Source organism: Vitis vinifera, chromosome 1 (assembly GCF_030704535.1).
Source record: "Vitis vinifera cultivar Pinot Noir 40024 chromosome 1, ASM3070453v1".
NCBI classification, from domain to species: Eukaryota; Viridiplantae; Streptophyta; class Magnoliopsida; order Vitales; family Vitaceae; genus Vitis; species Vitis vinifera.
Window position 1 is genome coordinate 13,703,542 of NC_081805.1, and position 144,179 is coordinate 13,847,720.

Sequence of the window (144,179 nt, forward strand, 5' to 3'; positions counted from 1 at the left end):
ATGGTATTGTTTATCATTTTTCTTGCTTTATTTTATTTTTTTAAATTTAAACTATACATTACCAAAATTGTGGGTGCCATCCTTTTTTTTTTAAATTCCAAAATAATTTATAAGTATCTTTTTTTTTCTCTTTTGAGAATTTGTGAAAGAATTTGCAATGACTCATCAAATGAATTTCCTAACCCTTGTGGAACTGAAGATTTTGAATAAATATTGTTGAAATGGGTTTTTTTCACTTGTTTTATCTTTCAGAAAAACAATTTGATTCTTTTTTTCCCTGGTTGTTGTTGTTATTATTATTATTATTATTATTATTATATTAGTTTACAAAAAGGTTTGAAAGTATTTCTATTGCCCTATGGTGTTCTATTTTCTTTTTCTTTTTTTTCACTCATCTATAGTTAGTTGTTTCATCACTGCAATCAAGTAGATATTTGTTCAGACTTGCTTTCATAGGTGATTCATTGTACCTTTTTGCTTGTGTATGCTCAAATCATTTTTTTTTTCTTCCCTATTCTTATGGTCAAATGTATGACTGTCCAAATCTCTTTCCAACTCTTGCTCTAATGTTGCCATATGTTGTAAACTTGTTATACATGCAATTGATTTCATAAACTCATCCTTCTATGTTTTTGCCTTTTTAAGAAACAAATCCCTACTTGATGTTCCTAATCTAGAAAATTTTCTATCCCTCGACTTTTAAAAGCCTAAAGCCATAATTCTTTGATTTTCTAGACAAACTAATATTCATTTTAGTGAAAAAAAATAAAACAAAATAAAATAAAATATGCAAGGTCGTGAACAATTAAGTTGCTTTTAGTTGATGGTGATGTCAAAGTGATTCATATTTTACCAAGAAATATGCTCGACTCTAATTCTTGTTTCATTTGGTAATCTCTCTTCCTTTAAGTTAAAAAAATCTAGATCGAAATGACATATCCAAAATGTGAAGAATCTTATGGCATGAAATCTTTGTTTTCTTTTCCTACTAGCGCATCATCAATTATCTTTTTTATTATTTGGTTTAATTGATTTATCCTGTGTTCCAATATTCTTATTTTTGTTTGTTCATTTGTTTTGTTTTATTCGTTGTTGGATAGAATTTATCAACCAAAGCAAATGTTAATGATGACCAAAAATCTATGAGTGTTCTTTCTACTACAACGCCATGTTGTAATGCCAACAATGAAGGAGTTGTGCCATCACATAATAGGTATGCCATCTATGGGTACTCTTAGTTATGATGATGTTTTTACCAATTTTTCTTTTGACTTTAAATCAATTGATGTTCAAAATGGTCTGATGAAAATATTAGAAACTGTTTAGTAACTGTTTTTTAAAACAATTTTCTATTCTCTAGAATTAAAAAAAAAACAAGAAAACACATTTGACAATTAAAAAACATAAAACAAAGCATTTTCATGCAACATATAAACGTATTTTTTTAAAACATATTGAAAAACAAAAAAAAACAAGTTAAAGACATTTCAGGTTTCCAAACAGATATTTGTTTTTACAAGTTAAAGCCTTCTCAAATTTATTTTTTTTCAAAATTGTTTAAAAAAATAATTACCAAATAGGGTCTTTGTACCTTTGGTGTGTGCTTTGCTAATAATGGTTTCAATTTGTATCATCCCAAACATCTATCCTCAAATGCTTCTATCCTTCTTAGTTATTTATGATGCTTCTATAAGTTGATACAAGTATGAGATTGATTTTGGACCTTGCTCTAAGCTCGAGAACCTAAATTTAGATGTTAGGAAGGATTCCATAGACATGGAGAGAAGATATCTTATGGAGAATTCTTCCAGAAGGTGCATTGTCAACAACTTTTATCAACATTTTTGCTCTTCCAATTCATTAGTTAAATTCTTATTTACCCTATCTGTAAATGTGGAAGATTTTGATACTTAAGAATCTGGACTACAACTAGCTATTTAATTTTTTATAGATTTTACCCTGCATTACTTCAATAATCCCCTACTTTATGCTTCTTGTTTGATTAAATTCTTTCACAGCCTACTTGTACTAATTGGATTTAAAATTACAAAGAAGGAAAAGAGGGAGCAGGTGGCATTAACCTATTTTTGTTTTTTAAAATTCATTTAGCCATTAGTTATTGTAGAAAATATCTAAATGTTTAAATAAATAAATACATATTAGAGCATGGAGGATGTATCCATGTGAAAATTCCTCAGGTAGAGTCGTCAACTATGGATAGTACAAAATACAAACGTAAGTCTATAAGCACCACAAAAAAAAAAAAAAAAAAAAAAACCCTAGCTTGATGAGTGTTGGAAAACAGAAAATCATGGGAATTATGGATATTTTATATTGAGATATACCTCTTCTTGTGATTATTTTCTTAAGATTCTTTATTTGTAAAAGTTGATTGTAATTGGGATTCTTCCTATACTAGTTGTTTTATTATATATTATTATTGTTGTTGTTTTGGGCTCTCTTTTGTGAGCACCTATTAGTGAATTTCTTTATCTTCGGGGAAGTGGACACATTGCAAAATCTCGTGACTTTTTTTTTTCTTATGTGGATTGTTTGTATATTTATTTCCTATAAAGGGATTAATAAATTAACCTAGAAAACTTGTAGTGAACTAGGAATATAATGTTTTCTTCATGTGTTTCATATATCTTGTATATGGATTGCAATTGTAGTTGTATAGGAAAATCACACGGGATCTTTATGCTTTTTGAAGTTTCCATGTAAGGTAGCATCTTCATAGATGGCTGCTCTATGTTGACTTCTCTTATTCTTTTCTTTGAATTTGCCTTTATTTGAGGAATCTTCTTTGTTTCTCTAAATAATTCTTTTAATAGGCAAATTAGAAATATTTAAATAAATGCTAACCAAAAAAAGAGGTGCAATCATAGCACATGGAAAGTACACAAAAGGTGTCCATAGGCAAAATCTACAACTTGTGAAGAAAGTTTTACCAGTTTTACCAGTACTTATATCATGCCATTCAATTTATAACTCTAACTATGAAAAGTTATGAAGACCTTGCTCAAATGACAAGGGATTAGGGCTAGGATGTGGAAGGTTTCAAGTTCTATATTCTAGTTGGAAGGATGGACAACATGGAGGAGTTGTCCCATGAATTGGGGTGTAGGGTAGGAGAACTTTTGTTTTCTTATTTGGGGCATCCGTTGGGTGTTTCTTTTAAATAAGTGGAAAAGTAGTTTAGTAAAAGGGCTATTGATGTGGAAAAGACAATATATTTCTAAAGGGAGGATGCTTACTTTTGATTTGGAGCATATTATCCAACTTGTCAACTAAAAATAGTTAGAATCAAACTTGAGAAGATTCAAAGAGACTTTCTTTGAGGAAGTGGGGATTGGAGAAATAATTTCATCTACTGAAGTTGTCAATTGTTCACATAGAGAAAAAGAAAGGGGAGTCTGGGTGTTAGAAGTCTCTTTGTTTAGTCTTTCCCACCCTCCTTCTCTCCCTCTTATGTTATTGTGATACATTTCCTGTGAAAAGTATTAATAGTCCTTGCTTCTATGCATAAAAGTTTCTATATTCTTAAATAAAATTTCTACTCTTTGCTTCCCATGTGAAACTGTACAGTTAATTACTAACAAAAGTTCAAACACCAAGTAAATTTATTTATCATTCTCTTTAGAAAAAGTTCAACTAGACGAGTTATATTTTCATTTTTTCTTTTGTGGTAACAGGTAGGAACTCAGTTGGTGTTCTTTGGAGGAGAGTAATGATTGGGCAGCCAAGTAATGAGGACCTGCAAAGTATAGTGAAAGCATGGTATCCAGAATTGGAGCCTCTTGCTGGAAAACTCATAGGTGCAGTAGATCTATGTTTTAATTATTGGTTTCAGATTAAGGACATTATACATTTGACCAAAATTTGATTGATGTCTCTGGCAGAAACCTTTGAGAGGGTTAACTACGTCCCTCTGTACTAACTTGGGGGATTTCAGTCAGGAAATCATCCATCCTTCAGTTCTCTCAGCAGGTTCTTGTTGAGGGAATGAATGCCTTTTTTCTTGTCGAGTTCAATTGATCTTCAGTGACTGAATCTTTTAGTTCTCAATGTTATGGATCTCCTTAAATGGTGCAAGAGAATAGCAGCTTTAGGTTTTCACTTCCTTGGGGATGGTTTGTCATCTGATGCCTGTAAATGCATTTTTCTAGAGGTCTGAATATTTTTTGGGTTCATTTGAAGAATCCACTCTATATGTTATTACTAGTTGGTCTGTGTGTGAACTGTGGAATTGTGTTCTTCAGGCTGTAGATATTTTTGTTGCTTTCTCTGCTTCAGCTGAAAACCAGCTAACTATAATGAGAGAACTTACTAAGATGTGGGCTGTATCAGACTCAGTTGCAGAGGCCTTTTATCCTCCCAATAAACCAGTAATCCAGGTTATTGCTGTTTCAGATCATGGTTTCTTATCTGTAGGACTACAGTACATCATCAGTTTTTAAATGTTGCAACCGAACTGCAGGATTTGGGAACAGATTTAACAACTGGATGACTAACCCTCCAGCACCATCGAAGAGTAGGAATTGCAAGCTATCGGCATTGTTTTAATCTGGTATAGTTGCTTCTTTTCTGATTTTTCTTTTTGTGATACTTGCAGTTACATCACCAAAAGAAACCACCCTTTGTTGAGATTCGTAGTTCTCTGCATTTACTTGAGAGAATAGTTTGCTCTGGTAAGTGTAATGAGCCTGTTCTGTTTGTTGGTGAAACAGGTACAGGGAAGACCACACTTGTACAGAATTTGTCCATGAGGATTGATCAGAAACTTACTGTTTTGGGGTGTTTGCGTTGCGGATGCTCTCTCTCTCTCTCTCTCTCTCTCTCTCTCTCTATCTATCTATCTATCTATATATATATATATATATGCATTTGTGTTTGTGTGTCTGACTGTGAGGTTGTTGATGAATGCTTATGTACACTGGCCATCTATTACTGCAATTCTGACTGGCTGCAGTTTGTTTTTTGTTCCAGAATTTGAGTCAGCAAAGTGATGTGGCAGATTTGTTAGGGGGATTTAAGCCTATGGATGCATGGTTTGTTTGCATCCCTCTTTATAAGGAGTTTGAAAATCTGTTCTCTAATACGTTTTCTGTGAAGGTAATATTTGAAAGTCTTTGTCTACCTGCTTCTTGTCCACTGTTATTCAACTACATGAATGATTGCATTTTTTTACCTGGATTTTCGGGATAACAGAGTTTCTTGGCCGTTTACAGCATCATCTAAGTGATAAGAATCGGATATGTTAATGACTGGATTTAAAAAAGGTGTTAACTTTTTTCAGAAGTCAGCTGAGATAGGAAAGTCTGGTTTGGTAAAAAGCAGAAGAAAGCTTTGGATGAAACTGTACCCTTAGCATGGGAGGATTTTTCTGTTAAACTTGATTCATATCGTGGGAAAATCGCCTCATCTGGAATGCTATTTTGTTGAAAACGTGCCTTAAGTTGCTACAATTATGGGCAAACAAAAAGTTGCTGAATAATTGGTCAATAGATCAAGTCTTTAGGAAATATTTTCTGGATATATATACATATATATATTTTGTTTTGGCTTGATATTAGGAATTGGTTAGACATGGCTAGAAATTAGCAAATTCTCTTGACTTTCTGTTATGTTTCAGCTCTATATAAAGAGCAATGCAATGAATAAAAATACACTTCCAGATACCAAGTTTTTCTTTACTGGAAAAATTTGTTTTTCCTTTGCTGTCATAAATTTTTGCCCTATTCTTGTGCCATATATCAACAATCTGGTATCAGAGCTCTTCTTCTTGAGGGATCTGTGAGTTGAGTGAATCCAGAAATGGAAACTGAAACAAGTTTCTCCCATGTTGCATCACCGATTTTTGATGGTGATAACTATCAAGCCTGGGTTGTTAGAATGACAGTCCATCTTGAAGCATTAGATCTTTGGGAAGCTATAGAGGAAGACTATGATGTTCCCCCATTGCCGGCAAACCCTACGATGACTCAGCTTAAGAACCACAAAGAGAGGAAGACCAAGAAGTCCAAAGCTAAAGCCTACTTATTCTCTGCTGTTTCAAGCACTATATTTACAAGAATCATGAACCTGGAGTCAGCAAAAGATATTTGGGACTACCTCAAAAAGGAATACCAAGGCAATGAAAGAACCAAAAATATGAAAGTACTCAACTTGATCAGGGAGTTTGAAATGTTGAAAATGAAGGAGACAGAAACCATCAAAGACTACTCTGACAAGTTGCTGGGCATAGTAAACAAGGTGAGGTTGCTTGGTAAGGACTTCTCTGATGAACGAATTGTGCAAAAAATTCTTGTAACTCTGCCTGAAAAGTATGAGTCTAAAATTTCTTCATTAGAAGAATCTAAGGATTTGTCAAGCATATCCTTGGCAGAATTGGTGAATGCATTGCAGGCACAAGAGCAAAGGAGAATGATAAGAAAAGAAGAATCGATGGAGGGTGCGCTTCAAGCAAAGGCATAAAATTCAGGAGGAGGCAAAGACAAGAAAAACAACAATAAGAAGAAGAACAACAAGACTGACAACAACAACAAAAACAAGGATGGAACCTATCCACCTTGCCCACACTACAAAAGACAAATCACCCACAAAGAAAGTGATGGTGGAGGCCTGATGTCAAGTGCAGGAAATGTGGTCAGATTGGACACATGGAGCGGATTTGCAAGTCACAACAACATGAAGAGGCAAAACCTTCTACTGAGCAACATCAAGAAGAGCAACTTTTTGTTGCAACATGCTTCACAACAAGTAACAGCTCTAGCGATTCTTGGTTGATTGATAGTGGCTGCACAAACCACATGACCAATGACCAAGAGCTCTTTAAGGAGCTTGATAAAACTATCATCTCCAAAGTAAAAATTGGAAATGGTGAATTTATTTCAGTTAAGGGTAAAGGAACTGTGGCTATAGAAAGCTTAACAGGTTTGAAGTATATTACTGATGTTCTATATGTGCCTGACATTGATCAAAACTTGCTTAGTGTTGGGCAGCTAATTGAAAAAGGTTTCAAAGTCATATTTGAAGACAAATGGTGCATGATCAAAGACGCGAAAGGTAGAGATGTATTCAAAGTGAAAATGAGAGCAAAAAGCTTTGCTCTAAATCTAATGGAGGATGAGCAAATAGCATTTTCAAGCACTGTAAGCAAGGCAGAATTATGGCACAGAAGGCTCGGGCATTTCCACCATGTTGGACTTCTATATATGCAGAAACACAATTTGGTGAAAGGTGTGCCATTGTTGGAAAACAAGCAAGCTGATTGTGTGGCTTGTCAATATGACAAGCAAACTAGAAGACCCTTCCCTCAAATAGCATGGAGAGCAATGCACAAGCTGCAACTGGTACACACAGATGTTGGAGGACCTTAGAAAACACCATCTTTAAATGGTAGTAAGTACTACATTGCATTTATTGACGATTATACCAGATTTTGTTGGATTTATTTCCTCAAATCCAAATCTGAGGTTGCTAATGTATTTTGGAAATATAAAGCATGGGTGGAGAATCAAAGCAGTTGCAGGATGCAGAAGATAAGGTCAGATAATGGGAAAGAATACACAAATGAAATTTTTGATAAGTTCTGTGAAGAAGCCGGTATTGAGCACCAACTCATAACACCTTGCACTCCACAACAGAATGGAGTAAGTGAGAGAAAAAATCGAAGTATTATGGAGATGACAAGGTGTATGCTACATGAGAAGGAGTTGCCAAAGAAATTGTGGGCAGAGGCTGCAAACAATGCAATTTTTTTGCTGAATAGCTGCCAACTAGAGTTTTGCAGAAAAAAACTCCATTTGAAGCCTGGTTTGGTTATAAACCAGATTTGAAGAATCTAAGAACTTTTGGTTGTCTCTGTTTTTCTTATATGCTGCAGGTGAAAAAAGAAAAACTTGATAAGAAGGCAGAACCAGGAGTTTTCATTGGATATAGCAACTCTTCCAAGGCTTACAGAATTTTCCAACCACAAAATGGAAAAATTCTTGTAAGTAGAGATGTCAAGTTCATAGAGGATAGACAATGGAACTGGGAGGAGTCAATAAAAATGCAACTGCCAGAGGTTCCGCAATACTTTGATGAAGACATAGATGATGTCCCAGTTAGAGGCATAAGGTCCTTATCTGATGTTTATGAAAGAAACAATGTTGCTGTTTTTGAGCCTGCAGAATTTGAAGAGGCAGAGAAGGATGATAAGTGGATTGAAGCAATGAAAGAGGAGCTTAGAATGATTGAAAAGAATGATGCCTGGGAGTTAGTGGACAGACCTCAACACAGAAAGGTCATTGGAATCAAATGGGTTTATAGAACCAAACTTAATGCAGATGGTTCTGTAAATAAATACAAAGCCAGATTAGTTGTGAAGGGGTATAGTTAAGTGTTTGGAGTGGATTTCTCATAAACTTTTGCTCCAGTAGCACGCTTGGATACAATTAGAATGTTGTTTGCTTTGACAGCACAAAAGGGATGGAAAACTTATCAGTTGGATGTAAAATCTGCTTTTTTAAATGGTTATCTTCAAGAGGAAATTTACGTAGAGCAGCCCGAGGGATTCCAAGTCAAGGGACAGGAGGAGAAGGTCTACTTGTTGAAGAAGGCCTTATATGGTCTTAAACAGGCTCCCAGGGCCTGGTACAGTAGGATTGATGAACATCTTCAAAGTCTTGGATTTGTTAAAAGTCCAAGTGAAGCTACATTATATGTAAAAGGAACAAATGCTAACTTAATTGTAGTTTCTGTTTATGTTGATGATCTACTTGTAACAGGTAGCAATGAGAAACCGGTAAAAGAGTTTAAAGCTGAAATGCTCAAAGTATTTGAGATGATAGACCTTGGCTTGATGTCCTACTTTCTGGGTATGGAGGTGAAGCAAGATCATGATGGAGTCTTCATAAGCCAAAAGAAGTATGCAAAGGAAATTCTTAACAAATTTCACATGGAAGATTGCAAAAGGACCAGCACACCAATGAATCAAAAGGAGAAATTTAGCAAAGATGATGGAACATAAAAAGTGGATGAAAGCCAATATAGGAGTATGATTGGTTGCTTGATGTATCTTACAGCCACCAGACCAAACATAATGTTTTCAGTAAGCTTGCTTTCAAGATTCATGCATTATGCCAGTGAAGTGCATTTTCAAGCTGCCAAAAGGATTGTAAGATATATCAAGGGCACAACAAATTATGGCATTAAATATTCTTACTGTCAGAATTTTAAACTTCATGGTTATTCTGATAGTGATTGGGCAGGTTCTATTGATGACATGAGAAGTACAACAAGATTTTGTTTCAGCTTTGGATCCGGAATTTTTTCATGGTCCTCAAAGAAGCAAGATGTGATAGCTCAAAGTACAGCAGAGGCAGAATATGTAGCAGCCAATGCTACTGTAAATCAAGCAATTTGGATCAGAAAAATACTTGTAGATCTACACATGAAGCAAAATGAGCCAACATAGATTCATGTAGATAACCAAGCTGCAATTGCAATTTCAAATGATTCTGTTTTTCATGGCAAGACTAAGCATTTCAAGATCAAGTTGTATCACTTAAGAGAAGAACAAAAGGATGGTGAAGTTAAACTGCTTTATTGCAAGACTGAGGATCAAATTGTAGATGTGTTAACCAAAGGCTCTAGCAAAAGCTAGATTTGAAACCTTAAGAAGCAAAATAGGCCTCTGCAACTACTAAGGCAAGAAGGAGTGTTGGAAACGTGCCTTAAGTTGCTACAATTATGGGCAAACAAAAAGTTGCTGAATAATTGGTCAATAGACCAAGTCTTTAGGAAATATTTTTTGGATATATATATCTATATATATATATATATATATATATATATATATATATATATATATATATATATATATATTTTGTTTTGGCTTGATATTAGGAATTGGTTAGACATGGCTAGAAATTAGCAAATTCTCTTGACTTTCTGTTATGTTTCAGCTCTATATAAAGAGCAATGCAATGAATAAAAATACACTTCCAGATACCAAGTTTTTCTTTACTGGAAAAATTTGTTTTTCCTTTGCTGTCATAAATTTCTGCCCTGTTCTTGTGCCATATATCAACATATTTCAATTTGTGGAAGGGGCTTTTGTGACTGCACTTCGAAATGGTGACTGGATTTTGCTTGATGAGGTGAATTTAGCTCCCCCAGTCATTGCAAAGAGTTATTGGTGTTCTTGAAGATGTGAATAGATCACTTTGGTTAGCTGAAGGAGGGGTTGCCAGTTATACACCTAGGCATCCTAATTTTCGCTTGGATGAATCCTGCAACTGATGCTGGGAAGAGGGACTTGCAATTCTCTTTAAGAAGTAGATTTAAAGAGTACTTTGTTGATGATGTGTTGGATGATACAGATTTGACTCTATTTATTACTCAAATCTTTAGATGACAGTTGTTCGAGTGGAGACTTGGTAGATAAAATAGTGTCTTTCTATAAATCAGCCAAGGATTCTGAAGAGAGGCTGCAGGATGGGGCTAATCAGAAGCCCCAGTACAGTTTAAGGTCTTTTTATAGTGCAATAGAATACACTAACAAATCAAACAGAAAATTTGGATTTTAGAAAGCAATTTATGGTGGATTTTCTATGTTTTTTCTCACTTTGTTGGCTGCGCCAAGGGCTAAGTTAATGAATCAAATGATTTTTTCAAAATTAGTAGGAGGAAAGATATCTCCACAAATACCTTTTTGATGAATACTTGATGGCTAGGGGAAACACAAGCTCTGGTGATTTCTTGGAGAACTATATTCTAATCAGGAACCTAGCTCGTGCTGTTTTGATTAAACGATATCCTGTTCTCTTACAGGGTCCCACCTCAAGTGGAAAGACGAGTCTTGTGCAGTATCTTGCTGCAATAACCAGCCATGAATTTGTATGGATCAATAATCATGAACACACAGACGTTCAAGAATACTTAGGTTCCTATGTGACTGATGCTAGTGGGAAGCTAGTCTTTCATGAAGGTGTATTGGTTAAGGGTGTCTGGAATGGATATTTGATAGTTCTGGATAAGCTTAACTTGGCCTCATCTGATATGCTGGAAGCCTTGAACCAATTGTTGGATGACAACAGAGAGCTTTTTGTGCCTGAATTACGAGAAACAATGCCAGCACAACTAGATTTTATGCCTTTTTCTACTCTAAATCCCCCTACTCTCTATGGAGGACATAAAATGCTTTCTCGAGCATTTCGTAACCGTTTTGTGGAGAGTCATGTTGATGAGATCCCAGAAGATGAGTTGAGCACGATATTAAACAATTGGTGCAAAATCTCTGAAAGTTATGTGAAGATAATGGTTGAAGTTATGAAGGAGTTGAAGTTGCATCGACAGAGTAGTGAAGTGTTTGCTGGAAAACATGGATTCATAACTCTTATAGACTTATTTTGGTGGGCTGATCATTTCAGGACATTTGGGAATTCAAATGAAGATTTGGCCAGAGATGGTTATTATCTTTTGGCAGAAACATTCAAAGATGAGGGCGAGAAAAAGGTTGTTCAAGCAGTTTTAGCGAAACATCTCCAGGTTAAACTACTCAAAGATAACTTGTACCATCAGGTGTGGTTCTTCTCCCTCCCTCCTCTCCCTTCCTCTCTTATGTGGGCATTTTGTTGCATGCGTGCTTGCATTGTATATGAGGTCATGATCTACATATTAATTTATATTTCTGTGGTTTGAGTTATCTTTGCCTTTTGTGTTTCTGTACTTTCAGCTATCTTTGCCTTCTGTGTTTCTTTACTTTCAGTTATCTTTACCTTTTGTGTTGCATTAAGATGTGACAAATGGATCTGGAGTCTGTTTGGTGCAGCTGTAAATTTTGGCAAAATGCTTTTTCAAGGGGGAAAAAACTATGGATTGACATGGTAGATACTAATTTGATAACTGCTTCTTAAGAATTATTTATGGAAAGGAGTGGTATCTATCAATATGTAAACAAATCTTAAATTGTTGATCCTCTTCTGGTAAGCTCTTCTACAAAAGCATCTCACCCCAAACTTGAATGGAAATAGCCTTCAAGCCACTAGCTTTACTACCCTAAAGTGCTTTAATGCATACCTACACGCTGAATAAAGCTTTAACTATCATAAAGAGCTCTTAGGCAATTAGAAAGGTGCACACTGGGGGGCTTTAGTGCATCATGATCTGTAGTTGGTTTTTATTTTTTATTTTTTTGTATTTCGACGATGTTCTGATTGACAATTTGATCATTGGTACCTCAAGAACAAGCAGTCGCTGGACCTCTCAGAGAAAGGTATAAAAATCCAACATATACATAATTCCTCAAGTGGGAATTGTCCCTACAAGAACCTCAGGGATAATGCTTTCTATTGGTTAGCTCATCTATTAATTGTGTTGCTAATTGTGTTAAGTGTTCACCATACCCTTGGAAAGGTCCATAGCTCTTCTGATACTGAGGTCAAAATGCCAAGGTCCTCTGTTTTTGGAGGAGACTCAAGAGATGACAACCAAGAAATTCCCTCTATATTAAGATTCATGATTGCCATAAGAGATGGTTCAGTAGCTAATCCATAAAAGAGACACATTGTATTGCTTGATAGATGGAATCTTCTCACCTTCCAAATTCTTTCTTTAACTATGAAAGGAAAGGAATCTTCCAAATTGGCAAGGATCTAGATTTCCATAATTCATTCCTAAACTTGACTTGTTGCAGTATGATTCAATAGACCTCCTTGTGGTTCTTATAATCCGTTTGATGCCCATCTGACCCAATCTTAATACTCTGCTATAAGTATTATTTGATTTTTTTTGAAGTCGCGAGACGGAAACTTTGTACTTGTTCAGAGCAAATAGCTTGAACAATTCTGTTTTGCATTGGTGTTTTTACTTCTTTGCTTAATTGTGCTCTCGTATTTTGTTTTGTGTGAGATACATGTTGATCAGAGTTCGCTATTTGTTATTGTATCCAAATTGTTGGAGGAATTTATTGAGGAAGGAATGTTGGGATATGGAAGACAATCTTTAACCATTTTTAGCAGCAAGCTAGGGAAAATCATATGTAAGTTCTATACAGCATGTTGAAGAGCATTAATTGTGAGTTGTAAACCCCAGATTGTTTGGTGATGCCTTGACGTAAACTTTCTTCCTTATATTAAAATCCTTGCCTTTCGTTACTTGACTATTAGTTGATAGTTGAGATTTATCATACTTGTATTCTTAAGAAAAATTTCTTGTGGCTGCCTGATTCGAACAATTTCCTGAATATCCTGAAGTGGCTTTTTATTTTTATGATTTATTTATTTATGCGATCCAGAAAATTGGCGAAGGAGACATTGTTTTCAGTTTGGACAAACACAGGGGCTTCTGAAAGTCTTGGAGAGTATGTATACTTTCTCATGCATTTTGTTGGCTGTAGTCTATTTCTTCAGATATTGGTCATGCTTCTCAGACTCTTGATCAAGTAGATGTAATTGTAAATAGCTACCAACAAGGTGCTGTCACATGGGCTGATGTCACTACACAAGATCTTGATACTGTTGTGTGAATGAAGTTGGACCCAGCTTAGCTGCATTAGAAATGGCAGACCCTTTTTATGTGGCAAGATGGACCTCTTGTACAAGCAATGAAGGATGGTGATATGTTTCTTGTTGATGAAATCTCCTTGGCTGATGATAGCGTACTTGAACAATTGAATAATGTCTTGGAGCCAGAAAGGAAACTGGCGGGTGATCTTATTAGGAACCTTGCTTCTTTTAATGCTCTTTAATATATCTCCTTACGTCTCCTTCATGTTAATGTTGTTTTCCTTCTTTTTTTTCTTGTTTTCCCTTCTTTTCTCTTTTTCTTTTTGCATTTCCTTGTATAATAGTTAATTAATTAATTAATTTTGAGGGCCTGCTGCTTTTTTCCCCATCCACTATCACTACTCTTGCTATCGGTACCATTACTTATGATATATTTCAGTCCTCATTTTGGTACTTGTGCCACTATTTCTGCTGCTATTAATGGTTGACTCTAGTTCTTATTTTGCTATTACTACTCCCCAGTTCCCCCTTTTCAGTTCTCATTTCTCCCCTTTTGCAGGCCTTGGCTGAGAAAGGAGGGTCATCTCTGGAGAAAATAACTGCTCATCCAAATTAATTCAGTTTTCTAGAAAAATGCGTCATGATTTTTATCATGGATGGATAGCACTTACATATAGTTAAATTAAAATTTAATATGTGCTTTAATCCTTTTTCCCTGGCGTTTTGCAAACATTTTATGCAGGTTTCTGGTTATGATACCAAAAGGAAAAATTGGTTTATCTTAAGATGGGTTTTTTTACTGTGTCAGGATAAGTGGGAGATTGAAGAAAACTTTCCATTGTCACTTTTTCCATCAAAATCAATCATTATATGGATAACTAGTGAATTACATCTTCGAAAATAATGATGCAAAGAGAGGGCTTTATCGATCAAAGATGAGGATACGATCATACAACACATGAGGGTAAGTAGGGGGAGGAGGGAAAAGAGAAAAAGAGAATCAAGAGAATGGTAAAAAGGGAAGAGAGATTAAAAGGCTATAGATGCTATGAATAGCTCTAGGTTATGGTTGACAAGAACGACTCCAGGTCGTTAGCTCAAGGCTATAGATGCTATAAAAAGCTAAGGGCTATCGATGACATGAGCTACTTTGGGTCGTGAGCTCAGACCTCTAAATGCGATGAATAGCTCTAGGCAATGGTTGACATGAACAACTCCGAGTCGTGAGCTCAAGGCTTTAGATGCTATGAACATCTCAGGGTCATGAATGACATGAACGACTTTGGGTCGTCAACTTAAGGCCCTAGATGTAATGAACAACTCTAGGTTGTGGTTGATCATAACTCAAGTTTTCAAGAAAGAAGATGTAGATGAAGACAAAGGCGAGGATGAAGATCAAGTAGAAACCAAAGGAAAAAGAGGAAAGAATAAGGTGAAAACAAAAGAGAATTCAAAGCCTAAAAGGCAGAGGAGACTGATTGCATTGTTAGTCGAAGAAGCGATCGTTGCTCTGGATTTACCAAGGCATTATCTGACATGAGAGGCCTTTTCATCTTCATCAGTGACATTTGTACACCTTTCAAGAGCGAAAGGTTAGGGTTTCCAATTTCTCTTTTTCTGTGCTATTTCTCCTTTCTCTCGATTTTTCTTTCTTTTTTCTTTTTTGTTCAGTGGTGTCTCAATTTTGAATTGGTTTCCCGTTGCTATTTCTGTTAGCTGAACACGTTCACCACATCGTCCAGCACTTCATGATGTGGTCCACCACTTCCACCATCTCTCACTTCCGCTGCGATTAAGGAGCACGTTCCACCAACTACTCAACATGGTAGCAAGAGCAACGTGGTTTGATGGAAGCCACTGTTATAAAGTTTTTAGAAAATGGTCCCGAACTCGCTCTGCTGTTTCTTCATAATATACACCATCAAAACAAAGGAGATATTAGAGTTTGGAAATCAACACTTCACCAATTACAGAAAGCTAAACAATAGCTGGAGGTAAGTATCATCCTAAATTCATTTTCATTTTTTCAGAAATGATTTTTAATGGCAAAAGTTTTGTATGCTTGTATTGATTATATCGCATGAAATCTTCTCACATTTGGTATCAAAGCTATGAAAACCTTGCCTCTGCCTTGGTATCTATTTTGCACCAAAATTGTTTAGTTAATGTTTCCTTTTCTGGTTATAAAATACAATCATACAGTATGCTTGATAGGAACATCCGTTTGATGATCTCTCAAAATCACTACTCAAAATAAAATATATTGCGTGCTGTCGGGAAAATATATGGGGAAAGAAAGATCAAACCAAAATAATAAGTAAGACTATGAGATATCACTAGAGGATCACTACCCCAAAACACGACCTTACTTGAACAAATCCTATTCAATTTTGTGGTTCAGAGACATCACTTTGGCTTCATTCTCCTTGGCCACCCTCTGTCGGACCTGGTTCTCCATCTCATTTTTTCAGAAAATCAAAATCCATATTTTGGGTTGTTCTTTAATGTGGAACCCACCACAAGAGCCATTAAACTCACAACAACCATAATCAACCCATTCTTGTGAGCTGCCCAGGTAAAAGTGGCCACTAAGAGCTCCAAATAGCTTTTTGCAGAAAGCCATATATTTCCTCCAGGTTGATCAAATTTCAACAGCTAATAGGAAATTGGTGCATTCTTAGATAGTGTCCATTGGTGATGCAGGCGGCTTGAAAGGCATCGCGTGGGGCTATTCTTGCATGTGTTGCAGGCGGCTCCATAGCTAGCTGATAATGGTGCAGTCCATGTGGGTAGCGGGGAGTACGTGGCTACCGGTGATGAAGTAGTCCACGGGGTGGCGGAAAATTAGGATGGTGGGTTTTCGTTGCAATTGATAATAATAAAATAAATAAATAAATAAAATAAAAAACTAGAGAAAGATTGGGTTCTACTAAGTTTTTGGGTCTTGGTATAAGTGACTTTTGGGCCTATGAAGCTTATTGCATGGTAGTGGCCCATTTTACTAAATTAAGGGGCTTTAAGTGTTGGGCCATGGGTTAATTGTTAAAATTGGGTCAATTTAGGCACTTATGGCTCGGTTTAAATTATTTTTTATTGGGCTTGTAACTGATTGTGAAATTTGGGCCAATTTAGGCAATTATGACCTGTTTGAAATAATTTTATTGGGTTTAGGCACCCATTCATTATTTGAAACCTTTTAAATTATTCTAAATTATATGTGATTTTTATACATGCAAATAAAATTATTTATTTTAATTTATATGTTTGTATGTGTAAAAATGTAGCCTAAATTTGAGTTCGATAAATTAAAAGTTGTAGCTTTTAATGCATGCAATTGTTGTCTAAAATTTAGTTAGATATATTAAAATTATATCATATAGTTTTAATGTCTAGTGAATCCATATGATTTTTTTAAATAATTAAGGAATAGCCACAACATCCTTAATTATATAAAAATTATATATTAATAAGGATCACATTATGGACATTAATTGTAATTAACTATATAAATATGATGATTTTACCCCACAGGGTTTTCATTATGTTTATATAATTAATTAGGATAAAATATTAAAATTAATTTTTCCTAATTTACCCACAGGAGTTAGGAATAATTAATTTAATAGGTTTATCATAAAGATTATAGACAGAAAATATCAAACTATATTCATAATAAATTTCATAATTTAATAAAATAGTTTGATAAAGTCTATCATAAAGATAATTAATCTTATTGAATTAAAGATTTAGCCCATAGGCAATTTTTAATAAAATTAGATTCAATTTTGAGCATGTTCTACATTGGTAAACCATGAATTTATATTAAAGCCTTAAATTTTTAATATGCTTGTAATCCTTATGTGCAGGTTTACCTAGCATATTTGATATTCATTATGAGGTTCCCGAACTTAGAGGAGATAACTTTAAGATATGGAAGGAGAGAATTCTTCTTCAATTAGGTGCATGGACATAGACTATGCCATAAGGAAAGATGAACCACATAAGATCACTGATACCAGCACACCCGAAGAAATACTATTGTACGAACGTTGGGAGAAATCTAATCGGCTCAGCGTGATGTACATAAAGACAAAAATTAGTGCTGGTATACGTGGTTCAATCGAGCAACATGAGAATGTCCGCAAATTGCTCAAGGCTATTGACGAGCAATTCGTCACTTCAGACAAAGCCTTGGCAAGCATCCTGATTATGAAGTTCACATCCCTGAAGCTCACCAGTATAAGAGGTGTACGCGAACACATCATGGAGATGAGGGACATAGTGGTTCAATTGAAGAAGCTCAAGGTAGAAATGTCTGAATCCTTCTTGGTGCACTTTATCCTTAACACTCTTCCACCTCAGTATGAACCTTTCAAAATCTTTTACAACACACATAAGGATAAGTGGTCTATCAATGAATTGATGACCATGTGTGTTCAAGAGGAAGGAAGGTTATTGATGGAACATGGAGAAAGTGCCATGTTGGTGACGCAAAGAAAATGAAAGAAAGGAAAATCTCAAGCCAGTCAAAAAGGGAAGCAACAAATTCCTCCCAAATCTGACATTAAGAAAGACGAAAAGTGTTTTTTCGGTAAAAAGAAAGGACACGTGAAGAAGAAATGTCTGAAATTTCAGAAATGGCTTGAGAAGAAAGGTAACCCTACCTCATTTGTTTGTTATGAATCTAATATGGTTAATGTAAATACCAACACATGGTGGATTGATTCTGGATCTACAATCCACATTTCAAATTCCTTGTAGGGTATGCAAAACCTAAGGAAGCCAGTGACAAGTGAGCAATTCATCTTATCCGGAAACAAGATGGGCTCGTATGTGGAAACAATAGGGACATGTTATTTAACTTTAAATGGTGGTTTTGTTTTAGAATTGCAAAAGACCTTTTATGTACCAAGTTTCTCACAAAACTTGATTTCAGTTTTTAGACTTGTACCGTTTGGATATTCCTTTCATTTTTCATAAACATCTTTCAGTTTGATTTATAAATCTGATTGTGTTGGGAATGGTATTTTGTCTAATGGTCTTTATTGCATATTCTTACAAAATGATACCACTCATAATTCATTATATGTCCAAACTGGCATTAAAAGATGTGTTGTTAATGAGGATTCGTCTACATTGTGGCATCGAAGATTAGGTCATATCTCCATAGATCGAATCAAAAGATTGGTAAATGATGGGGTACTTAGTACTCTAGATTTTACTGACTTTGAGACTTGTGTGGATTGCATTAAGGGAAAACAAACCAACAAGTCAAAGAGAGGTGCTACTAGGAGTTCTGCCATACTAGAGATCATACATACTGATATATGTAGTCTTGACATGGACTCTCATGGTCAGAAATACTTCATCTCTTTCATAGATGATTTCTCACGATACATGTATCTCTACATACTTCATAACAAAAATGAAGCTTTAGAAGCCTTTAAAGTTTTCAAGGCAGAAGTAGAGAAACAATGTGGTAAACAAATTAAGATCGTGAGATCAGATAGAGGTGGAAAATATTATGGTAGATACTTGGAAGATGGACAATCACCTGGGCTATTTGCGAAGTTTCTTCAAGAACATGGGATTGTTGCCCAATACACCATGTCTGGTTCTCCAAACCAAAATGGTGTAGCAGAAAAAAGAAACCGAACTTTATTGGACATGGTGAGAAGTATGCTTAGCAGCTCAAAACTTCCTAAATTCTTGTGGACTGAAGCACTTAAGACAGTAGTATATATATTAAACCGAGTTCCAACCAAGGTTGTCCCAAAGACGCCATTTGAGTTATTGAAAGGTTGGAAACTGAGTTTGCGACATATACGCGCTTGGGGATGCTCGTCTGAAGTGAGAATATATAATCCACAGGAGAAGAAACTGCACCCAAGGACTATTAGTGGGTATTTCATTGGATATGCTAAAATGTCTAAGGGGTACAAATTTTACTATCCATCTCACAGCACTAAGATTGTGGAATCGAGAAATGCTAAATTTCTTGAATATGACTTAGTCAGTGGGAGCGATCAATTCAGAAACATAGTTTCTGATATTGATCATACAAAGTCTCAACCTTCCACTTCAAGTGATAGATTGTTTATTGTTCATAATACTCCTCAAGTACAATCGGGTGTAGAACGAACAACCGCTGAAGTTCAACCAGTCGTTGAGGTTCCATAAGCTGTTGACAACATTCCAGTAGATCAAGTTGATCAGGAGTTTCCTAACACTTCTGAACAACAAGTTGAACCTCATACTTCCTTAGAAGATATTGGTGCAACCTTAAGAAGGTCTACTCGAACTAAGAGGTCAGCAATTCCTAATGATTATGTAGTGTATCTACAGGAATGTGACTACAATATAGGAGCCGAAAATGATCCCGAATCTTTTTCACAAGCCATGAGTTGTAAAGAATCAAAATTGTGATACAATGTCATGAAGGATGAGATGAGTTCCATGAAGTGCAATGATGTTTGGGACCTTGTTGAGTTGCCTAATGGTGCAAAAACCATTGGTTGTAAATGAGTTTTTAAGATAAAGAAAGATTCATTAGGCAACATTGAGAGATACAAGGCCAGACTTGTTGCAAAGGGGTTCACTCAGAAAGAAAGAATCGATTACACAAAAACCTTTTCTCCTGTATCTAAGAAAGATTCTTTGCGCATTATATTGGCATTAGTAGCCCACTTTGATTTGGAATTGCAACAAATGGATGTGAAAACAACATTTCTTAATGGAGAGCTAGAGGAGGAGGTTTACATGAAACAACCTGAAGGATTCCCCTCTAGTGATGGTGAGCAATTGGTTTGTAAGCTTAAGAAATCCATATACGGTTTAAAACAAGCATCCCGCCAATGGTATTTAAAATTCTATAACATAATTTCTTCATTTGGTTTTGAAGAAAATGTTATGGATCAATGCATATACCTTAAGGTCAATGGGAGTAAAGTTTGTTTTTTTGTTTTATACGTGGATGACATCTTACTTGCAACCAATGATAAGGGTTTACTTCATGAGGTGAAACAATTCTTCTCTACAAATTTCGACATGAAGGATATGAGTGAGGCATCTTATGTCATTGGCATTAAGATCCATAGAGACAGATTTCAAGGTATCTTATGTTTGTCTTAAGAAACCTATATCAATAAAGTTTTAGAGAGATTTCGGATGAAGAATTGTTCACCTAGTGTTTCTCCTATAGTGAAGGGTGATAGGTTCAATCTAGACCAATGCCCGAAAAACGATCTTGAGATGGAACAAATGAAAAACATTCCATATGCTTCTACAGTTGGAAGTCTGATGTATGCTCAGGTTTGCACAAGGCCTGACATTGCATTTGCTGTTGGAATGTTAGGACGATATCAGAGTAACCCAGGTAAGGACCACTGGAAAGCTGGAAAGAAAGTGATACGATATCTTCAAGGAACCAAATATTACAAGCTTATGTACAGACGGACAAGCAATTTAGAGGTTGTTGGCTACTCAGATTCGGACTTTGCTGGCTGTGTTGATTCACGTAAATCAACATCTGGATATATTTTTATATTGGCCGGTGGAGCTATATCTTGGAGGAGCGTTAAGTAGACCATGATTGCTACTTCTACTATGGAAGCTGAGTTCATATCTTGTTTTGAGGCTACTTCACATGGTGTATGGCTTAAGAGTTTCATTTTGGGGCTTAGAGTTATGGATTCAATATCTAAGCCATTGAGTATATATTGCGACAATTCAGTTGCAGTCTTTATGGCGAAGAACAATAAAAGTGGAAGTCGAAGCAAACACATCGACATTAAGTATCTAGCCATAAGAGAACGTGTTAAAGAAAAGAAAGTGATTATTGAGCACATTAGCACTGAATTGATGATCACTGATCTTTTGACTAAGGGCATGCCACCGTTGAAATTCAATGATCATGTAGTGAACATGGGACTTAGTTCCATTATGTAGTTTCTATTGTACAAACTCTTATTATGATGTTTTCTCATATTGATGTGCACTTTTATTTAATTTTGAGAAAATTTAACTTCATTGGACCAAGAATGAACATAGGGTTTATTCATTAAGTAATATTGTCACATAAAGTATAATGTTAAGAGATGAGTACACTGTAATACATGGAAAGTAACACTCGTTAAATAGAGGACTTATCGCCATGATTCATGTATTTGTTACTTAATGGGATAATTGATGGATTGAGATAGGACATTAGGTTAAAGGTGTAGACCAAGTGGGAGAATGTTAGCTGAACACGTTCACCACGTCGTCCAGCACTTCATGATGTGGTCCACCACTTCCACCATCTCTCACTTCCGCTGTAGTTAAGGAGCACGTTCCACCAACTGCTCAACATGGTGGCAAGAGCAATGTGGTTTGATGGAAGTCACTGTTATAAAGTTTTTAGAAAATGATCCCGAACTCGCTTTGCTGTTTCTTCATAATATACACCATCAAAACAAAGAAGATATTAGAGTTTGGAAATCAACACTTCACCAATTACAGAAAGCTAAACAATGGTTGGAGGTAAGTATCATCCTAAATTCATTTTCATTTTTTCAGAAATGATTTTTAATGGCAGAAGTTTCGTATGCTTGTATTGATTATATCGCATGAAATCTTCTCACAATTTCTCCTTTCTCTCAAGTTGATAGGATGTGGGGAGAAGATCACGGATTGCTAGTCAAAGAAGCCTCATAGCTCTAGATCTAAGCTACCATGGCATTATCCGACATGAGAGGCCTCTACGTCTTCATCAGCAACATTCAGAATTGTAGGAACAAAGAGCAGGAGAGGCCTCGGGGTTGATAAGGAACTTGGGAGCATCCGTACGCGTTTCAAGAATGAAAAGGTTAGGGTTTCCAATTTCTCTTTTTCTGTGCTATATCTCTTTTCTCTCATATTTTCTTTCTTTTTTTCTTTTTTTGGTTATTGGTGTCTCAATTTTGTATTGGTTTCATTGTTTTCATTCTTGTTTTGTTGATGTGTTAAAACTATTTTGATAGTTGGAATTGCAATCATGAGGGTATGGAATTGGTTAAGCTTCTTGTTTGGTTGATGTGAAAATGAAGAAAAAGTAGATGAAGCAAAATGTCATTATGAATGTTGCTTGATATTTGTTGGCTTCTAAAAATGGAAGTTGAACTTAATTGTGCCTAGGAGGGTTGGTTGAGTGAAATTTCTTTAGACAGTCCTCGAATCTATGCCAAACACTAAGAAGTCATATCACAATTACATTGTTTAGGTTGGTACTGCATGAGAATCCTGAAGTTGTGTGGTCACTTTTGGGTTTAGTACCAAGAGCTCTTCTGCAATTGGGCTGGTCAATTCTTGAGTTTAAGGGTACTAAGTACACTTCCAATCTCTATACCCAATTTATATACAATCGTTTTGGTGCTGAGAAAATAATGAGAAAATGAAAGAAAATTTTCAATCTTAAATTTTGCGCCATCTAGAGCTCAAGATAGTAATCAAAGTGTGGTTTTCTTCTAGTTTTCTTCATTTTTCCTAGTAATCAAAACAAAGGGTCGAATTTCACACTCAAGTGTTTTGTAAATTGGGAATGCTACAGCTGTAAGTTTTTAATTCTAGGGTTTCTCTTTGAATATCGGAGCTATTGGCAGTTTGGATTACAACTCATGAAATTTTTGTTGGATTATCGGTCTTTGTCCCTTTATCTATTTATTTATTTATTTTCTTTTGTTTTACTATAATTTCAATTGTTGCGTTGATGATATGAAATTGGCGCAGTCAGTGGTTTAATATATATATATATATATAGATTAAATTTTCTGCAACAAGGCTGTTTTTTGTTGTCCTTGGAGTCCTTTCTGTTGTGATCCACTTGCTTGGAGGAAATAATGTTGAGTTGTTGGAATGTATCTTGTGGTTTTTCAGAAAATTTTGTTTTGATTGCCTGTTTTGGATAGGTGCTGCTTTGAGTAGTGTCTTAAAGTGGAGAAACTAATGTGTATGGTGCATGCATTTGTCTTTGATCAACTGGAGAAACCGGGTGCCTAAGATGATACATGCATTTCATTTATTTTGTTGCAAGAAAAAAATGTTTGGTAGTGACAATGAAAACTGTTTTCCTATAATCAAAAAAAGAAAAATGAACATGACATGGAAAACATGTTTAGTAGCATTTTTTTCAAAAACATTGTCTGAAAGTGGGTTAGTTTCGAAGGACTTTTAACCATTGAAAATAATTTGAGGCTGACAAAATTTAATCTATTCACTGTTTTCATTTTTAAGCCCCAAGAGAAAAACCATGTGTTGCATTTGGTAGCAAGATTCTTTCAAATCAAGAAAATGATTTGGGTCCCAATAAGCAAATGGTGAGTACCTTATGATTGTTTCATTTTTAATCAAATCTAAATTATAGGTGTGAGTTTTGCAAATATTTTTTTTAAAAAAAGAGTGTTTAGATCTAATGGTTATAATTCCCTAAGACTAAAGCTAGTATAAGCATATCCATTTGATGGTGGATTGGATCTATTCTAATCCAATCATGGTGAATAGGTGAAGTAAATAATTGATAGGAAACAAGGTTTAGGTGATATTTACTTCATAATAAAAATAAAAATATTTATTTTTACAGCGTGAAAAAACCTAAAGCTATATTTCCAATGGAGGGTGCTGGTGAAGAAGCTACCAAAGCAATCTTGGATTTATCCATGGATGGTTCTTCATCTGAAACCACAAGTAAAAAGTGAGTTTTTCATACTATAATTCTCTGTTTATTTCCTGAGATAATACAAGAAAACCAGTCAAAATGGAGGCTTTGCATTTCTTTCTTTGGCTGCAAATAGTGGCAATGTGGAACTAAGGTTTGGTAGTGTTTTGACTGAAATTGTGTTGTTGATTGCTTTTGGTAGTGCTCAAAAGAAGGAGTTGAGGATGAAGCAGAGGGAGGAGGAAAAGAAGCGCAAAGAGGAGGAAAAAGCAAAGCAGGTGATTAGTTTCTTAGATCCTAACTGTTTGTTGGTTGAAGAGAAAATTTGATTTTCTTTTTGTTTTAGTTTTTCAGCTTTCTAAAATAGGGAAATTCAACTTGTTTAAGACATGCGGTTGACATTGGTTCAGTTGAGAGAAGCTTTTATTTATTATCAATGTTTTAAAAGGCTAAAGGCAGTCTTGAGGTGTTTTGACTAATTAAGGCAAAGCATAATCCTCAAAGCAGAACAAGGCGTAAGCCTTGACAAAGAAAAAAAAACTTAAAAATCTTAAAAATCAGAAAAATACTAATAAAATCACATGAAAATTAAATGATAACAAAACCATACAATGTATAATAATCAAATTAATTGTATTTCAGTAACTTCTAATTTAGTTTCCTTTTCTAAAATCCAATTCTCATGCATTTATCAAATAATCTTCAAAACTACCATCACTATCACTTGTAGGATCCTCCAATGAATCATAATTATATCTAATTGTTCTATTATCCTCTCCATCAATGTTAATGTCAATCCATTTTTCTTCTTTATCCATTGATTATAGTGATCTTTTTTCTTTTATCCATCACTAATAAGATAATGATTCTATGTAAGTTTGATCACTATAGTGACCAACAATTCTTTTATTTCTTCTTCTCAATCTCTTCCTTTCATTTCAATTTAAAGGGTTAATTGGTAGTCAACTAAGCCCTTGTTTTTTAAAAGTTTTAACCCTAATATTGGATGCAAGACAAAACTTATAAATCTATATGAAAACCCCATAAAAGCATAAGTCACTACAACCAATAAATGTTGAGGCTTAAACCTCTTAACAAATGTATACAAAAAGTCGATAAAGGCCCTAAACCCATTAAAACCCTTTGAATATTTGAGACTTAAGCCTCAATAGCCTCGAGGCTTTAGCCTCAAGGCTATAAGCCTCGATCAAGTGAGGCTTAAGCCTCAATTATCCTCTATTGAAGCTATAACCTCAAGGCTAATTTGCATAGCCTCATCTTGAGGCAAGCCTCAAGCCATAAGCCTCAATAGCCTTTTAAAACACCATTTAGTATTATTATTATATATTATTATCGCTTTGAGGAATCTAGGTTCTGTTTGGTTTTGGAGAGAATTAAAGGGAAGAAAATGAAAGAATTTTGAAGTTGTAAAGTCAATCATGAATGCATTTTTTTTTCTTTTTGTGTTGGTTTTCCACGACAAGGGATGATGTAATCATTTTTTTTCTCCATAACAATTAAACTGAGAGTTAGAAGTCTTAGTTTGATTCTAATGGTCAAATTCACCAGCCTTCTTAATATTTGAATCACAAGTGAGGGTTAACATTGATTTTTCTATTTTTTTCTGAAAATAAAGATATTTCTACTTCTAAAATTTTCTATTTCCTGAGAAGATTTTAGTATTTAATTGTTGTTTATTTTTCATTCGATATAAGCCCCTTTCTTTTTCTAGGCTGCTGTAGTCTCAAGCTCAAAGGTTCAAAAACCCATGGCTAGCGATGATGAAGATATGGACCCAACTGTATTAAATAATGTCTTTCTATTAATGGTTTCCAAGTGGACCTTTCTATTAATATTTTTCTATATGGTATTAACCTTCAATTGTTGCTCTTTTTGCTTGATTTCTTGTGCAACAATACTTTGAAAATAGGGTGAAATATCTTGCAGCTCAAAAGGTTGCTAGAAAAAATCTATATCCTCACAAATTCTTTGTTACACTATCTATCCTTGAATACATAAAGAAATATGTAGCCTTAAACAATGGGGATCACCTTGAGAATGTCACAATATCACTAACTGGTATTGGAAATTTGGGGGTTCTACACATTTAGTGTTGTACCTGTTGTAATTTTTCATTTCTTTATGGTAATATCTATAATATTCCTCTTATACAAGGGTGAATAATGAGCAAACGGTTGTCCTCTTCAAAGCTATTTTTTTTTATGATTTGCATGGTGATGGTGCTAAAGTTCAAGTTATGGATGATGCAAGATATCTAATGATTATCATTTCTTCTTATTTACATAGCCATGTTCTTTCTTGTATTTATGTAAGGTTGGGGCAAATAATTTTCAATAGGGGTTTTTGTTAGTATTTACCTGTCTAAACCCTTGATATTCAGATCAAAAGCTCTTATCAAAAAAAAAAATGATATTCAAATCAAAAGCTAGCTTCCATTACGATATGTCTAGTGACTTATTTAATATGAACTTTTTTTTGTTTTTTTCTCTTTGTTATACTTCTTAAACATCTTCTTAAATTTCCTAATGGGTTCTATAGAGTTTAGAAGGGTCTATATCTATTCTATTATTGGTCTGTTATCTATATGTAGTAAGCTCAACCACTGTTCCATACTTTATGCTAAGTTGGTATTCAATTATATGTTCTTCAAATTGGCATTCTAAATTTCACTATTAAAGGTGACTCAAAAGGAGGGGGTGGCCCATAGCTAATAGATGTTTCCTTTGTTGTGTTGAAGAAGAGTCTATTAATCATATTCTAATCCATTGTACCAAGATAAGGGTTTTGGGGGAGTTGTTATTTGCGTTGTTTGGCATGATGTGCGTTCTTCCATTTTCGGCTAGAGATACCCTCCTAGGATGGCATGGTTCCTTTGTGGGCAAGAAGCGTAGAAAGGCTTGGATGGTAGCTCCATTATGTATATTTTGGTTGGTTTGGAAGGAAATAAACAAGATTGCTTTTGAAATGAGGATCTTTCGATTCAAATGGTGAAAATTCTTTTGTATGTAATCTTTGGTCTTGGTCTAAGTCGTGTATAGATGAAGAACCTTTATCTTGAATCAACTTTTTTTATTGGTTGGATTCTAGATGAGGGCTGGTGAGTTTTTTTGTATCCCCTCTTCTTTTTTATTCTTGTCTTTAGGCGCCTCTTGTACATTCTTTGTATCCTTTGGGTTGGCCTTTAGACACCTTTTTCTCTTTTTATTTATAAAATTTCCCATGCATTTACCTATCAAAAAATAAAATTAAATTAAATTAAAGGTGACTTAGAGACATGAACTTGTTTCCTATACACACAAACACAATCGGCCTTGCACAACATCCCAATTCACCCCCCTCTCCCCTTTCTTTCCACTACTAACTAACCCCTTAAGTGTTTAGGAGTTTAAGACGACCTGTGTCAGTTTGGTTTATGCTTGTTAAGAGTTATCATCCATGTTTAATAGTACATGTGCATGCTCCATGTGCAAGAGCTTCAGATACAATAAAAGTTCTTGTCACTTTAGGATATTTTTTTAGTTGTGTAACTCAAGCTTCAATATGTGGATAGCCTTTGTTTAAATATGTGAAGGTGTTAAAATAACAGTATCTATGAGTTTTCTAAGTAGATTCAATTATGTGTTTTCTTGTGGCTTTTGCCTTCATGAAAAGCACTAACAAACTATGCATTTCATTGATGTAGGAGCTCGGATATGGATGAGGCTGCATTTTCTAGGTTTCATTTTGGTGTGAAGCAGGGTGATATTGTTGGTGTCACTGGCTTTCCAGTCCAAATATTACAATTATTAATCAAATATAGCATCTGTGATCTATCTTTATAAATATTTCATGTGTCTTCGGTTGAGTATATGAAATAAAATTATGGCAATAAATTAAGTTTCAAATGAATATACAATTTTTTTTTTATGTTGATTTGAAAATCAAACCGTTGCTACTACAATGAAACCTTGTGGATTTAACTTTTTGTTCTTGCAAATTGGTTTGCCAAATACTAAGGATTGCATTAGAATTTTATTATCGTTTGTTAATGTTGTTAATCATGGTTGTGAAAAAAAAAAAATCCAATCGACCACTTTTTAGTTAGGGAAACTCCTTATATTTATAAGAGAATTATAGAGTTCTATATCACATAAAAACACCTTCCTATCTATATAATAACTTAAAAAGTTCAAGATTATATCAAGCTTCCTAACCATCTATAGCTTTATCAACAAGATAGCTTTATCCACATAAAATAAAAAAGGATAAATATATAACAAGATAACCATATGATAGTAGCACCTAATATCTTCAACACTCCCCCTTAAACCGATGTGTAGATATTAATCAAGCTTAGCTTGAATAAATCATTCTGCAATGAAGTTTTAGAAAGGGTTTTTGTAAACAGTAAACTATTCTACAAAATAAACATAAGGAATAGAGATTTCTTGATCTAGTACCTTTTCATGATCAAAGTGATAATCAATATCTATATGTTTTGTATGTTAATGAAAAATAGAATTAGATGTATTGTGAATGACCCCTTGATTGTCACAATGCATAGGGAAAGTAGATGAAATTAGAAAACCTAAGGTGTGTTTGGTAACTATTTTTGAAAATAGTTCCGAAAAATAGTTTTTAAGAACAGTTTTCGAATATCGTTTTCTGATTTTTATAGAACAAAAGTTTGTTTAGAAATCTAAAATGTTTTTAACTTATTTTTAATATTTTAAATTTGTTTTAAAAATAATTTTTATATGTAGTGTTTTATTTTTAATTTTTTGTGTTTTTTTTCTGGAGAACAGAAAACTATTCTCATAAATAGTTCCCAAACAGGCTCGTAACTTAGCTACCAATTTTTGAAGCCAAATTAATTCACATCATGTCTGAAATATGACTCTATATTGAGCTTCAATAGTACTATGAGCAACCATGAAATGTTTTGTTTTTGGTACATCATATTACCAAGTAACCTCCTGTAGACCCTCAATTTTGTCCCTTTAGCACGTCTTTAAAATTCGTTTTCAATGCTCCACAATAGTTCCTTGGTAGCCCATGGCTACTCATACCATTTACCTTTTTCTGAATCATCTCGGAGATTTTGGTTGAGGGATTATTTGATCCCTTATTGTGACCCTTGGCAGCCCTAACTTAGACTTAGGCTTTTCTTGTTTTTTTTTAGGATAACTTTTAGATACACTTGGCCCATTTGGACATTTTTAGTGTGACTTGTATGACTTGCATGGCTACATGGATTTTGGGCTCGGCTTTTGTTTGTTGGTTTATTTTTATTTTATTTTATTTTATTTTTTAGTTTTAGTTTTATGATTATCATTCACTTTTTATTGGTTATCTTCCTCTTTATATTATTTTCCTTAACTTATTTATTTATTTATTATTTATTTTTGTTTATTTATTTTTACCGTTTCCTAGTTTATTTACTTGCTTATCTATTCATTCAATTATTTAACTTCAAAATTTTCATGTTTTTGCAAGAAAACTTACTATTGGAGTTTAAGGAAGGTGGGACTCTCCTTGGAAGGTTTTGGAGAGGAGTTTGAAATTGGGAAGATAGGAGATTTCGCCTTTTTTAGGGAGATTGTCTTTGGGGGTTTTTTTTTCTGGGGAGAGATCTGGAAGAAAAGCGCAGAGAAGAGCAGAGAAGACTTTCGAGAAGAAGCCTTCAGGAGGGGGAATAAGAGGATGGTGGAGCTTGGTGTCTTCTTGGCAACCACTCTCGAAAGTCCAAAAATGCAGAATCTATCAGAAAGTCCCTAGCTTACTATCCATTTACCCTCACACACGCGAAAAAGTAGCTGAATCTTATTGATTGAGGGTAAACTTCGGATTCTGAGCAATTCAATGCGCTTAAAGAATGGGAAGTTATTCAGGAAATTGAATATCTGAAAATCAATTAAAACACGAGCACTCAATTGAAGAAAACTATCTGTGAGCAAGTTGACAACAGAAATGGAACTCAGATGTTTATATAAGAGAAACTACTCATACATGTTTCCAGATCAGATGATAAGCTGTAATTGCTTTTCCGCCAGCGTTACCTCTTTCCCGCCATGGTGAAGCACCTTTAGAATAATGACAATGGTTCTATTCCCTCCAATGTCGTGAATCCAAATGACTCCTCGTCATTCTCTAAACCCGAAGAAATATTGGAAGACATCAGTTGGAGTACACCAATCTGGTTTGGGTTGTGATGCCAGTAGCATGAAAACATAAACTTTAGGAAGAGATGGTAGTGAAATTTCTTTCTCCATAGTTGCTTTGAGTGAATTGAGTTTGCAGACAGTGACCACTAATGTCAGAACGCAGAATTCCATTTCAGCAATTTGCAGAAACATCCTCAGGCAACCCAAGTAATTCTATCTCAAAAGTAGCCTAGACACTAAACCGGCTTGGCCACCTCGCCACACATCATACTCCTCCTATTGTTTTTTTTTCTTCTTTTTGTGATCTTATACATTTTAAATCTAGATTTCAAAACCATTTTACGTCAAAATAACTCCAGTTTTCTTTAAACTTCTTTAGGAGTCTCTAGGCTTAAAATCCAGATTTTAACAAATCTTTTCTTGCCATTTTCCTTCCAACACGCATTTCTATTGTTTTATTTGATTTTCAACTGATTTTTTTTATTTTCTCGATTTTCAACAAGTGTGAACAAACTTCATGATTCCAAACAATGGAATTCATATAATCAATTCATGCAAAATCAACTAGGGCTTTGGTGGGGGCCCGACATTCATAACACTCACTTCAATACTGTTTGCTTGATACGTTGATTTTTTATTCTTCTTGATGAAACACTTGAATTCACTTTATATTTATTGTTGAGATATCCTTGCTTCCCATAGATGTGTGGATGCTCGCTAATCAGGTACACTCTTCCCACCCTACAACTCTGAAATTCTATGAATGTGTACGTTATCATGAGCCATGACCATGTTTGATGCCACATTTGATTGTGTTGATGCTTGTTTGATCATCTTTGATAAAATACATGTAATGTGTCATATTTCCAAACTAATCTCCTATGATAGCGCTTGAGAAGTCGTTCAGGTACGCACCCTAAATCTTCAATATGATTGTGATTGATTTTCTTGTTAACATGTTTTTTTTTTTAAAATCACCAAGCTTACTTAGGTATCTATAATTAATCGATTAATTGTCACATTTCCCTCAACTTAGTTAGTAGAGACCTCTATAGGGCTTAGAGGGGTGCTACCTTTTAAAGGTACCTTCCCAATAGGTGACCTGATCCCCGGACTTAGACTCGGGTTTTTCAAAGACATGCTTTTTCCAAAAATTATGGAGTCACATTTTAGGGTTTTTCTTTCTTGTTTTATTTTCCCTTTCAAAAAAAATAAAATAAGTGGCGACTCCAACTTTTTTCCAAAAATTAATTTTTCACAAATAAAAAGCGAGTCTCGCCAATCGAGTGGGGATACACGTGAAAAATGCGGGTCCACACCTCCCAAAAATACACAAAATCTTGTAGTAGATCTTCTATCACCTAGTGAACTAGCCCAATCTGCATTTGAGTAGTCAACAATATTTAGATGGCCTTTGTTTTAGGGCAAAATTCCTTTCCCTAGAGATTCTTGATATAATGAAGAATTCATTTAATTGCTTGCAAATGTTTAGTACATGGCACATGCATAAATTGCCTAATAAGACTAACTGAATATACTAGATTAGGTCAAGTAATAGTGAGACAAATAAGTTAATCAACCAGACTTTGATAGAGTTGAGGATTAGGCAAAAGAGTGCCATTGTGTATAGGTAATTTTGTCTTTTTGTTCGTATCAATAGGATTATCACTGGCTTGACATTTAAGAAAACCTATATGTTTTAACAATGCATTGCATACTTCTGTTGACAAAGGAAAATGTTTTCTTCAAGTAAGAGACTTCTATCCCAATGGAGTATTTAAGGTGATCAAGATCTTTTACCTTAAAAAATTTTCTTTACAAGGAATTTTTAAGAGCAAGAATCCAATGAAAAACATCTCCTGTGATAACTATATCATCAATGTACCCTGAAAAAAAAAGTCAAGTTTGCGTCATACTTTTTGTAAAATAAAGAATAGTTTGCTCTTGATATCTTGAAACCAAATAGCAAAAGAGTAGACTAAGTTTCTCAAACTAGACATAAAGAGATTATTTTAAAAAAATTTGACATGGCATACATAGCTAGCTAGTTCAAATGAATATCTAAGAGAATGAAGCATGTAAATTTCTTTGTGTAGATCACCATGCAGGAAGACATTTTTAACATCAAACATAAATTCCATCCATAACGAGCATCCAAAGATAAAATGACTCCAGTAGACTCCATTTTAGATGTTGGGACAAATGTATTAAAATAGTCTTCCCCATAGGTATGTGAAAAGCCTTTTACAACTAATATTGCATTATATTCTGCAATGTTGTTATCGGGATCATATTTTAAAATAAATACCCACTTGCAACCAATTGGGTGTTTTCCAATAGGTAACTATGTTATAACCCCCAAGTATGATTTTTCTGGAGAGTTGCCATTTCCTCGTCTATTGATTGTTTGCAGAAAGATAAAGTAAGAATCTATAATCCACAAAGGAGAATAAGAGGCAAAAGAAAATAAGGCAATGGAGAATAGTGGTCGATTATACTCTTCTTGTCTAAGCATGATAGGGGCTCTAGCACTACTATAGAAGAAAATAATAGACTCAAGAGTATTATAATTTTGTCAGTTATCACCTGATTTTCGTAAGCAAATTTATCAAACTTAAACAAACATTTCTCTATCATATGATTGGTCTTGCCACAATGTAGACAATATCTATCTCTTCATTCTCTATAACATCCTCCCTTCAACTGTAAGCCTATGCCTCGATCAGTAAACCTCATTATCTCACAACCATTTGAAGTAACAAGAACAACTTAGGCTCCGGAAAAGAACCCAAATTAACATGGTTACTCTAGATAGATAACTATTCACTAGAAATGATATTGTTCAACATTCTTTAGACCTAAACCAAGACCTAGAAATTTAGCTACTTTGAATTCCTCATAATGCTTGTATAACATATTAATATTATTAGTGAGAGGATGGTACACATTGAGTTTCTCTTGCATATCTTGCAGTTCTTCATAGCACTTGTAGAAAGAAACACCAATACTTGTGCAAGGGAAAAGAACTGCTTGTAGGTCATAAGTCCTTGACATATTTTTATCTTAGCAGTCTAAAAAAACATAGCAATGATAACACTTATCAAAAAAATCATAGCAATGATAGCAACATAAGGATCCATGCATCCATAACCAGGTCATGATTATTAAATTATCCTTATACCATTTTCATTGTCCTTTATCTTATCACACATAAACTTTAACTTGCCCTTTGCCTAAGAGATACTTATGGAGCTTTGTCCTCAAATAGAGTCAGATTTTTAAATTTTATTGCAGTAATTTGGATATGATTATTGTCTTTAATTAAGTGGGGAGAAATCTTGAAACTACCATAAAAAGCCATTAAAAGAAAACATGGCAACAGATTGGAGAAACTTACTTGGACAGCAAATGAGGTGAAGGACAATAGCTAGTAGGCACACAAACAACACAATGAAACATACCCATAGACAGTACCTATTTAATAAGTAGTCACCATAAACCACCTAGAAGAAGAAGAGGAATTCCAAAGGCCAATTGGCACTTCACTATTAAGAAAATTTCACAATGAAGCAACAGTTTTAGAATCAAGAATTGAACTCATCCCAATCATACTCACAGTAAGCTGAGCGAGGATTTCAAAGAAGGTAGTCCAAGTAAGTCAAACGGTTGGCAAAGAAAATGGAAGGGAAAAAAAAAACCAAAAAGAAATTTTGGGATTCTTTTCGTATTTACCTTTTGATTTGTTTGTTTTCAAAGAAAATAAAATCAAAAATCAAAAGAACCAAATAGTTGAATTATGTTCTGTTTTGGTGTAGAACCCATGACATTTTTTTAAAGTCAAGGAAGAATCCATCGGTCACATTTTTCTTCATTGTACCAAAGTAAGGCTCCTCCCGTAGTTGCTTTTCACTCTGTTTGGTATCCGTTGGCTGTAAGCTGGTATGGTTAAAGAGACCCTCTTAGGGTGACATGGATCCTTTATGGGTAAAAGAAGCAAGAAGGTTTGAAGAGCAGTTTCATTATGCATCTTATGGACTATATGAAAAGAAAGGAATTGAAGATCAATTGACAATGAGGAGCAATTGGATCAAGCATTGAAAAGTTCTTTTCTTAGAAATTTGTTTTTGTGGGCTCTATGTCTTTGTATGATTTTGTAGATTGGTTGGGTTATTGCCAATGGTTTGAAAACCGGACCGGATCGGCCGATCCGACCGATGGCATTTCAAGTCCAGTCTGGCTAATTGGACCAAGATGGAATCGAACCGGGGTTAGATCGCCTGAACCGGCGGTCCAACCGATGAACTGGACGAACCGGCCGGTTCAATTAAAATAATTTTTTTTTTAAGCTGCATCAAAACAACGCCATTTTAGAGGGTATATATATTCAATCTGCTGGTTGGCTGCAAATCTCAAATCTGGAAACCCGATACCCTCCCTCCCCACCTCAGTCCGCCCCCTGCAGCTATTGCCGCCGTGCCAGTCCGCCCTCTACAGCTGCTGCCGTCGTGCCAGTCCGCCCCCTGAAGCTATTGCCGTCGTGCCAGTCCACCCCTTGCAGCTGCTGCCGTCGTGCCTCTCCGCCCGCCCTCGACATCCGACCGGCCGCAACAACCAAACGGCTTCCACTGGCAGCCGTTACAGGCCGGCAAATTGCTGTGTTGGAACTTGGAAGCCGACAAAGCTCGTCCCCTGCTGTTGTTCATCATTTTGAAAAGGTATTAAGTATTAACTAGTTTCTTGAATTGCAAGGTTGCCATATATTTTTTGTTTCCGTTGGAGGGACTCTTCTTGTTGCATATTTTATTATGTTTCATAATCTTGGGCTTTGATTCTATGTATTGATTGTATTCAGTTAAAAAACTGATGGGCAGTATGAAAGAAGTGATTAAATTAAAATAATGTTAAGTATGTTTGGTAAAAAAAAAATAATGTTACAACTTAAAATTAATAATGCCTTCAAGTAATAAATTAAAATATATAAGGGATCTATTTAGTAACATTTTTGAAAGTAGTTCTCAAAAATCAATGTTTGAGAATAATTTTTAAAAAAACATTTCTCAATTATTTTTGAAAACAACATTCTGTTTGAGAACTCAAATATAAAAAATATTTTTCTCAACTATTTTTTTTTTCTGTGAAGTTATTGTTCACATATGTAATGCAAAAATTTCCAAAATATTATTTATATTTTCAATTGTTTCTTAGAACATCCTACAAAAAACACTAAAAAAACACCTCAAATTTGTTCCAAAAACAACATGTTTTCAAAAAAAATTCTCAAAAAATTGTTTCTAGTCAAGTGCTTTTAAGTTAGAAAACTCTTTTTTGTTTTAAAGAACACAAAATTCTTTTCAAGAAATAGTTTCCAAATAGACCCTAACTTTTGCTAAATCCTAACTATCCTTTACTTTAGCTAACCATGTTTCTTTCTTCAACGTGTATATATATATCAATTTAATGGTTTAGAAAACATTCAAAGTGTTGTCACCAAACAACATTAATGCTTAGAGTACAACTTAAATATTTTTTTTGATAGGTAAATGAGAGAATAAATTAAAAAGCGCTAACAAAAAGGCACATCAATGTACACACAAACGAACGCCCAAAGCCTAAAATGAAGGTCTATTTGAAGAATATGTTTACCCATTGATATGTGATTGTTATAAATTGTTGATGACTTGATTATAAATAATTAATATGCGATTTTTGTTTCTAATTTGATAGAGAGAAAAAAAAATGGAATCAAACTTGACTCCATCCTCTGGTCAAGAGTCAACTACCAATTCACAATCAACTAGAAGTAAAACCGATCCTGCATGGGAGCATGTTTCTGAATAAAGATATGCAAATGGAAGGAAAGCTCTTATTTGTTTGTATTGTAAAAAGATTACAAAAGGTAGGGGTATTCATAGAATGAAACAACATCTTGCTGGAGTGAAAGGAGATATTGGTCCATATAAATCGGTTCCTCCTGATGTCAGATTTCGAATGGAAAATTCTTTGCAAGAGTTTGTGAATTCCAAGAAAGCAACCCAAGAAGCATATGAAGAAAGAAATTTTTATGGTCCTAATGTGTCACAATTTGAAGGGGATATGGCAGAAGGTGAAGAAGAGGTTCAAGAAATGCAAAGTCCTATGGCAGCTAGTAGTGGAAAAAGGAAAAAATCAATAGCGGATAAGTATTTTGTATCAAGAAATACTCAAGGAGCTCAACCTTCCATGAGGAGTGTATTAGCTGGGAAAGAAGCTACTTGGAGAGCGAATATGGCGGTTGGAAGATTCTTTTATGATGCATGCATTCCTACTAATGCTATGAATTCCTTCTACTTTAAGCCAATGTTAGATGCTATATCTGCAATTGGTCCTGGATATAAGGGTCCAAATTACCATCAGCTACGAGTTAATCTTTTAAAGGATGCCAAGAAGGAAGTTCAATTACTTGTGGACTCTTATCGTGCAATTTGGGCAAAAGTTGGGTGTACTATAATGGGTGATGGTTGGACAGATAATAGACAAAGAACACTCATCAACTTCCTTGTGTATTGTCCTGAAGGAATATCGTTTGTGAAATTTGTTGATGCTTCGGACATTGTCAAGGATGCAAGTAATTTGTTTCTGTTATTTGATGCGGTGATTGAATGGGTGGGTCCACTCAATGTAGTTCATATTGTGACTAATAATGCAGCAAATTATGTGGCCGCGGGGAGATTGATTTCTCAAAAGCATAAACACATCAATTGGTCACCTTGTGCAGCTCATTGTCTTAATTTGATCTTTAAAGATATTAGTAAGATGAACCATGTTGCTGAACTTGTAAGACGTGCATCAAAGGTGACAATTTTTGTGTATAATCATATTGCTTTGTTAAGTTGGTCAAGAAAAAGAGAATAATGGACATAGATTCTATGACCTGGTACAACTCGCTTTGCTACTACATTCATTGCACTCAAGAGTCTTCATGATCATAAACATGACTTGCAAGCTTTGGTGACTAGTAAGTTCTTTGTGGACTCTAAATATTCAAAGGATAATAAAAGTAAAGTTGCAGTTTCCATCATCTTGGATAATAGATTTTGGAATGATTGTTTGATTGTTGTGAATCTTATGTCTCCACTAATGCGCTTATTGCGTATTGTTGATTGTGATGAGAGACCTTCGATGGGATATGTGTATGAAGGCATGTATAGGGTTCGTTTGGGCATAAAGAAATTGTTTAACCATAACAAAAGACTATACAAGCCTTATACAGAGATCTTAAAGCAACATTGGGGTCAACAACTGTAGAAAAACATTCATTCAGCAGCTTATTGGTTCAATCCATGTTTCCAATATGATCAAGAAAACTTTTGTAATAAGCCAACTGTTATTGGAGGTGTCATGGATGTTATTGATCAGAAAGTTCTGAAAGGCAAGCTTGAAACAATGAATGAAATGAAATTGTTTCGTGATCGATTAGGAAGTTTTGGAAGAGACCATGCTTATTCTTCACGTGAAGTACTTCAACCTGGTAAAAGATATTTTCATTTATTAGTATGTTTGTTCTTTTTTATTAGTTACCTACTTACTATTTAATATTTTAAACTTGCTAATGTGTTTTATTTTTTTTCTTATTTTTAATGTGAAATGGTAACTAGATGAATGGTGAAGGCTACATGGATACAGTGCACCACATTTGCAAAAGTTAGTCATTCAAATATTGAGCCAAACTGCATCGTCTTCTGGATGTGAGAGGAATTGGAGTGTCTTTGAACGTATACATACCAAAAGAAGGAATAGATTAAAACATCAAAGGCTTAATGATCTTGTATACATTCATTACAATTTTCGGCTAAAAAATCAGTATAAATGCTTTCTTAGTTGTTTTGAATTTAAATTATTTTATTCACAATTATGAATAATTATATGTTTTTCTTTTTTAGATTTTATAACAAGAAAAGAATTTATGATCCCATTGACTATGCATGCATTGATGAGACCAATTTTTGGATAGTTGATGACGATCAGCCAGCAGAGCTAGATGTTGAAGAATTGGAAACTCTTCTATATGAAGAAGGGTCAATTCCAATAAATGAAGTGGAAGGTTCAAGTTCTCATGTTGGTTAGTAAAATATTTAAACTTATAAAAGTTCAATAATTATATTTTTTTTCTTCAAAAATGATTTTTTGTTGATATATATTCAATATTTTTGTAGATAATGAGGATGGTGGTGACGTGGCTATAGAAGGGCTTGATGTGGAGAACTTTGGTTTTCTAGATGCTTATTTTCAATCTCCATATTCCAATTTCCAAAATGAATGAAGACATGATTTTTATATTTATTAGTATGCAAAAATCTTCATGAATATTCAAACATTGACATGTTATATTTTTATTTTGAGTAATTATTTAAGTATTGTGGACCTATGGTTGACATTTGTATTATCTATTATGGACAATGTGTTAAGTTAACAACTCTTTGATAATTTGGTTATTATAGGATAGTAATGGTTTGATTATTTGATAAATATTGAATTTATTGACATTATGAATGTATAACATCTTATATTGTATTATAGATATCATATATGATAATTGATGACTTTTACAGGTAAAAAATTTTGTGACAAAACTCAACAAACAAAGTAGATGCTGTCAAGATTTACATAGAATTTATTACTTTTTAAATTTTTTATAATTTATAAAATAATAAAATATATATATATATATATGACGTCACCGGTTCGATAGCGGTTCGACCGCCGGTCCGACTAGTGAACCGTGAACCAGTAACTTTTCCGGTTTAATGACCTGTTTGGTTCTGAAAACATTGGTTATTGCTAAGAGAGGGAGTTATTTTTTTGGGTTCTCTCTTTTTGCTTGCGCCTTGTGGCACTCATTTTATACCTTTTGTGTGTTATGGTGCACCGTTTGGCCCTTGTTTATAAAAGTGTATTTTTTGCTTATCAAACAAAAAATAAATCTTGTAATACTAGGACATAATACTTCTTAATGATACATTGCTAGATAAACTATAGGACAAAACATTCATTTCTAATTTCTATGCAGGCAATTGGGCAAGTACTTTTTCTCCATCCCTATGTCAATGACTTTAGTACACAGTGGGTTATATCCTCTGTTACTTTATTGACTTTTGGATCAGTACTTACTACATACATTGGGGAAAGGATCTCTGACCTAAAACTTGGAAATGGTACATCCCTTCTAATCTCCACAAGCATCATCTCCTACTTGCCAACTTCTTTTGGTAGGACAGTTGCACAAGCATTAGGATGGTAACTACATTGGACTCATCATCCTCATAATCTCCTTCTTCCTCTTAGTCCTTGGTATTGTGTATGTTCAGGTAAGCATTAACTACTATATTTAAAAGGGATTTGGATTGGTGAAGCAAGGAACTGTTAACAATGATATCAACAAAGGGATCCAGGAAGCAGAAAGGAAAATTCCACTTAATTATGCATCAAGATATACCAACAAAAGTGGAGGCCTTCAAAAATCTACTTACCTCCCTTTCAAGGTTTGTATTCCTGGTTCTCACTTTGTCCTTCTTCGAGTTGTAATGTTTTTATCTACTTTTGTAGTAGTGTAGTGATTAGAGCATAGCCATGGATATTTTTCATAGAAATAATTGAAAATGTTTTAGAACCTTGTCTTTTCCCCTACGACTTGCCATCATGTCACACTTAGGAGGAAACAACTATTTGAAAAATTAGGATTGTCTTGGGTTGGAATCCAGAAACAATGGAAGCAGAACATGATTGTAAATGTTGTAATTATTTTTTGCCTAGAAATTTTCGTTTCACATTTGGAGGCAAGAGTTTCTTTGAGAATTAAGAGGTTGTCTGAGCTGGCATCCAAAATTCAATAGAACAGGCGCATGACTCTGCTGATCTATGCTTAAGGTAGTTCCTGTTAACTGGTTGGGCTTTTAGGCCACATCCTTTGGGTTGCCAAGGGGTGGGGGAGGAGGCCCAAGTCGCAAAAGTTGTGGACCTGGCCCATGTGGAGTATGTCGACGAAGGAGGGGCCTCTTTAAGACTCTTCTTAAGTTGCCAAAAGGGAGTGGATTCAAGGGAGAGAAGTCTTTGTTCAGTTCTGGTGGGATCGAGGGGATTTTTCCCTATTATTGAGGATCGAGAGTCATCTCAAGGGGGCAGCAACGTTGTGGCAACTGAGAGAAGGGATGGAAGGGACGGCGGGACTGTCGTAGCCTTGGAGCTTTTTCTTGTGGCATCAGAAATGATTGAGAGGAGTTGTGAGGGTGTTCACTTTGACTCTACAGTGCTGTTGGAGGATTCTTGGGTAGCAATCACGGACAAAGCCCTTTTGGCAAAGGCAAACCAACACCGAGGGTTGGACACATCATTGCTTGATTTCTATGGGCTCACCCTAATTCACTTGATTAGCCCATTAAATCAAGTGGTCCAAACTGTGTTTTTGTCATATGTAATATATATATATATATATATATATATATATATATATAAGGGAAAAAGGCAAGGTGGTTATCCTATTCTGTTCTATTTTTCTCTTTGGGACTGAGAAGATAACATACTACACGAACAAACTCTTCAGAGCACACAATTGTTTTGGGTGTTGAAAGGAAAGAGCCAATTGAACCCGGGGTTTCTCTCCTCCACGAATTGAACACATCCTTAAACATCAGAAGAACACAGAAATGACTTTCTATGGGATTAATCAGGGTCAGCTTTTCTTAATTCCTAATTTTTATTGTATGCTTTAATGTTTTTCATGAGATCCTGGTTATAGTTTAAATTTTTCAACAGACCCTTCAAGGGATGTGGGTTTGGGTGGCATAGAAGAGGGGGAGGAGTTTTCTCAAGTTCTCCAACTATGTAAGGATGCCAATTTTGGGTTATGAAAAGGAAATTGGCTCTATTCTTAGAAAATTGGAATCACAGAAAGGTCGAGGGGTTAAGGTGTTAGGGGGAAAGAGCAAATCCTTGTCCTCTTCTTGGTTGGATAAGGAAATCTGAAGGCTCAAGTGCTTTGCCAATTACAATAGTGCTCTGTCCATAGTAAAAGGAAAAGGGAAGGGTGTGGGGACTCAACGGAAGGGGTTTTGCAAGTCTTTGGGTTGTTTTCGATTAAGGGTTTTTCTTGTTGCTTTGGGTCAAAGGTTTTTTGCTTTAGGTCTATGGGGGTGTTTTCTATTGAGGGTCTTTTTGAGTTTTTTTGGTCTCCCAGCCCCTTAGGTGTCGAGTGTTGGTGGGAAGGTGGGTTTTTAGTTCTTTGGTCTTTTCTTGCTTGCCTTTTAGCCTTATCGGTAAACTCCACTCTTTTTGTGCTTTTTGCAAGCGCTTTTAATACACTTATTTACCTATGAAAAAAAAAAGAAAAAAGAGCATTCTAATGGGTTCATGCAAATATTGGGAGATAGTTACATTTATGGCTCATTTTTCCTTTTGTGGTATACTATATATATATATATATTTATGAATCTCGAGCCCAAGGTAATCCAGCTGGACATATGAGTAGTGCTGCCAGTCCGGACTCTTTCAAAATGGAGAGTCAATCATCCATGAATATGGAGATGGAACCTCTCAAAGGTTAAATCCAATAAGAGGTCTGAACAATTTGTTATACCATAGGAAGGCACTAGAGGAGCTTGGAGATGGAACCTCTCAGAGGTTAAATCCAATAAGAGGTTTGAACAATTTGATGTACCATGGGAAGGCACTAGAGAAGCCTTGAAACTTTACAGTTTCTTATTTACAAAATGAAGGGTCAGGGGTCAAAGACTTGCAAAGGAAAACATCAAACTCTTCCATCATTAGTTGAAAACGTCTTTCTCTAAATAAGGTGATTAATTAGGAGAGACATCTTAAGATCCCCTTCCTTTTAGAGCATGCTTTATGTACAGGGGAGAGTAATGAAATTTGAGAATACATTTTACATATATTTTGTATAAACTGTTATACCCTGAGTTAATGGAATCACCTCCAAATTCTTTGTATTTAATTTCTTGTAAGTGTTCGTAACATGGGGTACAAGCATATGGTCAATTGTTCACATTCTGAGTTCTCCTTTTTCTTAGAGAAGAGTTGGGGCGATATGGATTAGTTTGGGAACAGTTATAAAAGTGTGGTGAAGAATAGGGGAGGCTATGTATTGATCTCAAAGGAGACTGAACACAGACTTCATGGTCTAAGATATTGAACAAGAATCTCAGCCAGCCTTCTGATTCTGTCTTATCTGAAAATTTGAATGGGAAAGCAAAATTAATTGATAAACTTGGAAAGTTAGCAGGCAATAGACTTTTTGCACATTGCTACAAAATCCTGTAATTCATGGTTTTTCAACTCGAAACAACCAAACACTACATTCCTTGCATCGAGCTGATTCAAACCATCAAGATTGCAGGATCAGGGAGTTGGAATCCAGCAGCCTACCATCTTGTATTTGCATTTTGCAAACCAAGCAATTGATAGAATAAAAATTATATCACATCATATACAGATTTAAGCAATCATCTTCATTGCTAACCATATCATTGCAGTCATTTCTTACCTGGAAGTTCCAGAAGAAACCAATCCATTGTTGTCATCCATTACATGTACGAGTATTCGAGGAGACTCTTCTCTGTCACATACAAATTGCTGACTTTAGTTTAACCCAATAGCTTCAATTCACATGGTAGAGGAGTTAGAAATATTAAATTTATGTATTCATTATGGATTATGCTCACAGTATCTGAATAGAGTTCCAAATTGAATCATCTGACCAAGAAACTTGCACAGCTTTATGGAGCAGAAGAGTGGACCACCAAGGGATTACATAATAGGATGAGAAAGTTGAGGGATGAATAAAAAAGGTACATGTGTGTATTGTGTGCCTTTGTGCAAGCTGTGTATGTCTGTGCAACACGCTCACACATGTATGTGTGCTTGATTAGAAATAAGCAGATTTGGGAAACAAGTCGCTGATGAAATAATAGTAATGCTAAGGACAAAAGGAAGCCCCATGAATTAGTAAACTGCTTGAACTTATGATGTTCAGGAATTATGAAATAGGGAAGCAGGATTTATAATTCTTTTTTCTTTTTTGGTACATGGAACTGAACCAGGAAGTTCCTGATCCCCACCCAACTCCTAGCCACCTAAGCTAGGCCTCAAGGGCTAGTGGAGGATTCATGTTGCAGAGCACTACATAGTTGGGAAAAGGTTTCGGAATGGATATAATAAAACTAACTTATATGGGGATATTTTGATCATGCATGTTGACACTACATCCACAAATAACAGAAACATAAGACATCAATATCCAAACACAAGCAATTGGCAAAGTTAAAAGTGGAAGATGAATTTGTGATCTTTGTTTGACTTCAAGTACACTTTCTTATCCAAAAAAAAAAGTATTCTTCACTTCTATTTCGTTATAACTGAAACCCTTAGTATTCAGTAGGGTTATATTTTCTTCAGTCAGAGTGTTTGCAAAACATGATTATTCATGATGTCATGACATCACAAACTAATAAGCACAAACTTGAAATTCTATTATTATGAGTACATGATTTTCATGACAATCATTCAAAATATTGCGTAAGTTGCAATACTAAGTGTCACATAGGGAGAAATGAAGTTAATGGACCAAAAAAGAAATGTAGTTGATGAAAAAACAATTACTAACTTTTCATTCCCTTCTTGGTATGTGCAGCTTGATGCAACAGCTAACAATTGTCCACTGTGGTTATATGATGAGGACACCACACTATTAGGGTTTTTGGACAACTGAAAAGTAAGAGAAGACGAGTAATACAAGAGAAATATTAGTAAGCAGAAAGTTAACAAAACAAGGCAAATTATATGCATATGTACATATAGATATATATGCATATGTATGTATATACATATACACACAGGTGCACAATTCTAGGCTAAAATAGGAGCAAATTCTCCCTTGTCTAGCATATTAAATCCCTATAATTCAGGGATTGATTCTATCTTAATTTGAATCCTTAAAAATTAGGATAACTTCTCCATTGAAATAGCTTGACATAGGTTTAACAATATTTACAATTACATGCAATCTCCTATTATGTGAGATCAGGTTGTCTCACACTCCCCCTCAAGATGGTGAGTGGATGTTGTCCATGATAGTTTGAAAAACAACACTGTTTAAACCTTTGGTTAGCACATCTGCAAGTTGTCCTCTAGTGGATATAAAAGAAATGCAAATCAATCCACTATCCAGTTTTTCTTTTATAAAGTGTATCAACTTCAATGTGCTTGGTACGGTGACGTTGTACTAGATTATGGGCAATATCGATCATTGATTTGTTGTCACAATAAAGTCTTATAGGTCCTTCCCACTTAATCTTTGGATCTTCCAGAATTATTTTAAGCCATAAAGCTCACACCTGGTGTCATTGCTCTAAATTCAGCCTCTACACTTGATCGAGCAACTACATTATGTTTCTTACTTCTCCATGTTACAAGATTCCCTCCAAGGAATGTGCAATAACCAAATGTGGACCTATAGACCCTCCATTTTGTCCCTTCAGCACATGTCTTTAAGTTCACTTCCAGTACTCCACAGTAGTTCCTTGGTGGCCCATTGCTACTCATACTACTTACCGTCTTTTAGCCACCTTGGAGACTTTGGTTGAGGGATTTATCTAACCTCATTGTGACTCTTAGGCTTTTCCTTCCTTTTTAGGATAGCTTTTAGGTGCACTTTTAGGATAGCACACTTAGGCATGCTTAGGTCACTTAGGCACTGTCCTAAACACCTTAAGCCCACTTAGGTACACTTGGCCCATTAGGCACCATCTTAGGCCCACTTAGGCCCTCTTGACTCATTAGGCACCACATTAAGCCCACTACCTTAGGCTCATCTAGGTTCACTTAGGCCTACTTAGGTTCACCTTGGCCCACTTAGGTTCACCTAAGCACACTTGGCCCACTTCGTTCACCCTAGCACACTAGGATCGACAGAGAAGGTGGAGAAAGAAGCTTGATAGACAAGACACGAGGCCAGAAAAAAAGGGTTCCCAATGAGCCTACTGCTCTAATACCATGTGAAGAAATCAAAATGTTTCTTTTTTTTCCTAAGTGTTACAACCCTAGGCAATATACGGTCATTTAGTAGTTTATAGGTACACGATTCTAGACTAGAAAATAAGAGCAGATTCTACCCTATCTAGAATATTAAATCCCTATATTCAGGGGTTGATTCAATCCTAATTTGAATCCCTAAAAAATTTTTATTTTTTTTATAGATAAAGAGAATAATATTAAACGGGAAGAGGAAACACCAAACTAGTGCCCTCTAGGTATACATTGACCACTGAAATAGCATAATCTAGGTTTATCAATATTTACAATTACATGCAATCGCCTAGCATGTGAAATCAGGTTTTCTCACAAATATGTCATAACAAATACTTCTTTTTAGTACATGGAATCAAACCTGGAAGCTGCCATCCCCACTATAATCCTGATCCAACCCCAACCCCTTTGCCACCTAACAATTATTAAAATAACCATTTTGTAGATTTGATATCTTTTACAGCATTGCCACAAAAGCAAATTAAAAGGGCATTTGAGAGGGCACTATACATTACATTAAATTCTACAAGCTTGACTATAATTTACCCAACTATGCATAATAATGATTTGATATCTTTTACAGCATTGCCACATAAGCAAATTAAAAGGGCACTTGAGAGGGCACTATATATATTGCATTAAATTCTACAACCTTGACTATAATTTACTCAACCATGCATAATAGTGATCTTTAAAGCTTATTTTCTGGTGTGTATCTCCTAGAGGGTAGCATTCATGAGATTACTATGCATAGCGATTTAAATATACAAACAATTACATTAACAATGTTTTAATAGATTGAGGCATCACACACTATCCACTGGAAGTATCAGAATGTACAAAGTCCTACTAGGATCAGACAAATACCTCAAATAGTCTTCTCCTACTTTGAGCATCCCATGAACAAACATAGCCCTCATCATCGCATGTGACAAAAGCACTACAGATGCTATAGAAAAAACATTATTAACATACGTTTCTCCAATATACAGTATTGAACTGCTAATAAAAATACACATACATTGGGTTGAATACAATATCATTCACTGCTACAAGATGATCTCTTCCCTTCTTTGACTTCGGATGACAGCGAAAACTATATCTGCAATAAATCATGAAACTAATAAGATAGGGAGCCACAGCAGCCTTATATCAGAATATTCGATACCGAAACTATGCTCCAAGTTCAAGAGACCATTAAATAAAAAAATAAAAAAATAAAACAAAATAAAAAGAATAAAAAAAAATAGCCACCACAGCAGCAGACTTGAATTATGAAGTCAGCAAATGTGAGAGCAGATGCATACAATAGCGATCAAGTTGAGAACCTTCAGTATAGCATATTGGAACAAGTGATGCAGTTGTAAGAAAAGTTTTGATAATTCTTAGAGCTATGGTTCATTTGGCTGCTACGAAAACACAAGAAAAAGGAAAATGAAATTAGATCTTCTAAGATGCTGGGGTTGGATTAGCAGCAGTCAGATTACAACTTTTTCCCGTACAACTCCTTGGCAGCTAAATGGAGTGAAAATGTCTAGTTGTGTTGGCAACTTCATGACATCTATATTGTAAGCTTTAGTGGATGTTCAGCTTTTGTGTTAGAGCCAATTTGAAATCCATGAAAATGCACTTGGAGTCCTTGATACATTGAGATTCAAGGTTGGTCCAGCCTGAATTAAGTTGGAAGCTTGCATTGAAGTGCATTATGAGATATCATGAGACAACCATGTCAAGAGTTGATTAAAAACATAAAAGATGTGCAAAAATTGGTGGAAGAATACCAACAGTTATAAGGGCAAAATACAATAAATGTATGAAGATTCCGCCAATAGAAGGGGGCTATGCACATGGATGCACCATGGTGAGGTAAATCTGTCTTGAGGCACTCCCTTAGCCATGTGCTCAATGAATGTAATGTATCAGATGATGGCACATGGCTGCTGCACACAAGTTTTTCGGTTTCTGCAAGGTGCTAGGCACATGGGCATGCACCTTACCTATTTTTTTTTTTTGATAAGTAAAGACAATTCATTTATAAAGAAACGCCAAAGGAGCGACTCAAGGTATACAACCTATGCAAAGTATACAAACCTATACACCCACCACCAAAAGAGGCCAAAGACAAAGGAGAGACCCATCAACCAAAAGGCCCAAAAACCTTACAATGAACCCAACCAATCTATAAAATTCACCAAAGTTTGAGGGCATTCTACTATAAACAGCTTTGCCTTAGACCAAAGCGAGCATAAAAAGGAATATTTCAATCTCTGTATTGATATTTCATCATCCTTGAAAGTTAATCGATTTCTCGCCTTCCAAACCATCCAAAAAATATGCAGGGGAGCCGCTCTCCACACTTTCCTATGTTTCTTGCTCACAAAAGAAGTCTGCCAACTAAGCAAAGTCTCTCTAACTGAACATGGCAACACCCAAGACACCCCAAACAAAGAGAAAAGCAACTCCCATAAGACCCTTGTTTTTGAGCAGTGAAGAAGCAGATGATCTATGGTCTCCTCCTTTTCAATACACATGAAGCATCTATTTGCCAATGACCATCCTCTTCTTTGAACAAGATCTAAGGTTAGCGCCTTACCCCATGCGGCCTCCCACGCAAAAAAGCTGATTTTGGGTTGTACCCACACCTTCCAAATACAGCTAGATGGAAAAGAAATAGGGCAGTCCGCTTCTAGAGCAAGGTATAGAGACTTGGCCGAGAAAATGCCGCTCTTTGTTTCAGTCCAGACAACCTTATCATCTACGTCTCCAAGGACTCTCTTCCCTTGAAGACACCCCAAAAATAATTCCGCCTCCTCCACCTCCCAATCGTTTAGGGCTCTTGAAAAACAAGGGTTCCAACCCCCCCTACCCCCCTGCACCAAGGGATCCCACACATCCGCCACCCAAGCTTCCTTTTCAATCGATAAGGCAAAGAGGGAAGGAAACGACTCACACAAAGGGGCATCCCCACACCATCTATCCCTCCAAAACCTCACCCTCCTTCCATTGCCAACACTAAAAGAAGTCCGCGCACCCACCAAATCCCAGTCCATCCTTATTCCTTTCCAAAGTCCCACGCCATGCGCCTCTCTCACTTCCCGAGTGCACCAACCCCCTCTATCTTCCCCATACTTCCCTCTAATCACTTGATTCCACAAAGCCTCTCTCTCGTTTGCAAAACGCCAATTCCATTTAGAAAGGAGTACCTTATTGAGAATGGAAAGGCATTTGATCCCTAAACCCCCTTTCTTCTTGCTTAAACACACCACCTTCCATCTTACTAAATGTGGTTTTCGCTCCAAACTGCCACCGCCCCAAAGAAAATCCCTTTGGATTTGCTTTAGTCTTCTTCTAACTGAACTTGGTAATCTCAGGACAGACATAGAATAAATGGGAAGATTTGACAAAGTACTTGGATCAAGGTTGCTCTTCCTCCCTTGGATAAGTATTGTCTCTTCCACATAGACAATCTTTTGCGGAACCGCTCTTCCACTCCATCCCACACTGCCACTGACTTAAACGGAGCACCCAAAGGAAGACCCAAATAAGTGGACAGGAGACTACCCACTTTACATCCAAAGTCCAAGGCAAGATCATCAATATCCACTACCCTCCCTACTGGAATGAGTTCACTCTTGTCCAAGTTAATTCTCATCCCCGAAACGGCCTCAAACCACATTAGCAACCAACTTAGGTAAGTCAGCTGATGTTGGGAGGCTTGGCAAAACAGCAAAGTGTCATCGGCAAACAACAAGTGTGAAATCTGGATCCCACCTTCATTCCTTCCCTTCACCTCACAGCCCGAAATATAACCATTGTCCACAGCCCTTTTAAGGAACGAGCTGAAAACCTCCATGGCAATCACAAAGAGATAAGGCAAGAGAGGATCACCTTGCCTTAAACCCCTTGAGCTTTGGAAAAAACCCTTAGGCGTTCCATTAATCAACACAGAGAAACTAGCAGTGGATATGCACCACTTGATCCACCCTAACCATCTCTCCCCAAAACCCATTTTCTGCATTACTGTAAGAAGAAAGGACCAATCCACATTGTCATATGCCTTCTCTATGTCAAGTTTGCATAAGATCCCATTTTCATTGTTCTTTAGAATCGAGTCGATAGCTTCATTAGCTATTAGCACCGCGTCTAGAATTTGTCTCCCCTCCACAAAAGCCCCTTGAGCCTTAGAAACCACCTTTCCAACCACTCTTTTAAGTCTATTGGCTAAAACCTTAGCCAACCACTTGTATAGGCTTCCCACTAAACTTATGGGCCTGAAATCCCTCAAATCCTCAGCCCCCATTTTTTTTGGGATTAAAACCAAAAAAGTTGTATTTAGCCTTTCAACAAATTTACCATGATCATGAAACTCCCTAAAGAATCTCAACACATCTTCCTTCACAAAATCCCACGCAAACTGCCAAAAAGACATTGTAAATCCATTAGGACCCGGGGCTTTGTCCCCACTACAACCTACTAGCGCACCGTGTACCTCTTCTTCCGTGAACGGCACCTCTAAAGCATCAGCATCCAGGTTCTGTAGCTGTTCACACTGCAATCCAGCCAAAGAAGGGTGCCATTCCCCCAGATTGGATAGCAGGGTTCTAAAGGCATTTACTATCCCTTTACTCATCCCATTCTCCTCCGACTTCCAAACACCATTCATTCTTATTCGTTCCATGTTGTTTCTTCTCCTGTGAGCATTTGCCATCCTGTGGAAGAAACTCGTATTTCTGTCCCCTTCTTTCAACCACACTTCCCTAGATTTTTGTCTCCAATTAACCTCTTCTAAAAGAACCCATTTTTTGTATTCTTCCCTCGCCTCTCTTCTAGCCTCCATCTCTTCCAACGTCAATCGGTTTGTCTTCTCCTTTTCATCCCAAAACTGCATATGATCCAAAGCAACATTTTTCCTATACTCCACCCTGCCAAAGACGTCTCTGTTCCACTCCTTCAGTTTAGACTTCACCACCTTTAGTTTTTCAGCCAGAACAAAGCTTGCAGCACTAGTAAAGTTATCCCCCTCCCACCAGGCTTTCAATAAATCCTTAAACCCCTCCACCTTAAGCCACATGTTCTCAAATCTGAAAGGGGATGGTCCATTTCTCAAGCCCCCTCCTTCTAACAGAATTGGGAAGTGGTCTGACACTGGTCTCGGTAGAACGCTTTGCCTTGAATGGCTAAAACGGCAGTCCCACCCCTCATTGACCAGGAATCTATCTAGTCTTGAAAGGGTCTGGTTGTTCACCCCTCCACTCCAAGTGAAAGGACCCCCAAATAGAGGCAAGTCCTTTAACTGTAATTCTTCTATTACATCTGCGAATCTTCTCATATCTGAATTAAAACTCCCTCCTCTACTGCGCTCTTCAGGACTTAGGATAGCATTAAAATCCCCAGCAACACACCACGGCCCATTCCAAAGGCCGTAGATGGCCCCCAGCTCATTCCAGAGACTTTCCCTATCTCTCCTCTTAGTTGGACCATATACCCCTATGAAGGTCCACGTAAAGCCATCCTCACAGTTTCTAAAATGGCAGGAAATTGAACATTCTCCCTTTTCTAGCTCGATCATCTCCAGCACCCTATTATCCCAAAACACCACTATGCCGCCCGCTGATCCCCTTGAGTCCACAGTTTCCCAATCTAAAAATCTTCCCACCCTTATACTCCGAATAATCCCTCTTGTCATCTCCTGTACTTTTGTTTCCTGCAGACAAACCAAGTCCACCTTATTCTTCTTAATCAAGGCTTTAATCACCTTTCTCTTGTCACAGTTATTTGCCTCTCTAACATTCCAAGATAGAATTCGGATCTTCATTTAATTTTGGAAGAACTGCCCCCCCCCCCCCCCCCCCCCCCTTTCTCCTCCAATGTAATTCACGGTCCATTCCAACTTCCTCAATTCCCTTTCGAATTTGGAGGATTCCATTTTTCTCTTTTTCCTACCATCCAAGTTCCCCTTGTTCCCCTTCTGAAGTTTTCTTTCTTTCATTCTTTTAAGCAGAAGCAGAATCTCTCCTTCAAAACCCTCCGTCGGCATCCCAAGGCATCGGCTAAACCTAGCCAAACAACTGGACTGCCAACACGGCTCACCCACTTCGTTTATCTCTTCCATATTTTCCTGATTATCCCTTCCCACCACTTTCTCTACCTCCTTTCCAACAGTCCCGAGAGCCATCCCCGGCAACCCTAGGACCTTGGCCTCCCTTCCATCCGCCATAATCATCCTTAGAGGGTCCATGTCTATTCCCCCAAAGTCACTGCCCCCATCTGAATCGACAATCCTCCCGTCCCACCCAGAACGAGAAGAAGAAGAATAGAGAACCCGCTCCCCAAACGAAAAAACATCCCGAGGACAAGAAGATGTGTACCTGGCCGCCTCCTCCTTTAGAACTTCGTCGGTAAGCTCTTTGAAATTAAAACCCGGAGGGGACGAGCCCTGTAGGGCGCCGACCATGACCCCGTCTGGCCACCCATATGCCTCCTCCCGACAAGCCTCGCGAACCCTAACACCGGCGGGAACTATGGGATAAGAGATTGGATGCCCGATCCCAGCTGAGCCCTTAAATGGAACCAACTGGGGGCGGCCCATTTCTTTTGCTGGATTATTTGGTAATGGGCCTAAATGAGGCGGCCCAAATACCTCAAGTCGGCCCTCCTCAGTTGGCCCCTTCTGGGCTTTTGGCTTTGACAATTTTAAAGGTGGGCCTAAGTGATCCAGCCCACTAACTTCTTTGATGACCACCGGGTTCTCCTCACTGGGCCTCCTCTCCACTTCTGAATCCAGGTCCCAGCCCGACCTACCATTAGCTTTGACTGCAAGCCCAGCTTTTGACAATTTCTCCCCACCATCCTTCTGCCTCTCTGCCACTGCCCCTCTTGTCTGTAGCATGTCAGAAGAAGTAGTCTCCAAGGCTGGTCTGCAGCTACTTTCTCCATCTTCAGACGGCATTGCCATCTTTGCAGGTTGTCCCTTTGCTTGCACCATCTCCACCGCACAAACGGCGCGTGGCTTCCCACCTTCTTCTTCCCTAACCTCCAGCTTCTTCCCCGTCCCAAATCTGCTAGCTGGAAGCACATCAGTCACCCTTGGCATCATCTCCCACCAAAGTTGAATAGCGTAACAGGTAGTGTCGATTACCACTTGCAGAGAGCTTGGCCCTTCTATCCCCTCCAATTTCACTGATATTTTGGCCCATTGTAGCTCCTTTAATGCACCGGTACTTTCATCCACTGCAACAAAGCCCCCACAACAGTCTCCAATCTTTTTAAACACTTCTCGGCTCCAAAGATGCAGTGGTAATCCCATCACTCTCACCCAGACTTCCTTAACTTGTTCGCGACTCTGAGAACATCCCACACTTGGGTTCCATCTTTCCAAATGTATAACCGATTCCTTAAGGCGCCGGAAGCCTCTTTGTAACACATTATTTGCCTTTGCTTTTAACTCAAACATAATCAGAAAACAAAGGCCCCCCATCCTTGCTATCCTCATTTCTCCTTGGAGTTTCCAGTGATGTTTTCCCACTTTTCCATATCTCTCAAGTCAGAATTCGTAACCCCCGTCTCTTCCCACCTCCCAACCAAGCAGCGGTCCAAAAACTCCCTTCCTTTTGCCACATCTTCTTCTCCCAGTTGAATCCACACTGCCTCCCCTAGCCTTTTTTCTCTTGGAACTTCTCTTGTATTCACTACTTCAACGTAGGATTTCTCTTTCTTCCCCTTAGAAGCCCCAACTTTGCTCTCAGTCTTCTGGGAAGTATATGCTTCCCTAGACTCATCTCTTGAAAATATTCCTATTGAGTGAAGTTTTTCAACCAGCAAGGCCCATCCTCCCAAAAAACCTTTACCTTCCGGGAACACCAAGCAATGTCTCTTTGCTTCCGAATCAACCACAGAACATAATAAAAACCTACCGGCATCATTTGTTCGACATTCTAGTCTAAACTTCCTACCTCCATCCTCCCACCTTTTTACAAAACTCTGCCCACCCTCACCCCTGCAACTAGCCTCCACTCCCTCCAACAGCCAGCCCAAACTGGACTCCCCAAATCTGATCCACGAAGTGAAGCCTTTGCTTCTTTCCACAATAATCCCCCTTAGTTTCTTCCCAAACACCTCCACAGAAATTTCAAAAGTCTTAGATTCTACTGCAAACCAGCAACTCCCACCTCTTTTCCCCCCCTTACCATCCCTCATGAATCTTTTCTAACTAGACAGATACAGGAGATTCTACCGAGACCAGTGTCACTGCTACAACAACCATCTAAGGCTATTAATCCAAGACGAGCATTCTCATTCAGTGTGACACTTTGACTTTAGGAAGAAGATGAAGGCATGCACCTTACCTATATTGCTTGTTTAATGTTTGTTTGCATGGGATGTGCAGTTAGGGGCATCTAATCACCTTTGAACAGGAGTTTTGAGTTTCTCAAAGACCAATAAGGCGCTGCAAAATGTCCAGGCTCTCAACTGATTATGCCAAGTAATGCACCAAAGCACCATTTTGATCGTATCTTTCAAGTCCCTTTGCATTGTGTATATACTCTCCCCTACCATGTTTTATTCTAAAGTGCTTAATGTTGTTGCTCTAACCTTTTTCCTGAAGATGTGCAAGGTTAGGCAGGAAAATTAGCAAGGACTAAAGCACCTGTTGAGTATGCTCTGCAAGGCCTTAACTAGCTTTGGAAAGCTTGTCAAAGGTAGCACACTTGAATTCGTTGAGGAGACCATGCTTCATTGGGCATATCACAAAGACACACATGAAGCAAAGACCCAAGCACTCACTTCCATCCCTTGTTCAGACAATGCACTAAGGATTATACCTTCTAGCGAGCCAAGAGCAATCATTTCACTAGGCATAAGTGCTAATTACACTAGCTGGCAAGCCCAAGCATATCCAACGTAACTACTTTGCTAGCGTGTGACCATAATAACACATGTTGTGCAACCACTATGCTCGGCTCACTCACGCTCACCTAACCTAGCGTAAGCATCTCCCATCCAATGTAGATGGCCTAAGTCCCTTAATGATCTCCCATGCCTATTGTAGAGGAAATGACACCTAAGCAACTTTCGTACTTCAATTGGCATGTGAAAAGGCCACATTGCCCACACCATTTGTACAACCTCAAGTGGACATCACATTAGGAGTCCCATGATACATGTCATAGACCATCACCTCACTAGTTCCTTTTGGAGTGATTCAATCAATAAAAAGTTGAAGCAACAAGAATGTATGTTGAGAGGGGAAAACGAGAAGACGATAACATGAGAAATGGAAAGGGAGAGTAGAATAGACAAAAGAGTAAACCTCATTGAGAAGGTTGTTTTGATCTTCAATGTATAAAACTTTCGATTCATTCAATATATAGTACTTTTTCCAATTCTCTCTTCCATTTTTCAAATTAACAGTTAAGTGTTTTTTTATTATCTTATTTTTTTCTTAGTTTTAGTACCTGATTTTGCCACCAGGAGTTAGCTAAATTTTGCAAGTCAAGGAAGGGAGAGCTATGGATCACTCTACTTAAGTTGTTTCCAACAATTAGGGGACCCCAAAGTTGCATTTCCTTATTTGACTTATCCCCTTACCCTTCACCAACCCCACTAAGTAATAATGACCAGCAAAGCACCCTTATTGTTGCTTTCAAAACTCTCATGGCTTCTTATAATGACTTAAGTTTTGGGGGCTAATGTTTGAGCTTTAGCTAGTAAAGTCTTGGGTATAATTCAGTGAATCAATAAAGCCCGATGCACAATGTTCAGCAAACATGGTTAGGTTGCACATTGTGGTGATACCTCACAACACACCTAGGCAAAAGGGGCATACAATAGACCCCCACCTTGACCACTCGATTCCTCAATACTTGGAACAACCAACACAGTTTCAGACCTCTTGGTTGTTTGAAAGTCAAGGCTAAAACCATAAACATAAGCACTCACTGCTACTATCATCCCTGTTCACTGGAAGTCACAAACTGCTCACTTTCCCTTGGGTCCAACACCCATTATTCACTGGGTAGACTGCAAATAAGGTGTCCTTGCACTTGGGAACTAGAAGCTTTGTTTATTGCACATTCAGCATGCATGCATCAACCAACCTTCAAGAGTCTATAAATACTCATTGGAGATGAGAATCAATTAAGTTCTCGTCTGTATATCAATTTTGGAATTTCTATGAGAAAATTTTAGAGGGAAAATTTCAGAGGGAGATGCATTTCTACTCATGGAGATTTCGCAGAGTGATTATCATCTTGAAGAATTCTTCATAAAACATTGAAAGGTCTAAAGACTTGAAGCTACTGAATCAGAATTGAAGAGAAGAACATCTTAGTTCTTTTGAAATTTGAAGATTATGCATTCACGAGACTGACCTAAGACTTTACTGCTTTGATATTCTACATCTTCTTCTTCTTCTTCTTCTTCTTCTTCTTCTTCTTCTTCTTCTTCTTCTTCTTCTTCTTATCAGTTCTGGAATGGGATTTGTTCTCACCATGATGACTGACAATAGAGGATTGAAAATGTTCATTGGAAATCATTGAAGAAGAGCTAAGATTCAAAGATTGAAAGTTGCAAAGATTTGGAAGAGTGCTGCAGAGATCAGATTGCTGACCCTTTTCCTCTCAGAATGGGAGTTCAGTTTATCAAAGACTTTGGTGCTAAGATTGAAGGACTATATCAGATAATCAGTCTGATTAATTAAGCTGACGATTAATTGAAACAGAGATGCTGCTGTTTGAGTGTTTGAATTCAAGTGGTTGCAGCAGTGCAACCAGATTCAAAGGTGCACTTAGGAGGTTGTGAAAAACCTCAACTGCGGTTGAGTGTCTTGGTCTGATCCCAAAGTGCCTTCATAAGTTCAGCAGATATTAGTGGAGGCATCAGGAGTTGGACACCTTGTTTGGAGGACATGTTTGGAAGTGAAGATGCTTAAGAAGAGGGTACAACCAAGTATGATTTGGATTTGATCTAAAAAGATTACATTAGTAAGACTACTAGTCTTGCAATCTTTCTTTTAATCGTGGATTGCTCATAGCATTGAGTAGGCTCATGGTTTTCACCTCTGTAGATATTTCTACAGAAAGCGTGTGGTGTCATTGTGTGATTGTTTTAACTTGATATCTCTACATCACAATCACACACATCTCTGCTACTCAAGCTAATCACAGCACAGCAGCATCACACTAGGGTGATTGGAATTGAACTTAATAGAATCGATTCAACCATTAGTAACCTGAATTTGATCAAATCTAATCTAGTAAGGTTGATTGCAAAGTACACTTAATTAGTTTAAAAGAGTAATGGACACCAAGTGCAGCAGATCATAAAAATTCAGGCACAATATTTTCTAACACAGAGCATTAAAGAGATCTCTTTTCAGATCCAAAATGAAGTGGTCAAATAGGAAATCTAGGGTGTAACATCGTGCAGTAGCAAGAAAATTTAGAATTTCGTAAATTATTTAAGCTGAGATATTCCATCTCAGTTATCTAGCTTTGACATCAAACAAGCAGAACCCATAGGGAGACCAGTTTTAAAGTCTCGCATGTACATTGATGATACTAACATGACCCACATACTCTCAAGGTGTATTCTTCAAGGACCCTCCACAAGAAATTATTCTATAATTTTAATAATGAAATAGAATTGTGAAAAAAAAAAAGGTGGGGGGGTTGTGGTTGGGGGTTGGTGGGGTGTGGGTGGTGGAATTTGATCATGTTCTAAACCCAAAATTCAGAGGTTGAAAGTGCAAAAATCTGTACACTGACCCAGTGTCATTTGAATTGGATGGATCAGGAATCTGCAATGTCACCCGTCCATCAATAGATCCAACTGCAAACCCTGAATGGAAGAAAAAAATTGTCACTTTAAAAGGCCCTAAAAGGTTTTAAACGAAGATTATTTTACACATATTAATGTGCAGAACTACAGACCAGGACAACTTTCAGTGGTGAAAAAAAGCTCAAAAATTGCAATTATAATCCAACAAAAAGAATTTGAAATTATCGCCATAAAGCAGATATGGGATACTGAATTCTACTTTGGGAAATGAGTCAACTGAAAGGTGAACAGAATAATAACAAAGATCCACTTACGTTACGTTGTTTCCAACAGAAACAGTGTTAGGTGATATAATCCTTTGGCAAAATTGATAATACCTTTAGAGTTAGGAATTGATCTGAGACATTTTATTTGAACGCCCATTAATAATTGTTCTGCCTGGGCAGATCTCTCTAACATACGCAAGTCATAAGTATTTACTGAGGCTCCAGCAGAAACCAGCAAATTAAATACGGATAATGACATGGACTCCACCTCAGCGCCCAGAATTTTGACACATCCAGGAGCCTTTTTCATACGCGTGTCCCACAACATTATCTTGTTATCCCAACCTGCAGAAACCACTTGACCTACACCAATGAAAGAAAAAGGAACTATTTAACAATCTTTTCCAGAGGAAAAAAAGGGAGATATGGGCCTAGAGATAATAGCATCAAAGTATCTAATCCAGAACACTGAATATGCAAGATATACATGATGAAACAAGTTATTGATGTCACTTTTGAAGGCAGAAGAAGACAAAGAAATATTAAATGATTGCTGCCAATTAAGACAGTGAGTGACTAGTACCACTAGGTTATTCTTTTTAAAATATTATTACAGATAGTTTCAATGCAGCAGACTACTAATGCAATGACCCCATTCTATGACCACCAAATTTTTAAGGTTAAATGTAAGTTTGTGCAGCAATCAAATCCTTGAACTAGAAGTGCCATTTACTTCTTTACTACCATATCTCTTATTCATGGAAGTAAACAATAAAAATTAGTACAAAACCAAGAGAAAGCCTGGGATAACCAAATGACAAAAGGTGTGATTGATAGTGCTCAAGAGAATGAGCGCATATGTAAAATGAATTCCATTTTGAAGATAACATCCTATCTTACTCACCTAGTCACCTTGTATGGCCTCAAAGTCCAACTAGATATCAATAATTATTTAATATATAGTGCTGATTTATTACACAGTATAGACATGAAAGGCTCAATAAGGCCCCAAAACATAGATAAATAATAGTGAAAACATGTAGTCCCTAAAGTTCCCCAAATGTTAAAATATCCTGAACAAAATATATATATATATATATATATATATATATATAGTAATTTCAGTTATTGCTGAAAATATCTTCAAATGAGAAAGTGACTATATTGCTCCCTTAATATCGTCGGCAAACTACAAAACCTTAATTGACAAACATGAGAAACATAAAGTGACATTAAGAATGCAAATTAGACACCAATAACATTCAAAACAAAGAAGCATTAGTAGCTTACATGTTTCATCACAATATTCAACACAGGTAGCCAGATCATCATGATTCCCTATTGTATCTTGAATTCCTGAATGTAAGTCATACCTAAAAAAAATGTACCAAAGGGAGTCATTAAGCATTGTCCAAAACAAGAATCTATCACCCCATGAAGTGTCAGATGAAGCAAAGACAAACTTGATTTCCATGTTCAAAAAATGATATAAAACAATAGTAACAAGAATTTCAGCCCTTGCAAAATCACCTTGTAAAAATACCCTGAACCAACCTGATCATATGATCATGAAGGTGTAAGCAATTATAATATATACTATTGGTCAAGGTACAAACAAACAAATATATTATGTCATACAAAATAATGGGTGAGCATGGTGTATTTTCTGGATAAAGACATTATTAAAATAAGATAAGATAAAATAGATAAAAGGGAAGAAGAAGAAATTGACATTAAACATATAGAGAATTGATGGTCAAAAGCATGGTACAGATGCTCATGAGAAGGGGACATTGGAGATATGATGCTGTCTAGAATGTTGATGTGGTTCAATCTGTCCAGAAGTTCAGAGCAGCAAAGCAGGAAGTTGATATGTTGCTAAGAGAGAAACCTCTTCAGCTTTGGTTTCTGTGGGAGACAATATCCCCACATGAGACCATTTATACATTATGGTCAATCGATTTTTTTAATGTCCTTTTATTCTTCATTTCTTTCATTTGTCTCTTTCATCTTGGAAGAATTTTTCATCCTTCTTGCACACATCCCATATCAATAATATTGCTTTCGTTTTTTATTGAAAAAGAACATAAGGAGGTGTTTGGTAAATCTGAAAATTGAGTACTGAAATTTTTAGTGACGAAATAGAAATGAGCATTTAAATGCTGAATGAATGATCTGAAATAAGTGCTGAATTTAATGTAACTAATTAAAATAAGTGTTCAATTTAATGTAACTATTTGATAAACAAAAAAACTTAAAATCTAAAAACTGTTTATTTTACAAAAATATCCTTACATCTAAGCGAGAATATTCTTAGCACCATCGTCGAAATGACTAAAAAATGACATGACTAATGTTTTAAGTTTTTAATTCCTTTGACCTATGTTCACCTGTTTAATTATCATGCATGGACATGATAGTGGCCCAACCCCATTTGAACATCATACCATCTTGACACAGTAACAAGTCAACCTGTAAAAGACTCATTTAACTAATATAATAGTATATTTAAATCTTCTTTTTAAAATTAATAACTCTTGATAATAAAAGGCTCAAATTCTGATTTTAATAAAGGCTAGTAATTTGCATCTGTACATCAGATTTCAAAATCAAAACTTGTGCTGTGAATACTTTGAAGAAATAAAATTTGCCAGTAAATAGGTGAAATCTTTTCATTACAAACACCCAATTTTTTTCCCACTTTTCAGCGCTTACTCATGCTATCAAACACCTTCAAAGTTTTCAAGTGGTGGATATTTTATTTCAATGCCCTAATTTTATGAACGTCTCATCTCTTGATAAGCTGATATGGCAATATAGAGAACAAATATGAAATAGAGAATCCATGTTTAGGCAATTAAACATAAACCTAATATAAGTCAAAATCCCAAAGCAATAAAGAAACATATATCATTGTGTTCTTCATACTTGAGCATAAGGGAGTATCCAAAATGCAACTACCACATCCCTTAACTAGTATATTCTAAAGGCACAAGAGTTGACATCCCTGGGTTGAGGTTGCCAAGATAGGTGGAGATATATCATGTGCTATGGCAGTTGGTCTTCTTCATGTGCTATGGCAATAAGGAAAGACAAATCATTGTGTTCTTCTTCATACTTGAGCATAAGCGAGTACCCAAAATGCAACTACCACATCCCTAAACCAGTATGTTCCAAAGGCACAGGAGTTGTCATCGCCAAAGTTTTAAAAGGCGCTTCTCAGGCGCGCCTTGAAGCGCACCTCAAGGCGAGACGAGGCAAAAACGCCTTGAGGCGTAAGAAATAAAACGCAACGCCTGAAAGGCGTACGCTTTTTCCAATGAGGCGTGACTGAGGCGCGCTTTGATTGCGCCTTTTACGCTCCAAGAAGAAGACGTACGCTTTGTGGGAGCTGATGTGGCCATGAATAGAAATTTACAAAAAAACCCTAAGCAATCCCTGAAACCCAAGTCCCGATTGAAAACTTTGGCAAACACAAATTGGGAGAAAAACTCAACGAAACCCTACCTCAAGCAGCTCAAGCGGCGACGACCAACCGCTATGCATCTTCTCCGGCGGTGATCCCTCTCGTTCATCTCCAGGTATGTCGCGAACTCACGATCTTCCTTTCTTCGTCTCCCATGCTTTCCCCTTTCTTCATCTCTTCATCTCTTTCCCTCTTTCGGCTTCATCTCCCATGGATTTCTCCCTCTTCATCTCTCTCGGCACTCAGCAGTCGACACAGGCTTCTCTCTCTCAGTCGGCTTTTCAACGATTATTTTTTTTATCAAATCAACTGTGCCTCTTCATCCTATATATGTATGTATATTTAAACCCTCTGCCAGTAAGCCGTTTCTCCCTTCATCCATTTTTATGTTTTAAATATTCTAATTTTAATTCACAGTTTGGCTAGGGAAGATGAGAAGCTTTTGTTAATAAGATTTTTTTTTTTTTGAAGTTTTTTAGTTATTTTTAATATGTTTGCTTCTAGGAAATCATTCAGAAAGGAAAAAAATTTTAAAAATTATTTTTAATGTTTATCATAAAATAAAGTATGAACAAACAAATATAATTAAAATTATATAAAAGATAATTATTTTTGAATTTTTATTTTTTTATTTTTGGTTTAATTTTAATTTTCACCTAAATTTTCTTTATTTCATTATTAAATTCCAATTAAAATTTATGTGTATAATTTTTAAATTCCTCTAAAAAAATATTGGTTTTTGTAAATTTAAACCAATTAAATTTTGTATTTCATTTTTAAATTCCTTTCAATTATGCCTAGTTATTATTTTTTAGTCAATTATATTGTTATATGGAAATTTGAATATTATTATTGGTGGTTTTTTTTAGAATGAGTTCCTCCGATTCAAGAAATTCAAGAAAAGATTTTGTGTGAAAGAATGTTATTGAAGTTTCCGGGGAGCAATATTTAAGATGTAAATTTTGTAATCAAAGATGCACGGGAGGGATGAATAGACTAAAGCATCACTTAGCCGAAACTCATCATGGTATGAAACCATGCAACAAAGTAAGTGAAGATGTTAGATTGGAATGCAAAGAGGCATTGGCCAATTTTAAGGATCAAAAAACGAAAAGAAATGACTTGCTCCAAGAAATTGGTATGGGTCCAACTTCAATGCATAAGAGTGTCTTATTTAAAACAATAAGGACATTAGGGAGTGAGAGTGGGAATGTAAGTGGGAGTGGGGAACCTATTCCTAAGGGACCCATGGATAAATTTACCACTTCACAACCTAGACAAAGTACTTTGAATTCAAAGTGGAAGCACGAAGAGAGGAAGGAAGTATATAGAAAAATTGGTAGGTTTATGTATTCAAAAGGTCTCTCATTCAGCACTGTGAATGATCCTTATTGGTTTCCTATGATAGATGTTGTTGCAAATTTTGGGCTCGGGTTTAAGCCTCCATCTATGCACAAATTGAGGACATGGATTCTTAAAGAAGAGGTGAATGACCTAAGTATCATTATGGAAGATCACAAAAAAGCTTGGAAACAATATGGATGTTCAATTATGTCAGATGGTTGGACAAATGGAAAAAGTAGGTGTCTTATCAATTTTTTGGTGAATAGTCCTACTGGCACTTGGTTTATGAAATCAATCGATGCTTCTGATACAATAAAAAATGGGGAATTGATGTTCAAATATCTTGATAAGGTGGTTGAAGAAATTGGAGAGAAGAATGTTGTGCAAGTCATCATTGATAATGCCTCTAATTATGTGAATGTTGGAATGAGGCTTATGGAAAAAAGGAGAAGATTGTGATGGACTCCTTGTGCTGCTCATTGCATTGATTTGATGTTAGAGGATATTGGAAAGCTAAATGTTCATGCTACTACATTTTCTCGAGCTAGGCGAGTAATGAAGTTTATATATGGGCATACTTGGGTTCTTAGCTTGATGAGAACATTTACAAAAAATCATGAACCTCTTCGTCCAGCAATTACACGGTTTGCTACTGCATTTCTTACTTTCCAAAGTCTTTATAAGCAAAAGCAAGCTCTTATAGCAATGTTCTCCTCAGAAAAATGGTGTTCAAGCACATGGGCTAAACAGGTAGAAGGTGTGAAAACTCGAAGTACAGTATTGTTCGATCCAAATTTTTGGCCTCATGTTGCTTTTTGCATAAAGACCACTGTTCCTTTAGTTAGTGTCTTAAGAGAGGTTGATTCAGAGGAAAGACCAGTCATGGGTTATATTTATGAGTTGATGGATTCGGCTAAGGAGAAGATTGCATTTAATTGTCGGGGCGTGGAGAGAAAATATGGTCCAATTTGGAGAAAAATTGATGCAAGATGGACTCCACAACTTCATCACCCTTTACATGCAACAGGTTATTATCTTAATCCTCAATTGCAGTATGGAGATAAGTTTTCATATGTTGATGAGGTGAGGAAGGGATTATTTGAATGCATGGATAGGATGTTGGATTATCAAGAACGTTTAAAAGTTGACATTCAGTTGGACTCATATGACCAAGCAATGGGTGAATTTGGGAGTCGTATTGCAATTGATTCTCGAACATTAAGAAGTCCTACAAGTTGGTGGATGCGTTTTGGGGGTTCAACACCGAAGTTGCAAAAGTTTGTTATTCGAGTCCTTAGCCTTACTTGTAGTGTGAAAGAAATTGGAGCACATTTGAATCGTTAATGCTTCTATTTTTGTAAATTTTTATACATATATTTCTATTTCAATGTTAGAGAACTTTATTTCATTTTAACACATAAATTTGTTTCCTTTATTATTTGTAGATCCATAAAAAAAAAAAAAAAAAAAAAATTAGACTTGAACATCAAAGGTTGAATGCTCTAGTGTATGTAAGGTACAACACTAGATTGAGAGAACGAAGTCTACAAAGGAAACAAAATGTTGATCCGATTTTGGTAGAGGAGATTGATTCGGATGATGAATGGATTGCGGAGAAAGAAGATCCACTCCTCCCCCTTGATCTTTGTTGGCTTCAAGATAATGAGTTATTTAGTGTTGATGCTATTAGAGTTGTGTCATCCAACTCCCAAGAGACTCAAGCATCATCGGATCACATGATTTCTTCACATTCCTACAAAAGGAAACATAATGAAGTACCAAGTAAATACTCGAAAATTGAAGTCATAAATTTGATTAAATTTAATAAAAAAAAACTTATAATATTTACACCTAATTAATACTTTATGCTAGGTATAAGTGGAGGCAAAGGCAAAGAGAAGGAATTGAATTTGACACCAATTAATGAAGATGAAGATTTATATGAAATGGGAATACATGATAGTGCACATTTTCCTACCATTGATACATTGGATGAGGATGATGATGACCTTGGAGAGGAGGATTTAAGTTGAAACAATTTACTCTAGTTGTTATTTCATGACTTAGTTATGGATTTTTTGTAAAAGTTTAGAACTATTATTATGGTTGACTCTATTTTCTATTTCATGACTTAGTTATGGCTTTTTGTTAAAGTTTGAAACTATTAGTATAGTTGAATCTAGAATCTATTTTATGACTTTGTTATGGTTTTTTGTGAAAGTGAACTAGTATGCTTTTTTTTATGATTCTAATGAATTGTTCTCATGTTTTTATTTATGCTTTTTTATTTTATATACTTTAAAATATTAATTAATTATATAATGTGAGGCTCAAAAAGCTTACGCCTCAATGCCTCGAGGCTTACGTCTCGCCTCACGAACACAAAAACGCCTCGTCTTACGCTTTTGCCTTTAAAAACTTTGGTCATCACTAGGTTGTGGTTGCCAAGAGAGGTGGAGAGATATATCATGTGCTATGGCAGTTGGTCTCCAGTTGGCTTATTAAATTAATCACATAACGCATGACATGCACTGGCACTGAAACAATTAGATTATTTTCACAATGAGGCTTAAGACCTCTTGTCTGCGAGTTGTACTTAGTATTTACCTTTGCTTTGCATGCTGTGAGTTTATAAATTGTACTGAGCCATGAGCTGACTTCCTACGTTTCAAACGTTTTATAGACACATCTGAGAAAAAACACAAAAATAGATGTTTAAGGATATTCCTGACTTGATTCTGTTTTTAATATACAAGGATGTATTTCTTTGAAGTTTTGAGATGCATACTTAGTGGCTCACCACCATAAACTGTTGACTATGGGCCTTGTTTCATTGTAATTCTGTAATGATTACTATACTTTTTAGTGTCTAGTAATTAACCACATGAATTAAAATTTAAACAGGCTCTTAAGTTACAAAAGTGATCAAATTGTTATAGGTTCTCTTCTAATTTTAGACCCTGGTGGAAGCATTTAAAAGGGGAATCCTACCTAAATTTCACCCTTTCTCTGTCCTATTAACAAATTATACTATGTTGAAAGTTTGTCTCAAGTTTCGACATTGTGACTTGAATTTGAGTTATAAGAGTTGATTCATGGGTTTGAAGTTCAAGGTATGACATCTCCACTTGTTATACCTCACTTTCAGTTTGCAATGCCACTTTTTTAAAAATTTATGGCTATCCTTGCAGCTCCTGACTAAATCCATCAAAATGGTAATTACTTGATGCTCTCCATTTTTTAGCATGGACTCTAAATATAATATGCATTGAAATTTTCAAAGTTTCTTCACCATTTTTATGTGCATATTAGTTGTCATACATCCATCATTTTCACTTTCATCTTCTATGGGCACAACATGAAGTTTGAACAAAGTTTGACAAGACCCAAACTTAAGAATAGACATACTTAATGCCAGAAGTTTAACCAAAGGGGAGACAAGGGTGCCTTTACTTCTACTTGAACCATGTTGAGATTGATCCATAGCTTTGTTAAGACAGGCTGTCCCAATGGCAACTCAAAAATTAATGGGCCAAAAGGCTTAGACCTCCAGCTCAAGTGCTCTTCTCAAGGCCATTGACAAAGCAACCCACCAATTATGAACAATTTCCCTACTCAACATCTCAAAACAACTCTAATATTTACAAATTTTACCAATTTGTTTACACTTGGTTGGGTTGCTACATAACAGGTAGGTTCATATCTAGCATCTAAGGCCTAATTAAATACATCCACATAATGAACCCATTATCTTCCTTTAACATCCGATACAATAGCTGAGTCTCACCTTCCTAGTGGTAAGCAACTAATGGAAACTATTCCTCCATTGAAGAATATGGAATCCAAAGGATTGCTCAAGCCAACAAATCCAATTTGCTAATTGATACCTTCTTTTGAATTGTAGTTGAGCTAGTTGAATTAGTCTTGCCTAACCTCAAGTTGCTACTAATATGCCCAGCCATGTCCAATTAGCCCCAGTCCTCAACCATTAGCACTTATAACAAGTTGTTACATACAACTTGGAGAGGTTGTTGACCTCATTCACACATGGGTCTATTTTGATTTAATTTTTTTAGAAGAATAATAAATATAAGATTCTTATAGTTACTAAGAGTATTATGGAAACTAATTAGGATTTACTTCATGAAAAATCTTCATGAAGAGTTAAAATAGAATAAATGTCTATAAAATAGTAGAGAGCTAACAAAATATCTCCTATAAAATAGTATCAACTGAACAATCATTTAGGTCTCATTTGGATATACTTGTTTTTTTATTTTTAAAAGAAAATGTAATAATAACTTTTATATAGAAAAAAAAAGTAGAAACCCTTATTTAAAAAAGCAAAGTATAAGCTTTTATTGTACATCCTTAGAAATTACTTACAAAATTTTTAATTTTGAGGTAGTAAAGATTTTTTAACTGCTCAATATTTTAAAAATCATCATCATTTTAGTATAAGCCTCAGATTTTTTGTGTTTTATATAGAAGTTACTAATATTTTCTATTTTAGTGTCTTAGACATAGAGGAACCACATAAATCCATCCTGAACTTGGTCGTTAAACTCTAACATGGTCAATAATAATATATCCAGACAAATTACCAACTTTTCAGCATAAAGAATTCAGCCATTCATCAGAATAGCAGGTAAAATTCAGGGCACCAATAGAACAGGTAAAACCCAACTTAAAACAACTTCAAAAAGCAAATTAACTCATTTTGGTATAACAATCAGAACAAGCATGAGGTCACTTAAATGCATAGAACAAGCATGAAATTGAAATCAAACGACAAACCTTCTAACATAACAATCAGAACCAGCACTAAAGGCTATGGACCCATTCTGGAAACAACAATCAAGCAGCGCAGAGTCCGTGGGAGCTTCTAATCTAAGCACCCAGCCATCCACGTCATATAATCGAAGACTCTGCATACGACTTATTACATTTAGCTAAGAAGGAGAGAGAAAAGTTGGGAAAAACCTGAAGACATATATGAAATAAACCCTTACGCAGTCCCAAGAGGAGATGAGAAGGTTATTAGATTGTGGGGCGAATCTGATTCTAGAGATGGCATCACGGATTGGGTTTTGGAATTGCAAACAACTTCCCTCCATCACTAGACCGTAAAAGCAGCTGTCGTGGAAAATTAAAGCTGGCAGATGCAAATTTCAGGCCCCAAAGAAAGTGAAGGTTGTAAGCATAATAAACCCTAGTTTTTCTTCCGTGGATTTGCGGCCTGAAATCTGCGAGGATTATGTTTTGGACTAGTTGGAACAAAGTTTTGCTACATATAAATTCACTGTTTAAATTCAATACCTAAAAGAGAATGTGAAAATTAAAAATGATATAAATTTTTTATCTTTCCAAAAATAATTTTTATTGATTATAAAAAAATAAAAAATAAAAAAACATTAATTTAAATTTTATTCTTTTTGTAAACATTAATAAAATTTAATTTAATTTAGTGATTTGGAAAAAAAATACACCATTTTCTAAAACAATAAAAATAAATTATTATTATTATTATTTAAAAATCAAACATTTTGGAAAATATATATTTTTAAAATTATGTATGTAAAAAATAACTAAAAATATGTCAAAATTATTTTTTTTAAATGATATATTTTTAGAATATATTTTAAAAAAAATTGTTTTCTAAAAATAATAAATTTTCAGAATAATTATCAAAAAGTTTGTCAAATATTATGGTAGAAAATACTCAAAATAGTTTTGAAGAGTATATTGGTCTCTTCACATTTTATATGCTTTGCATCAATTATAAAATTTTTATGGGTTAAATCTTAATTTTTGAGCCCAACTAGGTCCAAAACATATATTTTTAAAATTATGTATGTAAAAAATAACTAAAAATATGTCAAAATTATTTTTTTAAAATGATATATTTTTAGAATATATTTTAAAAAAAATTGTTTTCTAAAAATAATAAATTTTCAGAATAATTATCAAAAAGTTTGTCAAATATTATGGTAGAAAATACTCAAAATAGTTTTGAAGAGTATATTGGTCTCTTCACATTTTATATGCTTTGCATCAATTATAAAATTTTTATGGGTTAAATCTTAATTTTTGAGCCCAACTAGGTCCAAAACACAATTGTCCCCTTCACAATCTTGAATGTGTTTTTTATCCGAGTCATGGCGTGTAGTTATGAAGGCACCCTCCTTATCTTGGATGTAACAATTTTAAAAGGAAAACATTATCATAAAGAGAAAATAGAATGTTATTTAAAAAGAAGAAAAATCATTCCAATGTTCGTTAGATAAATAAAAAAGCACCTCGTCCCCGGAGGTGGAGCAAGCCATACATATAGAAGGAAATTGATTATAGTAAAATCAACCCAACATCTAAAAATTCTAAAAAGACAAGGGAGATAGTATAGTAAAAGGCCAAAGTATTTCCACACCTGTAGAATTTGTTGCCAAGGTCATGTACTGTGTGACCACATGATAGAGCTAGGCCAAAGAAAATAATGAGCACCCTCCTTATGCTTAATATAACATCCCCCTTCAAACTCGAGGATGGTGTAACCACACCAAGTTTGCTTGTGAGAAAATAAAAACATGTTGAGGCCAAACTTTGATTAATCCATCAACTATTTGGTCACAAGAAGGAAGCTAACGAATTTCCAAGTTTTTTCCAATACTTTCTCTCTCACAAAATGGATGTCTAAACTCAATGTGTTTTTGTCTAGGCATAATGAATTGGGTTAGCAACTAGAGAAACTTGCACTTTGATTATCACACCAAATGATTAAGCAAAAGGGTAAATCAACATCTAGTTCTTGAAGATGAGACTATATCCTAGCCAATTCAATAGGAACTTGCACAAGGGCTCTATACTCTAATTCAATACTTGATCTAGCAACCACATGTTGCTTTTTAGAAGACCAAGACACTAAAGAATCATTGAAATAAACACAGTAACCTACTATAGGCATCCTATCATCAATCCAACAATATGAGTTTGCATCTGAATAACAAGTTAATTCCAATCTTTGACTTGGTTTGATATGCAACCCTTGAGTAATTAAGCCTTTCAAGTACATAAGCACTTGTATTACCACTTGCTAGTGTGAAAAGGTTAATTGTTGTTAGTATTAACTTAATTTGTTCATAATGTAAGTTATATCAAGTTTGTGAGTAAGTATTATAATGCACCAATTGCACTTCTATAAATACTCATTGTTACCCCATAAGATGCTAAGAGGGACTTTCCTATAATGACTAGTGTAGAACAAGGCTTCACAATTTCCATGTCCAACCATTTTAACAAATGAGCAATATGCTTACTTCTAGTGAGATACATTCCAATTTCATTTCCAGACCACTTCTATACTTAGTGACATGTGCCCACTTTTACATCTACTGATATGAGTATTTTTCGATATGTGTCTAGATCTTGTGATGATGTTTCTTTATGCACATCCCATTCACCCACATCACATGTGTTTGATATAGATGATGAGTCTAAGCATCATGATTAGGACTCTTCTAATTTTGATTCGAGCCCACATATCATGGCGTTCCACCTATTCCAAGGGATGTTAAAAATTTTGACCTTGGCATAAAAAATTAGCCTAGAAAGTTCCTTGTTTACATATGAGAGAGATAAGCACATTCAGTTGCTTATATCATACTTAAATGTTTTTCTATGGTCTTACAAGGACATGTCAAACCTTGATCCCTCCATAGTTTAGCATCACTAACCACTTTTGCCTCATGTCAAATCAATTAAGCGGAATTTAAGGCTGTTGAATCCTCACTGGAGTTTATAAGTGAAAGAGGAGATTTAAAAGCAACTTAGTGTTAGATTCTTATCAATAGTCGAGTATCCTGAGTGACTGATGATAAAGAATTGCAAGGGAGATCCACAAGTCTCATGCCATCATGAGTTATAATCTACCAGAACCTTACTGAATGGGAGACATGGCCTTGGAAAACAATTTTTACCTTCTTAGGTTAGGATACATCAAAAAGCGCACACGATTGAAACTTCTCTACCACATGTTCAAGGGTTAATACATAGACCTTCCGACAGTGACCTTTAAGGGTTTCAAAGACATATCCTACACGTGAAGAAGAAATTTGGTAGATTGCTTCCCTATTCCAAACCCATCACTCAACTACTCATTATGTGGAAACATCCAATTGATGAGCAATTGGAAGATGTGCATTCCATGAATGATGAGGTTGACTTGGCCTACTATGGAAATCTCAAAGAAACCTTTAGGTAAAAAACCTTCACTTTTTTTTTAGGTCTCATTTTGATTATACATACCAATATGTGATTTTTGTTAAGCATTGTAGGTTTTATAATTAATTAGTTTTTACACTCAAGGAGCTTAGATTAAGCTAGATAAATAAGGATAAAGAATTGGTTTCAAAATTGACCAAAGAAAGTTGAGACTTTAATATTATTTTGGGACCCCTTTTTAAGGAGTTGAAATTGAAATTAGAACCTAGCACAAAATACATTTGAACAAAAGTATGGACCCGCATTTTTCATGTGTCTCCACTTGATGATAAGACTTGTTTTTTAGTGAAAAAATGATTTTTTTTTATTTTAAATGTTGTTAATTATTTTATTTTATTTTTTTTAAGGGAAAACAAAATAAAGAATAAAACCCTAAAGGTAACTCCTTATTTGGAAAAACATATCTTTGAAAACTCAAGCCTAAGTCAGAGGGTTAGGTTATCGATCGGAAATGTATCATAAAGGCATCATGATATCTCATGGATTAAGACAATGTGTACCCTCAGGTGATCTAAGGACATATGATAATGAAATCTATAGTCCAGTAATTCATTTAGTAGAATTTGATATATACTCTTTATGATTTAGAGTATGTCAATTGATCATATAATAGAAGCATCTATAACTTAATGATTGGAGAAGTAATCTTGAGAAGTTGATATGAACGTGAATTCATAAGGAGTCTGTATGCAGTGGATTATAGGTCGTAGATTCAAGCTCTTATATCTCATTGTAATATACATAAGATATTGAAGTGTAGTTGACTTTCTGTAGTAAGATGTTAAGTCAACTTTAACATTAACTTCTAAAGGGGCCAATATTTTCCTATGGATCCTAGTAGTTTTAATTAAGCTTAGTTTCCATGGTGACATAATTTATGAGGTTTGGTTGTATCTTTATCCACTTGTTCGTATAAATTTATTTTGGTAAATACATAAGGTTGCATAAGAGTTTGTGATTGATCTTTCTAAACTAAGCTAATTGATCGATTAGAACTCAAAATGATTAATTAATCAATTAAGATCCAACTAAGCTAGTTTGAGTGCCCAAGCCTAAGATGAGGTCAAATCACTTAAGCCCATGTGAAGTCTATATAAACCCCTTTAGGGTTAAGGTTTCAAACTTTTGTCATAATCTTCCATTCTCTAGAGAAAGGAGAACCCTAGCCAACAACACTCTTTGAGGATTCCACCCATCCATATTAGGATCTAGAAAAAAGCAATCCAGTGGAAGGTTATTATGTTTACGAGATTCATTTTGTTTTGGGCACATCTTTATCAAGTAGAATTGATCTAGGAACATTCAAAAATCAAGTAAAATACTAAACTTTCTTAGAGCTTTCTTTGCTAGGATCTAGAAGCCCTAAAAAAGTTGCATGCACCCTAATTGGTCCTAGGTATAGAGGGAAATAATTAATTTAGGTTTTCCCTACATTATAAACAAATCTATTTACTTTCTGTGTAACTCCTAATGAATTTAAGTCATTTACAATACAAAATATGTCAAGTCATAATACTCATAAGATATAATGCACATGATAGAATAAATAAAAATGGGAAATCTGAATTTTATTATAAATAATAAATTCAAATCTATTATACCATTTTTAAGGACTCTATCCTAATTTCCCTTTCCATTTTTTTTTTCCTCTTTTTGCTCTAAAATTAAGCTCAAAGTGAATATTAACATCATTATTAAGATCTTAGTATTAATTCAAGTTAAATTGAATGATCGCATAAATTTTATTGTTTATATATCATGAGAGTATATAGTTTGACTCAAATTAGTTAGTTATCAAAGCTTTAAGAATTCCTAGGCGGTTTCAAGCATCTTGTGAGTTGTCGTTTGGCAGATAAAGACCAAAAATAATGCTATATATACACCCAAGTCTTTAATTATTTGATTCGTTTTCAATATTTCTAAGGCTCTATTTTGATTATTAAAATTGTTAGCAAAAGCAAAAAATATAAAAAGTATGGAACATAATAAAAATTATTTCAATAATTTTACATTTTAAAATTTTTTATTTGTTTTTATTGTGAAACAGGAATAACATTACAAAACGTAAAAAAGAAAAGATATTAGGCTTGAAATTATTTTTTATTTTTTATCTTCTTTCTCGCCACCTTCCCAAGCTTTTGAAGGAGAAACCATCATGGTCGGGAACTTAAAGATTTGCTTAAAAATGTTTTTAGAAACACTTTTCAAAAATAATTTTTTTAATGTTTTTAAAATAAAATTCTATTTAAGAATTTGGAATGTTTTAATTTGATTTTTGTATTTTTAAATATTTTTTAAAAAATAACTTTTAGTTGTAGAGTTTTATTTTTAATTTTTTTTATTGTACGATTATTCTTCTAAACAACCAAAAATAAAGTAAAAATAAAAAAACACTCTACTTTTGGAATAAGTTATTAGAAAATTGTTTTCTATCAAAAAAAAAAAATCATTTTTCAAAGCAGTTTCAAAATAAGCCCAGGTTACCACTTGGGCCAGTCTGGGCTTGCAAGGTCCACAAATTTGTTAAAAGCAGATGACATAGGCTCAACTCGGCCCAATGAAATATATACGGGTTTTGATATTATGTTTAAACTCTAGATTGTATATAAAAATTATTGAGAAAAGAGGGAACTGGTGTCTCACCTATGAAATGGACTTGCTACTCAATTTTTTTTGGTTAATGACAATTCGAAGTTATAGGGGTTAAATTTTATCGAGAGTGTTTTAGGTTTTGAGTAAATAGTAAATACATTAAATCATCTCAAGTTTCAAATTTCATCCTCGTATAAATATACTTTATATATAAATTTTAATTTTTAAAGGATTATTAATAATTTCTATTTAAAATATTTTTATTTGAAATCTCTAAAAAAATAAATTTATAAGAATGTTAATTTACAAATTTGACACCAATAATAATTAAGTGTATTTACATCCAGTAGTAGCACTCAAAAAAAATTAATCCTAATTATAGCGGCGGACCCTACATATAATATTTTCGTGGGGCCCTAAATAATTCACAGGAATTGACATCCCCCTTCTCTTTTTAATTATTCTTCGTGTGTTCTGTTTCTCATGTATTTTCCTTTTAATCATTAGAGATCAGCTTGCGTTTATGATTCGGGCATGGCAGGAAAAATAAATATTATTCTAATGATATTGGAGACAGAGAGAGAGAGAGAGAAGTGGGCCATGGAGATAGAGTCCATAGCACTAGTCTAAAGTGAACATTAGCAAAACCTATGCACACTCGCCCCCTGTCACCCACTCGATCCATCGGCCCAATTAACCCAGTAGCGAATAATGAGTCCCATTTTCCATATTCACCCACCAGGGCCACCGCCAACCTTTAACCCTCCATTTCTCCTCGTGTTTGCAAAACTGCCAAGAACAAGTCGAGAGGAACGGAGTGGAAAAATGAAGTGGTTTGCTTCACATTTAAAGCAATAGGAAGTGTAGGATTCAAGTTTTACTTCTATTTCTTCGCTTTTAAATGAAGCAACTGGTTTTGATTGATCCTCATGCCTCCCCCTGATTGCATGTTGACTTTTGTCCACATAATGTCCTTCTCTTCCCTCAATCAACCCCATAATGCCAACTTGCCATCTCACCCCGACCCAACCCGTCTCTAAAATGCATCCACCATGGATGAGTCCATGCCCATGTTTTATGTTTTTCAAAACACTATTTTGTTAGCATATTTTTTTAAAAACGTTTTTTTTTTGTAAATATTAATTTTATAAGATGTCAACATATCACTTTCACTACGGCTTTAGTTATTGAAAATAATAACAAAATAAATAATATATTTTATATGTGAACTTTATTATTATTACATCTATTTTTTATTATTTTTGTTATATATTTTATTTTAAAATATTGTAGTAAAATATTTTAATATGCTTATAATTAATATATTAAAAATGAATTAGTTTTAAATATTTTAAAAATAATATTTTATTTCAAATATATAGTAAGTAACATTTTATTCATATTATATTTGTAATATTTGTTTTTTTATATTGTGAGTTTTATGATTTTATTTTCTTCCTTGTTTTCAATTTTAAGAAAATGGTTTTCACTTCCTTAAAAAGGAAATTGAAAATATTAATTTGGATCTATTTTTTGAACTTAATATTTGAGAAACTAAAACTGGGAAAAAAAAAAATTCTAAAAATGTTTTATGTCTAATATTAAGTTATTTTTCATATTAACGATTCAAAGGTTCCTGATTTGAAAATTATAATTGATGACACTTTAAATTTATCTGGTGCTCGTTGTTATAGCACCTCATATTATTAAAAATAAAAAATAAAAACATTATTTTTCACATCAAACTCAAAAGGCCAAATTTATAAAAAAAAAATTAAAATAAATATAGAGGCTTCCTAAAAATTAGAAAATGTGGTTTTTCCCTGTGTAAGCCAAGATAAACAAAGAGGGTGACAGGGACAATAAAATAAAATAATTTATAATGATGAAACTCGTATGGGCTCCAAGGGGTGAATCGCCAATGGGGTAGGAGTCACGGGTTGTAACTTGCAAATTGCAATCACGTGCCACATATCCCCCAGCTACCACAAAAAATAAAAATAAAAAGAAAGAAAGACATTAGTACGATAGACTCACGGGTTGACTTTATTACTTCAAGGCTACGAGTTCTTAAAATGGCTTTTGTTGTTCAGCATGTACAACATGTGAGGAAAAATAAAATAAATTTATTGTCAAACCCACGGTCTAAACTCTAAAGTGTTTTAGAGTATTGATTTTCATTATTTTATTGATTACACTTCATATATGAAAAGTATTTTAGAGCCCCGACTTAATATTAGATTCATAATTTAATTAAAATAAAAAATTTAAATTATCATATTATTTACCCATACACATGGTGTTGATCAGATGATTTTTATATCAAATTTATTATATTATTTAGTCACTTAAGAATAATAAGATATTTTCTTATTAACCCCTTTTCATACATATAAATATATAATGCATTCTAAAATTATAAGAGTTATTTAATTATAAAATAGATAATATTTATACGATTAAAAACCTTTCATTATAAAACGAGATAATAATGGATTCAAATTATATTAACAACTTATTAGGGGTTAAATATTTTTCTCTTTAATAAAATTTTAATTTAATTTAACATATCATTGACTGAATTTGAAAAAACAAAATTTGGTTTCCATCATTTGCTGAATTCTTGTGAAAATTAGATTAACAATTTATATTTGGTTTTTTTTTTTTTAACTTCTTAAATATTGCTGATATGAAGAAGTAATTAAGTGAGTGGGAGCATGCATGTCTGTCCAACTCCGACCAGGCCGGATGAAGGAGGGATCCAAAGTCCAAACAAATTAATGCTGTCAGATACATTAATAAATAATTTATATATTTATTTTTCTCCCCTCTATGCCTCATTTTTCTGATACCCAAGGTGGATTGGTAAGCTTCCGCGCCACATGAGGCCCTAACGGCTTAGGCTCTACTGTACCTTCTTTTTGTTGCTGTTGTGCTGCCTCATGGTCGTAGCCACGTAGGTGGTGTGCGTACATGCACATAATGTTAAATGAAAAGTGGATATAGGGTAAGATAATGAAGAAGTCATATCAGCCCCACCATGTGACAAGAAAATGCCAAATAAATTCAAAGACCCTATGCACACTCACTATACCCCATTCTCACCATTGGGTCACTCTCCTTCCTCTTCATCCCTCCCTTCCCCTCTAATCTGCCCCACCCCCGCTTTCATTCCCCTTGCAGTCTATCCTCCCTGCATCTTTTTCAAACTTGCATGATAGTAAGAAAAAATTCTGAGGCTTGATAAAAATTTAATATTCATTATTTAATAACTTAATTTTAAATTAAATTATTAGTTTAAAATTTATTATTTATTATTTAATTTTAATTTTAACTATTAAGATTACTTAATAAAATTAACTTCCTTTTATTAAATCATTGACATATTTATTATCATTAACTTTAATTAATATCTATTATCATTAATTTTCATAAATATTTGCCTTTATTGATATTAATTTTTGTTAAACATCTGCATTAAATGTCTTATAGAAACATAAAAAACTCAAATATTTACTTAAAAAAATAAATGTCAATGTGGGATCATGGACATCACTTTCACTATGTATGAAAAAAGAGACTAAATGAGATTTGAGATTCAAAACAAGTAAAATAAGTAAGGGCTCTTTTCGCCATGTGTTTTTTGTACTTGTTTTAAAAATAAATAAATTTAAGTTAACAAAAAACAGTTCTTGGTATTCTATAAAAATAAGGGTGCTTAGGAATTTGTTTTTAAAAATAGTTATAAAAAATAAAAAACCAAAAACTTATTTGAATAAGTTGTTTTAAAAAATAATTTTTTATTTTTATTTTGATTATGTAAAAACATTGTGAATTTAATTAATATAATATTAGTTATGTTGTAAAAAAAAAAATAGAAGAATAAACAAGAAAGTAATAAATTGGAATGCTCAAAGAAAAATAAAATATATTTTCATTAGCAAGTTTTCCCCTTTTATTGAGAGTTGGGAAGAGATATAACAAATTCTCATAATTTGTTATACTTTGCTTTTGATGATTATAAGAATATGCATTGTTAAAACTATTGGTGCACAACCTTTTTGGATACGAGGATCCGATGACTATTTGGGGCGCTAGACTACCTATAAGTGCAACCTTCTCTTTTGATACATGTCTTTGTTTTTCTGCCTTAGACAAAACCTGCCTTTTCTCTTATTCTTCTTCTTATTTTATATGACTTTCAAGCCATCACCCAATTGGTCGAGTACGTCAGCTTTCTCTTGGGGGAGTGGTATGTCAGAGGGCAGACGTCAAAGGTTGCATGGTGTCCATGGTTGAGTGGACGGAACCCATGTCAAGAGATGCATGGTTGACCCTTCTAGTATTTACTGCTAACAAGATCGATTAGAGTTTTGCTTTGAGACCTACTTTTTGTATCAATCTTATTGTAGCCCCTTATTCCTCATACCCGTCTTGTTGCTACCCCTTGTTCCTTGAATCAGTCTTGTTGTAGCCCTTGGTGTCTATACCACATGAGTCAAGGTGTAAGGCGGGACCACATATGTTCAGCTTCCCTGAATCAACTAGTAGGGGCCCTAGGTGATCCAGGCTTTGATTTTTTGGGCATCCTACCCCGGTGGGTGACCCATGGTGGTTGTCTCTTGAGCAAGCTCTATTGCCCTGAGAAGATTTGATTTGGTGAGGTGATGCTATTAGTTTTTGGTTAGAGGCTTACTAACTTGGTTCCAGGAACCATCGTGTCTAGGGAGATCTATCTAGATCACGTGATTCTGGTTACCCTTTCGACGAAGGCTTTGGTTCTAAGGAGGGTATCGACCCTGTGGGTTAGCCACCAATTAAGCCTAATACCTCCAAGAACGGGGGCGAATCTGTGGGTTGGACACCAATTAAGCCCAATACCTCCAAAAACCTTATTAGAAAAAACCCGATGGAAAAAAATATACAAAAGGCAAAAGAACATTATTCTTAAAATAATTTTATCATTATGATTGTCTTATTAGAAACCTTACTAATAAAACCCAGCAAGACATAGCCCAAATGAAGGGAAAAAAGAGTGCAATATATTCATATCAATATTCTTCCCCTCATGTAAACATGGTTATATTTTCTTCAGTATTTTAATCAATGGATCTTTCATTCTTTGTATTACAATGTTGTATTTTAACCTTCTCAATGTCATCAATGACAATACTTTATATTTTGGTCAATTGTTTTTATATCAACATTCTGGCATTATTCATGATTTATAATTTTCATGATTCCTTAATAAAACTAATGTAAAACTTATAGATGAATGTTTTGGTCCTTTAATAAGAACATGCAATTTTCATTGAATGTTTATCGTCTTATGTAAAATATCTTAATGATAAACTTGATAAACCTTTTCCTAATTTTACTTGATTTTTTTTATTTTTTATTTTTTACTTTGTATTTCTTTTTCTTGATAGTTTCAACGAGATATTTTTGTCTATCATATTTATATATGATCTTTAGATCCAAACTTATTTCGTTATCATGAAAACACGAGATTAACCAAACCTATGTCTAACAAATTAAATATAATTGTAGTCTTATTAAATATGAAAATAGTTTTGTAATTAAAAATAAATAGTTTTTTTAAGTAAAATATGAATAGTAATACTAAAATAAATCATAAATATGTTTTTCATAAAAAAATTATATAGCATATGTTATAAAAATATGAATATTAACATCTCCATAAAAGAATGATTGATTTTTTTTATTAAAATAAATAATAATAATAGTAATTTAAACATAATAATTTCTTAAAACATTTTAATTAAAATCAATTTAAAAACAAATAAAGTTTAATTTTTTAATATATAGATGAGTCAAGTTTTCTATTACATGCACACATCTACTACTTTTATTATGAACATAATATTCTAAAATGGTTTCATTTAATTTGAAATTAATTACATTAGTTTTTTGAATTCTAAACTATTCTTAAAAATTATAAATTTATTAAATAATTTAAATTATTAATTATATCTCACTTAATTTCAAATTTATTTACTTATTTTGAAAATCCAAAAAATATAATTGTATGTATAAGAGAAAGAGCAAAATCATGATTCATTATGTATCAATTTTAATCTATTATTTTTTGTTGTGATTAAATCTATTTTTGAGTTTTGAACTATTTTTAAAAATTATTAAACTCATCATTAAATTCAATATAAAATGTTACTTCATTTGAAGTTCATTTATATTGTGGGAAAAATAAAAATATAATTATGTGTAGAAAAGAAATAATAGAATTATTGTGGAATGATGTTTATCCATAAATCCTTGGTATTAATTGAGTTATTGTTTGAGTTTCAAATTATTTAAAAATTATTAGACTTATTAATGAATGTAACACATTTAGTCTTGATTAATTTTGAATTCATTCGTCTAATGAAACACAAAAATATAATTCTAAGTAGAAGAGAAATAATAGAGTTATTCTAAATCAATTTTTGTCAACAAATTTTTTATATTAATTGGATTACTATTTGAGTTTTAAGTTATTTTTAAAAATTATTAAACTAGTTAATGAATTTAAAACATTAAGTCTTATTTGATTTGAAATTTAAAATTTTGTAAAATTATGATTATATATAAAGAAGAAATTAACCAAGTAATTTTGAATGAGTTTATGATTTTCTAATGTTATTGAGTTCTATAACTTTCTACTACTAATTAAATTATTTTTTAAGTATCAAATTATTTTAAAATATTAATAAATTTTATGTATCAAGTATAGTTTTATTTGGAATTTATTTGCTTAACAAAAATTTTTAGAAAAATTAAAAGAAATTAAGAAAAATAGGTATAATTCAAAGGGAGATGGTATTTAAAGATTTTTAATATAGGTATTGGATCGTGGAGAGAAAAAGAAAGATATCATACTTAATTTGTTTTTTTTTTTTATATATATTTTCATAAATTTCTCAAAGTTTTTTATTTCAAAATTAGTGAAAACAACTTCTACTTATTTCTTAAAAACCGTTTTTCATTTCACTTCATTTTTAAAAACTGAAAATAAATAACAACAATCACAGAGTGCTATGAATTTTTATAAGTAATTTTTTGTTTTTAAAGCAAAAAAATATTCTTAAATCACATGACCAAACAATTTTTTGATTTGAAAACCAGAAATTAGAATATTATGAATTATTTTGACTTCCATGGAAAGTCATTTTATGTATACTTAATGAATTAAATTATTAATTATATTAAGTGATTAAATTGATTTAATAAACATTATATATCACTTAAAATTAAATTGTTTCATATTTGATCGTATTTACTCCGGTTAATACATTCAAATATTAAAATTTCTACTTTGAAGCTCGGATAAAAGCACATTATGGATGAAAATTGTTTCTTTATTTAGAAAAAGAAATATAACAAAATTAAGGTGGTGTTTGTTTTTTGGTTGAATGAAAAAAATTAAAATATTTGATTTTTTATATTCAGTTAAATATAACCTCTTAATATTAATCAATATAATTAAATTGAACTTATTAATAACAAGTTTATTTTAGTTATATTGGTTGATATCAATAAGTTACTTTTAACTTAACAATTTTTTTTTTTAATTCTTTCTATTCAACAAAAAAATAAACACTACAGGAACGTGGAGAAATTTAGTTAATTTGAAACCTTTTGTTAAGTTAGAGGAAAAAAAATTGTCTTGGGAAGAAAAATTGAGCAGAGTTTAAAAAAATGAAAGAAATGTTTTGGGAAGAAAGTTGTGCTTCTTCCGAGTGGGAAAAAAAAAAACTAGTGCAAGTCTGGAATCAATTTTGATGATAACTCATGACATATTCTAAATGACAAAAGGCTTAGCAAGTAAACAACTAAGAGGACAAAAGATACAAATCAATACAAATAAAAAAAAGAGGAATTATTTAATCTTCTGCAGCATGGGCCATTTGTTTGTAGTGCCCTGTTGTTTGCGCTTTGACTGAACCTTTTTCTCTTTCTTTTTTTTTTCTTTATAAACAATTTGAAGCTCCTTTTTTAGGAAAGCAATTTTTTACTTGTCAAGAACAGGGTCTTAAAGGAAGATAATCAATTGCAGAATATGATTAGGAGGAAAAGTGATAAATGTTTCTTTTTTCCCAAAAACAAAGAAAAGGGGGTTCAAAAACAAATTTATTGAGGGAGAGAGATGTTTGGTACCACAGCTTTGGAGCCTGCCAGCAAGCTGCATTATAAAATCCCAAGACACATAGAAATGGGAATAAGGAGAGTTTGATAAGACATTGCTGGTTGCTCCTATATATATAAAGAGTAAAGACTGGGTTTTAGAAATTGGGATCTCAACAACTCATATAAATGGTTATAATAGGCATATAGATCCAAGCTTTGTGATCTTCTAGGCCTCAACCACTCCAGTGATTAACAAAACTTTAATATGGTGGGTCTTTTTCTAATGCCTGCGAATACGGGTATATTGCATCAAGTTATGATAGATACATGAGCTTGGACAAGGAAGAAAGTGGCAGGGTGGGGGGACTCTTGTTCATTGTGTTATTCCTTTCTACAACAGATGGGTATTCATGTGCCAAGCATTAACCATACTGGATGGGGTCCTCTCTTTCATAGTCTTGTTTTTTTTTTCCCTATCAAATTTAGATGGATGGATGAGACAATAAAACGACGGATGGGAGACGGAAAGACGGTTCTCTCTCTCCTTCACTAAATTCATTGAAGGAAAATTAACATTAATATACAGAAGAATAGCCTAATCTAGGGTGAAAATAATAGTATGAATGAAACTAAAAATGTAGTATATCCAAAAGCTCCTTTCCACTTATGGATGCAGGTAGATATTTTTTATTCTGTAAATACAGAAAGGGAAAAACAAAATAGAATGGATGAGGGAAAGGCAAGGGTTGAAGAAAGGGGTGGAATGGGAAAATGGAAAGTGGGGTGGTGAGGGAGTGGTGGTAGCAATTATAAAAGTAAAACCAAACAACTGTCTGTTGCACTGACCTGTGACACATGATTTGCCCATGGAAAAAGGTATCGCTAGAAACAAGAAAAAAGAAAAAGGTGGTTGTATGGTAATTATAGGCTTGAAAAGAAACCCCACACCCTTCTTTCCTCTCCTCTCTCCTCCTCCAGAGCTGACAGGTCTTTGCCTCTGTAAAAAAAAAAAAAAAAAAAAAGAAAAAAAAAGGGGAAAAATGCCCTCAAGAAACCAGAAAACCCCCTACCCAAATCCAAATCCAAAGGCTTTTTTGTTTTGGTCTCACTCCTTCCATGACCTCTCTCCCCAGAGTCTATGATTGAGTGAACCAGACTGTCCATCCTTCCTTCGCCACACCACTATATCACTCTTACCTTCTATTTCCTGCTTTTTTCAGAGCCTTTTCTCTCTACTTTTCTCTCTTTCATAAGACCTTGTGGAAAAAATGTTGCACCCTTTGTTGGGTTGGGTGTTCTACTGTCAACTAGTATTCCCCATTTTTCCCCAGAAAATGAGGGAAAGTGAAGCAAGTATATGTTAAAAAGGGAAAGAGAAGCAAACCCAAGTTATTTTCTCTTCTTTTTCTTTGCTTTTTTGGTTCTCTTTTCCTTGTAGGTTGAGGCATTCAAGGAGGAAATGAGGAAGCATGGATGGCAGCTCCCCTACCATCCTCTCCAGGTATTTTGAAAAAAAAAAACTCTAATATAATTTTTTGTTCTCCTTTTTGTTGTTTTGAATTTCATTTTGGGTGCTTCTTCTCTATATGCAGGTGGTGGCTGTTGCTGTATTTCTGGCATTGGGATTTGCCTTCTATGTGTTCTTTGCCCCTTTTGTTGGCAAGAAGATGTCTCAGTATGTTGTGATGGGGGTCTACACTCCTCTTGTAAGCTGTTTCCTCTTTTTTCCTTGTCCATTTTTATATGTATTCTGTCTTTGTTTGATGCGTTGAGTTTAGATCTGTGTTTTTTGTTGCTCGTTGGCTTCTGATTCATCTGTTTGTTCATTTAATCAGATAAGCGGGTTCTCTTCCTTTTCTCAGTTTTTATTTATTATTTTTCAAAATCCAGAGATCTTTTCCAGTGAGCCTTAATCTGTGACTTTAGCTGATAAGGGCAAAATGGTTGCTTCTTGCTTGTCTTTTAGCATTTTCCTTTATCTATTAGGCGCCACAGGTTTCAAGCTTTCTGGATTCGGCTTTGGTCCATCAAAAGATTGTATTTTATTCTTTGTTTTGATTTTGAAAAAGTAAATAAGTGTTGATTTTTCTCTGTGCAGCTGAATCCTTACTTCTTTGCCACCCCCTATTAAGACATTGGGCTGTTTGATAAAGTGACTCCTGTACTTTTTTACTAAATCTGTTTGCTTATGAAGGAATAAGTTCATCTGGCAGAGATCCCAATGCCGCTAGCCATCACACCAACTTATACGCTGCCTTGCACATATTTATGGAGCAGAACTTGAAAGACAATTTTGTGTTGAAATTGTTTGAGTTTTAATTTTCAAATCCCAGTTGACTTCCTGATTGCCATTTATTATCAGTCAAGTATTCCTCTTTGTTTTCTTTGATAATCTTGGAGACTGGAGGGGAAGATGTGATTTCTTTTTCTTTGTTTGTCTTTTGGTTTTTGGAATATTGTGAAATGTTCAGGATAGTGTCAATGGAATCTGATCAGAAGATAGAAAAAATGTTATTGCAGCTAAAATCAGGATGTGTCAATATCAAGTTCCTCATTTTGTAGAGCACCCTTGTTATTTCACAGAAAATATACAACTAGTGGCTTCAAATGTTATGTGCTGTGCATTTTGGATGTACATTGGGAAATATATGTTACAAGGGGATGGTATATCCTCTTGTTCAAGCTTAATCAATAACTTGTCCAAGCAGTGGCTCTAAAACAGTGTGACTCACTCTGTTATAATCATCTTGAATTAGTGATACCAGAACACTCAAATTGGATTTTACTGGCTGTTCATCAAAGTGAACTCTTTGTTTTGGAAGTGTTCCTGACAATTTGATTGCTTCTCTGGGAGTGAGTGAGAAAGCAGATGTTGATATATTTTGTATTGAGTTCTCTGATAGTCTCATTTCGTAGTGTTTGCATGCAATGAAGATTCTAATTAAAATAACTGAAGGTATGCCTAAAACATTTGGGCTCTCTATAGATGAACACATTTGTGGTACATGGTTAAGAATAGTGAATCATGAGAACTTGAAGCACATTCTATTGCTTTTTATTTTGTATATTTAAACTCTTGCCCATTTTGAATGTGTCTTCTTCCCCTAATGGAACTTCAATATATCTCTTTTTCTTCTCAGATTATATGCGTCTTTAGCCTATATGTTTGGTGTGCGGCTGCCGATCCTGCAGACTCAGGAGTCTTCAAGTCCAAAAAATATCTAAAGATTCCAGACAATGGAAAACATAACCGACCCAAGGAATCTAAACTAGGTGGGGAATCAACTTCATCAATAAATGATGCCAATGCTGCAACAACTGGACAGAAGCCTGTGGATGAGGATGTGCTGGGTATGAATGCAACTACAGGCAATATCACTTCTGAGACTGAAAGAAAGAATGCACCATCCAATCATTCGTCTTGTTTCACGGGTTTATTGGTATTCATTCCTTGTGCTTTCTTATGCAACTGCTCAAGTTCACAAGAAGAATCTTCCGAGCAACAAATGAGCGAAGATGGCATGTTCTATTGCAGTTTGTGTGAAGTGGAGGTGTGCAGAAGCGTTTGACATCAACATTCATAATCACATTTGATTTACTTTCTGAAATCCATAATGAAGAAGCTAAATGTTAGCCTGGTGGATCTTATTGAGGTTTAGATGGCATGCACAACCTGGGTGTTCCATTTTATAAACCCACTAAGGATATTTCTTATTTTGTTGAGAAACCTGATTGCATGACCAATCCAACCGACATTTGAGCTGTGCTAACACCTACTGGGCTGGAGTCCATCTCATCACCTATATATAAGTTTTATTTCATGTTTTTTCTTTGTTTATATATGTGGGCAGGTCTGATAATTATTCTGTTGCAGGTTTTCAAGTACAGCAAGCATTGTAGAGTTTGTGACAAATGTGTGGATCATTTTGATCATCACTGCAGGGTATTCCAGATTCTTGATTTGGTTGCAACTTTCAGGATTTTTAAACAATATCTCTAATTATTTTCGATCCATGGTTTTGCAGTGGCTCAACAACTGTATAGGGAAAAAGAACTATAGACAATTTTTTGCACTCATGGTTTCTGCCCTTCTCTTGGTAAGCATAAGCATCTATCCCTTGTCTTAGAATCTTCAGTGGACCTACATCCTTCAAACATTATCTTTTTCTTGAATCAAGTATTGGCCCTCAACTGATTTTGAGTTTGATTAGATCTTGGAGTACCTCTATTCCTGAATCCATCTTGTCCTATCTCTCTCCAGCCTTGTGTAGACATCTCTATCCTTGCCATTTTGAAAAAATTCTTTGAAATTCTCAAGGAACCCTGAATAGCATCCATCTGGCCTACAATTCTATTAGATGACAGATTACATGCAAATGTTGTGATAAACTTCAAGCCCCAAACTCCCAAGCTATCCTGGAAACTTCAGACTTACTGCAAGGATATCTTTCTCTCTATATTCTACTGCTTGATTTATCTACATTGGCTTCCATATTTCTTTTCCTGGACATTTCCTTGTTGGCTTCCCAAATCTGGTATTTACTACTTTCATACCTGCAACTGACATGCCAGAACCTGAAGATCACCTCCAAGAGTAAGCATTTTATTTTCAAGTCATTTTCATTTTAATTGATTATTGACAGGTATATACATGGTTTGTGCACCTTGGGCTTGAGCTTGCAGCTTGTTCTTCAATGGTTGACTGGAATCCTTGTACTGATCTGCTGTTTTCTTGAGCGGAAGAGATTCTCTGTGGATATCACCTCCAAGTTGGGCAGCAGCTTCTCCTTGGTGCCGTTTGTTATTGTGGTGGTGAGTGTTTTATTTCTCTGACTTCCCCCTTTTGAAGAGATTATTTGTTTTCCACTCTGTTGTTTAATTTGCTGAACTGTAACTTATGGTTAAAGAATTATTGAATTGGTAATATGTTTAATCTAACTGTCTGGGTAATCAGTAAGTGATGGGCTTATGTTGATTCAACTTAGCAAATTGGAGACCAGCATGACTCTTGTTTCTTACTAACAAAATTAAGCCTACCTTGTAACAGGCAGTGTGCACCATTTTGGCTATGATTGCAACCCTACCACTTGCTCAGCTATTCTTCTTTCACATTCTCCTCATAAAAAAGGTAAGCTTTCAGTCAGTTGTAAATTCTGATCATCTGAATTGCAATTTAGTTTCAAAAATTAATTTAGCAGAACAACGTCTGTCTGCTGTGCTCTTTTTTTTGAGTACTAGGTGGCATATTTTATATTACTACATCCATCTTTTTCATTTTCGTCTTACATTTTTGGAGTCCTGGTAGTTTTGAGGTGGGTTAGTGGTTTTTTCAGTGTTTGGTGTTAGATCACATTCGCTTGCTCCATGAGTTGGGATGACAATGTTAATTGAGTGAGATATGACTTCTGAACCTTTAACTCTTGTGTCACAGGGAATTAGCACATATGATTACATCATAGCTCTAAGAGAGCAGGAGCAACAAGGAGTTGGAGGTCAGCAGAGTCCCCAAATGTCTCCTGCAAGCTCACTTACTGGGTTAAGCAGTGCTAGCTCCTTTACAACTTTCCACCGAGGTGCGTGGTGTACACCTCCACGCTTGTTTCTTGAAGATCAGGTATTCTAATCAATCCACATTTTGTATAGGTGATAAATTGACCTTCTGGTGGAAGCTTATATGTATACTATGTGCATGTTCTGTCCAAAAGTTCTTATGATTTATTGCTAATTAATAAGCTATAGTCAAACAGTGAACCTTATCCTAGAGTGCTTATTGTCTTCCTGTTTCCAACCTTGGTAATAGCTATTTTGAACTAGATACAATAATCTAACCAGGTTCATTTTGGCATATTATAAGTGGGACCAAGAGCTGTTGCCAGCTATCCTGCAACACCTAGAGTCATGGGATGTTAAACACTGTATCATGAATAGATTTCGCATTTGGATTTCCATAGCTTCTGGATTTGCAGGTTTCTAGTGTAAAATGATGCTGAACCTCTTGTTATGATAGAAAACAATAATATGGTTCACTTTTGCTCTTCTTGTTGTCTCTTGAGGGAATGTGCTAATTTAAGCCAGCGTTCTGAGAAAAATAGATAATTTAATTTTACATGCTTAGAAACAAAGAAAAAAAATCATTGCAAATGGCCTAGAAAAATAGATTTGAAATAATTATTTTGATGTGGTTCTTACCTAAACCCATCCAGAAAATTTGCATTGTGAATACAATTATCCTTTTGTCATTATTGGGGGAATCGAATGCTGCCGAGGCTATTTAATTGAAGTCTGGTTCTTTGGCATTTGCAATTTTGCTGTGAACCTCAAGGAACCATACCTGACTGCAAAGGGATTCTTCAGTCATTTCTCCAAAAAAACGATGTAGGTCTGTTGTTGAAACACACTTTTCTGGTGAAATGATGATCATGTTCATTGCACCATTGTGTTCGTTGTTATGATTTGATACTGGTGATCGCAATGATCACAGAAAATTCCTATATGAACTTATCCATTAAATTCTGGTGTCAAATCTAATTAAAAAGCTCAATAGCTCAAAATTGTTTGGTATTATTATCTTGATGCTATAGTAATTTCTGGTTTTCTTCCAGTTTGATGTGGTTCCTCCAGACACTGGATCAGTTAGTTCATTAGGGAAAAAGGTGGTGGGAGATGAACCAATCAAGAAAAAGAACCCTGGTGCAGTAAAGATTAGTCCATGGACATTAGCTCGTCTAAATGCAGAAGAAGTTTCAAAGGTTGCTGCAGAAGCAAGAAAAAAGTCAAGGATTCTGCAGCCTGTTGCAAGACGGGAAGCACCATTTGGACTAGAAACTGACAGCAGCTTTGGCAGTAGTGGCCGCAGGATGGTGCCAAGGCCTGAGAACAATAGAAGAAGAACTAATAAGCGGGTACGTCTCCCAGTGGAACTACCCCTTGAACCCCTGACAAAGGTTTCAGCAAGAACTGTTGATAACAATAAAAATGATGTGATCACTGAGACATCCACAAGTTTAGCTCCTCTTCAGCTGGAAGCACGGAGTGCTTTCCGAACAAGCCGTGCCATGTCAAGCACTGGTGGGATTGTTGCTTCTTCTCCTGAGAGCAGTTTAGACTCACCTGATCTCCATCCATTTCGGGTCTCATCATCAGGAGCTGAAGAAGCAAGGCGGCTCACAGGTCTATCTGCTGCTGGTGCAGCTGCTCAGAAGGGAATCCCATTGTCTAGGTCAACAAGTGATGGGTATGAAGCATCTGGTGGGGAAGACAGTGATCGAGTTCCTTCCAGGACCGTTCATAGGTTGACAAACTGGAGTAACTTTCTTTTTAACTCTGATCCAGTTGAGAGGGTTGGAACATTGAATGCCTCGGCATCATCAAGTCAGGCTAACATGATGAGAAAGCTTTGAACTGGTGGAATGATTGGATTTGATCACTTAAATATTATGGAGAAAAGTTTAAGATTATTTCATTTGTGTGCCAAGGCATATGGAGAACCAATTTACCATCCTCAACTTTGGTGGATTGACGTGGCCGATGGTTTTGAGATCTTGGAATCAAAGGTCTGACAGAAGACAATGATAGGCTGTAAAGAAATCTTAAAATTCAGGTTTCAGTCATAGAATATGCTTCGTCCTTTTGTTTTTTTTGTTTGAACTTCATTGCGTCTGGTCTTATATTCTTGCTGCCAAAACTTACCAGAAAGCAAGTCTGATGTATTGCTTGAAAAACTCATTTGTCCTCCCTGTGTTGGTTTCTGTTAGAGATGGGTTCCTGATTGATGGCTTTGGTTAAACCTCTACTGATGCTTGTTTCGGTCCTGAAGAAAAATTAAGAAACCTTGAGAAAATCCAATCTACTTCATCTTGTAATTGCTGCTGCGTTTCTGAACCTGTTTGTCACTTGTAATCTTTTACTAAATGATCTGTAACTCTAGCTTTGTTTTTGGCTCTCAATTGTATTTTTTAACATGGCTCTTCCAACGTTGACGGAATGAGGCTTTTCTGAGTTGATGATTTGTTTCTTTGGGTTGATGTTTTCTTTCACGCCTATTTGTATTTTGATCATTCTCGTAGCGCAAAATTGTGACGGGAAAGCTTACAATGGAGCTGATATACCATTTCCATTCAAAGCCTGACTGCGCTTTGATTGCATCTGGACCCAAAATTGAAGGCAGTGGCGTGGAGGCCGAGGGCCATCTCCGGAACAGCACTACCGAGCATTCGCTTGAACCTGGTGCAAGTAGTTTGGTTGGGAAACAAATTTCTTGGCATTTGTGCAATCTGGAGACAGGGACTCTGCCTACATGCCGTGTGAGAGAGCAGCGGCAGCCTGTTAGGGTGCATGAGAGAGGGAGTCAATGCCAAGGTCATACATCTTCACAAGAGCAGGTGGATTGGATTCTAACGCTGCAACCTCACACTACTTTTCACCATTGATTTTGTAAAGGGAGAACCACGGAATCATGCATCGTCTAAAAGTGAAAAATTATCAACATGCCAAAACTATAATGTAACCGTCCTCTCATCTTGATCTCAACTACTAGATATATATATATACACGACAATCCAATGAACTCATTATTGTTATCTATGAATAAATAAATAAATAAATAAATGGCATGTGGCAACTAACCGAGCCATATGATTTTTTTTTTCCTTTTGTTTTCTTCCTCCATCATTCCTTTGCATTTTTTAATGTGTTGTTTTCATGAAAATTTTTTAATTTCAATTTTTTTTTTCACAATTTTATCTTTTCATATTTATTGATTTTAATTTTTTATTGACACTTTAAACATAAAATAATATTATATTATAAATATTTAATGAGAACAAATTTAATATAAAAATAAATACAAAATGAATAAAATTTAGAAATTTAGAACATAAGTTTTTTTATATTTCTACTAAATAAAATGTTTATTTATTTTATAAATCTTATTACATTTTCATGTGATTCTATTATATATATTAAAATTTTAAATTTTAATGTGAAAATCTGATTATAGTTTTAGCTTTTTTGCTTATAAATCTAACTTAACTGTGATTTTAACTTTTTTTTGATTAAAATGTTTAATTATTTTTAATTAAAGAAGATAAAACTTGATTGTGGTTCTAACATTTTGGTTTACTAAAATTTTAATTTTTTTATTTATATAAAATAAAAAATAAAATAAGTTTTTTCATAAAAATTGTATTTAATCATTTACATTAATTTTCTCTTAATTTTATTAAAAATTAAAATTTTTATATACTAAAGTTGTGCATCGATCAACATAACTCTTGGAAAAAGAGAGTATCACTCTTTTATTAAAAAAGCACCACTTTTCTTTTCTTTTTCTTTTTTTTTTTTTTTTTAAATGAAAAAAGTATAATTGAAGTATGTTAAAAGTACCATTATGGTGGGAAGAATGTACCATGCTTCTTTGGTTTATTGTATGATACTACTTGTTAAGTGCTCGATGTCTTATGCAATGATAAAATAATGTGAATTGAGTAAATGCTATTGCACAATAACAATGATTGACACAATCTTTGAAAAAGAAGGTATCACTTTCTTATAAAAAAATACCATTGTTAAAAGCACCATTGTGTTAAATGAGTGGTACCAATTTTATATAAAATGGTACGATTGAAGTGGTTAAAAGTATCATCATGGTGAGAAGAATGTACTTGTAGACCCTCAATTTTGTCCCCTTAGCACATGCTTTTATGAGTCTTTACTACGTCTCCATTGGTGGTCATTGTTACTCACATTTTCATTATTTTCAAATCTATTTTGGAGATATATCTTAGAGGGATTAAGTGGATCCTTATCATGATTTTAATAGCCCTAGGTTTAGTTTATAAGTAGCTTAGAAGTGTTTCTTGGAGTTTAGTTTAGTTTGAGTTTAATTTAGTTTACAAGTAGTTTAAAAGTGTTCTTTGAGTTTAGGTTTAGTTTAGAAGTAGTTTACAAATGTTCTTTGAGTTTAGGATTAGTTTAAAAGTAGTTTAGAACTGTTATTTGAGTTTAGTTTGATTTAGAAGTAGTTTAGAAGTGTTTTTTTTTTTTGAGTTTAGTTTAGTTTGGTTTGAATTTAATTTAGTTTAGAAATAGTTTAGATTAGTTCCTTTAAGTTTGGTTTAGTTTAGAAAGTAAGTTAGATTAGTTTAATGAGGTTGGTTTAATCTAGTTAGTCTTAGACTAAGTTAGGGAGCTTTAGTTAAGAGCTTAGATGAGTCTAGTGGGTTTGGTTTAGAGTGAGATTAGGTGTTAGTTTAATTAGAGAGTTTTAGTAAGAATTAGATTAAGTGTGAGTGAAGGTTAGGGAGAGTTGTGTGTAGGTTAGTGGGTTGAGTGAAGGTTATGGAAAGTTGTGTGTGGGTTAGTAGGATGAGTGTAAGATAGGGAGAACTTAGAGAGCAAGTTTGGAATTCTAGGGGTGAAGTAGTGTAGTATAGGGAGGGCTTTAGAGAGCAAGTTAGGAATTCTCTAGAAGGCGGGTGAAGTGGTGTAGGTTAATAGTGGTTTGGAAGAGAATATAGGGGTAAGATAGTAAAAAAAGAGAGAAAAAAAGTGGTCTCTAGGAAGGAGCCTTGAGAGAGTGACATGAGAGGCTTAGAGAGAGTGTGAAGATATGGTGAGAGAGAGCATCTTTGACACAAAAAAAAAAAGAGAGAGAGAGAAGAGAAGAGATGGAAGATTCACTTATCAATGAATGAAGATCAAGTGGAATGAAGCTCCATTTATGAATAGGAAAACATCAATATATGCTCATTAATCTCCTTTGTTTTAATAATTTTTGGCATGTTCAAATTTAGAGTTGGGAAGGATGAAAAGGCCACTATTGATTTCTGATTTTTTTTTTTTTTTTGGTTAAATTGATTGATTGTTGTCATATTGAATTGTTGTTTGGTTTAGTGGATTTTTGGTTTCTATTTTAGATTGTTTGTGATCATTTTTTATGTTACCTAAGAAAGCCATTTGATATGTTAATGATAATTTGTTTAAAGTCTATTTTGAAATTGTGATTTTGATTTTTTTTTTTTAATTTTCATTTTGATATGTCACTTGGTGCCTTCCTATTTAGGACATTTTCACATGCCTACGCTAATATTGTGTTATGCTTAATTATGAATTTTTTATTTTCATTGATTGCTTGGTGATTTATTAACATGTTTAGAGTCTTTAAATTAATCTTTGATGCATGTTTAGGTTGCTAATAAAGCTAGGTACAACTGCATGTTGATCTTCACATTTCACACACTATTGCACATATTTAGCTTGAATAGGTGTTCTTTACTTATTTTCATTCCCTTGTTTGGTTGTGTTTGTGAAAAATTGTTTTCAAGACTTTCAAAAATGATTCTAAGGTTTTCAGAAATATCCATTCTTATTTTTAATATCCTCTTAGTTCCAAAGGCTCAAAATGAGTTTTCAAAAACATCAATGCTACCTTTTTTGAATTGGTATGCATTTCAAATTTGTTTTCAAATTGAATTGTGACCTTTCATGGGAATGAAATTTGGACATGACCTCTTATGGAGTTCTTTAATCATGGAAAATTTCATTCAAATTAAATTGGGAAGTGGTAGCTCCCTACATGTTTATTTTCAAGTTTTGAAATCTTATTTTTTCCAAGTAATAGCTTATCTCAATGTTCTATTTTGTACATTCGAGATTGATCTCTAAATTAAAATTAGAAGATGACATGTTTAATTCATAATTTATTTTTTCCTGATAGTACACTCTCTAAATTTAATTTTAGACACATGTATCACTTAATTTGGATTTTCCTAACATAAGATATAATTTTATCTTCAGGTACATTGTACACATGTTTTATTTTGGACATTCTGAATGTTAAATTGATTTTAAATATATTAAAAGTGTGTATTCTTGATTGAGAATTTTGCCAAGTGGTATCTCGACATCAAGAGGACATTAGTGCAGGTTATACTTTACTTAGGTGTGTTGTGTAAACTATGAAAGCAGCAACTTCAACTTTGGCTTGGCTTGTATTTAGTGAAGGCTTACTGGAACCAGCAGGTTCTCTCAATTGAACATTTTAAGGATATCTGTTCCGTCGCTTCAATAGATGTAATCTGCATGAGCTCTTCTTAGCATTCCAAATCTCAGATTCAGTCATCTATTGTAGACTCTCCATTTTGTCTCTTTAGCACATGTCTTTAAGTTCATTTCCAATACTCCATAGTAGTTCCTTGGTGGCCCATTACTACTCATACTACTTATATTTTCTGAGCCACTTTGGAAACTTTGGTTGAGGGGTTTATCCGGTTCCACATTATTACCTTGGCTGCCCTTCAAGTTTAGATTAGGCTTCATTTAGGTTCACTTTAGGTCACTTAGGCCCTATCATAAACACCATAGGCCCACTTAGGTATACTTGACCCATTAGGCACCGCTTTAAGCCCACTTAGACACCTTAGGCCCACTTAGATGCTTTGAGCCAATTTAGACACTTCATTGGGCTTGACTTTTCATATAATCTCTTCATCATTATTGCATGCATTTGATAATTATATTTATTTTGTTTATTCATTTTGTATTTTTACTTTTATTTATTTATTTATTTATTTATTGTTATTTTTTATTTACCTACTTAATAGAAAATTGCTTGAATTGTTTAAACTTTAAGTATGCATACAACCCCTTATTGAATGATGGAATTATATAATCTGGTCTCTTATTTTTCTCTTTCTTTTCTTTTAAATCATATTTTATTTTATTACCAATCTCATAATTTTCATTAGTTTCTTCTCTTTTCTTTTAATTTTTAATTTAATTTAATTTTGTTTTGCATGAGGAAATGGAATTACATAATTTGGGATGAGTAGCTCCTATGAAAGGAGAAAAATGAAATTGGTGAGGGCTGTCACGTGAGGAGGGGGTGTTTTCTTGAATTCAACACCAAAAGGGGAAGTTTATAGCTGCCGACATAGTTCACCCACCGCCACCAACATCAAGAAGCCCTTTTCTGAAGTTGCCCTCCAGACTCCCTAAAAAGGCCCTATTTTCCTTTGCCACTCTCAATCCTCACAGTGCTTCTAGCCTTCTCCTAAATTTTATGGGACTCAGTTGTCATTGAGCATCTAGCATCTTTGATGGAGTTGCATAATTTATTTAAGAAAAATGCTTAATGAACATTTGAATCTGGATAACCGGAAAGTGATTATGAGGTGTGTGTCTTGTGACAAAGCCAAGCATCAAGAAAAGAAACATGCAGACTCTGCAACGTCTACAAATATACATTCGCCTTCATGCATTCAGAACCACCAGTTTCAAACCCATTAGCCACCATCTTAAAACCTACTCCACCAAGTCCAAAAGCACCGGTGATGATGAATGGAACAATGCCTAGGAATCCGCTTGACTTCCTGAAGACCTCTTTGCCAAGAACAGGGCTCCCTAGGAGACTGATGTCAACTTCTCATCTTCAGAGTTTGCTATTGTTCTTTCGTCTGATGTTGATGCTGAGACGAAGGCATTTGTTGAGGACATGACTGAGAATTGGAATGAGAGGAGAAAAGGTCTTGAACTTCCTCTAATGGAGTTTTTGTTCTTTGTCTTCTTCTTTGTCTTCAGATGAGTTGTTCTCTTGATTTGGGTCTTCTTCGACGGTCAAAAGAGCCATTGAATTCGGGTTTTTCCAACTATAGAAACCTGAATTTTTTCTCAACAGCTTGTATGCAATTAGGGTTCTTCTCTTCTTGTTGAATGGGTTATCTTCCTTTTGAAAATCTGCCACTGTGTTCACGTCTAATAGATTCGAAAATGACTTTGATCTTCCCGTGAAACAATTCGACAACCCTCTCCTGAGAAAAAGAGAGAAAACGGTAGAGAAAATAATGGAAAAATCAGTTCATGGGAGTTGTTATGTTGATTAATTCTGTTTTTGTTTGTTTCCATGGAAAATGACGGGTTTTCGTCTGGAATTGACTTGATGGGAAGAGAGCCCTCTAGCGAACCTAGAGAACCGAAGCCTGTGTTAGTCGATACGATGTTGTTACCTCCACCACCGCTTGATGAAATGACGTTGTCCTCCTCGTCGTCCTCGTCCTCGTTGAGATTACCGAGTGAAGAAGTCTTCGACGACTCCTCTAGCTTCTTCGATTTGCTCAGAAACCCCCATTTTGTCTCTCTGGCTGGAAAAGTGACCCACCACCATGCCGCTACCGACGATGTGTTCACTTCTCAGCCAATCCCAGACATTCCCTCTCCTTCCCCGATCTATGTCTCTGATGGCGGATTCGCTACGAATGAGCGTGAATTCCTGTCCTTTTAGCCCGAAGCAAATGGGAAGGTGTTTGATGAAGGTCTTGCTAGATCAGATGGTCTAATTCTCCTGCCTCTTACCGAGATGTAGCCAGAGGAAGGTTTTGCTCTTAGAGAGTGGAGAAGACAAAATGCAATTACACTGGAGGAGAAGGAAAAGAGAAATAACCTACAACTTGGGAGACATATTTGGAACGGAAAGAAAATGACATGGAACGGAAGGAAGATATGATCCGTGTGTCCCAATTGGTGTCTCAGCTGATTCATGTCCAGCTGGTGTTCCTTGATTGAGGGAGTAATCAACAAAATTTATAACCTATATCACCATGCATTAGTATAGCTTTAGCTAATATAGCATAGTGGCTCTAGGATCATTCACTGGGAAGGGTTTTCAACTCACAACTGATACCAATTCAAAGTTAAATTGGTGCTTTTTCACTTCAAGGTTAGCTTAAGAAAAAACATAAACTTTGGTTGAAAAAGGTTTTGTTTTAAGCTAACTAAAAAAGAAAGTAATGAAAATTACTTATGAAGAAAAGCATTCCTTGGAGTTTTAGGTTCACAGGGGAGACTCCTCATGCAAAAACAGAGCTCCGGTCATTTAGTTCATTTCCTTGCATTAGAGAATTAACATATAGTCAATTCTCTAACCGGTGTTGTACAGATGCTTCCCTTTAATAGATTTCAGCACTAATTCCCTCTCACTGATGCAACTTGCAATGGCTTGTGCCTCTCACCTAGCGTTTTCCATTCAAGGTGATTGATGTGACTCATGGTAGCTTAGCTTTAAAGGCGTATCAACAAAATTTATACCTTAAATACTATTACTAAAGTAGCCAAGCTACTATAGCATAGTGGTTCTAGGATCGTTCACTGGGAAGGGTTTTCGCAAACACAAGTGATATTCAAATTAGGAAAATAGGTGATTTTCTTATGGATGTTAGCTTTAAAAGAAGATGTAAATGTTTTAGAAAGATTTAAACTAATCTAAGCTAACATTAAAGACTAAAATGAAAGGGTGTAAAAACAAGTTTCTCAAAGATAGGATAGCTATGCTCTGGCTCTTATGCAAATTGGAAATCTCAGGATAGGCTCCTCGCGTTGGGGTTGCAACTATGGTGATGCTTGCTTCCCGAACCGGTATGGATTTAGCAAATCAAGTTTTAATCCTTTAAAATGGCAAAACAGATGGTAGTGAATTTCATCAATGGTTATTCACCTTAGACTTCCTTTGAATGGCTCATAAGAGATAACTAATGGTCTAAAGCCAAAAGCTTACCAAATATTGGCAACTCAAAGTCATTCCAGGTGATAAACTCACCTTTCAATGGCCATTGAAATTGGTTCTAACGGATTAATGCAAAACTTGGAATTGAAAACCTCACCTTCCAATAGCTCGTAGGAGATAACTAATGGATAGAAATCCAAAAGCTTATCAAGTATTGGCCGTTGGAAGTTGTCCAAAGGAAATAAAAACCAAACTTTGCATTAATGAACCTTTAATGAAAAACGACTACCTTACCTTCCGGGTGCGAGAAATTTCCATGGGATTGCATCCAAGTCATCACATAACATTCATACTTTGAGAAACTAAAAGTTTTAGCCAATCATCCTCTAAGGAAAAGCCCTCAGAGACTGTTTGGCTACTAAGAAAATAGAAATGGGGAAGAGAAAAGAGAAATGAGAGAGCTCCGTATATATTTTTAAGTGTTAAACGTAATATCTATTATATATTCCAAGAGGTGATTTCCACCCCTTATATAGTTTTTACAAAAGCAAAAGCTTGTGATTAGTTAGTTACAAGGATAAGAAAGGAAATTACATCACAAAATACAAAGGAAAATATCTAAAGTGGAGTCGGCAAAAACAGAGGAAAATTCGCACCATGCATGGGTTATGCGAATTTTGAAGGTGTTATGCGAATTTCGCATAACACCTTGTGTCGTGCGAAATTTTCGCACAACCTGGAGCGGTTGGATTACGAAGGCCATATCTTCCTCATTTCAGCTCCAAATCGTACACGGTTTAAAGCGTTGGATTTTTGACTTCCTGAGCTTTGAAATGGTATATAGCATGTAGAAAATGGACTTCGGGAAGTGCTCCAAAAGTGTGAAAGAAGACTGCAGCTGCTGTCCTCTTTGCTTCTCTTCACTTTGCTTGCTTTTCCTCTTTGCTTCTCTTTGCTTCTCTCCTTTACTTGGCTTGTCTTAATGATCCAAAAGGCTGTCAAAACACTAAAACTAGCCACAAATATGATTAGAAGTCATTGCTAGGTCCTTAACATGCCAATTGGAATAGAAATGGAGAATTACTACACAAAAGTGCTTAAAAGATATTGAATTAAAGGTGTAAAATAGCACTTTTTGGGTAGTAATCAGTGATCATTAACTTTGAACTTCCCTTCTCAAGCTCGCAAGAGATAACTGATGGATGTCTCCTTGGAATCCAAAAGCTTACCAAGTGTTGACAATTCTAGAAAATCCTACCTTCAAGTCACCTCCCAAAAGATCGCAAGAGGTAAACTAGTGCATCTCCATGGACGGAGATCACTTGCCTTACCAAGTGTTAGCTCAGGTGAATTGTAGGTATTTTAAGTTAACTAAAAACATAGAAATCATTAATGAGTCACACTTTCTCTTCATTAATGGCTGAAACGTTTCTTGCATTTGGAACCTGATTCGTGCCCAATTGGTGTCTCAGCTGATTCATGTCCAACTGGTGCTCCTTGATTGAGGGAGTAATTAACAAAATTTATAACCTATTACACCATTTACTAGGGTAGCGAAGACAAAGCTACTATAGCATAGTGGCTCTAGGATCATTCACTGGGATGGGTTTTCACTTCACAAATGATATTAATTCAAAGTTGAATTGGTGTCTTTTCATTTCAAGGTTAGCTTTAAAAGAAAACATAAAGATGTTTGGTTTTAAACTAATCAAAAATAGTAACTGATTTTACTTTCAAAGAAAAGTGTTTCTTGGAGTTTCAGATCACTAGGCTCAGATTCTTCATACAAAAAGGGAGTTCCGGTCACTTGTTTCTTTTCCTCGTATTAGAGAATTAACATATAGTTCCTTCTCCAATCGGTGTTGTATAGATGCTTCCCATTAATGGGTTCAAACACTAAATCCCTCTCACTGATGCACCTTGCAATGGCTCATACCTCTCACCTAGCACTTGCCATTCAAGGTGATCTTTAACCTTGGATTACCCGTCTCAAGCTCGCAAGAGATAACTAATGGATGTCTCCTTGGAGTCTAAAAGCTTACCAAGTGTTGGCTATTCTAGAAAATCCTACCTTCAAACCACCTCCCAAAGGTTCGCAAGAGATAAACTAGTGAATCTCCATGGACGGAGATCACTTGCCTTACCAAGTGTTGGCCTAGGTGATTTAAAGGCATTTTAAGTTAACTAAAAAGATAAAAACCATTAGTGGGTCACACTTTCTCTTCATTAAAAACTTAAAACAACAAAACTTCCAATTTATGCATATGGAAACTTACCCGGCTTTCCTCACTCCAAGAGACGAAAAGCCTAGCCTCTCATCCTCTGAGGAAAAATCCTTAGAGTTTGATTAGCTAGAAAGAAAAATAACGAGAAAATAAAAATATATATATATGAAGGAAGAACAGAGCAAGTGCTCTGTAAAATATATATCTTCCTCCCATTGGATTACATGATGCTCTATATGATATCTATTACAATGGATGCAAGGGAATATATATAGAGAAGTTTTTCCAACCTTCCTAGCTAAGAAATCTTATGGTTGGTGGATTACAAGGAGAAGAATGGAAATTTATACAAAAATATCTGAAGAAAAATATCCAAAAGTGTCGGTCGCAACAATCGGGAAGCTTCAGGAGAACACCCGTGCACTGTGCAAAATGGTTGCGAAATTCTCGCAGCAAAAGGGTGATTTCGCAATGCTGTGCAAAATTCTTCCTTCAGCTTGGAGTGATCGGCTTGCAATGGCTGTAACTCCTTCATTTCAACTCCGAATTGCTCACCGTTTGAAGAATTGGATTCTTGACTTCCTGATCTTTGAAATGGTATATAGCATGTAGAAAAACTGCTCCAAAAGTGCACAAGAAGACTGCAGCTGCTGTCCTCTATTTTCTTCACTCTGTTTTTCCTCTCTCCGTTGTTCTTTCCTTGCATACTTTGAACGAATTTAGCAAAGGGATATGGAGCTCCAAAGCTTGGTTCTTCATGAATTTGAGCTTTCCATTGCTTTGCCATGGATTCCAAATAACTTTCCTCAATATCGGATTGCTTTGGTGATCAAAAAGCTATCAAAACACCAAAACTTAACACAATTTGATTAGAATTGATTGCAAGGGTCCTTAACATGTCAATTGAGTTAAAAGGTAATAACTACTACTCAAAAGTGTTTAAAAGAGTTAATTAGAAGCTATCAAATAGCACTTTTTGAGTAGTAATCAGAACCTTTCCTGGCAACCTTAGCTCCAAGGAACTAAAAACTTAGCCACTCATTCTCTGAGGAATCATCCTCAGAGCTTGTTTGGCTAGTAAGAAAAATTAAATAAATATATACAATCAAAACAAGTAGGTAAGGCAGAGCAAAAGCCCTGAATTTTACTTCTTTCAAAAACTATATATTAGTTGTCTATGTACAAGCTTCCGTTCGTTTTCATGGAAACTTACAAGCATTAAATATGGGGTTATTTACCCTTTGTCCTTGCTTAAAGACTAAGGAATCCTATGATAGGTGGGTTACAAGGAGAGTTTGGGGATTTAGACATCAAATATCTAAAGCAAAAAAATCTCAAAATGTCGGTCGCAGCATGAAGGACACCATTTCGCAGCCAAAGGCTGATTTCGCAGCCCTGCGAAATTTGCCTTGAGCTTGGAGTGATCGGCTTCCAATGGCTGTAACTCCTTCATTTCAACTCCGAATCACACTCTGTTTGAAGCATTGAATTGCTAACTTCCCAAGCTTCGAAACAAAATATAATATGCATAAATTAAGCTCCAGAAAGTGCTCCAAAAGTGACTGACAGTGACTGTCCTCAGGTATGCTTCATGGTAGATTTCTCTTTGCTTCCCCTCCTTGCATTCCGGATTTGATTATGGAAAAGGACTTCAAAGCTTCAAAGATTTGGTTCTTCATTTTTCTGAGCTTTCCATTGCTTTGCCATGGATTCCAAAGAACTCTCCTCAATCTCGGATTGCTTTGGTGATCAAATTACTAACAAAAACACCAAAACTTACACAAAGTGATTAGAAATGATTGAAAAGGTCCTTAATATGTTAATTGGGTTAAAAGGTGATAACTAATACTCAAAAGTGTTTAAAAGAGTTAATTACAAGCTATCAAATAACACTTTTTGAGTAGTAATCAAGATACCTTGTCAAGGAAAAAACAAAAAAAAGAAAAAAAGAAAAAGAAAAAGAGGATCCCAACTAAAGAATAAAATTTGTCCTTTGTACTTTCCTATTATCCATAATGATATAGCCAATAAAATACCGGTGGATGCTCAAAGTCATCTATGCTCCGATTGGATGTCCCCTCTCATATGCTGTGGTATAGGTCTCTCTACCGTGAAATGAGGATGAATGATGCTCTGAGCTTTGGGAAGTCATTGACGGGCATTCTTTCAACAATTGATTTGTTCTTTGACCAGGCGCTTACTAGGATTTGGACACTTACCAAACAGGACACAAGACTGCATCCTTGAGGGAATCTCCAAGTGAGCCACCATGTATGCCTCCATGTGCATTAAAAAAGGAAACAGAATATTCCATAGAAGGAAGGTGCTGCCATATAAATAAAAAAAGAGGAGGAACAGAAGAGTGGGAATTTTTTGGTAGAGAGAACACACAGATATTTTTTTTAAAATAGAGGACATGCACAGGAGTTTTTGGGGAGAGGAACAGAAGAAGGAAGAAATTTTGGGGAGCAGCAGAGGACTTCAAACATTAATCAGGTTGCCACTTTGACCACAAGAGAGTATTTTTTTGGGGAATTTATGTAACCATACACCAAGGGACAAAATTTTGCCTTAACTTTACTTTTTTACTTTTCAAATTCAGTGGATTTTATGGAAAATAAATGACCTTTCATACACTGTAATAGTGATGTTGAGGCCTTTCCAAAAATACCCTCCTATAGTTTGACATCTCTCCTAGTTAGATAAGTTGCTTGGAAAAGCCACATAAGCAAGGTCCAAATCAGTTGTCCACTTAAGCTAATGACATGGCTCATTTACACGTCACCGACCAACTAGACACTTCACATTGATTGATTTTTTAAAAAATATTTACCCCCAAATGTCTTCTTCTTTCTTCAACCAAACCCTAACACCAAAAACCCATGTTCTTTCTTGTTCGTTCATAGGCATAACCCATCACAAGGCGAAAGGATCCATAAAAAATCTGGTAGGTTCTCAAATTGCGATAACCCATCAACCCCAAACGAACCTCCAAACTTGATCTCTTATTTTGTTTCTCCTCCATCACCATAAGGAAGACGACATCTTCATTTTCCCACCAAACATCAATTTGAAAACAAAAGTCCAAGTGCGAACCCCCTAACAAAGGCCATGTAGACAAAAAAACCCATTTCCTTCTTTTTATTTTAGGATTGACAATCATTTTTCTCTTGGTTGTACTTCCTATTTTGCTTTTACATCGAAGAAGGAGAAAGAAAGCAATTGAGAGAACGAGAGAACGAAGAATAAAAATATTGTAGTTGCATTTAACTTTTAAAGCAAGGGTTTTTCCAGGTGATATATATATATGTTATTAAATTTTGTAATAACTTTATATTTTGATTTGTCATTTTGATTCTTTGAGATTTGAATAATGTCATAATTATGTGATTTGTGCAATTTTGTGATTTAAACTTGATTACATTGCATATTTCTACATGCTCAATGTCCATTAATATTGTATCTAAATTTATATTTTAATTTATTTAGGGTTTATTTGAAATGAAATATGGCTTAAAATTTGATAAATGATGGGAAAAATGAGATGGTGGTAAGCTATATTGATTTTGTTTTATTTTTTGAATTGTTGTGCTTGTGTTGTATGTGGTTGTTGGGAAGAATAAGGAAAAGAGAAGAAAAATATGACTATTGCATGTGAAGGGAATACATTTTTTAGGAATGTTCAAACAATTTGTTGTTTAATGTTGTTTATATGGGATTCCAAAATGAGTAATTTGAGTGATTTTTTATAGTTGTTAATTGGTGAATCTAATGCATGGGAAAAGAATTCATGTTTAGTCATGAGTAGATGAGTATAAATTTTAAAAATGATTGGGATTAAAGTTTGAATAAATTTCTTAATAAAAGTTTTGAATTTGTAATGAATGAGGATTGAATTGAAGAAGAAAATAAAATTTTTTTAGTAAAGCGGGCATGAATTTATGTGGGAATTAGGGAAAATAGTAGTGGAGCCTTAGGTTCAAAATTTATGGTCACAACCACAAATATGCAATTTGTTTTGTTTATGTGTGTAGTGGTCATAGTAAGGGTCTACCCTTGGATGAAGGGCCTGGTTGTAATTCAGTTAATGATATTTGGATGAAATTATTGTTTTCGTAAGAGGTTACAATAAGTGAATTAAAGGCTGACCCATTTGTTTGGAGGTAGACCCTTAGTTGTAAACATTATTGTGGTTTAATCTGGGCAGTGGGCAAAATAAAGGCTGACCCATTTGTTTAGAGGTTGGCCCTTGGTTGTAAACATTGTTGTGGTTTAATATGGACAATGGGCAAAATAAAGGCTGGCCCATTTGTTTGGAGGTCGGCCCTTGTTTGTAAACATTGTTGTGGTTTAATCTAGGCAGTGGGCAAAATAAAGGCTGACCCAATTGTTTGGAGGTCGACCCTTGGTTGTAAACATTGTGGTTTAATCTGGGCAGTGGGCAAAATAAAGGTTGACCCATTGTTTGAGGGGGTGGCCCGAAGAGAGTGACATTAGCACAATTTGGCTTGAAGAGTTACCAAAACAATGGTTGGCCCATGAATTGAGAGGTTCACTCCCTAACTCATATAACATAGAAAATTACTACCAAGTAAAATAGAATAATTGCATTGCTTAATGTTAAGTATACACTATATTTACACCATTAATTGTAGACCATGAAATATAAATGAAGCTCATTTGTAAAGTTTCAAAGATAAACGATGTATTAATATATGATGGTCATAGGTGTGATAATCAATTTTGTTATAAGTAAGTTGGTTTAAGCAATGTTATTTAGAAATTAGTTAATTGTTTCAACTTGACTAAAGGTTCATGCTTCTAAACAGGGGCTGCACATCATCGAGTAGCATTTAAATGGATCCAAGTAATACAATTTATTGTTATCTGCACATTGGAGGAGAGCTAGTAAGGGATGAACATGGCAATGTGGAATATATGGGTGGGAGATGAGATGGTCTAAGTTAAGAACGATCAATGACATATAATGATTTTGTTTCAAGGATTTGTGGGAAAATGAACATCAATATAGTGGGACCAACATTTTCATATACTCCCCCGTTTGATTTATATGCACTTCAACCATTGAAAAATGATGAAGATTGGACAAACATGTTTCAATTTAGTGACCGATTTGCACGTGTATATATATGTTTAGCATAAATAGTTGAAGACGATGAAATAATTGAGAATGGAGGACAAGGGTAAGTTATATAAAAAAAATATCTAATCTTAAATGATTATGTGTATTTATTAATTTTTTAATATTTATGTTTATTCATTAGATGTTATAATGCAGCTTGAATGGAACAATCGTAGGGTCTAACTCATCGGTCCCATATTCAACAAGAGATGTTGATATTAGAATGCAATCACGAGGATTTCATCAAAGATGTGCTGAATCACATGTTGGTCCACTAGAGTCAAGTCGTTTTGAGAGTGCAATATTGGGTAGTGGGCATACCTGCTCAACTGCAAATGACTTTCGGGATGCAATATATCTCATGTCAGTAGGAGGCCATTTTAGATATAAGTTTAAGAGGAATTGTCTTAAGCATATGACTGTAATATGTGTTGTTGAAGGATGCCTTTGGAAAGTATCTGCTCGTGCTATTGGGAGAACAAAAATAGTTCAAGTGCATAGATTTAGAAATGAACATAACCACTCTTTAGAAGATGTGTCAATTTTTGAACTAGTAGTTCGTTGTAATCGAGCCACAACTATGATTGATGATGTTATTCGTTCAAATCTAGATTACTTACCTCATTAAATATGTAAAGACTTTTGTCGACAATACGGAATGCAATTGAATTATTGTCAAGCATGGAACTTGAAAGAGAAGGCTAAAGAACGAATTCATGGTGTGCCGCAATGTTCATATTAGTTGTTACCTTGGTTATGTACAAGGCTAATTGAAACAAATTCAAGGACGATTGCTGAATATAGATGTTCAGATGATGGTCATTTTATGCAATTGTTTGTTGCCCTTCCAATGTCAATATATGGGTTTCAAATGGGATGTCGACCTATTATATCAATAGATTCATCCCACATGAGTGGGCCATACAAGGGTGCTTTATTTTCAGTTTCTTCCTATGATGTTGACGATGGCATGTTTCCACTTGCTTATGGCTTATTTAGCTCTGAGAATTACATGATTAGTTTGGTTCTTAGAGAAGTTGAAGATGGTCATAGGTGAAAGAGGTATTTGGTAGTGAAAACTGATTACTACTCAAAAAGTGCTATTTGATAGCTTGTAATTAATCCTTTTAAACACTTTTGAGTAGTAGTTTTGGCCTTTTAACTCAATTGGCATGATAAGGACCCTTGCAATCGTTTCTAATTAAATTATGTTAAGTTTTGGTGTTTTGATAGCCTTTTGATCACCAAAGCAATCTGAGATTGAGAAGAGTTATATGGAATCTTGGGCAAAGCTTGGAAGTCCTTTGCCATGAGTAAATCTGGAATGCAAGGAGAGGAAGAAAGAGAATCTGCCATGAAGCATATTCTTGATGATAGTAGTGTCAGCCACTTTTGGAGCACTTTATAAAGTCCAATTGATGCATGCTATATACCATTTCAAAGCTCAGGAAGTCAACAATCCAATGCTTCAAACGGTGCGCAATTTGGAGTTGAAACGAAGAAGTTACAGCCACTGCAAGTCAATCACTCTAAGCTGAAGAAAGCATTTTGCAAAAGTGTTGCGGAATCACCCTTTTGTTGCGAAATGATTTCGCAGCCTTTTTGTATAGTGTTGTGGATTTCCTCCTGAAGTTGCCCGATATATGCCACAAATTGGAAGCTGAGAGCCTCAAGATGAAAGCCGACTTCGCAGCCCTGCGAGAATAACCTTTTGTTACGAAGTGATTTCGCAGCCCTTTTTGTGTGTCTGCGAAATCTCGCAGACATCATTTTCTCTTGTGAAATGGTCCGTAGTGCTTCTCGATGGTTGCTACCGACATTGGGAGATATTTTCCATCAGATTTTTGTTGTCTAAATCCCAAAATACTCCTTGTAAGCCACCAATTACAAGATTCCTTAGCTTGTAAGTTAGTAAAAAGAGAAAATATCCATGTAATAATTAGTTTTATATTATGTTCATATAAATACCTCTCGAGAGCCTGTTCTCGGGGAGAGGAGACTTTTTGTAAAGTTTTGGGAAAGCAAGTAAAGTTCAGGTCCTTTTTTTTGCCTTACCTTCTCACTTTGTATTTTTTATTTCTTACTAAGTTATGCACTCTCTGAGGAATTTTCCCCAGAGAATGAGTAACTAAACCTTTAGTTCTTTGGAGCTAAGGTTGCCGGGGAAGGTTCCAAGTGCAAGAATGCAAAGCTTTGTGGTTTCAGCCATTAATGAAGAGGAAGTGAAATCCTTTAGTGATTTCTATGTTTTTAGTTAACTTAAAATACCTTAGAGTCACCTGGGCCAACACTTGGTAAGGCAAGTGATCTCTAACCATAGAGATGCACTAGTTTACCCCTTGCGAGCCTCTGGAAGGTGACTTGAAGGTAGGATTTTCTAGAATTGCCAACACTTGGTAAGCTTTTGGACTCCAAGGAGACATCCATTAGTTATCTCTTGCGAGCTTTTGAAGGGAAGTCCAAGGTTAAAGATCATCTTGAATGGTAAGTGCTCGTGAGAGGCATGAACCATTGCAAGTTGCATCAGTGAGAGGGAATTAAAGCTGAAATCTAATTAAAGGATGTATCTGTACAACACCGGTTAGAGAATTGACTATATGTTGAATCTCTAACGCGAGGAAATGAACCATCTGATCGGAGCTATGTCTTTTGCATGAGGAACCACCCCAGTGAACTTGACCCTCCAAGGAATGTTTTTCTTCCTAAGTTATTCCCATTACTTGTTTTGTTAGTTAGTTTGAATCTAAATCTTTACCAATCAAGGTTTGAGTTTTATTTCTTAAGCTAACCTTGAAATGAAACACTATCAATTCACTTTGAATTGATATCATTTGTAATTTGGAAACCCTTCCCAGTGAACGATCCTAGAATGGTAAGTTGCAAGTTGCATCAGTGAGAGGGAATTAAAGCTGAAATCTAATTAAAGGATGTATCTGTACAACACCGGTTAGAGAATTGACTATATGTTGAATCTCTAACGCGAGGAAATGAACCATCTGACCGGAGCTATGTCTTTTGCATGAGGAACCACCCCAGTGAACCTGACCCTCCAAGGAATGTTTTTCTTCCTAAGTTATTCCCATTACTTGTTTTGTTAGTTAGTTTGAATCTAAATCTTTACCAATCAAGGTTTGAGTTTTATTTCTTAAGCTAACCTTGAAATGAAACACTATCAATTCACTTTGAACTGATATCATTTGTAATTTGGAAACCCTTCCCAGTGAACGATCCTAGAGCCGCTATACTATAGTAGCTTTGTCTTTGCTACCCTAATATATGGTGTTATAGGTTATAAATTTTGTTGATTACTCCCTCAATCAAGGAGTACCAGCTGGACACAAATCAGTTGAGACACCAATTGGGCACGAATCAAATGGCGCCGTTGCCAGGGAAGGTGTCAAGTTTATAGTGATACCATTTTAGAGCACTTGTGATTTTCATCACAAGTTGGTAACGTTTCTTTCACTTTACTAATTCTCATTCTTTCTTTATTTATCCATAATCCAAATTTATCTTTTAAATTCAGCTAAGTTTTATTTTGTTTTTGTAGCCTTGTTTTCTTTTGTTGTCCTTTATTTTTATTTAAGTTGCAGATAGATACTAGTTGTGTATGCCAAAGTGGATACGAGACAGTGGAGGAAGGCTTGTTAAATGTGATACACCTCATAACAAAGGATTCGAATTGAGTTTGAATATCATGGAAGCTACACCTGAAGATCAGTATAGTCACCAAGGTTGTCAAGATAATCTCAATGAATTCAGATCAATGAGGGACCGCATGCATCCACCTCGTATGAGTGCACCATCATGTATAGTGCCCCCTACAGAGCAGCTAGTGATCAGACCGTATCTTGTTCCACTTCTACCAACTTTCCATGGGATGGAAAGTGAGAATCCCTATGCACATATCAAGGAATTTGAAGATGTTTGTAATACATTCCAAGAGGGAGGAGCTTCAATTGATTTGATGAGGCTTAAGTTATTTCCTTTTACTTTAAAGGATAAGGCCAAAATTTGGCTTAATTCTTTAAGGCCAAGGAGTATCCGCACTTGGACTGACTTACAAGCTGAATTCCTCAAGAAATTTTTTCCCACTCATAGAACAAATGGCTTGAAAAGGCAAATTTCAAACTTCTCAGCTAAAGAGAATGAGAAATTCTATGAGTGTTGGGAAAGATACATGGAAGCTATAAATGCTTGCCCTCACCATGGCTTTGATACTTGGCTATTGGTGAGCTATTTTTATGATGGGATGTCTTCCTCAATGAAGCAACTCCTCGAGACAATGTGTGGAGGAGATTTCATGAGCAAAAATCCGGAGAAAGCTATGGATTTCTTGAGCTATGTAGCTGATGTTTCAAGAGGATGGGATGAACCAACCAAAGGAGAAGTGGGGAAGATGAAGTCTCAACTGAGTGTTTTTAATGCTAAGGTTGGGATGTATACCTTGAAAGAAGATGATGATATGAAAGCAAAATTGGCAGCTGTGACAAGAAGATTGGAGGAGCTGGAATTGAAAAAAGTGCATGAAGTGCAAGCTGTTGCTGAAGCACCAGTGCAAGTGAAGCTGTGTCCCAATTGTCAATCATATGAACATTTGGTGGAGGAATGCCCTGCAATTTCAGCTGAAAGGGAAATGTTTCGAGATCAAGAAAATGTTGTTGGACAATTTAAGCCCAATAACAATGCGCCTTATGGAAATACTTACAACTCAAGTTGGAGGAATCATCCAAATTTCTCATGGAAGGCCAGAGCAACTCAGTACCAACAGCTGGATCCACCATCTCAACAATCTTCAAGTCTTGAACAAGCAATAGCAAATCTCAGCAAGGTAGTGGGAGATTTTGTTGGAAACCAAGAAGCCATTAATGCTCAAATCAATCAAAGAATTGACAGAGTGGAGAGTACTTTGAATAAAAGGATGGATGGAATGCAAAATGATATGTCCCAAAAGTTTGATAATCTCCAATACTCAATTTCAAGGCTCACAAATTTGAACACATTGCAAGAAAAGGGAAGATTTCCTTCTCAACCTCACCAAAACCCCAAGGGTGTCCATGAAGTGGAAGGCCTTGAGGGGGAATCATCACAAATGAAAGATGTCAAAGCCTTGATCACTCTAAGGAGTGGTAAAAAAATTGAGAAGCCAACACCCAAGCCACATGTTGAAAAAGAAGCAGAGATAAAGAAAGGGGATGAAATGGAAGATAAAGATAAAGAGAAGGAGATCAGTGAAAAGAAGAAGGACTCTGATTCAACAATGAATGCAATTCCAGAGAAGGAACTTCTGAAGGAAGAAATGCTGAAGAAATCAACTTCTCCACCTTTTCCTCAAGCATTGCATGGGAAAAAGGGGATTAGAAATGCATCTGAAATTCTTGAAGTATTGAGATAAGTGAAAGTCAATATCCCATTGCTGGATATGATTAAACAAGTTCCAACGTATGCAAAATTCCTAAAGGACTTATGTACTATCAAAAGAGGGTTGACTGTAAACAAGAAAGCCTTCTTGACTGAGCAAGTAAGTGCAATCTTACAATGTAAGTCTCCATTGAAGTACAAAGATCCGGGAAGTCCTACCATTTCAGTCATGATTGGAGGAAAGGTAATAGAGAAAGCTTTGTTAGACTTGGGAGCAAGTGTGAATTTGCTTCCATACTCTGTTTACAAGCAATTGGGACTTGGAGAGTTGAAGCCAACATCAATCACTCTATCTCTAGCAGATAGATCAGTGAAAATTCCAAGGGGGGCAATTGAGGATGTCTTGGTTCAAGTTGATAATTTCTACTATCCGGTAGGTTTTATTGTTCTTGATACAGATCCTACTGTAAAGGAAGCTAATTTAGTTCCTATCATCCTTGGAAGGCCATTTCTTGCTACCTCAAATGCAATCATCAATTGTAGGAATGGGCTTATGCAACTCACCTTTGGCAACATGACACTTGATCTCAATATTTTCTATATGTCTAAAAAGCAAACCACTTCGGAAGAAGAAGAGGGTCCAGAAGAAGTGTGCATTATTGACACTCTGGTGGAGGAGCACTATAATCAAAATATGCAAGACAAGTTGAATGAAAGTCTTATGGATTTTGAGGAAGGTTTGCCTAAACTACCTAATGTGCTTGCTACTTTACAAAGTTGGAGGAGGATAGAAGAGATTCTACCTTTGTTCAATAAAGAAGAAGAGGCAGCTGTTGAAAAAGAAATTCCAAAACTCAATCTGAAGCCTCTACCTGTGGAGCTGAAATATACATATCTTGAAGAAAATAATCAATGTCCTGTTGTGATATCTTCATCTCTGACCAGTCATCAAGAGAATTGTTTAATGGAAGTTCTCAAGAGGTGTAAGAAGGCAATAGGATGGCAAATATCCGACTTGAAAGGCATTAGTCCTTTAGTTTGTACTCATCATATATATATGGAGGAGAAAGTAAAGCCAATTCGTCAACTTCAAAGAAGATTGAATCCTCATTTACAAGAGGTGGTGCGAGCTGAGGTGCTGAAGCTATTTCAAGCAGGCATTATTTACCCTATATCTGACAGCCCTTGGGTGAGTCCAACTCAAGTGGTACCAAAGAAGTCAGGGATTACTGTGGTTCAGAATGAAAAAGGGGAAGAAATTACTACATGCCTCACTTCAGGTTGGAGGGTGTGTATTGATTATAGAAAGTTGAATGCTGTAACCAGGAAAGATCATTTTCCATTGCCATTTATTGACCAAGTGCTGGAGAGAGTCTCTGGACATCTGTTCTATTGCTTCTTGGACGGGTATTCAGGGTATTTTCAGATTGAAATTGATGTGGAAGATAAGGAAAAAACCACCTTTACATGTCCATTTGGAACATATGCTTACAGAAGAATGCCATTTGGTTTATGCAATGCACCTGCAACATTTCAAAGATGTATGTTGAGTATTTTCAGTGATATGGTGGAGCGAATTATGGAGGTTTTCATGGATGATATCACCGTATATGGAGGTACATATGAGGAATGCTTAATCAATTTGGAAGCGGTTCTTCACAGATGCATTGAAAAAGACCTGGTGCTCAACTGGGAGAAATGTCATTTTATGGTACGTCAAGGAATTGTCCTTGGCCATATCATCTCTGAAAAAGGCATTGAAGTTGATAAAGCAAAGGTGGAGCTTATTGTCAAATTACCATCCCCAACAACTGTGAAAGGAGTAAGGCAGTTCCTTGGCTATGCAGGGTTCTATAGGAGGTTTATAAAAGGTTTCTCAAGTCTTTCAAAACCTCTTTGTGAGCTGTTAGCTAAGGATGCTAAGTTTTTTTGGGATGAAAGATGTCAAAATAGTTTTGATCAACTGAAGAGATTTTTAACAACAACTCCAATAGTGAGAGCCCCTAACTGGCAACTACCCTTTGAACTGATGTGTGATGCCAGTGACTTTGCTATAGGAGCTGTGCTTGGCCAAAGAGATGATGGGAAGCCCTATGTGATCTACTATGCAAGCAAAACACTGAATGAAGCTCAAAGGAACTACATAACTACAGAGAAAGAATTGTTAGCTGTGGTATTTGCTTTGGACAAATTTCGTGCTTATTTAGTAGGGTCTTTCATCATTGTTTTCACTGACCATTCAGCCTTGAAGTATTTATTGACAAAGCAAGATGCAAAAGCAAGGTTAATTAGATGGATTCTTTTGTTACAAGAATTCGATCTCCAAATCAAAGATAAGAAAGGAGTGGAGAATGTGGTAGCTGACCACCTTTCAAGGTTAGTTATAACACATAATTCTCATTCCTTGCCTATTAATGATGACTTTCCTGAAGAATCACTCATGTTCCTAGTAAAAACTCCTTGGTATGCTCATATTGCTAATTATTTAGTAACTGGTGAAATTCCAAGTGAGTGGAATGCACAGGACAAGAAGCACTTCTTTGCAAAAATTCATGCTTATTATTGGGAAGAGCCCTTTCTTTTTAAGTATTGTGCAGATCAGATCATAAGAAAGTGTCCCTGAAGATGAGCAGCAAGGGATTCTAAACCATTGTCATGAGAATGCATGTGGAGGCCACTTTGCCTCTCAGAAAACAGCCATGAAGGTATTGCAATCAGGGTTTACTTGGCCATCTCTTTTCAAAGATGCCCACATCATGTGTAGGAGTTGTGATAGATGCCAAAGGCTTGGAAAGCTAACAAAAAGAAATCAAATGCCTATGAACCCCATTCTAATAGTTGAGCTATTTGATGTATGGGGCATTGACTTCATGGGACCCTTCCCAATGTCTTTTGGTAATTCTTACATCTTGGTGGGGGTGGATTATGTTTCTAAATGGGTTGAGGCAATCCCCTGTAAACAAAATGATCACAGGGTGGTTCTCAAGTTTCTTAAAGAGAACATTTTCTCAAGATTTGGGGTGCCCAAAGCCATAATCAGTGATGAAGGTGCTCATTTTTGCAACAAACCTTTTGAAGCTTTATTAGCCAAGTATGGAGTAAAGCATAAGGTAGCTACACCTTATCATCCTCAGACTTCCGGGCAAGTTGAGCTAGCTAATAGGGAAATAAAGAACATATTGATGAAAGTGGTGAATTCCAGTAGAAAAGATTGGTCTATTAGGCTTCATGATTCATTGTGGGCATATAGAACAACTTATAAGACTATTCTTGGCATGTCTCCCTATCGTCTTGTCTATGGCAAAGCATGCCATCTCCCTGTAGAAGTTGAATACAAAGCTTGGTGGGCAATAAAGAAGTTGAACATGGACTTGATCAGAGCCGGAGAAAAGAGATATCTAGACCTTAATGAGATGGAGGAATTAAGAAATGATGCTTATATCAATTCCAAAGTTGTAAAACAGAGGATGAAGAAGTGGCATGATCAACTAATCTCCAACAAGGAATTTCAGAAAGGGCAAAGAGTTTTACTGTATGACTCAAGACTCCATATCTTTCCTAGGAAGCTCAAGTCAAGGTGGATAGACCCGTTTATTATTCACCGAGTATATACCAATGGAGTGGTGGAATTATTGAATTGCAATGGCAAAGACACCTTTAGAGTCAATGGATATCGTCTCAAGCCGTTCATGGAGCCATTCAAACCAGAAAAGGAGGAAATCAACCTCCTCGAACCACAAAAAGCCTAAGCAAATAAGGGTTTGGTGGACGTGGTTTTACCACAGTCCAAAATTTTTGTAAATTTTGTAATTTTCCAAGTTTTTTCCATACTTTTGATCTTAGTTTTTGATCTTAAATCATGTTTTTATGTGTGTTTTAATCTTTTTGAATGATCCCAAGTGGAAGAAAATGCAAAGAAATTCAAAGGAAGAAATCGGAGCGAAATCAGACCAAAAACAGAGCGCAAACAGAGTAAAAACAGGGGTCTGAGAGATTTCGCAACCTCTGCGAAATTAGCACTTCGCTGCGAAGCCATTTCGCAACCTAAAAGAAGCCCGTTGCGAAATCGACGTTTCTCTGTGAAAGTGGCCATCCTTTGCGAAATCATTTCGCAACTCCATTTTCTTCTCTGCGAAAATTTTCGAAGCTGCGAAGCCAAGTTTGGCACACGTGTGCCACTTCGCAGCACAGTGACACCCAATTCGCAGCTGCGAAACGGCTGCGAAGCGATAAAGTGTAAAAATCCTTGATTTCGCAACCAAAGTTCCATTCTGCAGGGTATTTCGCAATTGCAAAAGCGATTTTGGCACACGTGTGCCACTTCGCAGCACAGTGACACTCAATTCGCAGCTGCGAAACGGATTGCGAAGTGGCTGCGAAAATGACTTTTTGCTGCGAAATTGGCCTTTTTCTGCGAAACTCAAAATGACCCTTAATCTTCCGTTATTTTTATATATACCGGTCATTTGAGCTGCGAAAGGGTTTCAAAAAGAAAGCGCGCCATACTTGTAGATTGTTCATCTCCTTGCTCGAGCCCGACACTGCACAAACCTCCGTTCATCTTCTCCGGGTCGACACTTCCGGCCAAATTTCGGCAACCCGAAATGGCGCGAACCAAAGGGGCCAAGTCTTCCTCTCCTTCAAGCCGCAAGAAAGTCCCGCGAGAGGAGACCGTTTTAGATCCCATTTCTGAGCCTCCGCGGCCAAAAGCAGTTTCTCCTCCGGTGAAGCCCGCGCCGCCAAAGCCTCCGGCGAGGCGTTATCTCACTAGGTCAGGGGGTCGACCACTACAAAAGAGAGCCAGGGTTGAAAGCTCAGAGCCCATTGACTTGACGGAGCAGTCCCCAGAACCCTCGCCAGTTCCATCGCCAGTTCCATCTCTGGTACCATCTCCGGCGCCGCCAGCAGAGCCTCAGGAGCCTCAGCCGCCACTTCTCGAGCCCCAAAATCCATCTGAGATAGCCCCTGAAGCAATAATCAGGCGGCCGATGCTGACTCAGCCTCCAATTGAGGGGAATTTGGACTGTAGAGCTCGACCATTCCACTCTGAGCTGTGCTTTGACATAGCTACATTCCAATTACGGCCGGAGCTTGCACAGTCATTCCACCTGCTGCAAAGATACCATATGCAACACCTACTGACCCCTAGAGACTTCTTCTATCCCAGGGTAGCCATGGATTTTTATCAGTCCATGACTACCAAACAGGTCAGGGATCCAACTCTAATTCATTTTACCATTGATGGGAGGCATGACATATTGGGAGCTCGCCATATAGCTGAGGCCTTGCATATACCCTATGAGCCGAGCCATTTTGATGATTTTAGAGTGTGGACCAGTCCCACTGAGCTGGAAATGGTGCATATCCTGTCTAGAGGAGCTTCCACACGACCACATCTGTTGAGGGGGGAGCTTCCTCCAATCATGTTTCTTATTGATGCATTTTTGCGTCATAACCTCTACCCACTGCAACATTGGACTCAAAGGAGAGGAGTCCTGTTAGAAGCCCTGTTCAAGATGTCTGAGGGATATTTCTTTGGCCCTCACCATCTAATTATGGCAGCCCTTCTCTATTTCGAAGAGAAGGTACATAAAAAGAAGTTGCAGAGAGCTGATGCCATTCCTTTTCTCTTTCCAAGGCTGCTGTGCCAAATTCTGGAGCACCTGGGGTATCCTTCTAAGCCTCAGTTGGAGCGCAAACGCATTTGCCGAGAGGTATTTACTCTCGACAAATGGAACAACATGACAACCTATAGAGTTGACCAGCCAGAGCGCCCACAGCCAGCTGCTAGGAGAGCATCCCCACGACATATGCCTGAGGGTATACCTATTGCTGCTCCTGCCATTCCCAGAGCTCCACCAGTTACTCCAGCTTCATCGCAGCTATCCACTTCAGCTGAACCAAGGATGGCCATTCCCATTTCTGAATACAGAGAGTTATGCCATTCATTGGAGACCCTCACAGCATCTCAGAGCAGCCTTGCTCATGAGATGGTAGCCATTCGAGCATGCCAAGAGCAGATGTTGGCCACCCAGGCTCAGCACACTGCCATCTTAAGGCAGCTCCAACATCATTTTGATCTGCCACCAGCTACTGAGCCCTCCACCTCTACCACAGCAGTGCCACACTCTCATCCCACAGAGCCTCAGGCCCCATCTGGAGCAGCTACTGAAGAGGCAGACCCATCTGCCTAGCCCCAGCACCACCCACTCATCAGATCAAAATATATATATACTGCCTATGTTTTTTTTATGTATTTCGTTTTTTAGTTTGTAAGAAATCCCATTATTTTGGTACCATATATGGGATTGCTTGTATTGCCTTCTCTTTCATTGTACTCAAATGGATTCAAAGTAATACAAGTCTAATATTTTTTTGTTAACCTTTAACATTAATTTATTCTTATTTCCTTTTCTCACATCTTTTATTCTTTTTGAAACATGTGGTTTCTCCAATCAGTATTCGAAATTGATATCACTCAGGAGGTACCACTTCCTCCTTTTAATTGCAATCACTCATATCACATTGAGGACAATGCTCAGTTTGGTTGGGGGGGGGGGGGGGGGAGAAAATGAGGAAGGAAGTATGCTAAGTTAAAGGAAGTATGCTAAGTCATTTTGGTAATACAATTATATTGGTAATCAGTTGTAGTTTTTGTTGTTTACTCTTTTTATTCTATTCTCCATGGATTTTGAGGAAAAATTTTCAAATTAAAACAGGAGAAATTGAACTGTTGCTTTTCACTTGACTTAGAGTATGGATTATGCTTACTAAAGTGGTTCAATTGTTGAAGCTTCTATTGAAATTGAATTTAGTTCTTCCACTTTAAGCTATTCACACACTGTGCACAATAGATTCAGATTATAAGATGAAAAGCTATTTCCCTCTTGACTTAGGATAATTTTGGGACTTGGTACATTTGACCTCATTTGATAAAGTTGAGACACCTTATGAAAGGCCAATGAGCCTTTGAAATAAAGAAAGAAAGTTGTTTGCTTGCCTTGAAACCTGAGCAAGGTCTTAGGGGTATATGGTGAAAATCTTTAAAGCCTGGTGCCCTAAGCCTTAATTGGTTGGGAGTCACCGACCTCAATGCTTGTTACAAGGGTGAATAGGTAGAGTTAGCATATGGTAGGTGCTTAGGTATTAGAAATTCATTCTCAAAAGTCCGGGGAAAAATTCAAGGAGTTAGTGGTTGAAAGATCCTTAAAGTTTGATGCCCTAAACCTTAATTGGTTGGGAGTCATCGATGGACCCCCATTACATGGACAATTTAGAAAGAATACCCCTTAAGCCTTTTGCCTTAAAAAAAAAAAAAGAAAAAAAAAAAAGAGAAAGAAAGTGTGTTATTTTCTTATTGATTTTGGTTAGTTTGCTAAGTGTTGAAAAGAGATAGGTTGGGGGGAGAGATTAGTTTAACATATTATTTTCGGAAGCTAAGGAACCAATACACATAGATTTTTGAGGAAGAATAAAGTTTGGTTCTTTGAAAGTGGAAATGATTTTAAAACTTCAGTTTGCATAATGCATTCCCTTGATTGACAATGTTTAGCATAGTTTGTTATAACTCTTGTTGAAATTTGGGTTTGTATTTCTTTAAGGTCTCATGTGAGAGTTAGATCATCATGCCACTTGAAAATTGTTTTTTTTTGATCAGCATGATGTTGTAAATTATAGTAATTTTTATTTTTTTATTTTCTCTCCTTTATTGCTAAGGGACTAGCAATATATCGGTTGGGGGGAGTGATTACTACTAAAAAAGTGCTATTTGATAGCTTGTAATTAATCCTTTTAAACACTTTTGAGTAGTAGTTTTGGCCTTTTAACTCAATTGGCATGATAAGGACCCTTGCAATCGTTTCTAATTAAATTATGTTAAGTTTTGGTGTTTTGATAGCCTTTTGATCACCAAAGCAATCCGAGATTGAGGAGAGTTATATGGAATCTTGGGCAAAGCTTGGAAGTCCTTTGCCATGAGTAAATCCGGAATGCAAGGAGAGGAAGAAAGAGAATCTGCCATGAAGCATATTCTTTATGACAGTCGTGTCAGCCACTTTTGGAGCACTTTATAAAGTCCAATTGATGCATGCTATATACCATTTCAAAGCTCAGGAAGTCAACAATCCAATGCTTCAAATGGTGCGTGATTTGGAGTTGAAACGAAGAAGTTACAGCCACTGCAAGTCAATCACTCTAAGCTGAAGAAAGCATTTTGCAAAAATGTTGCGGAATCACCCTTTTGTTGCGAAATGATTTCGCAGCCTTTTTGTACAGTGTTGTGGATTTCCTCCTGAAGTTGCCCGATATATGCCGCAAATTGGAAGCTGAGAGCCTCAAGATGAAAGCCGACTTCGCAGCCCTGCGAGAATAACCTTTTGCTGCGAAGTGATTTCGTAGCCCTTTTTGTGTGTCTGCGAAATCTCGCAGACATCATTTTCTCTTGCGAAATGGTCCGTAGTGCTTCCCAATGGTTGCTACCGACATTGGGAGATATTTTCCATCAGATTTTTGTTGTCTAAATCCCAAAATACTCCTTGTAAGCCACCAATTACAAGATTCCTTAGCTTGTAAGTTAGTAAAAAGAGAAAATATCCATGTAATAATTAGTTTTATATTATGTTCATATAAATACCTCTCGAGAGCCTGTTCTCGGGGAGATGAGACTTTTTGTAAAGTTTTGGAAAAGCAAGTAAAGTTCAGGTCCTTTGTTTTGCCTTACCTTCTCACTTTGTATTTTTTATTTCTTACTAAGTTATGCACTCTCTGAGGAATTTTCCCCAGAGAATGAGTAACTAAACCTTTAGTTCTTTGGAGCTAAGGTTGTCGGGGAAGGTTCCAAGTGCAAGAATGCAAAGCTTTGTGGTTTCAGCCATTAATGAAGAGGAAGTGAAATCCTTTAGTGATTTCTATGTTTTTAGTTAACTTAAAACACCTTAGAGTCACCTGGGCCAACACTTGGTAAGGCAAGTGATCTCTAACCATAGAGATGCACTAGTTTACCCCTTGCGAGCCTCTGGAAGGTGACTTGAAGGTAGGATTTTCTAGAATTGCCAACACTTGGTAAGATTTTGGACTCCAAGGAGACATCCATTAGTTATCTCTTGTGAGCTTTTGAAGGGAAGTCCAAGGTTAAAGATCATCTTGAATGGTAAGTGCTCGTGAGAGGCATGAACCATTGCAAGTTGCATCAGTGAGAGGGAATTAAAGCTGAAATCTAATTAAAGGATGTATCTGTACAACACCGGTTAGAGAATTGACTATATGTTGAATCTCTAACGCGAGGAAATGAACCATCTGACCGGAGCTATGTCTTTTGCATGAGGAACCACCCCAGTGAACCTGACCCTCCAAGGAATGTTTTTCTTCCTAAGTTATTCCCATTACTTGTTTTGTTAGTTAGTTTGAATCTAAATCTTTACCAATCAAGGTTTGAGTTTTATTTCTTAAGCTAACCTTGAAATGAAACACTATCAATTCACTTTGAATTGATATCATTTGTAATTTGGAAACCCTTCCCAGTGAATGATCCTAGAGCCGCTATACTATAGTAGCTTTGACTTTGCTACCCTTGTATATGGTGTTATAGGTTATAAATTTTGTTGATTACTCCCTCAATCAAGGAGTACCGGCTGGACACAAATCAGCTGAGACACCAATTGGGCACGAATCAAAAACCATGCACATTGCTATCGTCACATTAAAGAAAACTTCAGTAGCTTTCTAACAAAGCTGAACACTAAAGGGAGGAAATGGAAGGAAAATGCTTTGCAAATGCTTGATTCTATTGCCTATGCTAGGTTAGATTGTGATTATGAGGTTCCAATGGATACTTTAAGGATATTTAATCATGATTTGGTGAAGTGGGTTGAAGAAAATAACCCTCAACATTGGGGAATCTCTAAATTTAAGAAGATGCATTGGGATAAGATGACAAGTAATTTGGCTAAGTCTTTCAATTCTTAGTTAAGACATGAACGACACCATAACATTTGTGTTTTCTTCATCGAGCATATGGATAAGTTAGGATCTCTTTTAGTCGAGCACAAAAATGGACTTGTAAAATGGAATAGGTGTATTGGTCCTAAAATAGAAGAAAATATTGCATTGAACATTGGAAAAGGTGAAAATTATATCACTTATTTACCCTTGGGTAGTTCGATGAAAGTATCCAATGGAAAAGCATTCCTGGAAGTGGACTTAATGGAATGAACTTGCACATGTAAAGCATGGAAAATGTCTGGAATCCCATGTGATCACGCTTGTGCAGTTATATGGCGAATGAGGTTTGATGTATCTGATTATGTTGATGACTGGTATAAGTATAATTTGCAAGAGAAGATATACTCCGGAAGCATGCGTACTTTGGTAACGCATGACATGCTAATGATTGATGAAGATGGAACTGTTCGTGATGCCTTGGGTTATACTTATCCCTTTCTTAATCCTCCAACCACAAAGCGACCTCCTGGAAGACCTAGAAACGGCGAATCAAGTCTCAATTCATGTAAAAAAAAAAAAATGGTTCATTGCTCTCATTGTAATCAACCTGGGCATAATTGTGCGACATGTAACAACCCATTGTTGTAAGTTTTTTTATTAAACTTCATAATGTAAGATTGACTTTATATTAGTATGAAATAGTTTGGTAATCTTCGTTGTTGTTTCCTTGATTATAAGCAATGAGTAATTTATTAGATTTGAAGTGTTTGGTGTACATATATTGTGATTGTATGTTGTTCTTCAATATTATGGGATATGTTACATGATAATGTAATTGTAATAGCAAAATCTGTACCTTGGTCATGATTGTTCAAAGATGGCATTGAAGTGACATAGATTCACATGACGTCCTTGGCAAAAAAAAAGAGAGATTATTAACTAGTGGGCATAATCATGGCCAACCTTTACATGTAGGGGCTGTCGCTTTTTGGCTGATGACCCTTAAGCATATTATTTAGTTTTGTGTGAAATGGGCAGTAGCCAAAATAAGGGTGTGCCTGTTAGATCATAGGCAACCCTATCGTTTTTCTTCTTTAAAATTGGTTTCGTGTTATGTGAGGAGTCTGTAAAAGGGAGGTTGAACCATTAACATCATGGGAAGGCATTCGAACATTAGTTTAGTATGTTATGTGCAAAAGGCAATCTAGGGGCACACCTTCCATTTGAAAGGCATGCCTATGTGTTAATGACATTATATAACTATGCTACATGCAGAAGGCAAAGCAGGGGTGCACCCTTCGTTGAATAGGTATGCCCATGGGTATGATAACATTATTGGGAAATTCTATATGCAGTATGCAAACTAGGGGCACACCCTTGATTGTAGGGGCATGCCTATTGCTAAAAGCATTATATTGGTAGGCTATGTGCAGTAGTCAACCTAAGAGCACAACCTTGATGGAAGACGCATGAATGCGGGTGAAAAACTTCTTTTTGTTAAGCTACTTGCAGTAGGAAAAAGAAAGGCATGACTCTCTGTCAGAGGCATGCCTTTGGGATGACTAGAGTTGAGGTGTGGGTTGGGCAGTAAGGCAAATGGAGGCATGCTGATAGCTTGAAAGGTCGGCATTTGACGTTCATATGAAATAAACGATGGAAATGATTTCTTGTTGATTCAAAATCATAGATTTTTTTTAAATAATGTTTTTAAAAATATTTATCATTTTAAATAAAATTTAATTGTTCACTTTTTAATTTATTTTTTATTTTAAATTTATATTATCATTTTATTTTATATTATCTTTATTTTTTTTAACTACTTTTGTTATTTAGCTCATTACTGCTATTTTACAAAAAATTACTATCACTTCATTATTACTTTTTATTTATTTATCCATTTACTTTTATTTAATTTCAAAATTTTGTATTTTTAAATATTACAAATATAGTTTTACTCAAAATTTGCTACAATATAAAAAAAAAAAAATGATGAAGTCCTAATATTTTATAACTTAAAATTAATTTGATTAGATAAATTATTAATAATTTTAATTATTTAAAGAAATTAATGTTAATAGAAAAATTGTCACCACATATTAGTAATAAAATTTTAAAAATCATATCTCAAATCAAATATTTGATATAAATCAATTTAGTTTTTATTTAAAATGTAATAAAATATGTTTTAATAAAAGTATTTTTTTTAATTTTAAAATAAATCTCTTAAATATATTAAATGAATTTATGCTAATTATATATATATATTACAAATTTTGCGAAGGATGTACAAATGGTTCCAAAGTGTGTTTCGAGGTGCGGATCAACCATGAATCCCTTCCTTATGGGTTGCCAAATTAAGTTATGGTCCACCCATGTTCAGATGGGGGTCTCGAAAGCACTAGGATCGGATGTACCAAATTTAATGAAGGATGTACCAAATTTTGTGAAGGATGTACCAAGGGTCTAAAAATGCATTTCGAGGTGGGGATTGGTCCAAAATCACTTCCTTATGGGGTTCTAACTTAAATTATTGACCATCCATATTGAAATGGGGGTCGCGGAAGCAGTTGGATCGAATGTACCAAATTAAATGAAGAATGTACCAAGGGTCTGAAAGTGCGTTCCGAGATGGGGATTGACCCCCAATCACTTCATTATGGGTTTCTAAATGAAATTATAGACCATCTATGTTGAAATGGGAGTCTTGGAAGCTATCAAATCGGATGTATCAAATTTAATGAAGGATGTACCAAATTTAATGAAGGATGTACCAAGGGTCCGAAAATACGTTACGAAGTGGGGATCGGCCTAAAATCAATTTGTTATGGGTTTCTAAATGAAATTATGGCCCATCCATGCTCAGATGGGAGTCCCGAAATCACTAGGGTCGGATGTACCAAATTTAATGAAGGATGTACCAAATTTTGTGAAGGATGTACCAAGAGTTGAAAAGTGCGATCCGAAGTGGGGATCGGCTTCAAATCACATTGTTATGGGTTTCTAAATGAAATTATGACCCATCCATGCTCATATGGGGGTCCTGGAAGCAATAGGTTCGGATGTACCAAATTTAATGAAGGATGTACCAAATTTTGTAAAGAATGTACCAAGGGTCCGAAAGTGTGTTTCGAAGTGGGGATTGACCCCCAATCACTTACTTATGGGTTTCTAAATGAAATTGTGGACCATCCATGTTAAAATGGGGGTTCCGAGATCTGTCGGATCGGATATACCAAATTTAATGAAGGATGTACCAAATTTTGTGAAGGATGTACCAAGGGATCCAAAGTGCGATCCAAAGTGAGGATCGACCCCAAATCACTTTGTTATGGGTTTCTAAATGAAATTATGACCCATCCATGCTTTGATGGAGTTCCCGGAAGCACTAGGTTCGGATGTAATAAATTTCATGAAGGATGTACCAAATTGTGTGAAGGATGTACCAAAGGTCCGAAAGTGCATTCTGAGGTGGGGCTCGTTCCCAAACCACTTCCTTATTGGTTTCTAACTTAAATTATGGACCATCCATATTGAACAGGAGGTCCTGAAAGTAGTCGGATCGGATGTACCAAATTTAATGAAGGATGTACCAAATTTTGTGAAGAATGTACCAAGGGTCCGAAAGTGCGTTCCGAAGTGGGGATCGACCCTCAATCACTTACTTATGGGTTTCTAAATGAAATTTTGGACCATCCATGTTGAAATGGGGGTCTCGGAATCAATTAGATCGGATACACCAAATTTAATGAAGAATGTACCAAATTTTGTGAAGGATGTACAAAGAGTCCAAAAATGCGTTCTGAAGTGGGGATCGGCCCCAAATCACTTTCTTATGGGTTTTTAAATTAAATTATGACCCATCCATGCTTAGATGGGGTTCCCAGAATCACTAGGCTCGGATGTACCCAATTTAATGAATGATGTACCAAATTTTATGAAGGATGTACCAAGGGTTCCAAAGTGTGATCTGAAGTGGGGATCAACCCCAAATCACTTTGTTATGGGTTTCTAAATGAAATTATGACCCATCCATGCTCAAATTGGGGTCCCAGAAGCACTAGGCTCGGATGTACCAAATTTAATGAAGAATGTAACAAATTTTGTGAAGGATGTACCAAGGGTTCCAAAGTCTGATCCGAAGTGGGGATCGACCCCAAATCACTTTGTTATGGGTTTATAAATGATATTATAGCCCATCCATGCTCAGATGGGGGTCCTGAATGTACTAGGCTTGCATGTACCAAATTTCATGAAGGATGTACCAAATTTTGTTAAGAATGTACCAAGGGTCCGAAAGTGCGTTCTGAAGTGAGGATCGACCCCCAATCACTTACTTATGGGTTTCTAAATAAAATTATGGACCATCCATGTTAAAATGGGGGTCCCGAGATTTGTCGGATCGGATATACCAAATTTAATGAAGGATGTACCAAATTTTGTGAAGGATGTACCAAGGGTCCGAAAATGTGTTACGAAGTGGGGATCAGCCCCAAATCACTTTGTTATAGGTTTCTAAATGAAATTATAGCCCATCCATGCTCAGATTGGTGTCCCGAAATCACTAGGCTCGGATGTACCAAATTTAATGAAGGATGTACCAAATTTTGTGAAGGACGTACCAAGGGTTCCAAAGTGCGATCCAAAGTGGGGATCGACCCCAAATCACTTTGTTGTAGGTTTCTAAATGAAATTATGGCCCATGCATGCTCAGATGGGGGTCTTGGAAGCACTAGGCTCGTATGTACCAAATTTCATGAAGGATGTACCAAATTTTGTTAAGAATGTACCAAGGGTTCGAAAGTGCGTTCCGAAGTGGGGATTGACCCCCAATCACTTACTTATGGGTTTCTAAATGAAATTTTGGACCATCCATGTTGAAATGGGGGTCTCAGAATCTGTCGGATCGGATGTACCAAATTTAATGAAGGATGTACCAAATTTAATGAATGATGTACCAAATTTTGTGAAGGATGTACCAAGGGTCCGAAAATGTGTTATGAAGTGGGGATCGACTGCAAATCACTTTGTTATGGGTTTCTAAATGAAATTATGGCCCATCCATCCTCAGATGGGGGTCCTGGAATCACTAGGCTTGGATGTACCAAATTTAATGAATGATGTACCAAATTTTGTGAAGGATGTACGAAGGGTTCCAAATTGTGATCCGAAGTAGGGATCAGCCCCAAATCACTTTGTTATGGTTTTCTCATTGAAATTATGGCCCATCAATGCTTAGATAGGGGTCTTGGAAGCACTAGGATTGGATGTACCAAATTTCATGAAGGATGTATCAAATTTTGTTACGAATGTACCAAGGGTTCGAAAGTGCATTCCGAAGTGGGGATTGATCCTGGATTGCTTACTTATGGGTTTTTAAATGAAATTGTGGAACATCCATGTTGAAATGGGGGTCTCGGAATTTTTCGGATCGGATGTACCAAATTTAATGAAGGATGTACCAAAATTTGTGAAGGATGTACCAAGGGTCTGAAAATGCGTTCCGAAGTCGGGATCGGCCCTAAATCACTTTATTATGGGTTTCTAAATGAAATTACGGCCCATCCACGCTCAGATGGGGATCTCGAAATCACTAGGCTCGGATGTACCAAATTTAATGATGGATGTACCAAATTTTTTGAAGGATGTACCAAGGGTTCGAAAGTACGTTCTGAGGTGGGGATTGGCACCCAATCAATTTTTTATGGGTTTATATATGAAATTATGGACCATCCATGTTGAAATGGAGGTCTCGAAAGCAGTCGGATCAGATGTACCAAATTTAATGAAGGATGTACCAAATTTTGTGAATGATGTACCAAGTGTTCCAAAGTGCGATCCGAAGTGGGGATCGACCCCAAATCACTTTGTTGTTGGTTTCTAAATGAAATTATGGCCCATCCATGCTCAGATGGGGGTTCTAGAAGCACTAGGCTCGGATGTACTAAATTTCGTGAAGAATGTACCAAATTTTGTTAAAAATGTACCAAGGGTCTGATAGTGTGTTCCGAGGTGGGGATCAGCCCCCAATCACATCATTATGGGTTTCTTAATCAAAGTATGGACCATCAATGTTGAAATGGGGGTCCCGGAAGCAGTCGGATTGGGTGTACCAAATTTAATGAAGGATGTACCAAATTTAATGAATGATGTACCAAATTTAATGAATGATGTACCAAATTTTGTGAAGAATGTACCAAGGGTTCCAAAGTGCGATCCGAAGTGGGGATCGGCCCCAAATCACTTTTTTATGGGTTTCTAAATGAAATTATGGCCCATCCATGCTCAGATGGGGGTCTTGAAATCACTAGGGTCGGATATACCAAATTTCATGAAGGATGTACCAAGGGTTCCAAAGTGCGAGCCGAAGTGGGAATCAACCCCAAATAGCTTTGTTGGCAGATCGGAGGGTTGGCCGAGTCGATCAACTCCCCTTGTGTTCGCCGTGGGCACTTGGGTGAATGCACTATAAGGCTAGGGTATGCGCATTTCCTACAAGCAATTGCTTTCAGGATAGTTGGTAGCGCTTGAGGTCCTACAAGTGGTATCAGAGCTGAGGTCACGGGTTCGAACCCCAGGGGTGTCGCTGGGGGTGGGGGGGTGGGGGGGGGGGGGGGAGATTGTTTGTAGATTGGAGGGTTGGCTACATCCATCAACTCCCCTTGTGTTCACCCTGGGCGCTTGGGTGAATGCACTATAAGGCTAGGGTATGCGCCTTTCCTACAAGCAATTGCTTTTAGGAGAGTTGGTAGCGCCTGAGGTCCTACAAACTTCGTTATGGGTTTCAAAATGAAATTATGGCCCACCCATGCTCAGATGGGGTCCCAGAAGCACTAGTCTCAGATGTACCAAATTTAATGAAGAATGTACCAAATTTTGTTAAAATGTACCAAGGGTCCGAAAGTGCGTTCTGAAGTGGGGATCGACCCCCAATCACTTACTTATGGGTTTCTAAATGAAATTGTGGACCATCTATGCTGAAATGGGGGTCCCAAAATCTGTTGGAACTGATGTACCAAATTTAATGAAAGATGTACCCAATTTAATGAAGGATGTACCAAATTTTGTGAAGGATGTACCAAGGGTCCGAAAATGTGTTACGAAGTGGGGATCGACTGCAAATCACTTTGTTATGGGTTTCTAAATGAAATTATGGCCCATCCATCCTCAGATGGGGGTCCTGGAATCACTAGGCTCGGATGTACCAAATTTAATGAATGATGTACCAAATTTTGTGAAGGATGTACCAAGGGTTCCAAATTGTGATCCGAAGTAGGGATCGGCCCCAAATCACTTTGTTATGGGTTTCTAAATGAAATTATAGCCCATCCATGCTCAGATCGGGGTTCGAAATCACTAAGCTCGGATGTACCAAATTTAATGAACGATGTACCAAATTTTTTGAAGAATGTAACAAGGGTTCCAAAGTGTGATCCGAAGTGGGGATCGGCCCCAAATAACTTCGTTATGGGTTTCAAAATGCAATTATGGCCCACCCATGCTTAGATGGGGGTCCTGGAAGCACTAGGCTCAAATGTACCAAATTTAATGAAAGAAGTACCAAATTTTGTTAAGAATGTACCAAGGGTCTGAAAGTGCGTTCCGAAGTGGGGATCGACCCCCAATCACTTACTTATGGGTTTCTAAATGAAATTGTGGACCATCCATGTGGAAATGGGGGTCCTGTAATATGTTGGATCGGATGTACCAAATTTAATGAAGGATGTACCAAATTTAATGAAAGATGTACCAAATTTTGTGAAGGATGTACCAAAGGTCCGAAAATGCATTCCGAGGTAGGGATCGATCAACAATCACTTCCTTATGGGTTTCTAACTTAAATTATTGACCATCCATATTGAAATGGGGGTCTTGGAAGCAGTTGGATCGAATATACCAAATTAAATGAAGGATGTACCAAATTTTGTGAAGGATGTACCAAGGGTCTGAAAATGCGTTACAAAGTGGGGATCGACCCCAAATCACTTTGTTATGGGTTTCTAAATGAAATTATGGCCCATCAATGCTCAGATGGGGGTCCTGAAATCACTAGGCTCAGATGTACTAAATTTAATGAAGGATGTACCAAATTTTGTGAAGGACGTACCAAGGCTTCCAAAGTGCGATCCGAAGTGGGGATCGACCCCAAATCACTTTGTTATGGGTTTCTAAATGAAATTGTGAAACCAAGGTTTGGTTAATCTTGATTTTGATGATAATAAAACAAGGTTTAGAACTAATGATTATATTTGAAGTGTGATTAGGCAAGATGATTTCCAAAGTGGCAATCACAAAGACAAATCAAGCCAAGGAGAAATCATGAAGAAGAAGACCACCTCAAAGAGAAGTGTTTTTCAAGACCCAAGCTTCATAAGATTTCTTTGTAAGGTTGTTGGTGCACAAGGGTTTTCATGCATTACATTCTTTACTTATGCACCAAAATCATCCAAGAGTTATTTTGTTTTAAATATCTTAAGAATTGGATGATTTCATGTTTTCAACTAAAACCTTGTGTTAAATGTTTTTCAAACTTGTTTTAAAAGGTTTTAAGTTGAAAAAGATGGTTGTTGAGCCAAAAAATGGCTCAACCGGTTGAGGGATGCCAAAAACTTTCTTTCTCTCCCAGTGGCCTTCTCTTCCCGGTCGAGGTGATTCTCTTCCCAGTCGAGGACCGGTCGAGGTTCGATTAAGGCCTAACGGTCACCTGCCAAGAATTAAATGCTAACGGCTAGTCAACCGGTCGACCCCTAACTCCAACGATTGAACCCCCAAACGGCTAGTTTGGCTTTTCTCTTCTATAAAAAGGCTCCAATCTTCATTGTTTAAAGAGCTTAACCTTCCGAAACCTTTCTTGAATATATTTGAGCCTTGGAAGAGTGTTTTTGAGTGCACCATTATTCTAAAACTTGCATATCTTTAGTGCACCTTTCAATCCTAGTATTCTTGTATCATTTGAGCTTAAAGTTTTTGCACTAGAATTTTGTGAGACCATTTATTTGTAAATCGTTGAGAGGAAGTTTCTCAAGTGTGAGGTATCACTTGAGGGGTTGTTCAAGAGTGGGATATCTCTTGTGAAGTGTAAAGGGTGCTTGGAGCCAAAAGTCCAAGAGGGTGAATTGGAACCATAATCCAATTGTATTACTTGAAGGCTTGGTTTGGAAGCCTTGAATTAGTGGAACCTCAAGCTTAGGATTGAAGCTAGAGGAGAGTGGATGTAGGCCGGGTTGCGCTGAACCACTATAAAATCTTGTGTTTGCATTCTCTCTTCCCTACTCTTTAATTTATATGCAATTGTCTTTATATTGCTTATTATATACTTGTAAATAATTGTCTCTTACATTCACATAGTTTAAATTTTCAAAAAGAGACCATCACCCTATTCACCCCCTCTCTAGGGTGATTACCATAGGTTGGATTAGCCTAATTTTTATAATAGAAATTATGACCCATCCATGCTAATATGGGGGTCCTGGAATCAATAGGCTCGGATGTACAAAATTTAATGAAGGATGTACCGAATTTTGTGAGGAATGTACCAAGGGTCTGAAAGTGTATTTCGAAGTGGGGATTGACCCCCGATCACTTACTTATAGGTTCCTAATTGTAAGTGTGGACCATCCATGTTGAAATGGGGGTCCCAAGATCTGTTGGATCGGATGTACCAAATTTAATGAAGGGATGTACCAAATTTAATGAAGGATGTACCAAATTTTGTGAAGGATGTACCAAGGGTTCCAAAGTGCGATCCGAAGTGTGGATCGACTCCAAATCACTTTGTTATGGGTTTCTAAATGAAATTATGATAGATCCATGCTCAGATGGGGGTCCCAGAAGCACTAGGTTCGGATGTAATAAATTTAATGAAGGATATACCAAATTGTGTGAAGGATGTACCAAGGGTCCGAAAGTCCGTTCCGAGGTGGGGATTGACACCCAATCACTTGGTTATGGGTTTCTAAATGAAATTATGGACCATCCATGTTGAAATGGGGGTCCCGGAAGCAGTCGGATCGGATGTACCAAATTAAATGAAGGATGTACCAAATTTAATGAATCATGTACCAAATTTTGTGAAGGATGATGTACCAAGGGTTCCAAAGTGCGATCCGAAGTAGGGATTGGCCCCAAATCACTTTGTTGTGGGTTTATAAATGAAATTATGGCCCATCCATGCTTAGATGGGGGTCCTGGAAGCACTAGGGTAGGATGTACAAAATTTCATGAAGGATGTACCAAATTTTGTTAAGAATGTACCAAGGGTTTGATAGTGCGTTCCAAGGTGGGGATCGGCCCCCAATCACTTTATTATGGGTTTCTTAATGAAATTATGGACCATCCATGTTGAAATGGGGGTCCCGGAAGCAGTCGGATCGGGTGTACCAAATTTAATGAATGATGTACCAAATTTAATGAATGATGTGCCAAATTTAATGAAAGATGTACCAAATTTTGCGAAGGATGTACCGAGGGTTCCAAAGTGCGATCCGAAGTGGGGATCGACCCCAAATCACTTTGTTATGGGTTTCTAAATGAAATTATGGCCCATACATGCTCAGATGGGGGTCCTGAAAGCACTAGGCTTGGATGTACCAAATTTTGTTAAGAATGTACCAAGGGTCTGAAAGTGTAGTCCGAAGTGCGGACCGAACCCCAATCACATACTTATGGGTTTCTAAAAGAAATTGTGGACCATCCATGTTGAAATGGGGGTCTCGAAATCTGTCGTATCGGATATACCAAATTTAATGAAGGATGTACCAAATTTTGGGAAGGATGTACCAATGGTCCGAAAATGCGTTATGAAGTGGGGAGCGACCTCAAATCACTTTGTTATGGGTTTCTAAATGAAATTATGGCCCATTCATGCTCAGATGGGGGTCTCGGAATCACTAGGCTCGGATGTACCAAATTTAATGAAGGATGTACCAAATTTTGTGAAGGATGTACCAAGGGTTCCAAAGTGCGAGCCGAAGTGGGGATCGGCCCCAAATAACTTCGTTATGGGTTTATAAATGAAATTATGGCACACCCATGCTTAGATGGGGGTTCTGGAAGCACTAGGCTCGGATGTACCAAATTTAATAAAGAATGTACCAAAATTTGTTAAGTATGTACCGAGGGTCCGAAAGTGAGTTCCGAAGTGGGGATCGACCCCCAATCACTTACTTATGGGTTTCTAAATAAAATTGTGGACCATCCATGTTGAAATGGGGGTCTTGTAAGCTGTCGGATCGAATGCACAAAATTTAATGAAAGATGTACCAAATTTAATGAAGGATGTACCAAATTTTGTGAAGGATGTACCAAAGGTTCGAAAATGCATTACGAAGTGGGGATCGACCCCAAATCACTTTGTTATGGGTTTTAAATGAAATTATGGCCCACCCATGCTTAGATGAGGGTCCCAGACGTACTGGGCTCGGATGTACCAAATTTCATGAAGGATGTACCAAATTTTGTTAAGAATGTACCAAGGGTCCAAAAGTGCGTTCCGAAGTGGGGATCGACCCCCAATCACTTAATTATGGGTTTCTAAATGAAATTGTGGACCATGCATGTTGAAATGGGGGTCCTGGAATCTTTCAGATCGGATTTACCAAATTTAATGAAGGATATACCCAATTTAATGAAGGATGTACCGAATTTTGTGAAGGATGTAGCAAGGGTCTGAAAATGCGTTACGAAGTGGTGATCAACCGCAAATCACTTTATTATGGGTTTCTAAATTAAATTATGGCCCATCCATGCTCAGATAGGGGTCCCGAAATCATTAGGCTCGGATGTACCAAATTAATGAAGGATGTACCAAATTTTGTGAGGGTTCCAAAGTGTGATTTGAAGTGGGGATCAACCCCAAATCACATTGTTATGGGTTTCTAGATGAAATTATGACCCATCCATGCTCATATGGGGGTCCTGGAAGCAATAGGCTCGGATGTACAAAATTTAATGAAGGATGCACCAAATTTTGTGAAGAATATACCAAGGGTCCGAAAGTGTATTCCGAAGTGGGGATTGACCCCCAATCACTTACTTATAGGTTTCTAAATGAAATTTTGGACCATTAATGTTGAAATGGGGGTCCCAAGATCTGTCGGATCGAATGTACCAAATTTAATGATGTACCAAATTTTGTGAAGGATGTACCAAGGGTTCCCAAGTGCTATCCGAAGTGGGGATCGGCTCCAAATCACTTTGTTATGGGTTTCTAAATGAAATTATTACCCATCCATGCTTAGATGGGGGTCCCGGAAGCACTAGGTTTGGATGTAATAAATTTAATGAAGGATGTACCAAATTGTGTGAAGGATGTACCAAGGGTCCGAAAGTGCGTTCTGAGGTGGGGATTAGCACCCAATCACTTCGTTATGGGTTTCTAAATCAAATTATGGCTGACCCATGCTCAGATGGGGGTCCCGGAAGCACTAGGCTTGGATGTACCAAATTTAATAAAGAATGTACCAAATTTTGTTAAGTATATACCTAGGGTCCGAAAGTGAGTTCTGAAGTGGGGATCGACCCCCAATCACTTACTTATGGGTTTCTAAATAAAATTGTGGACCGTCCATATTGAAATGGGGGTCTCGTAAGTTTTCAGATCGGATATACAAAATTTAATGAAGGATGTACTAAATTTAATGAAGGATGTACCAAATTTTGTGAAGGACGTACCAAGGGTCCGAAAATGTGTTACGAAGTGGGGATTGGCCCCAAATCACTTTGTTATGGGTTTATAAATGAAATTATGTCCCATCAATGCTCAGATGGGGGTCCCGAAATCACTAGGCTCGGATGTACCAAATTTAATGAAAGATGTACCAAATTTTGTGAAGGATGTACCAAGGGTTTCAAAGTGCGATTTGAAGTGGGGATCGACCCCAAATCACTTTTTATGGGTTTCTAAATGAAATTATGGCCCATCCAAGCTTAGATGGGGGTCCTGGACATACTAGGCTTGGATGTACCAAATTTCATGAAGGATATACCAAATTTTGTTAAGAATGTACCAAGGGTCCGAAAGTGCGTTTCGAAGTGGGGATCGACCCCCAATCACTTAATTATGGGTTTCTAAATGAATGTGTGGACTATCCATGTTGAAATGTGGGTCCCGAAATCTGTCGGATCGGATTTACCAAATTTAATGAAGGATATACCCAATTTAATGAAGGATGTACCAAATTTTGTGAAGGATGTACCAAGGGTCCGAAAATGCGTTACGAAGTGGGGATCGACCCCAAATTAATTTTTTATGGGGTTTTAAATGAAATTATGACCTATCCATGCTCAGATTGGGGTCTTGCAATCACTAGGCTTGGATGTACAAAATTTCATGAAGGATGTACCAAATGTTGTGAAGGATGTACCAAGGGTTCCAGATTGCGATACGAAGTGGGGATCGGCCCCAAATCACTTTGTTATGGGTTTCTAAATGAAATTATGACCCATCCATGCTCAAATGGGGGTCCCGGAATCACTAGGATCAGATGTACCAAATTTAATGAAGGATGTACCAAATTTTGTGAAGGATGTACCAAGGGTTCCAAAGTGCGAGCCGAAGTAGGGATCGACCCCAAATAACTTTGTTAGGGTTTCCTAAATGAAATTATGGCCCATCCATGCTCAGATGGGGGTCCTGAAAGCACTAGGCTGGGATGTACAAAATTTAATGAAGGATGTACGAAATTTTGTTAAGAATATACCAAGGGTCTGAAAGTGCGTTCTGAAGTGGGGATCGACCCCTAATCACTTATTTATGGGTTTGTAAATGAAATTATGGACCATCCATGTTGAAATGAGGGTTCCCGGAATCTGTCGGATCGGATGTACAAAATATAATGAAAGATGTACCCAATTTAATGAAGGATGTACCAAATTTTGTAAAGGATGTACCAAGGGTCCGAAAAATGCGTTACAAAGTGGGGATTGCCCCAAATCACTTTGTTATGGGTTTCGAAATGAAATTATGGCCCATCCATGCTCAGATGGGGTCCTGGAATAACTAGGCTCAGATGTACCAAATTTAATGAAGGACGTACCAAATTTTTTGAAGGATGTACCAAGGGTTCCAAAGTGAGAGTCGAAGTGGGGATCGACCCCAAATAACTTCGTTATGGGTTTCTAAATGAAATTATAGCCCATCCATTCTCAGATGGGGGTCCTGGAAGGACTAGGATCGGATGTACAAAATTTAATGAAGGATGTACCAAATTTCGTTAAGAATGTACCACGGGTCCGAAAGTGCGTTCCAAAGTGGGGGATCGACCCCCAGTCACTTACTTATGGGTTTCTAAATGAAATTGTGGACCATCCATGTTGAAATGGGGGTCCTGGAAGCTATCGGATCGAATGTACCAAATTTAATGAAGGATGTACCAAATTTTGTGAAGGATGTACCAAATTTTGTGAAGGATGTACCAAGGATCTGAAAATGGGTTCCAAAGTGGGGATCAGCCCCAAATCACTTTGTTATGGGTTTCTAAATGAAATCGTGGCCCATCCATGCTCAAATGGGGGTCTCGGAATCATTAGGCTCAGATGTACCAAATTTAATGAAGATGTTCCAAATTATTTGAAGGATGTACCAAGGGTTCCAAAGTGTGAACCGAAGTGGGGATTAGTGCCAAATCACTTTGTTATGGGTTTCTAATGAAATTAGTACCCATCCATGCTCAGATGGGGGTCCCGGAAGCACTAGGCTAGGATGTACGAAATTTCATGAAGGATGTACCCAATTTTATGAAGAATGTACCAATTCCGAAGAGGGTATCGAACCCCAATCACTTAATTATGGGTTTCTAAATGAAATTGTGGACCATCCATGTTGAAATAGGGGTCCCGAAATGTGTCGGATCAGATGTACCAAATTTTGTGATGGATGATGTACCAAGAGTCCGAAAATGCTTTCCGAAGTGGGGATCGACCCTAAATCACTTTCTTATGGGTTTATAAATGAAATCATGGCCCATTCATGCTTAGATGGGGGTCCCGGAATCACTAGGCTCGGATGTACCAAATTTAATGAAGGATGTACCAAATTTTGTGAAGGATTTACCAATGGTCTGAAAATGCGTTCCGAGGTGGGGATTAACACCCAATCACTTCGTTATGGGTTTCTAAATGAAATTGTGGACCATCCATATTGAAATGGGGATCCCGAAAGCTATCGGATCGGATGTACCAAATTTAATGAAGGATGTACCAAATTTTGTGAAGGATGTACCAAGGATCCGAAAATGGGTTCCAAAGTGGGGATCAACCCCAAATCACTTTGTTATGGGTTTCTAAATGAAATTGTGGCCCATCCATGCTCAAATGGGGGTCCCGTAATCATTAGGCTCGGATGTACCAAATTTAATGAAGATGTTCCAAATTATTTGAAGGATGTACCAAGGGTTCCAAAGTGTGATATGAAGTGGGGATTAGTGCCAAATCACTTTGTTATGGGTTTCTAAATGAAATTAGCACCCATCCATGCTCAGATGGGGGTCTCGGAAGCACTAGGTTAGGATGTACGAAATTTCATGAAGGATGTACCCAATTTTGTGAAGAATGTACCAATTTCGAAGAGGGTATCGAACCCCAATCACTTAATTATGGGTTTCTAAATGAAATTGTGGACCATCCATGTTGAAATGGGGGTCCTGAAATATGTTGGATCGGATGTACCAAATTTTGTGATGGATGATGTACCAAGAGTCCGAAAATGCTTTCCGAAGTGGGGATCGACCCCAAATCACTTTCTTATGGGTTTATAAATGAAATCATGACCCATTCATGCTCAGATGGGGGTCCCGGAATCACTAGGCTCGGATGTACCAAATTTAATGAAGGATGTACCAAATTTTGTGAAGGATTTACCAATGGTCTGAAAGTGCGTTCCGAGGTGGGGATTGAAACCCAATCACTTCGTTATGGGTTTCTAAATGAAATTGTGGACCATCCATATTGAAATGGGGGTCCCGGAAGCAGTTGGATCGGATGTATCAAATTTAATGAAGGATATAGCAATTTTGTGAAGCATGTACCAAGGGTTCCAAAGTGCGAGCCGAAGTGGAGATCGACCCCAAATAACTTTGTTATGGGTATCTAAATGAAATTATGATCCACCCATTCTTAGATTGGGGTCTTGGAAGCACTAGGCTCAGATGTACCAAATTTAATAAAGGATGTATCAAATTTTGTTAAGAATGTACCAAGGGTCCGAAAGTGCGTTCCGAAGTGGGGATTGACCCCCAATCACTTATTTATGGGTTTCTAAATGAAATTGTTGACTATCCATGTTGAAATGGGGGTCCTGTAATATGTCGGATCAGATGTACGAAAATTAATGAAGGATGTACCAAATTTTGTGAAGGATGTACCAAGGGTTCAAAAATGTGTTCCGAAGCGGGGATCAACCCCAAATCACTTTATTATGGGTTTCTAAATGAAATTATGGCCCATCCATGCTCATATGGGGGTCCCGGAATCACTAGGCTCGGATGTACCAAATTTAATGAAGGATGTATCAAATTTTGTGAAGGATGTACCAAGGGTTCCAAAGTGCAATCCAAAGTGGGGATTGACCCCAAATCAGTTTATTATGGGTTTCTAAATGAAATTATGGCCCATTCATGCTCAGATGGGGGTCTCGGAATCATTAGGCTAGGATGTACCAAATTTAATGAAGGATGTACCAATTTTTTTGAAGGATGTACCAAGGGTTTCAAAGTGAGGTACGAAGTGGGGATCGACCCTAAATCACTTTTTTTTTTTTATGGTTTTCTAAATGAAATTATGGCCTATCCATGCTTAGATGGGAGTCTCGGAAGCACTAGGTTCTGATGTACCAAATTTCATGTAGGATGTACCAAGTTTTGTTAAGAATGTACCAAGGGTCCGAAAGTGCTTTCCGAAGTGGGGATCGACCCCCAATCGCTTACTTATGGGTTTCTAAATGAAATTGTGGACCATCCATGTTGAAATGGGGGTCCCATAATTTGTCGGATCGAATGTACCAAATTTAATGAAAGATGTACCAAATTTAATGATAGATGTATTAAATTTTGTGAATGATGTACCAAGGGTCCGAAAATGCATTCTGAAGTGGGGATCGGCCCAAAATCACTTTGTTATGGGTTTCTAAATGAAATTATGGCCCATCCATGCTCAGATGGGGGTCCTGAAATCACTAGGCTCGGATGTACTAAATTTAATGAAGGATGTACCAAATTTTGTGAAAGATGTACCAAGGGTTCCAAACTGGGGATCGGCCCCAAATCATTTTTTTTATGGGTTTCTAAATGAAATTATGACCCATCCTTGTTCTGATGGGGGTCCCGGAAGCACTAGGCTCAGATGCACCGCATTTCATGAAGGATGTACCAAATTTGGTTAAGAATGCACCAAGGGTCTGAAAGTGAGTTTCGAGGTGGGGATCAGACCCTAATCACTTCGTTATGGGTTTCTTAATGAAATTATGGATCATCCATGTTGAAATGGGGGTCCCAAAAGCAGTCGGATAAGGTGTACCAAGTTTAATGAAGGATTTACCAAATTTAATGAAGGATGTACCAAATTTTGTCAAGGATGTACCAAGGGTTCCAAAGTGTGATCCGAAGTGGGGATCGGCCCCAAGTCACTTTGTTATGGGTTTCTAAATGAAATTATGGCCTATCCATGTTCAGATGGGTGTCCCGAAAGCACTAGGCTCAGATGTACCAAATTTCATGAAGGATGTATCAAATTCTGTTAAGAATGTACCAAGGGTCCGAAAGTGAGTTCCGAAGTGGGGATTGACCCCCAATCACTGACTTATGGGTTTCTGAATGAAATTTTTGACCATCCATGTTGAAATGGGGGTCCCAAGATCTGTCGGATCGAATGTACCAAATTTAATGAAGGATGTACCAAAATTTGTGAAGGATGTACCAAGGATCCGAAAATGGGTTCCGAAGTGGGGATCGACCCCAAATCACTTTGTTATGGGTTTCTAAATGAAATTGTGGCCCATCCATGCTCAAATGGGGGTCCCGGAATAACTAGGCTCGGATGTATCAAATTTAATGAAGGATATTCCAAATTTTGTGTAGGATGCACCAAGGGTTCCAAAGTGCGATCCGAAGTGGAGATGGGTGCCAAATCACTTTGTTATGAGTTTCTAAATGAAATTAGTACCCATCCATGCTCAGATGGGGGTCCCAGAAGCACTAGCTCGGATGTACGAAATTTCATGAAGGATGTACCAAATTTTATGAAGAATGTACCAGGGGTCCAAAAGTGCGTTCCGAAGAGGGTATTGACCCCCAATCACTTACTTATGGGTTTGTAAATGAAATTTTGGACCATCCATCTTGAAATGGGGGTCCCGGAATTTGTCGGATGGGATGTACCAAATTTAATGAAGGATGTACCAAATTTTGTGAAGGATGATGTACCAAGAGTCCAAAAATGCATTTTGAAGTGGGGATCAGACCCAAATCACTTTCTTATGGGTTTATAAATGAAATGATGGCCCATCCATGCTCAGATGGTGGTCTTGGAATCACTAGGCTCGGATGTACCAAATTTAATGAAGGATGTACCAAATTTTGTGAAGGATGTACCAATGGTCTGAAAGTGCGTTCCGAGGTGGGGATTGACACCCAATCACTTCATTATGGGTTTCTAAATGAAATTGTGAACCATCCATATTGAAATGGGGGTCCTGGAAGCAGTTAGATCGGACCATCCATATATAACAGTTCATGTAAATTTTGATTTTTTAAAATTAAAATATAATGTTTTTTTATATTGATAAATAAAAGCCATATTGTTTTAAATGTTTAAAATGTTTAAAACAATGTTTGAAAAACAAAGTCCTTGAAATGGGAACAACTTAAAAGGTTAATTCTCAATTTAGACCAAAGAACAAATTAATTTATATAAAATATTTTCTTTGAGATTTAATTTCTACATTTGTATTAAAAATATGTGGTAAAAAATTTTCTATTAACATTAATTTATTTAAATAATTAATGTTATTAATAATTTATCTTATCAAATTAATTTTAATTTATAAAATATTATTGATAAAAACTAAAATTTTGATTTAACCAAAATAAAGATGGATAATTAATAATTATTTATAATTAATAATTAATAATTTTGATTTATAATATTGTTCTTATGATTTGTTTCCTTTTTATTTATCTCTACTAAATCTAAAAAAAAAAACGGCCACCACTTCCTCACTCGGGCATCAAGAAGCCCTTTTCTGAATTTGCTCTCCAGGGAGCATTCGGAAAAATGCCTTATTTTCCTTTGCCACTCTCAATCCTCGTAGGTACTAATCTAATCATGTTATTATTATTTCTTTTCAACCCCCATTTGCTTCCCAAGAAAATACATCCCCCATTCGATTTTCGGGAAAATTCATCATCGTTTGATTTCCGAGAAAATCCATGCAAAACTCCCAAGGAAAACAAAAAAAAATGCTTTTATTTTTTTTACTCCCTGTGTTTTCTGGATCTGTTCTAGGGGTCTATTTGCCTTTTTGCCATTGGATTTAAATTTCACAAACCCTAAATCCACGATTTTTGAGCCAGGTTGAAAAACCCAACCTTTGCCTGCAAATCATCTTCAGATTACCAAATAATATTTGGTAAATTTCCAGGATTTTGTATCCTGTGTGCAGGTTGGACTGGTAGGAAATATTGGGAAATTTTCAAAAAATGGGTAAAAATACCCATTAATACCGAAATCTCGGTGATAGTTTTAAAAAATTACCCAAATTTCTGTCAACCTATAATCGGTGACAAATATTGTGTTGAAGTCGGTCGATAAGTAATATTTCAGAGAAATATCGCCGAAATTTTTCGACATTTCAATCCTTCGTCTCAAGTACTAAGTTGACAGTTATAGAAATGAGGGAGGAATGCTAGATCTGATCTTAACAAGTAACGATAACAACCCAAATTAACTCATAAATCCATTACATTCGTACTTGGGAAAGCTCCTCTCAGCTCGAGCCACCTATCTCTGTTTTCACTACAAGCTCCCCTTGCGAATTGTGGCTGTGAAAGAAGGTGAAAAAATATGGGTTTTTGGAGTTAGGGTTTGGTTGAAGAGAGAAGAAGGGATTTGGGGGGTTTGGTTCAAAGAGAGAAGAAGGGATTTAGGGTTTTGATTCAACACAGAAGAAGGGATTTCGGGTAAATCTCATTGTTATATTTTAGTAAATATTTTTTTTTAAATATTACCACGTGGAGTGTCTAGATGGCCGATGATATGTAAATGAGCCATGTCATTGGCTTAAGTGGAACATGGCTTTTCTGAGCAATTGATTATGTCAAAGTGCATGAGGGTATTTTTGGAAGGGCCTCAACAACACTATTACAGTGTATGAAAGGTCGTTTATTTTCCATAAAATCCACCGAATTTGAAAAGTAAAAAGTAAAGTTTCCAAAAGGAAAAATTTTGCCCTTTGGCGTATGGTTATATAAATTCCCCTATTTTTTTTTCTAACACAAAACATGTTAGTTTTCGCTTTCAATAGAGCATGTTTTTAGTTTAGATTTTGGTTCATTAGTTTAATTAATTCTTTGTGATAAATTCTTTTAAATTTTATCTCGCTCACTTTTTTATTTCTCTCGGATTAGATATCTTTTTTTTTTTTTTTTGTGATTGTGGTTCATTAGTTCCATGCTAGTTTATTTTAATCTATATGATAGTTTAAATGTGTTTGTGATTTTAATCTGATTAGTTTTGTCTTAATTTATTCATTAGTTCAGTTTTGATTGTTGATTTTGATTTGTTAGGTTGATTAATTAATTTTCTTAGATAGAGTTTAATTTCAATTTAGTTTAATTTTAATATTTTATAATTTGAATGCGTTTATAATTTTAATTCAATTGTTTTATTAATCCTCTTAGATGAATTCCATATTTTTAATTTCGATTTTAGTTTAATTTTAATTTTTTGATTTATTTATTTGTTCTAGTTTAAATGTATTTATAATTTCAATTTGATAGTTTAACCAATCTTATTAGATGATGTTGATGTTTTTAATTCTAATTTAATCTAGTATTAATTATTTTTAGTTCGAATGTGTTTGTGCGTTTCTGATTTCGTTAATTTTGATTCTAATCCATCTATATCCAATTTTGTAGTTGATTATAATTTTAGTTAATTAATTTAGTTAATCATGTGTTATTATTTTCATGTCTTAAGTATGGTAATTTTAATTTTGATCCATCAATATTTAGTTTTAGTGTTTTTAGAGTTTATGTTAATTAATTTAGTCAATCACATGTTATTATTTTCATGTTTTGAGTATGTTATATTATGGACCCCGCATTTTGGCTCATGCACTTCCACTCGATGGCGAGTTCGATTTTAATTTTGAAAAATGATTCATTGGTTATGAAAATGACTTGGAGTCGCCACTTATTTTTATTTTTATTTTTAAAGGGTAAACAAAATAAGAAAGAAAACCCTAAGCATGACTCCTTATTTTGGAGAAGGTGGTCTGTAAAAAATCGAATCGGGCTCAAGGGTCAAGTTACTTATTGGGAAGGTACAATAAAGACAGTAGCACCCCTCTAAGTTCCTAAAGTCGGGTCTCTACTAATAAAATGAAGTCAACGTGGCAATCGATAAGAGAATCCATGAATATTGACATGATCACGTACTGAAAGCCAAAGCATATATGGATGATGGTCAAAGTGAGAAAAGATGCATACCTAATCAGCAAACGACAACGCGCTATCACAAAATGGGATTAGTGCATAGTAATGAACATAAAGTATGTGACTTATATTACCAAACCGGATAAAGAAGCACCAATAGCATGCATGGCATTTCATTCAATTTCACTTTTATTTTAAAGAAAATTTATTTGATGTTGGGCCCCCACCAAAGCCCAATTTATTTATGAGTGAATCAATTTTATAAATTCCATCACTTGGAATTACAAAAATAAATTCACACTTATTTTAAAACTTTTGAAAATCAAAGAAAAAATTCAAAAGTGGCTTGCTAGAAAGAGAATGACGACCAAATTTTATTGAAAATGAGATTTTGGAACCTAACAATTCTAAGGAAGGAAAATTTTGATGACTTGAAATCATTTAAAAACCAAAAGTTGGAAAATTATTTGAAAACGGGGTTAGGAAATTATTTTTCAAATAAGAGGGAAAGAATTTGGGGGAATAGAAAAAAAAAAAGAAAAAAAAAAGAATGTAACACGTGGCCCAAAGTTGGCCATGCAAAAGGTGGCCATGCAAACCTGCCTCAGAGGTTTGATTGGATGCAGACATCCTATTGCAGTTACTGCATCCTGAAGACATGACAAGTGTCTAAAATTGAGAGGCTCTGCTCCTTTGCTTCCCAACAGGAGCCACCTTAGGATGCATATAGACAACTCTAGGGACCATATCATAGTCCACATGATGAAGGAAAGCCAACCCTTCTGCTACTCCAGTAGCAATGTTGAGTCTTGTAGGCTAGTCGGGTTCATATTTTGATATCTTTGTTGAATCATGAAGAAACTGAGCTAAAGTCCCATTGGGTAAGTAATTATGTAACAAGAGAGAAACATCTTCATAGATTACAAATCCAATAGGTCTCATTAGGTTATCATGACAGTTTACTAAGCCTTTCAATCTCTCTAATCATCTTGTTCTGGTGATGAATGATGGTTCGATCCATTGATCTTAGACTCTTCATTGATATAATCAGCCTAGAAGGCATAACTGCCTTGTAGACAGTGCTAAAAGTCCCACTATTAAGCTTATTTGAATCCCTTAGAGTAGCCTTAACCACAACATCAAAGTCTATCGCCTGTTTGAGATTATCAACAAGCACATTCCCAGCTATTATCAATGGCCGATTGTTAATTCCATCATCTGCAACACCTCTTGCTTTGGTTGTTTTTTCTTGTCTTTCCCTCATCATGAACAACAAAACAACTACCGTCATTGATACAAAAACAGCCAAGCCAGAACCAATAACGGTTAAAATTGTTGGTGTGAGCTGTTCTCTGAACCATTAAAGGAGAAAATTATGGATATCACAGGAGAAAAATCAGTCACTGCAATCCCTCATTTATAGGGTCAATTATAGGTCAGCAATTGTAGCCGTAATCCATGTAGTCCATGTATAGCCTTTTCCTTTTTGTCTATATATACACCTGTACTCTAATGAATTGAATAATAGAATAAAATATATGATTTTATCTTAGACCAACATGGTATCAGAGCAGAATTCGATCCCCTATTCTCCGTTCAACCAAATTTCTTGAAAACAGAGCCTAATCTCTTTTCACATGGCAGATACAGATCCTCACTCAGGTGAGCACTCGGGTGAATCTTCAATCTCTCCATCTGTACTGTCTGAACTGACAGTAAGGATGACAGAAGCTTTGAGTAAACCTCCGACATCCATTCCAGCCACCGACTCAGCAATTGCACCGATTGTCATCAAGCTGGACGACACGAATTACGCCCTTTGGTCACAAGTCGCAGAGATGTATGTCGCGGCAAGGATAAACTCAGCTACATCAATGACAACCTTCCTCAACCATCAACAATCGACCCTTTCTTCCGTAGGTGGCGGACTAAGAATGCAACTGTGAAAGGATGGCTGATTGGTTTGATGGATCCATCCCTTATTGTCAACTTCATTCGGTTTCCAACGGAAAAGCAAGTTTGGAATGCAATTGCAACCACTTACTTCAATGGAAGTGATGCAACCCAAGTTCATGAACTCTGGCGGCGAGTGGCACGACTCAGGCAGGGTAGTGGCTTTTTGGAAAAATACTACAATGATCTCTAAGGTCTATGGCAAGAGATTGATTTTCGTCATCCCAATCTAATGCAATGTCCAACAGATATCCAATATTTTAACAATATGCTGTAGGAGGATCGGGTATATACTTTTCTTGATGGTTTGGATGATAAACTTGATAATATTAGAAGTGATGTGTTGCAGCTTAAGCCATTTCCCACAGTGGAACAAGCATATGTCCATGTTCGTAGAGAAGTTGTGTGTTAGGCGGTGATGACAACCAATGATGGAGAAGAGGCGGCTGGAGTAGTGTTGGCTTCACAAAGCCTCAAACAGGGGCCCTCCACTGCAGCAAACTCTCTATCATTGAATAGAAAATTCAACTTAGTTTCTAAGTCAAATGGCCCATCCAATGACATGAAATGCTCTCATTATGGAAATTCGAAGCATACTCGAGACACATGCTTCAAACTACATGGCTACCCAGATTGGTGGCATGAATTACAAGCCAAGAGGTGACGGGATGGGAATGGGAATGATGGTAGAGCAAGTAAAAATGCAGCTAATGGCACGGGCAAGGCCACGATAGCCTCGACTAAGTCCCAATTGTCACTTATTCTGACAATAATAGTTGATTTGGATACATGTATGAGTTTTCTCGGGACCAATACCGCTGAATCATATGACGATTGGATTCTTGATTCAGGGGCAATAGACCAGATGACGTATGATGCAAGTGATTTTTCTGAACGATCCTCTCCTCGGCGTACTAGCACTGCTAATGCTAATGGGGACATTTCTTTGGTAAAAGGGGCTAGTACAGTGATGATATCACCAGTTCTCTCCTTAACCAATACCCTTTTTGTACCCTCATTGTCTCATAAATTATTGTCAGTGAGCCAAGTCACGAAAGAGTTAAATTGTATTGTTCTAATTTATCCAACCTTTTGTCTTCTTCAGGATATTCTCACCAAGAAAATAATTGGGCATGGTACTAAAAAGGG

General features: G+C 36.1%; 3 protein-coding genes and 1 pseudogene across 7 annotated transcripts; 3 read left to right on the forward strand and 1 right to left on the reverse strand.

Annotated features, from left to right (window-relative positions):
• Positions 1-5,817: 5,817 nt before the first annotated feature.
• Positions 5,818-6,477, forward strand: LOC100262550 (uncharacterized). Its single transcript, XM_010655539.1, has one exon. It carries the CDS (start codon positions 5,818-5,820, stop codon positions 6,475-6,477), a length of 660 nt encoding a protein of 219 aa, XP_010653841.1.
• A 1,030-nt stretch (positions 6,478-7,507) lies between these two features.
• LOC132253767 (midasin-like) lies at positions 7,508-13,516 on the forward strand (annotated as a pseudogene).
• An 18,589-nt stretch (positions 13,517-32,105) lies between these two features.
• Positions 32,106-67,537, reverse strand: LOC100254024 (mitotic checkpoint protein BUB3.3). Of its 5 annotated transcripts, none has more exons than XM_019221066.2 (10): positions 67,268-67,531; positions 67,053-67,183; positions 58,736-58,818; positions 57,557-57,808; positions 57,167-57,239; positions 46,423-46,503; positions 46,269-46,350; positions 43,981-44,081; positions 42,862-42,933; positions 32,131-32,215 (listed from the first exon to the last, which is right to left on the reverse strand). In XM_019221066.2, the coding sequence occupies exons 1-10, from the start codon at positions 67,370-67,372 to the stop codon at positions 32,206-32,208; spliced, it is 990 nt and encodes a 329-aa protein (XP_019076611.1). In that variant the 5' UTR covers positions 67,373-67,531; the 3' UTR covers positions 32,131-32,205. The 5 variants fall into 5 exon arrangements, with proteins under 5 accessions (XP_059596827.1, XP_019076611.1, XP_002267447.1 ...); XM_002267411.5 differs by lacking the exon at positions 32,131-32,215 and adding an exon at positions 42,279-42,546; XM_059740844.1 differs by lacking the exons at positions 67,053-67,183; positions 67,268-67,531 and adding an exon at positions 60,953-61,372 and having other exon boundaries at positions 32,106-32,215.
• Positions 67,538-82,226: 14,689 nt separating this feature from the next.
• Positions 82,227-89,293, forward strand: LOC100264317 (probable protein S-acyltransferase 22). Its single transcript, XM_002268380.5, has 9 exons — positions 82,227-82,770; positions 82,862-82,975; positions 84,410-84,820; positions 85,144-85,212; positions 85,295-85,366; positions 85,953-86,081; positions 86,317-86,397; positions 86,701-86,883; positions 87,872-89,293. The coding sequence occupies exons 1-9, from the start codon at positions 82,729-82,731 to the stop codon at positions 88,667-88,669; spliced, it is 1,899 nt and encodes a 632-aa protein (XP_002268416.1). The 5' UTR covers positions 82,227-82,728; the 3' UTR covers positions 88,670-89,293.
• The last annotated feature ends 54,886 nt before the right edge of the window (positions 89,294-144,179 follow it).

Coding starts and splice junctions, on each gene's coding strand:
- LOC100262550 (XM_010655539.1), top strand. CDS start 5,818: ATGGAAACTGAAACAAGTTTCTCCCATGTTGCATCACCGATTTTTGAT.
- LOC100254024 (XM_059740842.1), bottom strand. CDS start 67,372: ATGGAGGGAAGTTGTTTGCAATTCCAAAACCCAATCCGTGATGCCATC. Junction 57,809..58,735: donor TGAATATTGTGATGAAACAT/GTAAGCTACTAA, acceptor TCATTGGTGTAG/GTCAAGTGGTTTCTGCAGGT. Junction 44,082..46,268: donor GTAGGAGAAGACTATTTGAG/GTATTTGTCTGA, acceptor CTTACTTTTCAG/TTGTCCAAAAACCCTAATAG.
- LOC100264317 (XM_002268380.5), top strand. CDS start 82,729: ATGAGGAAGCATGGATGGCAGCTCCCCTACCATCCTCTCCAG. Junction 85,213..85,294: donor ATTTTGATCATCACTGCAGG/GTATTCCAGATT, acceptor ATGGTTTTGCAG/TGGCTCAACAACTGTATAGG. Junction 86,884..87,871: donor GCTTGTTTCTTGAAGATCAG/GTATTCTAATCA, acceptor GTTTTCTTCCAG/TTTGATGTGGTTCCTCCAGA.